Source organism: Rosa rugosa, chromosome 2 (genome assembly GCF_958449725.1).
Source record: "Rosa rugosa chromosome 2, drRosRugo1.1, whole genome shotgun sequence".
NCBI lineage: Eukaryota > Viridiplantae > Streptophyta > Magnoliopsida > Rosales > Rosaceae > Rosa > Rosa rugosa.
Genome location: NC_084821.1, coordinates 9616353 through 9760531, shown reverse-complemented (window position 1 = coordinate 9760531; position 144179 = coordinate 9616353). Strand labels below are relative to the sequence as shown.

The following is a 144179-nucleotide window of genomic DNA, read 5'->3' as shown; positions in this document are numbered from 1 at the left end:
TGGATAAACATGTTGTCGGTACCAGCTCTAGTTACATGACCATGTATTGCATCATGCAGATAGTTAGGAATGCACCAACCAATTGCTAATTCAAAACTCTTTTCATTCATATGGATAAATATACGATAATTCATTGATCATTCCCAAAGTCATAGTACTAAGAAGGTTTTCTTGAAATCGAATGCAATTTCATTTGGATGAATCGCATGAATAGTTCCAATCTGGGGTTTTTGCCATGGTTCAGTTGTAAATTTATGTTCTTTGATGCGAAATAGTCGGATTTGATTGTGCATTTCAGTTGAAGTTTGTATCAAGCCGTCGAGAATATAAATGCTAAGATCATGGAGAGAAGGTGCTCACAGTCCGAGTTAAAGGCCAGAAGCCCAAAAGGCAAGACAAAAAACACCAAGTCCATAACCCTAAACTCAAAGTAAAAAAGGATAAGAAAAAAAGTAACAAAGAGAAACCTAGCTTAACAAAGAGCCCACAATGGCCCAAGGGGAAGACAGAGGCCAAAACCAAAAGGATCCGTCCAGCCCGATCCCAACCAAAACTGGTGAATACTATATGCTACAGCTCTTCCCGTTGAGTCGTGTGTGACAAGCATCATGATACAATGCAGAGCCCGGTCAATCATTCGATGCCTTTAAATTGTAGAAGTCTACATATAACAGCAGCAAGTAGCTGCGGGGAATATATTCACCGCTAGTCAAATAACAAAAACTTCCAACCAACTGCTTGTATAGAGTAAGATTCAAAATTCTCCAGAGCCAAGTTTCTCCAACTTTGTTCTTTCTTGAAGAGGAGTGAGAGTTGGGTTGCAAAACTCCATCTTGAACCTCTGAGAACATCTCTTGCATATTTCAACTGTGACATAAAGATTCCTTTCTCGGTTTGCAATACCTCAATAACAAGGAAGTAATACCTCAATAACAAGTAAGACATCAAGCCCATGTTAGTCATCTCAAATTAAGAAATCAAGGGCTCCCTGAATTTAGCTACCTCGTTTGAGTTGCTGCCGGTAAATTATAAGATCATTCACGTACAAACACACAATGACAACAACATGTGCTCCCTGCTATCTAGCTATCACTGTGAATTCCACATTAACATATCTACCTGCCTATTTATAAGCATTAAACACCTCCTTAATTGCTGCCATTAAACTCGCGTATTGACCGGCAATATTTCTGAGATAATGACATTAACCACCTCCTTAATTGCTGCCATTAAACTCGACCTCTCAACCAACCGGTCATGCACGAGACCACATGCATTTGGCCCTATAAAAATAGACCCATTTGGGAAGCAGAAGAAAATCATAACCAACAGCAACAGCAACAATAGCTTTCTTATCTTTGTTGATCTTTCTCCTTCTTCTAAAATCTCCCCCATATGAAATAGCCTTTAGCCTCTAAACACTAGGTTTTATAGCGAAATCTCATGCCTGAGATAGACTTCATAGCTTAATCTCAAGCAGACTCTACTTTCTAGCGTAACAAATGCTGGAATAAATGTTCCAATGAATCTTTCGCTACTATAAAGCATGAGTCGCACGGTGTAGGTAGTTTTGCTTCACAAGAGAAAGAGATCAAGTTCAAGTACCAGAAGTTGCAACATATATGTTGTTGCTTCGATTAGTACTGGACAGTTCTTAAAACGACGATCTGGTATTCCAAGGAGTATACATCCAATACGACCTGTTGTTGAAAGACTTGGTATATGGCCGGTGCTTGAATTCCTTACGGATGCTTTTTGAATTGTTAGAAAGTTTTAACTTCCATTTCTTCCTCATATTTTTTCGATGGGCTACTCTGTGCGTGAGGTACTCTTGGGGCTCTTTCAACCCCTCGGTCTCTACCATCTGCCTCCAACGTCTCGGCCGCCAAGCAACCAAGATTGAATCCTGAGTCCACATGAAGACCTTAGATCAAGAGATTGCATTTATTCATTATGTAAAGCCATTATTGGCATGTAAATCATTTGCTGATATGTATTGGTACTTTTGGCCGCAAAGCCACATATTGAATACAAATATAACTTTTTGGAATTTTTTTGAATTTGAGCAAGAAGGCACAGTATAAGTATAAATGTAAATCAGATAACAAAAGAAGATCAATGTAATTCGACGCATGGCTTTAGCACAGGCCAGTTCTGATTCCTTCACTTCTCGATGTGACTGCAAGAATGGGGACTCAATTGTATATGCGAAGTTTGTGGGTATGCTCTTTTACGTATGATTTTACTGCATACTCTCCTTCTCTTCGGATGAATCATTTCACGAAAATCACCATTTATCTTTCAGAGCTTGAAAGAGGGAGATGATAGGAGTGTGGAAGAAAGAGAGGATAGTGAGACTGCAGAGATATGAAGAGGAGAGTGAAAAGAGTGTTTATCGGTGAGATTGCAAGCAGTGCTACCTATTTAGAGAATATGACAGCACCATGTTCCCGAAATCTGCAGAGTGAAAAAGAAAAACAGTAACAAATTCATCTAAAAAAGTTGTCTCACTCCCAACCTCATTCTCACCACATTCCAATTCATACCTAACATAAAACCAACTCAATTGATTTCTGATGCCTTTAAATTGTAGAATTCCAAGTATAACAGCAGCAAGTAGCTGCGAGGAATATGTTCACTGCTAGTCAAATAACAAAAACTTCCAACCAACTGCTTGTATAGAGTAGGATTCACAAATTCTCCAGAGCCAAGTTTCTCCAACTCACAAATTTTACCTACACAGCATCAGACCTTTAAACCCAACTCAATCGATTTATTCTACTAACAAATGCATCATCCACATTCTCGAAAACCCCTCGAAATCTCTCAAAACCCATTCAAATTTCCCAAACACTCATCACCCACTCCCATATTCAAGAAACCAGACACAAAATTCAGAAGAATCTAGAACCACCTGCGAAATACGATTGAAAACGCACCAGATGTCGTGCTTGCTCCATCTCCTAAAGGTAATATTACCTACACAGCCTCAGACCTTTAAACCCAACTCAATTGATTTGCTCTACTAACAAATGCATCATCCACATTCTCAAAAACCCCTCGAAATCTCTCACAAAACCCATTCAAATTTCCCGAACACTCATCACCCACTCCCATATTCAAGAAACCAGACACAAAATTCAAAAGAACCCAAAAACACCTGCGAAATACGATTGAAAACGCCTCCATCTCCTAAATATGATTGTTAGTGATTAATGGTAATATTAACTACATAGCAGGTAGCCAGTCTATTGCTTTGGTCTTTTTACAATCGTTGAATTTTCCCGTGTAAAACGGATGGCTCAGATGCAATTACGAATTTTAAGGTACTGATCGATACCTTAAGCCATGGCAGAACTTTTCCTTGAATAATTGAGCAACAATTTACAAGTGGATTGTACCCTTTTTCCCTTACATGCTTGACCACTAATTTAGGGTACAAGCATATGGAGATTATTTGTAATTGCTGTTCTAGATTTGGGATTTAAAAAAATCTCTATTTCGCTGTTAAAAAAAATTAAAACAAAAAAATTAAAACAAAACACAAAATAGACACAAGGATAGTAGAGCAATAGTAAGAGAATATTTCACACAAAAGTCATTTTTCCTTGAATGTTACATAAGACAGTACACTTTTACGCAATCTAATTAACCATGACTAAACTCATAAACATATAACCCTTGCCTAATACTGTATTTTAAGGAAAATGATTGTTGGCCTCAAATGAGAACTAAGATTTGTGGCCTCAATTCTAAGTGTAATGTCATGTTATGTCACCTACATACATCACCTATTTGCTACATTATGCCATGTAATTCTTGAGAAATAGACCATCTTATCCTTTAAAAATCTAATTGCTTTTGAATCCTAGTTCTCAAAAATTACTCAATATGCAAACAAAAAGAAAAGTGCAACAGCAAAGCAATACATGTGTAAGTTATAGACGGAATTAGTGCATGAAAAGTTAGAAATGATGGAGATAGGGCCTCTGAAACTTGCTGAGTGACCCAGTAAGGCAAAATTCTGATTTCGTGATGGCGGCGATAAGTCTCGTGCTCTCCAGACCATGCAGAGGCGAGATGGCGGGGGCCTGGGTGTGGAGAGACCGTGGTCTCTTATGCAACAGCGCTGGGATCTCGATCAAGGTTCTCAAAGGCGCTGGTTGAGGGAATTCTCGGCTGAGGGTGGTGTTTTTCGACGTGGTCTAGCAGATTGTGTCAGAGTGGCAATGTTGGTGTCGGCGCTTGTAACTTTCGCGACGCTGGGGCTCTACGTGTGGGGCTGCGTTGATTGACCGCGTTTGGGGACATGTCTGGGCGAATGGAGGCGCCGGTGGTGGAGTCGGGCTAGAACACACTCGAGTCTGGCTGTGGTGTTACGGGTTTCCAGCGATCTATGACGGCAGTAGGAGGGCAGAGACAGATCGTTGTAGCGTCGGCGATGGTTGAGCCGGGGCTAGGATTGGCTGAGACTTATCTGGCAGCGGTGGTGATGAGTGCGGCGACAAGTTGTGGGGAAGCTCCGAAAAAACAAGCGGGAAACCCTAGTTTTGAACTAGGGTTGACTCTGACCGAGCTACTTTGGGCTTCTGGGTCGAATAGGCCTGGGGCTGCTTTCAATGGGCTGTTACTGATGACTGGGCCAGTTTGTGGGGTCGAGGAGCAACCTGTTTTCGAGGTTGTTGGCTACTGAGGAGGTTGAAGATAGAGCCGGTTCCAACCCTAAGGAGGAGGGATTAGTGCTCTCTTAAGTTCTCTCAGCTTTTAGACATTCTGGACTCAAGCCTTTTGAAGTAAGGGTAATTTCTATAAGCTTTTCTAAGACGTTTCTAGTTGATATTTGTACCACAATTGCGTGATTGACAGATTAGACTACCTTAGAGAGCGAGGTTATTTTTGCTTAGTTTAGGTTTGTTGTTTCAGCGAGCGTCCTTTTAGACTTTAATGAGTTTAGTTGTGGCTTAGATAGGTTATCCAGTCTGTACCGGATTTTCTTATGTAAGTTCTGTTAGACTCTGGCCTGTTATTCATGGTTTGATTATTAATAAAATCAACCCTATTCCAAAAACAAAAAACAATACACGTGTAATTCGATCAATAGAATCCGATCAATATTATTTTCACATACATTTGGAGGTATAAATCAAATCTATTGCATAAACACATGTATATGAATTTGAAATTTATTGGGTTCCCGCAACTTATGAAAATATAATGTGAAAAATACACACACACACACACATATAGTGTTTGGTGTAAAAAGTTATTTGCACATAAATTTAATAAAATTAATGGAAGCTAACTAAAGTTAATTAGAAAAGTCAAAAACTAAATTGGATCCACAAAAATGGACATGAAAATCTGGTAATTAAAGTAAAATTAAACTCTCTTAATAAATGATGGAAAAACATGGTAAGAAAGAGTTAAATAGATTTATTAGATCCTTAAATTAATACATAATCAATGACTGCTATTAACACGTAATATTTTTTTCCGCCACCTAATTAAGTTCATTAATGTCATTGATGCACCGCCTATAATCTAAAATAAGATATAAAAGGGTAAAGTTGATGTTGTAAGATTATGATGTGACAAGACATATTATGTGCAATTGAAAATAAAAATTGAATTACTTACATGATATGACACCTAAAATTGAGGTCACAAATCTTAGGTAAGACCTTTTATCATTGTCCGTAGATTAATTAAATCATTAAGTTAAGTTTGAATGAATATTCTCCGCGTGAATCTCATTTGATATTATTAAAAATCAAAGTGTCTAATTAAGATATTGATATGATGAATTACAAGACTGATCACCCATTTGATTTGATTTGATTTGATGAAATGATGACTTTCTCATCATGGTAAGAAGTAGTCAAGAAACGCCATCAAGCTAAGGGGGTTTCGTTTTGATCAGTTCTAATTCGAACGGTACAATCAACGATCGAATTACTGAAATATGCTATTATATTATGTGTGGGGAATGAAAATAATAATATGAGAGAGTGAATGGAGTTGACTTTAAGAGAGTTTCTTGACTCTTGAGCTGCATGGGGGAGCTTAATTAGCATAATTCCAATTGCAACCAAGGACCCCAACCATCAAAACTGAGGAGTGGGGGGCCCCGGCCCGGCGCCTGATCCGGATCCAGCGGTAGGGTTACTTTGTGTATTTCACAGTGGGAGAGCAAATATATACCGAGAGATTGTCGGGGTTGGGCCCCCCCTCCTTCTCCACTTACCTATTTTCAAAACCAAGATACATTCTGTCTAGTTCTATTTCACCGTATGTGGCCTAGTGCACTTCACCTTGTTCCTACTTCCTAGTAGGACCTGATACGATGCCGGATCTTGTTTTAAGGGGCATGTAAATAGGCATGCCAATCCGGTCGAGCCGAATTTATAATGGAGCCGTTTTGGATTTTAGTGTTCTCGTTTTAATTAACTTCGGTAATTTTCTATAGTTTCGTTTTTTTTTTTAAGATATTCAATAATTTTGGAGTATACATTTTTCTATTAACGTGAAATAGATGGCGGAAATAATTGAGGAGTAGTTCAATTGTCGTAAAAAATTGAACTAGTCATGAAGTTCTTAAAATCTCCGACCTCTATTTAATCTAATGGCTCAGAAATATCCACGTCAACTAATAAATTTAAAAACTTTTTGTTCCATATTGACCTTAGTACTATGAATCTTTTTTTTCTTTGTTTAGTCTTCATCTTTATTCTCTGCTTCTAAGAACCTGGGCTTCCATGGATTTCTCAGAAAAGCAAAGTTGCAGAGATTCATGTGGTACATGAGTGCTTCAATCGGCCTTCATACTCCACATAGATAAGATTATTGCAGTTAATGAACAATTGGGTTTGGGGAGTGCTACATACACACTCACTTGAGTGTGTGTGAGCCACACTCAGACAAGTGTCAACTTCTCATGGCTTTCTACTGTTTAATTACATAATAACAATTAAAGCTACTTTAAATTTATTTTTTTCCATCTCTACCTTTAACCATCTTTCTCCCTCCATTTTCTACTTTCCCTTCACTATTCATATCTAGATAGAACGACTGAATTTTCATATAATCAAAACCCATGCGATTGTGAATATGCTTATAACAAAAAATGGGTACCACTTAATAGCCTATTACGAGCATTATAAAACCCATATAATCAAACAAACTAGCCTCTCCATTCTTAACTTAACAGAAACACCAAATCCTATAGATTTGGCATACTTCAAATAATATGATCTTGCATCTTCAAGTGAAACAAATACCATACCAATGCAAGGTTCTGCCATTTCATTCTCTTCGCCATCTATGGAATCTTTATCCAAAATTACATCAGAGTCTTCAGCATTTAAGTTTAAATCAATGTTTAGGCTCATGGTTCCCTAAATTGCACATACAATTAGAATTATCGAAGACATAGCTCAATGTAATACAATTTACCTGCAATGAGTGCGTCAAAAGAATACTGTGTTTAATAGAGTAGAGTGCACAGATCTTATATATAATGCAGACCATTTAATCAAGCTATTGTTGATTATTGATTTATATATGAATAAGGAAACAAACAACATGTTTAATAGACTAGAGTGCACATATACTATATATAATGCAGACCTTTTTTTTTTCCGGCAAAGAATATAATGCAGACCCTTTGATCAAGCTATTTTTGATTACTTGATTTATATATGAATAAGAAAACAATCAAACTACTGATTCCCTACAAAACATATCATATATATAGATGATTCCCTACAATCCAGTTACTGATTTCCTACAACCACATCAAATAAAAAAGGAAATCAGGCATATAAGAGTAAGAATTACCTCACAATAGAGACCATCATGAATATATATCAGTACCAACTACCAACACAAAAATCGCATAAATTAATTAAGAATCTTACCTCAATGTAAAAGGTAACCCACGAAAGTAACTAAGATAGCTGGAATCGAAATTGCATCTAAGAAGCTTGTTCTCTTTTCTTTCTAAATCAGAGATCTCAAAAGTTTACTTTGAGGTAATTAAGCCTTTTGGCGCGAGAAAATTGAAGCCTTAATTGGCTTGTGGCGGGAATGGAAAGTAGAAGGAGGAGGGTCTCTCTGTTTTCCAATGGAAAAAAATAAATTCAAAGTAACTTTAATTGTTATTGTGTAATTAAATAGTAGAAAGTCATGAGAAGTTGACACTTGTCTGAGTGTGTATGTTGCGCTCCTCATTGGGTTTACTCTAACGAATTTATAAACCAAAACCTAGAAAAAATTCGGGGATCAACGCATACACATGGCCAATTGGAAACCCATCATCTCCAGTAATCAGTATATGATGCAAAGTACAAAGCCGGCCTATGAATGAATGGCTGAACTACGAAACCTCTTTGGAATTATTATAGTATTTGATAGTGAAGAAACAAATTAAAGGTTTTGCTATTCAAAGCTTGAAATCAACCTAAGAAATTAGCATCAAGTTTAAATTAAGAATTTTGATATGAAAATTTGCTTGATCCTAGTTTCACGAAGATAGGCAACACTTTCTTTTTTTCTTGTTGATAGACAAAAAAATGACTCTATATAGATAAATAAATAATCCAAACACTTGGTATTTTTAATGTGGATATGTTTGAGCCATTAGATTAAATGGAGGTCAAAGATTTTATGAAGACTTGCTCACTTTAGAGGAGCCGGATCCCTTATTTAATTAGAGCCTTAAAAAAAATTATGTTTTAATATTTTAGTTAATTTTTGGAAATTTTGAAAAGGGGAAAAAACTAATTGTCCCTTCCCTCTCTCTCACTCTCTTTCTCTCTAGTGTCTGAGGGTTAGGGTTTCTTTTGATTCATTTTCCGATCAAAGGTGACAGTTGGATCATAAAACGCTAATAGAAGGCTAGCTTGTACAGTTTTTAAGTGGTATTTAAATACCTTTTATATATGCTAAACTTTTGTTTCGTATTATATCAATAAACTTTGAGAATTCTCACAATTCTCTGGTGGATCCCAGAAACTTTATATAGTCGATTCTAGACAGCTTGATGTGGATTCTAGCTTAGATTCATTTTGCTGCGTCACTTATTTTGACACCGCCAGTTGAAAATTATGATTTTTTTTTATAAGAAAGATAAATTATAAATTAAGTAAAACATCTACAACAACTGGAATCAAAGAAGTCAAAATTAAGAGCTTGTATAGCTGAATGAGGTAGACCATTCTCCCAAATATGATGATGAAGAAGAAATGAGTGTCCAGTATTAGCCAAAGCATCCACAATAAAATCGACTTCGCCAGGAACATGAGAAAACTTGATATCATCAAATTGACCAGCTAACCAATTGATGTCATTAATAAGAGCTTTGAGGCGCCAAGAAACAGAGCAATTTTTGTTGACATAAATCACATAATCTATAATCAGCTTTCAGTGTCCTTTCACTTGTAACTGGTTTTGCAAAGCTAGAGAAAGTCCTTCTCTGAAATTGTCGGTCAGACTATTCTAGTGCATTTAGTTGGGCGGTGATGGAGTTAAGGTGGCGGTAGGTGGCACTAGTGGTGGAGGTTGTCGCACGGTCAGTAATCAGAATTAGCTATGGCTCAGTAATCATATTTGGAAAAAATTAATATAGCTTAGTAATCAGGGTTAGCTATAGCTTTAATTTGATGGTGACACTGACACTGACACAGGCACACAAACTCAGGATCTGCCGACTTAAGGTCAAAAACCTTTTTAATTGCATTTCATTGGTGATTAGAGTTGGTGTGATTTGCCTCTAGATAGATTAATTATATTAATCTAATCTAATAACGTTCTAGAATTTAACAGGTGCTGCTGCCGTGTACGTGGTAGCTCCGTAAACGGTAGCTCCGTGTCTGCAGCGTTCTAAAAGTCCACCCTCTAATCTCTCAACGCTGGGATCCTAAAATCTTCCAACTTTTTATGCCTCCATTTGTAATGAGCATAAATAATCTAATTTAATTTAGAAAATTTTGACTGCCATTTGTCAAAAAGTGAAGTTTGAAGTCTACTTCAAGGAAGACACTAAGATTCAATATATAATAGCATTATATTTGTTTATATTATAAATTTCAGTCTCATGACTTTCATTGGGAAATGAGCTGGGATTGTGTTGCTCCAGACTAGCAAATTAGAGATATGAGTAGGTGGAAATTATTCTATGCACCGACGGTGTAAATGACTAAATAGTTATAAGATAATTTAAATTTTTGATATTTATAATGAATTTTTTTATTAATAACCTAAGAGTGTATTTAATATAATCTAACCATCTATTTATGTCGGTGCAATTGTACGTCGGTGCACTGAATCCTCTCTTCTGTAGATTATCAATTTTTGTAAATTGCGCAAGAGTATCGTTAATACTATCGATCGATAAAGACATACCATTATCGATTTTGTACTATTACAATCTACGTACCTATACTACTGTCGATAGACACATGGTTACTACCAGTCTACTACTAATCCTAACAATTTATTAGAGTCTTTTATTCACTATAATTTTATGATATTTTACGGTCTATGATAGCATGTAAATCTCAACACTTTACAGTCCCCCACCTAATGAATGGAAAGTTAGTTGGATAAATAAACCAACAGATAAAAGGATCAATTAAAGTAGTATCATGCATAGATTTGGTTTTATAATTAAGAGAAGGTCAGTAAGTCTGTAAGTGGTCAGAAAAAAGCAGCGAGGAGGAAGAAGAAGATCGAACCAAAACCAAGACCAGGACCAGTACACAAAGGTATAGCTAGGTAGGTCGATCCTGACCTCTGAAAAGGAATAAATTTAAAAACAATAATGGTGAGAGACACAGTCACACAGATCATTGTTTCAGGTATAATTGAATGCCAATTGAATTCAGTAAATGTAGTTAGGTCAGGGCTCCAGTAATTAATCCACAGAAAGTTTTGAAAAGTAACTAAATATTTGGAAAACAAAACCTACATGCTATTCATGTATGTATGCAGTATGCCCAGCTAGCTAGCTGCCTGGGTTTTCTGAGGCAAGGGAGTATGGGGGGCCTGATCGATCAGTCTTCTGCAAACCACTGTACTGCTGCATTATATACTGATAAAGAAAAAGTAAAAGCTAATCAGAGAAGGTGGGAATGGAGGTCTAACCTAGTCTCTACAATCTAGCTAGTCTCTAAAAGAGAGCCGAAGAGAGGGCATGGCCGGGTGGTGCCAGTGCCCCGATGCAGTTATGTGAAGGTAGGGGTCGTCAATGGGCAGGGCAGGGCCGGCCCTGCCCAAAATTAATGGGCTCGGGCCGGGCCGGGCAGGGCCAAAACATATTTTTTTTATTTTTCGGGCCGGGCAGGGCCGGGCTTCTCTTAAAAATCAAGGCCCAGGGCCTTACGGGCTTTTTAGGGCCTGGCCGGGCCGGGCCGAGCCCATTATATTTATATGTCATAATATTTTGTTAAAAAAAATACAAAAAGCTATGAAAAAATTATGATATGTTAATGATTGACCAAAATAAAATACAAAATTAAAAAAACATATGACCTAATGCAATAATTAGTTCAATATAACTACATAAAAAGATATTAATACAAGAATTGAATGGGCTTTCGGGTGGGCTTGTAAGGCCGGGCCGGGCGGGCTTTAATGGGCATATAACGGGCCGGGCCGCGGGCCGGGCCTGGGCTTTGAACCCTCCGCCCTAGCCCTGCCTCGTGCCCAATGGGCAGGGCCGAGATGGGCTTTGCTGCGGGCCGGGCCGGGCTTTTGCCCACTGGGCCGGGCGGGCATGGGCTTTTAGGCCCGCGGGCCAAATGATGACCCCTATGTGAAGGTACATCTTATTCAGAATATAAATTTGTACTCGATAGGAAAAAAAAAAAAAAAGTTATCCCACATTGGAAAAATATGATCTTCCAATACGTGAAGATTCAATCAATGTTAGGAAACAAAGGTTCTTCCTTTAATAATAGTACACATAGATGTTGAACACGTTGGGATGCTCGAACTCATTTTGTGATGCCCTTTTTGCGCACGCGTACAAGTACTCGATCTCCAAATACCAAAGCACCCCACGAAGGGAAATAGATTGTGGTGTCTTCTCATTTCTGAGTTCCTCTGCACCAATCTGCACCCCTGCTCTCTGAAGATTAATACAATTTCACAGTGCTGAGAATGAGTACCATTTGATAGATATTGACTACAAAGCACATACATAAGAGTTGATGTTATTTCGGTCTTTTCAGTGGAGCATGCTCGACCAGATATAGTCATATAGTCATTAATTTCCATTCCGGCCAGTAGCTAGTTATTGTGTGTGTGTGTGTGTGTTATATATATTGCTTGTCTGTCATAAAATGGTAAGCATAGGAAAAGAGAAATAAAACAGATATAATCATTACTTTCCATTACGTTTTCTATCACATAATAACTGAGCAACACAATAATTACTCGTCCATCAGTCAAACTCAGGAAAGTGAGGTGATTACAAGCTTAATGAGTTTTTAATATTTCAGGCATAAATGTACTTCTGTATGTCACAGAACAAGGAAGTCAATCCATCAGTCTGTTGTGTTATTTCACTAGCCTAATCAAACAGATTTGATTAAAATGGAATGAAAGTTATTAGTGGTTTGAGTTGCCGACTCTGTTGAGATAGTTAAGTCATGATGATCGCGTTTGACGGATATACAGCGGGCCGGTTGGAAAATCTTCTCACAAGTGATGTTGGGATAGTGAAGAGCATTCGTTTGACCCTTTGATACAATGGTTGACCCACTCACACATTAAACCAATACCTTTTTCGATCAATAACTAAATTAATACTTTTTTTTTTGGTTCCGAACTAAGTTAATACTTAAGCTATCATTCTTACAAATCAATTTAACATCAATGAGCATTCTTTTGATCGTTTGATTCTGATAACGCTCCAGAATGGATTATGGATGTGTTACGATATGATTGTAGTCATCTCTATTGAGTTTATTCTATAAAGTTATTTCTTTGATTCAAAAAAAAAAAAAAATTAACATCGTGAAGATACATTGATTTTCAGGTTATTAACTCCATCCCAATTTTATTGTGAATTTTATATTTTATATTTTTATTTATATTGTTATTCCGACAAAACACTTTAGCGAGAAAACACTAATAAGAAAAACACAATTTTCATCACACTTTCACAAATACAAATTTCTTATGCTAATTTCTATCTCATCCATATCACTTTACCTTTTGAAATTTTTCGGACTTCAAAATAATTAGAATGAAAAAATTTCCGCCCAATTGAGCACTGTAATACCTATAAAGATCTTACTCTTACTAGCTAACTCTTCTTCTAGCTCCGCAAAAATAGGGGAGAACGAGGGTTTTGGAGAAAAACAAAAGTAGCGGTCTGGCCTGTCCAGCAGTGCCCTCTCACTGACGGTGGCTTTCAGCCTCATCGGCGCTTGAGGGGTGCGGCCGGACGGGTTGGTGATTGGTTTGCGATAGGTGGTTGTTGGATTCTGAGGCTGTTGTGGAACACTTTTCCTCTCTCTCAGATGGTTGCGATGGTTAATCGGGGCTTTGCTGCAGGTGCCAAGGGGCTCAACGCTGGCAGAGGACAACGTAGTAGATCTGGGTACCATATGTTGTCCGGCATGTGGTGGTGGGTTGGAACGATAATGATGGAGCTGCGAGGTTTGGCCTGCTTTTAGGGAAGGATTTCGGTAGAGGAGGTCGCCGGAATCAACCTTGCAAGCTTCAGACCTTTTGTGGCGGTGCCCGGAAAGCCGGAGTCAACTCTGACGGATATGAAAAAGGTTTGTAGTAGTCCTTTAAGTTTATTTATTAGGTTTTTAGTTTTTGGGTTTTGGTTAGGTCTAATAAGTCCCTCCTCAATTGAGCGAGGGTTTGGTTGTCTTGGATTCGTAGTTGTGCCATTGATATGGTGTCTTTCCCGAGGACGATTTGGTTCAATTCTAGTTTACTTTTGTTGTCAATTTGCCGACGAGCGATCCTTTACACGTGGTCTGGTACTTTTTGGACGCGGTGTTAAAGAGGACGACGTCTTCTTTGCTATTGACTACTGGGTATTATTGGGACTTTCGGGATATGTAGCATTGGAAATGGGTGTTTTGTGGTTAGAGTTTGGGCTCATTGGCCTGATGGTTTCTGTAACCGCAGTTTCTTGGGATCCCGTGTATGCTTTCTGGTTGATTGAATGAAGTATTTATCTTTTTCTCAAAAAAAAAAAAAAAAACCTATAAAGATCTCTATGTTTCTCCTTCTTATAAAACGAAAGATATAAAACGAGAGAAATCAATAATTTTTGAGTGACCATTAGTAGATCTCGATAAGCATTTTTGCTATCCCAACAAAAAATATAGTGATTCATTTGAGGTGATGGTACTAGCTAAGACTTGCCAAATTGCTACCTCCGTCAAAAAAAGAAAAAAAAAGGTTGAAGGCATAGATTGGGCAAAGTTGCAATAGTGGAGAAATCAAAGGCCATTTTGGATTTACAATATTATACCAAAAAATCTCAGTCCAATGTACGTCCATATATCCCACTTTCATCGATCGACTGCCGCCGTATAAATTCCCCGAGTAATTCGTAGTCGGCCGCGTATAAAGTGAGCAGCACATAAAGCAGTTTATGTTCAAAGCAAACAAATTAATGACAAAAGAAAAATCACATATTTACAATATACTAAAGAATAATTAAACCGTCCCTCCACACAAACTCCATGGTTTTACCAAGTCCAAGCCGTTCCCTGCAGCTAGAGAACCAGTGAAATAATTAATATATGTCCCTCTTCCCTCCTCCTATAAATACACCCTCTTTCCTTACTTTTCTAGCTCACCCACCATTTCAAATTCATACACTACTATACAGCTACCGATCTGTCAGCTGCTTGCTTAGGTTTAATTTTGATCTTGAAGGAGCTAGCCTTTGATTTTGTTTATATCAGAGTAGGGTAGAATCTGTAAAGCTCAGGAGGGATAGCGCCATGAAGAACAAAGGGTCTTAATTGTAATTTGTTATTCATTGGCGCTATCCATCCTGGGTTTCATCGCTTCTTCTTACTATCTCATTCTCATCGCAGCTGGTGCAGTATTCTCTCAACTCCTGGAAACCCGATCTAGCTTCGCTGTCTGCAGTTCAAGTAAATACTATACTACTTGTTTGCTTATTTAGTTGATTTGCAGTCTGATCTTTTACTTCAACACGTGTTCATGTTCTTCGGTCATCTTCATGACTAGCTAGCTATAAATTAAGCTGTGCGTTATTGAGTAAATTTATTCTCTCATTTCTCTGTAACTTTTAATGAAGGAAAGTGTAGTAGCTTTTGATTCTGAGATTCTTTGGATCATCTTTTTTCCGGGAAAAATGTTTGGGATTCTGGGATTAAGCTATTCTTTTTCGTGCTGGATGATTCTCAGTTCCATGGAATGATTGATTTTTAGCTGATATATAGCAGATTTAACTGTTAGTTAGTTTTCCTTCGAAATATTTGGAATATCATCTTATTGATTTATGTTTTTCGTTAGAAACCCTAGTGATCGATCTGTGGAGTAAACCTTGTAATTCAAAAATTGAAATTTAATAGTAGTGTGCTGAATATTTTCACTGAGGTTTAATTAATTCAACAACTTTAATTCTCTTTCGTCCCTATGTAACTTTACTGTTCTGCTTTAGCTATTGCTGGTTTATTTGTTCTTTCTTTAGGGGTTTGTCCCTTGTTACCCTTTTGGGTTGGTTGTTCTCTTTAGAACTTTGCTCTTGTTGTTTCCCAGTTTGTTTTTTGCTTTCTGGGCGTTCTCCTAACTAATTTTATCATTAACAAAAAGAAAAAAAGAAACTCTAATTTCTCTTTTGGAGTACTTTTCCAATGTTGGACCGATTATGCTTTTGGGGACTACGAACTAGCTTACTCTGATTCCTAAAACCCGAGTTAGCTAGTCATCTTCTACATAAGATCAAGCTAACCTTGTGAATCATGACGAGCTAGCTAGTGTTCGAGAATAGCTAGCAGGCTAGGGTTTCATGCTTTGATCGATGACTGAAACTTTTTGATGTTGTTGCAGGCTTCGCCGCTTTTTCAATAATGAAGTTTGGAGAGGTCAGTCACTGTGGACGTTGACTAGTTTCCAACCCCCTTCAGCTCACGGTCTCGTCAGTCATCGCTTTCTTTTCTAAAATTCTATTAACTTCCTCATTATCATCTTCATCATTCTCTCTCCCTTAACAGCCACTTATTATTATTTAAAAACGTCTATTTAATTTTTGGTCATTATTATGAGGTAGAATTAACCATCTCAGTCTCGAAGATGATGATGCCAATCGAAGTTTAGAGATGGGAAATTTAACAGATTAATGTAATGCGTCTCTCTGTTCTATACGCAATATGAGTCATCTGGTTGGCCATTACAGATTTACAAGCAACGGGTACAGCTGGGATGGATTGTTTTTGGGTCACGGAGAGAAACTTGATCTAACTTTAGGGTACAAAGTGTGTCTTGTTATTTGGGGACAAAGGAACCAACTTACCCGATAACTTATTTGAGATCCCCAACTATGGCATAGACAATGATGTTGAGATCTTCATCTTGGAAGAAGAAGATATGTATAATGTGCTTCAACAGCAACCCCCACCTATGTTTGCCTCTTTATAGTTCCCTTGCCTCGGCCTCTAAACTATGCATATGTTTATTTAACTTCCATGTGTATAGGGTGGCCCTAAAAATGTGCATTTGTTTTCATTTTCAAAGCGATATCCAATTTAATTGTAATCCGATATACCATTAGACAGTCATATATATATGCATACATCTAATGAAGTATACAAATTGCCTAAATTGAAAACATTCGTACGCATTTGAAAACATATCCTTAATTGCCTAAATTGAAGTGTAGACCAAAAATGCCATAGTAGAGATGAAAAATGTAATCAAAACTATATTGGATTGGATCAGTATTCAAACTTTAACATCTAACTCTAGGGTTGTAATAGCCACATTTTGTTAGGATCTCGCATACATAGACTTGACTTTCATCGTCACCATAAAATGTAATCCAATTGGCAATGGATGAAGTGGTCCAAATCCTTATAAACCCATAGGCAAGGTCCTATTTTTCCCATGTGGGATGTATATATTCTCAACACGCCCCCGCATGTGTGTCGAATTTTCAAGCCATACACGTGGACAACTTTGGGTGACGTGTGGCCGTTAGGCATGCACACGTGGGTAACCCGCTTTGATACCATGATAAAGTAATCTGAGGTTCACATCCAAAACCAATTGACAATGGATGGGGTGACCCAAACTCTTATAAACTCATACACAAGGTTCCATTTTTTCCATGTGGGATGTATATATTCTCAACACTCTAAATGGTAAAAGAGTAGAAACGAGAGTGGTGGTCCAATATAAAGAGCATATTGGAAGATGTACATAAAATAGAACATTAAACATGTCAGGTACTGAATTTCCTTCTTTAATTTTGTACCCTGACAATTCACAAATACAGCCATAACCTAATTTAATTCCTTGGATTCGTCTTCGCACGCGGGTTTGCCAGTATGTGAGACAGAGGCTTTATGACTATGATACTACGAGCCCTTCAATATGACAAAATGTTCGCTGGGAATTAATGGATGAACTTGTTATATATGCGCTTTATTCCATTCAAATGGACTGATTTCAAATGTAGAGATTTTAGTTAACTTAATTAGCCTGTGTAAACTACTCTTTCGACTATGTCAAGAATTGTGTTAGAAGAATAGAAAAAGAGGGAAAGATCATGTAGTGTATTCTCGTTGCAACAGTTTATCGATTAGGTTTTGAAAATTCTGTACTTATTCGGGAAAATATTAAAAAAAGGGGAGAAAAATTAAAAAAATAGAGAAAAAAATTAAAATAATAATAAAAATAGGAAATGAGGGGCATAATAGTCATTTCGGATCATTTTGGACTTGTTATATGAGAATTTGAGAGAATAAAGATTATTCAGTTTAATTTAAAAGGCGAGGGACCAAACTGTTTTTCAGAGAAAAGTACGAGGAGTAACAAGTATTTAATCCTTAATTTTTCGTAGAGATCACATGTACAGAATATAATAAAAAATAATAATTTTGGATCATGTGAACACGTATTTTGTTATGAAAAACAAAACAAAAGGAAGATTGCTGTTATCCCTCGATCAATCCCTTTACAACAATTTCAAATATATGGTGTGTATTTAGTGATATTACATACATTGCGTCTAATGTTTATCCAGTACATATAACCAATTAGACTTGTTACCCAATACAAATTATCAACCCTACATATCCAAAATCCAAAAATGATCTTAACTCTATTCTTTTTGCTCAAAGCAAAAAGACTTTATACGTAAGTTCTTCGCTGTATTGAAATTAATATTGTATTCATTTAAAGAAAAAAATATTGTGTTGGTTCTTACCGTCATCTTACATCAAGTTTTAGGGACAACGGTTATCGACAATTGTATCAGCAACCTCACAAAAAATTGAAAGAAACTATGAAAAGCGGTGAACCAAACAACAGATAGTGAACTCCATATGGACCAAATCCCCTTTTAACGCAAATCCACAACCCCCTTATAGCCTCCCTACTCTCTCTTTCTATCTTTCTCATTGCATGGTTAGGGTTGCAGGTCCTACTATTTTGCATGGTTAGGGAATTCCCACTGTACCGTCCCCCGGAGCCCCGCTCTTGGGACCAAAACTACTCTAGTGTATTTCAAGCCACGGTGAAAGCTCAGGCCGTCCCCGGCGGCAGCAAGCTTGGTTTCAACAATGTCTACCCCGCAGCTTTAATCAAATGCAGACCAGCTGCAGGGTCACATCCCTTGGCCTTATATATTGGTGAGAGCCCCTTGAAAAGTCCCTTCACACTCGTGTTGCTAGAGATTTTATTGGTCATCTTCGCCACTCGCATTGTTCGTTTTCTTCTCAAGCCTCTCAGACAACCTAGAATTGTCTCGGAAATCATTGTAAGTCGTCTCTTGAATATGTTATAAGTTTCTATGACTATCTTGATGAACTTAGTTTGTATCATTTCACTAGGGTGGTATATTCATCGGACCGTCGATATTAGGCCGGAGCAAGAAGTTTACCGCCGTTGTGTTCCCGGAAAATTCCCAATTTATACTTCGAAATATCGGATTAATGGGGTTCATGTATTTCATTTTTCTCTCCGGAGTGAAAATGGATTTCTCCGTGGTAGCAAAAACAAAGAAGAAACAGATTGCCATATCCATTCTTGGAGTGCTGGTCCCTATAATAATGGTAACAATTGTTGGATTGATTTTTCGCAAGTCAATGGACAAAGAGCTAGCAAAACTCTCAACAATCGGTGGGATTGCTGCGACTTTGGCCCTGCCATTGTTCCCTGTCCTCTACCCCATCCTAAAAGAGCTCAATCTCCTTAGCTCGGATATCGGACGGCTTGCACTGTCCATATCGGTGATTAGCGACGTGGTCGGTATCACCTTTATGGTTGTCTTCGAGGCAGCTAAGCAAGGGGAGGGGAAGCCCATAGCCATGTTGTGGTACGCGATTTCTTTGGTATTTATTCTGGCATTCACTGTGCTTGTGGTGAGAAAAGCAATGCAGAAAATTATTGATCACACCCCGGATGGTCAATCCGTTGACCAAGCTTATGTGGTGGGGATTTTGTTGCTGGTTTTGGTGATGGGCTTTTTCACGGACATGTTCGGTGTGGCCATTGCTAATGGGCCGTTTTGGTTGGGCCTAGCGATTCCAGATGGGCCCCCGCTCGGTTCGACACTGGTGGAGAGGAGTGAGACGTTAGTAATGGAGATTTTGATGCCATTTTCATTTGCTCTTATAGGTCTTTTCATTGATGTTCAAGGTATGATTATGATTGGTTGGGAGGGGATGGCACCATTGTTTGCTATGGTTGTAACTGGTTATGTGTCTAAATTCATAGCTACTTTTGCTACTTCTATGTTTTTTGAAGTGCCATTCCGAGATAGTGCTGTGCTTAGCCTTGTTATGAGCCTGAAAGGTCAAGTGGAGCTTATGCTTTTCACCCATTGGATGGACAAAAAGGTAAGAACCTTTACGCGACCGTAAATACGTTGGGGTGTTATAATTTACCCACTCTTTATATTTTCTTGATGGTTGGGAGTGGTAGACCGGCCAACTCTACACAATTGTAGATTAGCTTTCTGCATGTATGAGATTATCTACCGTTGTATAGAGTTGGTCAATTAATATATTAGTATACTCAACCATTGCCAAAAATCAGAGTTTTAATACACTAACTTACCTAATGAATACCCTTTAACTAGTTCCAACACTTACTGATCATATTGATGATAACATCTCTTTCCAAGTTTGTTCGTCAGCCAGAGATACTCTCAATGATATAGAATATACATGTAGTATATAACTATGAAGTGATCTGCGTAATGGTACTTATAAAGTTATAAGTTACCGTTTGTCTCGTAAATATTAGGATTTTATTATTATTATTATTATTATTATTATTATTTTTTCACCTAACTCCACCCTTTGATGTGGCTCAAACACATGTCCTTCCAAATAGGAAGGTATTGTCGCACCCCACCAAACACACTCACCCTGAATATGGATTTGAAAGTAAGAATGGGTTATCCTTTCTGTTTGCTTCAGAAAATGTGACCCCTAGTTCTATAACTTTTCCTCATCGAAACTAATCAGATGCCATCTCTTTTGCTTATGCATACAGATGGTACAGATACCAGGATTCACGATGGTTGTGCTACTAATAACAATAGTGACTGCATTAGCCACACCCTTGATCAGCATCCTCTATGATCCAACAAGGCCATATATGGTTCACAAAAGAAGAACAATCCAGAACACCCCAACCACAGACGCAGAACTTCGAATAGTTCTCGTCATATACGATGAAGATAGCACAGCTCCTCTCATCAATCTTCTTGAAGTCTCCAATCCAACAACAAGCACCCCGTTCTCGATCTTTGCTATTCGCCTCATCGAGCTTGTTGGCCGTGCTTCTCCTGTGTTTATAGACCATCAAAAGCAAGAAGACGAGGCTGAGTTGAAGTATGCAGTGTCTCAAAACATCCACAATGCCTTGAAATTGTATCAAGAAAGCAAAGGTGACTATGTCAAGCTCTTTAACTTCACAGCCATAGCACCAAACAAAACAATGTACCAAGACATTTGCGAGCTAGCACTTTTGAAAAGAGCCACACTTATGATCTTACCTTTTCACAAGGAATGTCTGGACACTCTTGGAGGTGCATTGACAGAAATGGTGACAAGTGGGATTAGAAGTGTCAACGCAAATGTTATAGCACATTCGCCTTGCTCGGTTGCTGTTCTAGTTGATAAGGGTCACCTCAGACATCCACTAATGGCATTCCGAAACTCCGAGCTACACTTTGTGGTGTTGTTTTTGGGTGGCGCTGACGCGAGGGAGGCTTTGTGTTTTGCTGATAGGATGGTTGGGAATCCTAACGTGTCGTTAACCGTGATTCGGTTTCTTTCATACAATTTCGAAGGGGATAATGAGATGGAGAAGAAAATGGATGATGGGGTTGTCACATGGTTTTGGGTTAAGAATGAGAGGAATGATAGGGTTTCTTATAGAGAGGTGGTAGTGAAGAATGGGGCAGAAACAGTAGGAGCAATTCGAGCTTTGAATTATGGGGAGGATAATACTTGTGATGTTTGGATTACGGGGAGGAAACAAGGGATCAATCCTGTTCTTCTGGAAGGGTTATCAAATTGGAGTGAGAATGAAGAATTGGGTATAATTGGGGACTTTGTTTCCTCTGATGATTTTGGTGGCACTGCTTCTGTTTTAGTTGTACAGCAGCAAATGTTGAGAGGTCAAGGGACAGGTAAAGCTGGAATGGAAAAGCTTACAGCTGGCCTAAATCTATGTTAGAGATGGTGAATGATATAATGGTAGTTATTCAAGTCCATGGTGTGTGTACAGTTTGCTATCTCAAGATTCAGATGATGAATAGAGTTTAGGGTTTAACTTCAGTGTGTATAGTGATTTTGTTCATATCTAATACTTCCATATGTAAATTATGTACTCATTTGTACGATTTTAACTTCAACCGAAAACATAAGCGACCATACATCCTCTTAATGCCTTAGAATGATACACACTCTCTAAACACCATCATGTATGTATAATTATATATGATTAATCACATATGACAAATCTCTCAATCGATTCACTCTCACTTCTTATGTAGGAGGTAATTGCCTACAATTCGGTGTGGTCTAGAATTACCTATACTAAAACTCTACTTCTTATCAACAATAACGTCTATATTGATTTACTATTTTACCCATATTTGTTGTTTTATTACGATTATGTCATTCAACCTTTAATAGTGAACAGTACTATTTGTGTTATTTTACTATTTTGCCAATCCTCTAAGATCCACCACCCGCTACAATATATGCACATAATTTCGGCCTTAATCTATAACTCACACACCATGCATTTAAATGGTGTGTTGACAATTTCTAGTTTGTACTAAAAACCATTTCCTTGATGTCGATAAAGGTTAGTGCACAAAGATATTTGACCATGGATCCTGAAGCCTAAAAACACTTTCAAATATACTTAGAGATCGATGAGGTTATTTTCCGAGGCTTTACACACTTTAATATATCTAGAGTATCTGTTAACCCAAAATCTTGAATTTCATTTTCAATCTAATGAATAGTATTATTTTTGTTCGATGTGAGTACTTTGATAGTAAAATAACAAATTACCCTTGCCCAAATTCTTAAGTATCTAGCCATCGTCAACTTGAAAATGATTTTGCACGTGTGGCCATGCCACGGGGTCACTTTCTGAATTGCATGTGTCATTTGAAATTCACATGTGCCATAAGCTTCGTAAAAATACATGAACCTGTGGAACACTGAAATATTGAATCAATAGTTTTATGAATTTTCTTACTTTTTGACTTTGGAAAAATCCTAAAAATAGAGATTTAAGTATTCAGTCAATTAAAACACATTACAAATATCATGCTTAGCCAATGTTGAGATTAAGAAACAAAGACAATTTCATGAAAAATGATGTTTTTTTTTTTTTTTAGCTGAAGCAAATAAGAGGCATGCCCCTTACTTGAATTTAATAAAAGAGTAAGAAGAAAAAAAGGAACATAGGAGGGGGACCAAACCAAACCTCCCTACAAAAGCAACGAAAAGAAATAAGCTATCGTAACCGAAATTGGGGAAAACCCAATTGGTCACTCTGACAATGCGATAAAAGAAAAGATGGTGGAGCATCCCACCACACCATATTAGGAGCAGTCGTACCATAATTCGCCAAAGCATCAGCTACCTTATTACCTTCACGAAAAATATGAGATACACGAAAAGTCATTTGAGAAATCTTGAACAAGCAATTGAGCCAGCTAATACGAAGTTGCCAGGGGACCAACAAAGGAGATTGAATAAAATCCAGAATAAGAGAAGAGTCCACTTCTAGCCATACGTGCTTCCAATCACGAACCCATGCCAGCTCAATTGCCTTAATCACAGCCATCACCTCTGCCGCAATGGAACTAGGAATCTCAAGATTAGAAGCAAAAGCTCCAAGAAAACGTCCCATATGATCCCTAAACACAGCCCCATAACCTCCAACCCCCTCATCATGTTTCCAAGCTCCATCAGAATTAATCTTAACCCAACCAATCAATGGGGGATGCCAATTCACCTCTATCACTCTAGGGGCACGACGCAATCTGCAATGGGCCCCAAAGGCTTTCAAAATGCGTAGATCTTGGATGGAATTATGCATGGTACCTGTTGCCAAACGACTAGCTGCTTGAATATGACAAGAGATAAGCCTACAAATAGTACCAACTGAAAACACCTTCCCCTTATGTCTCATTTTGTTTCTAGCATTCCATACAAACCACAATATTGAAGTGAAACAAATCAACCATAAGTCTTTAAGCTGTCCACTTCTTCCTACAACCATACCCACTTGTAAACCCTCCAAAATTGAGGGAGGAACTCCACCCAACTCAAAGAGAGAAGTAAAATGACTCCATATTGCAGCCGTAAAAGAGCAATTAAGAAAAATGTGATCAAGAGATTCAGAATCGATACCACAAAGATCACAACGGGAGACCAAAGCTACTCCCCTTCGCTGTAAAAAATCATCAGAAATCACTCTACCTCTTAAAACCTTCCAAGCTAACAGAGACATTCGACTATTCGAGGCAAGATAAATTTAGACCATAATGATTTGCCCCATGCTACTGAAGGAGAAGGCTTTTAATGGTTTGAAACATTAATAGGTGTTACGAGGGCACCTGCGAAATGCAATGGCATAATGCTAATACATGTTAAACTTGTGAACAATATTTCTTCTTGAAACCTCAAACAATTTTTTTATTTTTTATTTTATGAGTTTTTTTTTTTTTTTAACTTTAGAAAAGTCGTCAAAAAAATGTACATACATTTTCAGTTCCGTTAGAGAAGTGTTCAAAAACCATCATTTAAATGTGAAAAAAATTTGATGAAAAAATAACAACATCCGATTTTAGCCATAAATGGTGTGCTATAGTCCACAGTTCTGGGTCAAAAATCATGGTCATAGATACCAATAGCTAAGATCATGTTACATAACATCGAGTATCATTACAATTTACATCAGGTGCACTGTAGAATTTTCGATCATTTTTTTTCTTTTCTTTTCCTAATGTAGTTTATAGCTATCTAAGGACAATATTCGAAAGGGTAGGGCTATCTCCATTCCACCAAATACTTTGTTCACCCTATAATTAAATTTTTATCTTAAAACTTCCAATTTCACCCTAAAATAATTTAGATAAAAAAAGAAGATATCACCATTGAAAATGTGAAACTGGAAAAGAAAAAAGAAAAAAAAAAAACATACCATCGTGCTGTGTGTTGCAATCCCATGCCTTATAGTTTCTTTTTACTCTTTCGGTCTTTTTCCTCTTCTCTATCTTCTCCCTTCATCAACTACTGTGACATAGAATCACATGAAGTAGAACAAAATAATACTAACCAACAATTCTTTTTACTTGTTTCTATAGCATGAAAATTTCATCTAGCTAATTGTTTGGTAGGCTAGCGATGAAGAAGCTGAGATGATATTTTTTTTTTTGGTACAGAAAGCTGAGATGATAAAATGAATGTTTGTCGGGTAAAGTTTTATTTATCGATAAAATTGATTTCTTATTATTTTTATTTTTGTTAATAATTGTAGTTAAGAAACGAGTGTTAACAATAGTTCTTATTTTCTGAGAGGGCAAAATTCGAAGCAGCTCTAGAAACCCTAGAGTCTGAGTAGAGAGAGAGAGAGGCGGCGACAGATTTTGTCAAATCTAGCTGAGATGAGGATTCTTGTTGTTGAGGGTGTTCAAGGCAGGGCTCCAGAAGACCCGGTGCACGCCGGGGATTGCAGTATGCATCGGGGAGTTTCGTGCGGTTGCTTTCGTCGTTGGACTCAATTCGAAGGTCCAGGCGGTCGAGTGTTGTCTGGGCAGAGAGACGTGGTTGAGGAGCCGGTGAGGCCGAACGCAGGCATGCTCTTGGTGGCCCTGATTGACGTCGCTGTGATGTGGTGGTGGATTGGCCGGCCGCTGGAGGGCCTGACGGCGGCAGAGACGGTTGAGTAGCAAAGGTTCAGGGTTTCTGCTTTGTAGGTTTGGGTTTGGGCTTGGGCCTCGTGGTTTGGACTCAAACTCTGACTGCTGGGCACAAGGGTCTACAAGGAGGGTGTCTTGCCACCTTCATTGCTTACTTAGTGATGGGTGTGGGCTTGGCTTGAGAGGTGGACCTTCTTGGGCATTTGGGTCAATATATGGTCCATGACTAATCATTTCCGGATCAAGATTGCTATGAGAGTTGTTAATTATCGGGAATAAAATTGTTGTTCATTTTCAAGCGGCTTATAGATAAGGACTTGCTCCTATTTATTTGCTGCTCTGTGTTGGTACCTAGCTAATGATGATGCTAGTCTAGTCTGTCTGACCGAAAAAAACTAAAAACTAAAACAGAAGCCCAAACAAACCTGTCGCCACGGCCCTGTTCAGCCTGCTGTGTTCTTAGAACTCGGCTGGGAATTTGAGGTGAGCCACTCACAGTCAGAGCTCTGAACTGAGCCGACCCAGAAAAGTTGCTACTTTCATTATCCCAGTGTTAACGTTCTTCTTCATCATTCCCTTTTCTATTCAAATTCGCTAAAAGGAGACACCTTTACCTCTATCTACACCCGCCATGGACGATGACGTGTCCGCCCCCTTCCGCCGATCCTCGAGTCGGAATCGTAAGGTCGCTTCGAAAATGGCTGCTGCCCTTATGAGCACTGATAACCGCACCCAGGTAAACTTTTTTGTTTCATAAAAAAGCAAATTTTTTTTTTCTCCTTTAGTTTATTGGATTATGTGGATGGTTTAGGCTGCCCTTGCTAGGCTTGAAGCTTTGGAAAACGACAATGCTGGGTTGGAAACTGTGGAGGTTAATGACGACGATGAAGCTTCTCTTGATGATGAGGATCAAGGTTTGTGTACAACAATGTGTTTCATTTTTTGGAATATATTTTTAGGCCCTGTTGCTTCTTTTGGGATGTATATGATTTTGCAGTCCATGATTTCAAGATGTGTTTTTGAAGCTTCTTGGTTGTTGGGTTATGCTAATGTGCTTATTAGCTGTGCTGGGAAATGGTATGTGAGAAAATGAGAGGTTTGTGATTGACCCCCTTGTTGTGTTTTGAGATTCGTTCACTAAGTGGCTGCCTAAGGCAAATGTAGATTAGTCGGGGCGGGATTTACTGATGTGTTCTGTTCGAATTTGGTTGAGGCGGATAGCCAAGCAGTTATGGCAGTACTGCTGCAATTGTTGGTGATGTTGGAAGGAAAAGGAATAATAATATGAACTCCTCGTGCAGGATATATACAAAAGAAGCAGCCTAAGGGCACCAAGCGTAAAACCCGGCAGGCAAAAGCTCTTGAGGCCAGGAAGGCACCCAGAACATTCCTTGAGCTTTTACATGAGGTAATGAGGAAAAGCGACCTGTATATTGCTTTGGATATTTAAATTGCCTCTATAGCTTTTCTTACATAAGTTTTCCCATAAAACAGGCAAATCTTGAATCTTTGCCACCTCATGTCCCCTCCTATCTGAAAGCAGCAGTGGGACCTCCAAGCTCTACCTCCCGCCGCCATTTCTGCACTGTTTGTGGTTCTGCTGGCAACTATACATGTGTGAGGTGTGGTATGCGCTTCTGTTCGTGTCGTTGCCAGAATATACACAATGATACTCGTTGTCAGAAATTTGTTGCCTGATCGGTTAGTGTCTTGAACCATCAAATTTTTCTAATTTTAGTGAAACTGGATGCTGGCTGGCTAGATAAATCTTGTTTCTGTAAATTTTCTTAACTTTTGTATTTAGTTTGCCCGAGAAGTAGGTGTATCCATCATTTATCCAAATTATATTTTAATGCGAATGGTACTGAAGAAAGATGAAAGAAACGTGTTTGTCCAATTGTGATTATGAGTTTAACTGCAATCGAAGAAATTGCATCTCGTTACCCAGCACCATATGCTGCTGCATCATCTTGACACCTTCTCATATCATATGCTTGATTCATACTCCATATTTTGGCTACTCCAACAACTTTTAGCAAGTTTTATTTATTTATTTTTATTTTTTGTTTTTTTTATCTTTGCTTCTACTTGACTATGGAAGCCAAGTCAACATTGTTTTCATCCCACATTGGGAGCTGAAATTGCCATAGTCTGACCATGTGTTAGCTAGATTGAGCTGATATTTGTTTCTTTCGTGTTTTGAGGTATCAACTCTGTGATATGCAAATTACGTCAAATCTGATATTCTTTTCTTTGAACTTGAAAACAATTCATACACATGATAACTTAGCTCCTTGCTAGAGACTTTCCAATTCTAGGAAAGGAATCATAGAGAAATCCATGACATCAACTTCACTCAAATCAATACTTAGTAAAACTAAGATTGCAAGACGATAGTGAATCTTGCAATTCCAACTACTAAACACAAACAACTACTGATGTTTTGTTGATAACTTAACATCGGGGTAGATCTGCTGGGGGTGGTATGACAGACTGCAGTGGTCCATTTCCATTCTCTACTAGAAAAGCCATTGCGAAACCCAAGATGAGATGTGCATCCAAGTGACAGTGCATCAGCCAGACACCTATTTTGATCATCAAGTCAAAAATATCAAAATAGTGAATCTGATATTGAAGAAGAAAGCTTATTATTTGAAATTTGGAATAATTACCTGGATTATCAGCCACAAATCGAATAGCTACCCATCCACCTGGATTTGTTCCAATGGTGTTCCTCTGTGGTGGGTCAATGAGGTTAAATTTGGCTGGATCTGTTCTGGGGTTGAAGTTGCCAAATCCTGATCCAACCACATAGAAATGGTACCCATGAAGATGCATAGGATGGTCCTCAGTTGTGACAATACTTGTGTCCTGCAACACAATCTGTACACTAGAACCGTACTTCAACTTGTAGAGCTTAGTTCCACGACTAGGTGTCCATAGGCCCCGGCTCACATTACCAGTATAATCAAATTGCACTGGAGGAACTGGTGGAAAGTCTGTGGTGAAGACACCAGGTATACCATTATAGTAGGCTTGCATTAAGGAGGTGGTTCTTGGGAATACAAAAGAAACATTGTTCATGCTAGCTGTAAAGCGGGTATTGTTTGGTCCTTGACACCGAGGGCTGTTAGGAACTGTGCAGTTAATTAGTCCCAAACCTACAATGAAAAATAGGTTATTGTCGATCTGCGTAGGGATTTGGACCCGGGAAGGGCTCTTTATCTGAACATTATATGCAGTTGCGGTTGCTGTGTCATTGAAGGCCGGTAATGATGGCAGTACTGGTGCTGAAAATTTCCCTTTCTTTGAATCACAAGCAGCAGCAGACTTGTATTCAAGGATGGCAGTGGTGGTGGTGTTGTCGAAGGGTGCATTTTGAGCAGTCTGATAGACACGTGCAGCAGCATAATAGTGAGCAGGGGGCTGATCAGCCGTGAGGAGGACATCTGTAGTTTGGCCAGGTCCTATCATAATGAGTCTGGTTGTGAAAGGTTTGGTGTAGGCTGCATCAGCACTCACAACAGTCAATCTATGGTTGGCAATGGCGAAGAACAGTTCTTGATTGAGTGCAGAGTTGATGATTCTCAGGAGAATTGTCTCGCCGGATTCCACTGGAATTCTCACAGTTTCTGCATTGTATAATTTTTGTTATATCATCCACTTGATGTTACAATCTAGTAAAGCAAAGTACAGAGTAATGGCAAACCTTGTTTGGAGCATCTATAGAGATCACCAGGCTGACCATTTATGGTATATGCATCAGAGGCATTGGGTGCTCCTCCTGTGAATTGTGCCAGCCTCTGGACATCTAGTGGGTTCCTATCCCACCATTCACCTGTATTATAAGGAAGAGTTTTAGTTACCATGAAACACCATAGTATTAGTTGGGAACCAAAATCGTAGGAAATCATTCTGTGCATGTAGTTTTACTCAAAAACAAAGAGGGAAGCTTGAAAGGGTTTTTGGGATATTACCGAGAAGAAGGGGAAATTCTTTCTTGGGCATTGAGAAGGGGTATGGAGAACCTAATCTAGGATAGATAATGAGGGCTCCATAGACAGTGGCTCTAAGCCATTGGCTGTGTGCATGCCACCACAAAGTGCCTTCTTGGTCTTGAATTGTGAAGCGGTATGTGTAAGTGGCTCCTGGCTGGATGGGACACTGTGTGATATATTCAGGTCCATCTGCCCATGGATTTCTTAGCTGCCTTACTCCATGCCTGAAAGGAAAGTTGTTAGCACAATGAAGATATCTGTATATCTGCATTCTATTTGTGAAGCTTTATTGTATTATGATAAGTACCAGTGGATAGTGATATTGTATTTTGCTCTGTTTGTAACTTTGATAGCAAGAGAATCTCCATTTCTGACTTCCAAATTTGGTCCTGGGAATTGGCCATTGACTGTGATTATGGTGTGGGTTCTGCACAGCCTCTTCACTGGCTTTGCTTCAACCTATTTCAATGCACACAAAAAGGAAAACCAAATGTTTATAACCATGTCCATGTTATTCTGGGATAGTAAAACGAAGGCATGTTGAACTGAGAATAGAAGAAGACATACAACAAATTCATGGTAGTGAGTTTCAGCTGCTGCAAAAGAAGCTAGGAGAGTCTGGAAGGCGAGAAGGCAAAGGAAGATGCAAGGACTCCATGGCTTGAGAGTAAAGCTGGAAGCCTCCATTGCTTTCTGAGCTCTTTGTTGAATGAAGTTTAGGGTAGTTGTGTTAGTAGACTATAGAGAGCAGCTATTTATACATTCTGGATTGAGCGGGAAATGGAACATTATAGTTAATTTCTTACTTCATTTGAGGTACTGCCTATGTAAATTAGGTTTAGAGTCAACAGGGATGCTATTCTATTTTCTTTTCTCGTAGTACATATTAGTCCAACCATAAAGGGAATTTGGTGCACCCACTTGTTTGAGCAAATGGAGGTGTTGTGCTTTATATTGTTAGAGGGAACTGGTATTCCCACTTCTTTTACATCCAAGTTTGTGACCCATAAAGGGTCATTAGTGTTTGTAGTGCCTTGGCTTATTAAGATTGTTCTATATCTTCAAGTCTTGACCAAATTTACCAAGGATAGAGATTTGCTTAACTCAGTGAGCAATTGAAAAACTCAAAAGGTAAATAAAATAGGATGAATGTGACATGTACTGCATTCGAAATCACAATGTCATCCATAATAATGTGTTCAATACTTCTGTCACTCCTGATTTCCATGGTTTTAGATGATAATCACAAGTGTATTTCAAGATCTCCCATGAGTAATTTACAAGACTTACCAGCATTTGTCATGCGGTTAAGACGAGGCCATTTTCAGAGTTCAAGGTCACTTTCAAAATTTGTTATTTCCACATTCCGTTGTAGAACAGGTAAAAGTGGGGATAAAATTTTGGTTTGGTTTGGTAGCGGAAAGAGTAGGAAGTAGAGTTGACAATTTTTCCGTTATTATGATGCAACAAATACCACCTAAGCTTCGATATCTACCAAATCCTTTCTCTTTTTCTTGGGTGAACTATTGAAGAATTTTCATTTTATTAGTTCGTACAACACAAAGCTTTGAACATCTTCGGCCAGGTGGCTGTGCCTCATGGGGCTTTGGTTTGTGATCGATGGATAGGGTTTGCACTCGGCAAGTTTCGCCACCGATACTTTTCCTTGAACAACATAAGCATCGTCAGAATCTCCCTTACATGCTGCTCTGTATAAATAAGAATAGTTGGTTAACCAAAGACAGATGTGTTTATTAGTAGATTGATTCAGTTAGCTAAGTTTGAACAGCTTCACCAATATGAAAACTACGTGCTGTGTTGTCAAAATGTAAGTATTGTTTAAAACATGAATCAAGGCACTGATTAGCATAAGAGTACTTCAGTAGAATATAATATTTGAAACGAAGCAGGTCTGACAGACCGTCCAAACTTTCATTTTAACAAGATGATCCATCAATGGTACTTGCAGCCAATTGTTAAGGTGCTTCTAATGAATTAGGTGGCCTGCCAACCGACTCCAGAGAAATGAAATCGATCATAATTTTTTGGTTCCTATTTTGAAGCTCAAAAATACGATCCCTAATCCACTTCATCTCATTCGAATTCTAATGTATTATGAAGAATATACTAGACAGATGCAAGCAAAAACTGGAATTCAATTAGCAAGAAAATGGGATGATACACTGTAAATACAAAAGTTACAAGCCTGTGTAACGATGAAACACACCGAGGAGAAAGTAGAGAGTAGTGATGGCTATGGTACACAACAAAATTTAAGGCAAAAACTGCAAACAAAGCAGCAGCCAAGCATAACAAACCCCCCGCCTGCATAAAATGGCAAGGAAAAGTCCCCAGACAATGGGGGCAAAAAAACAAAACAAATAAAAAATCAGTAACTGAGAAGAACAAATCAATCTTCTCTTGGGATGCTGGAACACAGAGATATTGGGCGAGACGCAAAGTTGGAAGTACAGAACCAGCACAAGCAGCCCCAACTTCAGAATCACTCTTTAGGCTTGAGCTATCTGCTGTTTCAGTGCTTGAAACAACTTTGATTTCGAATCACAAATTCGGAGAAACTCGGACAGTACTGTACACTTCCCAGCAACTATCTTCCTTGCAACATCAACATGACTCCAAGACTTCAATGATTGGGAAATTCTCTCACCAAGCTCTGTGTCATTTATTGATGAGGTAAAAGTTTCTATAATCTGGAAAACCTGTCCAGGTCCCCCGATCTGTTCTTTCTTCCTCAAAGAGGAAAGTAGAGTCTCCATATTTTCATCCTCTGGCCTGTTGATCTGTTCTTTTAACCATTTCCTAACCTTTTCTAGAGTATTGCATAAAGACAACACAGAATCACGGATACGAGACAGACAGGACTGATCTGCAAATCCAGTTTTCTTCTTCTTCTTTCCCGATGGGAAACATGAACGAACACAAGATTGAATTACAAGACCATGCCAGGCCAACGATTCTGTAACTAACTGTACCAGAATTGGAAGATCAACCCAAGGAGAGGTAATTAGTGTCTCCATGGAGCTAACTTTATCTGAAACATACTTCTCCAATATAGAATCCGCACAACGGCCATTTGCCAGCCCAATCTCATGGGAACTCAAGTTCCATGCATTCAGAAACACAGAAAAGTTTATCCAGTCAATCAAGTCCGAACCAAAGACCTGCAAAAAATGCTAACGTTATTATTCCCCATACCCTTGCCTATAGTGGTTTTTACCGAATTTCGGACATGCATGTGGTCCAATTCTTCCAAGATTCATTTATAGTAAACCTTCACAAAGTACAAAGAAATATAAGCAAATGAGTGTAGAGTCAGATGGGTGGTGCAGTAATACCTCAAAAGACTTTTGGCCACCAGAAACTCCCAAGACCACTTCTATTGCATCAGTGAATGAATATCCCAACATCTTTGCATATCGCTCCAGCAAAATCTTCAGCTCTGAGGGGATTTTAGGGTCAGACACTGACCCATTGACTTCCAGATTTTCCTTGAGTGAAGTTGAAGCGCTCTGTATGGACAGATAAATCATCCGAGGAAGAAGAGATTTCCTCTCAATTATGCTCCGTACATTTGCCTCCCTTTCTGTCATCTATATTTGGTACCAGAAGAGAAGAAAACGTATAGTTAGAGGCAATGAAAAAGTTTGAGTGTTCTTAGAACAGAGTAACTTCATGGAATCATCCAACATATGGAATTATTGTTATTGAGAAGGTACAAGAAGAAATTTTGTACCGAGTTCTCTCTGGGATAGTATGATACTCCTTCATAAGGACCTGACATAATTCATAACTTACAAATTAGCTCAAGAAACTATTAGCGCAAACATGGTAGGATGCACACAAAATAACATAATCTGAAGTAAAAAACTTCAAAATGATAGAATCTAATGCAGAGGTTGAACAAAAATCTGAAATAAAATTTAAGATTTGGAGAGATAATAATTGCCCTTCAAGAATTCGGACTATGATCAGTCTTTAACACCACAGATAAACAAACTTTTTGAACATTGCCTTAACATGCCATGCAATATTGTGGGTCATATTTTTTTCTAGCAAGGTGAAAATAACTTGCAGCTGAAGTAACAGCTATGGTTTACAGTTTGGGTTTGGAAAAAAAAAAAACACATTTGCGTGTTTACTGACCTAAAAGATAGTTTCTCTCTGAAGTTGGTGCCCACCAGGGACGTGACTGCAAATCTTCATTGAAGGTCAGAGACTTGGATCCAATCTCATTAGAGAGTTCAACAAAGTGAATACCACATTTCAAGCTTTCAAGAACCGCCTACAAGAAATCAAGATATACTATTAAACCAGAAATAAAATAATTCAACAGTTATCTGTCCAATCAAAGCAAAGGCATCAACTGCAAAATATAGAATCACAGATTACCTCTTCCTCTTCAATGTTAACTGCATTCTGCTTTAACTGAAGAATGGGTCCTTCAACCCTCGCCACTAGATACTGATTAGAATGTTGTAGTCGCTCTTTAAACTGAACAAATTCAATTACCTGCAATTATAAAGAAAAGTCATAATTATATTAGTCATTGCAAGCAAGACGAGCACTCCCTCCGTATGAGTGTGTGAGACAATTAAAACTTCTGAAACCTTGTTGACTGCATAATATATGACCTGAGTTTTAACAACTGTATCAAGTGCAAGAATGGACTCAACACATACATATATGTGTTTATATGTTATACGTGTCTCCAGGATGGAAGGATCAACAAAAGAAAGTATGCAGGTTTTATGTGCAACATATAAAGGAACGATAACAGATATTTATCAAATAAAAGAAAGCACATTTCAAGTGCACCTGGAATTTATGTGTTGCGTGTAATTAACAATCACAGTGACTATAAAATGAAGATATGCACATTAACATAAATTATAACGTACTTTTGAGTAATTTCTATGGCGATAGGCAAGAAACGTAAGATCCGCTGATTCTCTCAAATGGTCATCCATAAACTTGAGATAATCCTTTAGCAGATTATTTATATCTACCCAGAGGGGAGACACCAACATCTGGGGTAAAATGTGGTGTGACACAGTTTCCATCAAGATATTTTTAACATCGAGTGATTTGAACCTAAACAGGAAACAGAAGAAAAGGTAAGGCACCGATATAAATTTAGGAAATGCAACAAAAAAGATAAAAGGCCAGTTGTAGCTACTAATCAGCAATTGATTCTCTTGACATCCTTGAATCAATAAGACAATTTACTATTGCTCAATGAAATCAAGTGTCAGAATTATTTACCATTCATATGCTAGAGAAAGGGCACCCAAGTGGGAATACAAATGCAGCAACAAGATCTTGTACTGCCATACATGTCTGCCAAGCAAAGTGTATTAACCAAATGTTATAAAGAGAATAGAATAAAATCACTAATCCGATCTATATGTTGCTTAGACTGAGCTTATAGTTCTTAAGTATCTAAAACAACAAGGAATCATTACTAATGACTTCCTAATGCTTGCAAAAACTTTTATCTATTAAAACAAAACCATGCATAGGCAAAGAATAACATTACAAAAAAGAAAAAGGCAAAGCCCTCACCTTCGTATAGTCAAGCCAAACTCCAACAACATGATTGCCTCAACAAAGTAGCCAACATTCCTGGTGCGCCAGTATAACTATACCAAAAAGCAATATTAGTCTTGGACTGGCATAAATAAAATTATGTTTATCAATTGAAAAGTAAAAACTTGCAGACTGAAAATGGGCTTACATACAAACACAGCCAAGAAAGAATGCCATGTACATGCAACAGAGTAAACTCGATACACATACCTGAATCAATACATTGCAAGCTAGTGATAGCAGCTCTTCCCCATGCATACTTTCTTGAGAATCCAAGTCCTTTGAAAGTGGTAGGTTTTTACAGTACATCTCCACCATCTGCACAACAGAGCCCTCAAGTTCTGAGGAATAAGAGCTGAAGTTAATACAGTATATCTCAAATAGACGGCTCATTAGCATAGTTTACTGTCATCCCAAGGAAGAGGCAATAGCTCCATGACCACAAAAAAGGGAAGAAACGATAATAAAGGACAAAGTTAAGACCGTCCCCAGAGGAAATGAAAATTTACTGAAGAGCATAGAGCATTAAATGAAAATGATGATGATTATGAAAATAGAACCTCAACACCAGCTACCTGTTTCACAATTGTTATATCTAGGTCATATACGATGTCAATTAATTAAATTTTATTAGGCATATCCACAATGTCAATATATTAGGGGAGTCTTTTTCCTACATATGTATAAAACAATAAATTAATCAAGCAAGGATAGCACTTGAAGCAACATTAGCATCATAAGATGGAGTTGAATCTAACAAACACAAGAGTCGAGACTCACCAACAACAGTAAGCTTGGATATGTTTCCGATCAGTTCTTGAATTTTAAAGAGTGTTATTGACTGCCCAAGTACTTTTGCTGGCACAGCTGAAATGGAGGCAGAACTTTCCCTTAACTTCCCCAAGAGTTCTGCCTTCTTATCAGGAGTTAAGACTTCAAGAAACATCTCAACATCAGAAGTGAAGCAGGCCAAGTGACCAAACCTGTGTTTGTGAAAATAAATCAAATACTAAAAATGGAACTGTAGCCTGTAATTGCATTTGTGATTTCTAAAAAGTGCATGATTTTGGCACTCCACTTCTAAGTAGTTAAAAGTGGAGTGCAAGTGCTAAAATATGTGGAAATGTGGACTGCCAAAATCACTCCCTTTTGACAAAAAGCAAAGGTATTGATCATCATAAATTAGGCTATAGTAAAAATCCGAAAAACTAAAGCTATATAAATCCAATAGCTTAGTTAAATTTGATCATTATAAAAAGCCATAATGGACAACGGAAGAGATAGTAATAAATGAGTAGTTTATTCACATGATAAAAGGAAAAACTTTACTCAACAAAAACTTTATTGCATCAGAATAGAAAGAACAAAGAGAATGTGGGAGCGGTAATGTACCCAGAAAAGTACTGGATTAGAGCCTCCATTAACTTGCCATCATCTCCCTTGCCATGTAAGCACTTTCTCCTTTCAATTTCAATATTTGCCAAGTATGGACACCTTGCAAAATTATTGCCAGTATTTCCTTGTAACTTTTCTACAAATTCCGATGCATTTGACATACGAGAATCAAACTACATTTCAATTGAAAAAAAAAAAAACAAATCAAATCAAATTCTTAACAAAAGCAAATTTCTGAAATGCACATGATAACAAGGAAACACAGAAAGCCAGTGCAACTAAAGTGTGAACATGCACAGCTTCAATTTTCAGTGGTAGAGAAAAACAATAAAAAATCTGAAGGCAACTGTAATTTCTACCACTTCATCTGTCAAGTTTGAAATCTTGCACTCGACAAATTTCGGAGGATGAATTGGATCTGTTATGGCCCTATTGCACCAATTGCTGTCATCCTCCAGCAAACAGCCTAGATAATGTAGGAAACATTCCCAATCATCAGGACTGCCACATGAAAGAAACAATATCAAAGTTTGAGATCAGTAAATGCTAATAAAGTGATTAAAAATAGACATCAAGGCTCCGGATGGAAGCAATCAATAATTGAATCACTTAGGAAACCAGCAGATAACTAAATATATAAGTCAATATCCTGATGCAGTACAAAATGCCAGTAAATACTGAAGGGACCTACTGATGCAGTAACAGACGTCAGTTAATGAGGTAAAGCATCTTATCTATGACCACTAACAAAGAAAGTATAAAATACTGGAGAATAAGGAACGGGAGGTAACATCTAGTATGCCTTCCATGCATAGCATCACTAACCGGAAAGGAAGGCATAGAAATCCAAATCGAGCAGTTTTAATAAAGCAAAAAAAAAAAACTCAAAATATACAATCCAGTCTGCACAATATCGACACCCTCCAGGCCTCCATATAGGCCAATTCAAGGCAGTCAAGACTCGAGAATTAGAGTCCCATATCGGATATCCCACACTTGGGGAAGCAAAAGTTGCTGCTCTATGGAATACTAAGGAGAAGATTATGTTTACTACAGAGAAAGGTTTCCAAGCATACCATAGTTCGAGAATTTTTTGAAATATTATGGCGGCAGCAGCGTAGTCACCCACCCGAGCAAGCAGCCTCCCCTGTCAACTTAAAGTGAAAGTGGACAAGTTGATGAGAAGAAAACATGTGAAGGCAGCAACTATAAGATTTAAAAATTATGACAAATTGAACAAGCTCAAACATAGTAATTAATTACAAGCAATGTTATTCATACTTCATAGTATCCAATAAAATATATTTTTATATATATCATATTTCACAGGTAGAAACTGTGCAAGACAAAATCCTCACGAAACAAAGCACGATATGAACTTCTATAAATTATAGTGGGAATTTAGGGTTCATGTGTATGTAAATGTAAAGAAGCTATTTCTTTATAGAACACTTAATAAGTATACTAGATTATTCGTTTTGTAAAGAATCAAGTTTGATATTTCAAGTTTTATACGTATCTAAAATTATGTTCGTTCCAAGTATTCAAAGTTTCAAACATACTTTCCTAATGAAAAAATGAAAAATGCATCAATCTAGTAATTACAGAATTGCTGCCTTACAAGCTTGTTTCCTAAGGATCTCTTGCTTGGAAGTTGAAGGAGAAGGCAAAATAGGAAAAGGGATACAAAAATATGTACTTTTTTAGTTACAAGATTAGCATCCAATAAACATTTGAATAATTTGTTTATATTGATACTGCATAGATATCAAAAGCTTTGCATGAGTCTTATAGAGTACGATGGTCAATACAACAAATCACACCATGCTTCTGAAAGTAATCTTCCAGAGCAAAATAAAATCAAATTTACTTATATGTGTGTGTGTGTGTGTGTGTGTGTGTGTGTGTGTGTGTGTGTTCTAAGTATGCTTATTAGTCTTTTCTCCGGCCTTAGTGAAGGACATCCATATCTGTCCTACCTTTCTTCTTTCACTTTGAATGCTCTTTTGAAAAAACATTAAACTGATAACAACAACAATAAATGACTATGGTGTGTTCTTTTAAAAAAAAAAGACTATGGTGTGTGAACATATTTGTTTTTACAGTACATAAGTATTTAGATTCAAGTACAAGCTATTGATTATCATTTAAATTAACGTTGAAGCTTCAGAAAGTACCTGTATGCGTAGCTTATCAACTTCAACCAGTAAAAGCGATCCTAATTTACCAGAGAGAATCTCCAAAGCATCCCCATACTTTGCTTGTTGTTCCAATATGGAAATATAGACCATGAGAGCTGAGGCATATTACAAGCTCTTAGAACATCAATAAATTTTTTAACTGAGCTTTTATAAATTATTTAATCATATACAACAGAACAAAAGTACTGTTCGAGATAGGCAATGATTTATAGTGAAAGAAAAAATGTACACCTTCAGGCTCATGCAAGCTATGAGAGACAACATGCTTCTTCACTAAGCCTTCAGCTAAGAGTAACAGCTTTTCTCCTCCGTTTCCACAAAACACCTATACGAATTTCAAGCCCCATAAAAATAAGCTAGTGCATAACAATTTTTTTCCTCTTTCCCTTTGCTTAACAAGAATTCCACTAGAAACTGATTTTTTTTTTTTTAACAAAACAAAAAAAATTATGTTCCTCGCTAGAAAAGGTTTGTTTTATTGATAATTCTTCTCCTAGATGAGTCTATTTTAATTTAAAATTATACCAGATATTAACACTGATATAATACCTCGGTGAAAGGCCACCAGCAATTGCGGGCACAACAAATTATAACTTATAGCATGCCAACTCCAACTAGATAAGGTGAAATGAGTGAACAGTTAATGACTGACGAATAGAAACCCTACAATTAGACACCTTTATCAATTTTAATACCATAGTTAATCACCAAAACAGACCTCATACTCATTCACTAGAGACCATGTTTTATATCCTGTTACAACCAGGGACGCAGCTTTCCAAACCTGAAAACAGACTAGTTAACCTCTTCAACCATCAAGAAGTTTTATCTCAGCTTTGGAAGCAACTGAACTGCACAGAGTATCCCGGTAAAAAGAAAGGTTTTTATTTGAAAAGTCTATACATAATATAGAACTGTTCTCCCTTTCTGTCTTCCAAATGTCATAACTTATATGAAATCCAGTCATTGTATTTGAAAACAAAAGTTTAACCATAGTTATGTTATCAGAATCTCACTATGTCGTCCAAACACCTTAAAAACTTAATTAGTCATGCCCGTTTTGGGTTGAAATGTCAGTACATATGGCACTGGTTGATTCGGTGCCAACTAAAATCTTAACAGTTTCTGTCAAAGTAGAATCAAAGTGCCCCTCGTTGATCACCCGTGAGCAAATAACTTGCAACTTCTACCACATTTTAGATGACATGACAGTATGTTACAAGTCACAAGAACTAAACCAACAAAACATGTACAGATGGAACAGATTGAGGCCTATAATTTATTAGTTGGTTCTATAACTTATCGGTTGGTTCCATGAAGCCCTGACTGTTATTTACTCATTCAAAGTTTGTTTTCACCACGGGCAAAACCATAATTAATCAGGCACAAGGGGGTCCAGACCCCTCCCATAATTACTTGATCAACTGATATGGCTTACAAATTTATTGAACATTGCCTTAATTCAATCGTTTCCCCCTACTTCCATAACCAATAGGCAAATCATCTTGTCAGCACTAATGATGAACACTTGTGCTCAAAATACAAGTTGGTTTTGGTCAATTTGTTATGGAATCTGATTGGTCTCCCAACAAAATTTAATACTAATCAATGTGCATTACCGATTTATAATATGGAATTATTGCCTAGAAATAGAAGGTTTCATAGAAAAACTACAATTGTTAGGGAAAAAGTATCATATTTTAAGAATAAATCTATTATTTCTCTTATCATTAACATTACTGGGTTTGTGATTCAAATTCATTAATTTGAAAATGAAAATGTCTCTTATAATTTTTATTTTTGATCAAATGTCTTCTATATAAGATTTTTAAAAGAAAAAAAATATATTGCCGGAAATTTAATTAGAATACTATAACATTGTGACTTGGACCCCCCAAGTATCAAATTCTAGTTCCGCCCCTAGCTTTCACATTTTTAGTAAACCTGAAATCACTATAAAAAAAAGTAATATTTTTAGCCCATTTAGGCGACAGAGTGATTTCCACTTTACACAAGTTTGGCTTTGAAGGCAGCATGACGAACCATGAATTACATACTCTTATTACCAACATCCATTCTACAAAAAGAAGATTGACAAAGTATGACCAAAAGTCCACACATGAAAAGAAGAGCGCAAAGAAAGCTGGTGTTACCTGTAACTGGATGCTACACACAGCCCAGAGCAAAAACCTCTCCTCGCCAACAAGTTTGTACATTCTTATAGCTGTCTGTCATAGATAGATAAACAAACACAGTAAAATTACATAACTAAACTCCAGTAAAACAAAGATACAGGTAGAAAGTTAATAAACAAAGAGGCAAAGCAACCTGTTGCTGCTTGACAAAAGAGTATTCGCGAACATAGCAGTTAAAGAGCCCCATCATCAGCTCCAAATTGCTCGGAAATTTACCGCAAGCATATTCGTAACAACTGGTTGCCATTTCCACTGATTACAAAGAAAACACTCAGAAATTTGACAATGCGAGCCTTCCGAAAGAGACTAATACACACACTTACGGTGATCGAGGCGTTGGAAGACGATTTGCAAGGTGCTGAGAGTGAGATCGTCCATCAAAACGGAGTCGTTTTTGTGCAACTGCTCCTTGGCGTTGAGGCAAAGCGACAATGCTTCTTCCGATTTCCCCATCCTTTCCAGGATGAGAGCTTTAAGCGCCTGCAGAATCAAAGAGTGAAAGTCAATCTCAGCTCAAAATGCAAAACGACGTCGGATTAGAGAGAGAGAGAGAGAGAATTGATGAATTACCAGACAGTAAGGGGAATTGGGAAACTTGGAGAGGAGAGCGGTGACGAGCTTGAGAGCGTTTTTGAATTGGCGAGAATCGATGGCGTCCCAAATGGGCCGGACCCGCCGCTCCGGTATCCCGCCGGCCAACCCGAACTTCGACGCCATGAGAGGTTTCGGTTTAGGGTTGAGTGAAGGCTGGAAGAGAGAGAGAGTGTGCGAGCTTTGTTTCAGCTTGGGACACTGAGAAGCTTTGAGGAAGAAGAAGAAGAAGGTAAACGAAAACCTAATAGGAGGCTCCGTTTCGATTGTAGACCAAAACCGAAGACTCAGAATGAAGGCCCAAAACAACAGAAACTAAGCCCAATCCAAGCTAAACTGAGTCTCACATCTTCACCAGCCTTTTTCACCATCTCACTCATGCTCTTGGGAATTTATTTACTAAGAAGTCCGAACTTCATTATGGATCCATACTCCAAAAGTTTGGTTTTGTTGTTTACTACTTTCTGTGTCCTCATCGTTCTATTTGGATCAGCTGGGAATGGTGTCCCTCGTGGTTTTGTTTTTTTGTTGTAATGTTTTTCTTTTTAATAATAATAAAAAAAAACTTCATTATGGATCGTTAAAAATAAATAAATAAATAAATAAAAGGAACTTCATTAGTTCATTATGAATCAACTCTGCATGAATGAACTGTTGGTTATTCGGAACGAAACTACGAATTCCAAAATGCAATCCGGCAACTCTTCCATTCTATTTCTAGAGAGGTGGAGATTGATTACCCATGTAAAGAACTTAATTTGACGTGAGACTTGAGTTCATGGTTTTTGCTTTGCAAAAGTAATCAGAGATAAGGTAATATATAATAGAGTGACTAAACAGGAATAGGAAATACAGTCAAGCTTAGAACAGTGGGAAAATCCCTAGTCCCTAGCTAGGACTTGTTTCATTGAAAAGGGAGTTCTGTAAGGAAGTTTCTTTCTTTTTGTATTCTGATATGATCCAGCTCCATGCACATAGAGCCTGATAATTAAGCCGCCCGACAAAATTCACAAGAAATAAAATGTTTGAAATCAATAATGATAAATAATAATATGGACGTGAGAATGAGCCTCTCAATTTAACTGGATTTCAAACCCTTTAAAAAAAAAAAAAATCGAAATCAATATAAATAGTGATTAAAACAAGGAAACTACCATACTTCGTCATATATTGATCCTAAACAATCTTCACATTAAGCTAGAATGCTTAACCCCATGTCTTGAGAGAAGATTCTCTACACACTGTCAAGAGTGATTCTACGCTAATTGCTTAGAAAGGCTGTGCTTGAATTCTTTGGCCTTGCTCGATGAGCAGGATTTTGTGAAACCAATTGCCAGTAGAATTCAATGCCGGTTGAAGACACACATCAAAATAATGATCACCGCCTGGTAGAGAGGTCTGAATCTTCACCTGAGGCACATGTGGAACAGGTACTCACTTTTCCGGTTCAAATTTAATCCAAGTTCTAAACCCTAAATTAGCGTAAGTTCTTTTTCTATCTTCTCCTTTCTTTCTGTTCTTTCAGAATTATTTTTCTGGTAAGGACCACCGGTTGAGAATTCTAATTCGAGCATCAGTTTTTACTTCCTTTAGTTTTTCTCGGACAACAGCTCTGTGTCTTCCTTTTTGCCAGGTTGAATGATTAAGCTCAATATAATCACCATCACCAAGGTAGCGTTTCCAATTGGGATCAATAACCATTATCTCAAGGTTTGTAGTATTCTTTAGAATCCAAATAGCAAACTCTATCTCATACCAATTACCTTGGATCCCATGCATCTTAACTTTCTTCAATTGGTTGTGTGTGAATCCACAATCAAGGTTCCTTATCTCTTGATGATCAGTCTCATCAAACTCCCTTTGTCCCTCTATCGTTATTGTGAGCTCTTCCAAAAGGGGTGCAACCTTGAGGAGGTCCACAACACATCTCAGATGAATAGGGATGCTATTGTAATAACCTCTTTTGATTTGCAAGTTCAATTGCTTGAGATTTCCAAATGTTGGTAAGCTGCCGATTTGGGGTCTTTCGGCACACATCTGTAGATCAAGCGTCTCAAGTGCAGGGCACGATGGAATTAATTGTCTTAGTGTTTGAGGCAATAATGTAGGATCTGTTGTGCTTAGGTCTGTGAGATACAATAATTTTGCTAACTTTGGAGTGTTGACGAAAACAATACTTGATGGAGGATACACGGATTTAGCAATGTATTCTAAGGAGGCAAGATTTGGTGCAGAAATCTCGATCTTTTCTAGCTCAGTACAAGAGATCAGTTTGAAATCATTCAGACGACCAGAAACAATATTCAGATGTGAATAGAAGTACTCCCATGTGCAATTCTTTAAGGTCAAGCGTTCAAGGAAAGAACCAAGAGAGAAGAGATGTGACATAAAAATTCCATCAACCTTAACCGAATGTAGACAAAGAGTAGTGAGCTGATTGAATCCGTCAAATTCAGGAGGAACTCTTAGACGAAATCCTTTCAAGGACAAAGATTTTAGCTTTAGAGGAGCAACAGCCTTCACTTGTTGTTCTGACAGTAACTGGTGAGGGAAATCATCATTATACAAAGGACCAAAATTCGTCGGCATAGGGAGACGAAGCTCTTGAACACCCATTCTAATTGCAAAACCAATCCATTTACTGACAACTTCATGCAGCCATGGTTCCTTATTAAAGTTATAGTCTAATGTGAAAGAGTCTACTTTGTCACCTTGGTAACGGGTAACGCTCCAAAAATTGATCCACACGTCTTATAAAGTCTTCATCATCTTTTCTTGGTTGTCTCCAACTACCGTAAATGTTTGGAACATCAAATACAAGATTGCGCCTTGTTTGTATTGAATTCAACCAAATGTGCTTCAACCCTCGGAAAATCATGCTACTCTCCATTGCATCTCTTAGCGGGAGAAATGAAACTATGGATTCCAGAATGCAATCCGGCAACTCCTCAAACTTACTTCTCTCCTGGTTACAAGATACACTAGCTAATTTTAGGCTTTGATCCATTGCGCCCTGTAAAAAGTTGAATCTTGATTACGCTATGGAAGGAACTTTGACTTGAGACTTGAGACTTGAGTTGATGTTTTGCTTTGCAAGAACTTCTTATGAATATGGATGAACTCTTTGGCAGAGGCCAGGGTATAGAGAATTCCTATAGCCAAAACAAAGGAAGAATTTCTAACAACATAATAAAAATCGGATCATCTTATTCTTGATCGAATGCATATAAGGAGAGTGTACAGTGAACCAATTCAAACTAGGATTGAGAAACTATATATATATATATATATATATATATATATATATATATATATATATATATATATATATTATGAGAATATTCAATCGATTGAGAAACTATATATAATCCAACTAGGAATAGAAAACCTATTTGATGAGGAAACTCATATAATCATGAAACTCAACTGAATATAGCTTTGCAATACAGGATGTAATTTGGAACTTAATTCCATAGAATAAGGCATTTATGGAGAACATAATGAGCCAAACTTGCTAATCAAATAGATTCATATGAAATATAGTCAAACTAGGATTTCTCATCCTTGTTTCCTCGAAAAGACAGGAAATGTGCACATAAATCAAGTTTCTAGCAAAGCTGCAAAAAGAAAGTCTTAACATAAAGAGAAAAACTTCAATATTTAGGTGCTGTTCTTGAGTGCCTCATGGGGAAACTAATTCTATGGTTGACACTTCAGTCTATATCAGTCATTCTTTACAATGGTCTCTACAACATTTAGATCATAGATCCACCTTGTTTGAATAAACCTGATTGCAGCAGTTATTGTATATACTGATCGATATTCTTCAAGGACGACCCCAGGATCGTTAAGCTAGGCCAAAAGCCAAGTACAACATCAGAACCTGCATACTGAAAATCCCATTTCAAATTAGACATAATATTTGAAATCAGTATAAGCAGTTATCAAAACAAGTACTGGAGGAACTAACTGTAGAGCCAAACTTCCTCATAGTCAACATATATCGCACTAATACGTAGCTGAAGTTCTTTCCTACAAACAATGTTATTCACAGTAAGGTAGAATGCCTGAACTTTCAATTGCAAGTATAGTCCAACTCTAAAAGAATAATAGAAGCTAGCTAGTTTAAGTTATAACATATATGAGTCCCTAGTGTAAGTCAATACATTCATATTGATAACAAAACAGTAGACAAAAACAACCTACATTGCATTCGTTGGGAAGCGGCCAACGATTAAAGATACCTGTGATCTCCTCAACAGCCAGTGACCGTCACGAGGTCAAAATCACCTTTACTGACTTGCCTTAGCACAGCCATATCCGTAGACTTCCGAACCTCGTCTTGAATCTTTCCAGAGATCTATGAAATATTGTGAACAGATCGACTCGTAGTTGCACTGAACACTGACATTATTGCAGAGATTTCTGGCACATGCAGCAGGGGACCCTAATACAACCTCTTCAACAATAACACCTTTCGAGACATGCATGACGAAACTTTTGAATAATTTTGTCCAACATGTCTAGACTTCCGGCGAAAAGATTAATCATATTCATTCCAAGCGAAGGAATGATTGAAATCATTGAATAACGTACAGTTGGTTTGATCCCACAGAGTTTGCCATACTTCTTGAAGTGATCCAAGCATCTAGATGTTATGTACGTTGATAGGTAGAAAGGAGTGTATAGTGTTGAACTTAATAATACTGAAAGTAATAATACAAAGCCACAAAACTCATAAACACATGACTCAAGCAACAGAACATGGTATTATCATAACCAATGTATAAGCTCAAATCTTGGTTAGTCGTACTAACCTTGAGAAGCCATCCTTCAAGCCTTCAAAAGAGATGGATGGTATATGAACTGATATCTTGGAAGAGGACTTCTACAGAATGCTTTTGTGAACTCTTAATGGGAAGAGTACTTAACTCACTCTCAATAGCTTCTGCAGGGACCTCCTTTTATACTGATCAAAGTATCTCAACGGCTACCCCATCAACAGCACGTTGAGTCTTACTTCAACTATATCTCTTAACCACACTACTTGTAACAGCCCTATTGTTAAGGCATTTCAAATTCCTTATCTTGTACACGTTCCAGTTGAATACAAGACTTAGTCAAGGGGTTAAATCACATCATAATCTCTTAGTAACTTGCTCTGCATAGCCACAGTAATTATCAATACTTAAGGTAACTAATAGTTTGTCCAAAATGCTTCTTACATTCTCCCACTTGGACAACGATTAGTTACTTGACAACAAACCATGATAGTTCAGACATAGCTACTATCCTTAGTGCACATGAGATTGCAATGTAATCTTTTAACTTGATAAACAGTAACACATTAATTTAACAACTACAATGCAGAATGAAAAAACAGAACCACATTATGAAAATGCAGTTTGTTTAATCATCACTTACAAAGCAAACATCAAATAATGTATCACCACAGTAATGTGAATATGCAAGTACACACATAATATGAACTGGACTTACTTCTATTTGTGTACAAATGGTCCTCCTTATGGCCCTGTATGCTGAGCCTCAACACAACTTTCAACTTGAAAGCTTCTGTATGTGTTCCTTCAGTCTTGGACAGAACAATATCTTCTGAATTCAAAAACAATCAAATGCAATTTCAATCACATCGTTTCACAGAAGACAACTTATAATTATGAGCTCAAAACAAAACAATATGCTGCAGCAATGATGAATAAGACATCAAATTTATTAACTTTACAACTGAGAAAATAAAATATCCCAGCATTCAAGTTTACATTCAAATAAACAAATTGGGAACACAAAGTTCAAGTTCAGCAATGACACAACTCCCACTAAAACTTATATTGCTCCCACTGGAATCAATCATACAAACTAGACAAAATCCCCAACTCAGTAATGTGTTGAGTGAAAGCTGCCACTGTCAAAGCTTTGGTGAAAGGGTCAGCCAGTTGAGATAAAGTGTTAATCTTCAACACTTCAATCTCTCCATGCTTAACTCTCTCCCTGACACTGTAGTATTTGAGGTCAATATGCTTGGAGTTAGTTGACCTCTTATTATTTCTGGTAAAATAAACAGCTGCTGAATTGTCACAGTAAATTTTCAATGGCCTTGAAACAATGCTATCCACTGTGTTTGTTTGCACCAGAAATTTTTTCAACCATAAGCCTTCACATACACCCTCATATATTGCTATAAACTTAGCTTGCATAGTTGAAGTTGCTGTAAGTGTCTGTTTAACACTTCTCCACGCTATAGCTCCTCCAGCAAGCATAAACACATAACCTGAAGTAGACTTTCCTGAATGTGGATAGTTACTTGCAAAATCAGAGTCTGTATATCCAATCACCTCAAATTCCTTGACTCTTCTATAGACCAGCATATGACGTTTGGTCTTTTGAAGGTACCTAAGCACTTTCTTCCCCCCAATCCAGTGCTCACAACCTGGATTTGACTGAAACCTCGACAAAATGCCAACTGCATATGCCAAGTCAAGTCTTGTGCACACTTGGGCATACATCAAACTACCAACCAACTTAGCATAAGGCTTGTTCTTCATGCTTTCTTTCTCAGTTTCAGTTTTAGGACATTGATCCTTGTTTAGCTTGTCACCCTTAGACATAGGTACTGAGCCTCCAGAACAGCTTGACATGTCAAAACGTTTCAAAACTTTGTTGATGTAATTTTGTTGACACAGCCCCAAGACCTTTCTATTTCTATGTCTTTTGATCTCAATTCCTAACACAAATGAAGCTTCACCTAAGTCTTTCATGTCAAACTTTTTAGACAAGAAATACTTTGTTTTCTTCAACAAGTTCATGTCTGTGCTAGCTAACAATATATCATCTACATATAAAACCAGAAAAATAAAATGTTTACCTTCTGATTTCATATAGACACATTCATCAACTTGGTTTTCAACAAAACCAAAATCACTAATCACAGAATCAAACTTCAAATACCATTGCCTTGAAGCTTGTTTTAAGCCATAGATGGATCTGTTTAGCTTGCAAACCATATGCTCATTTCCAGCATCAACGAAACCCTCTGGTTGCTTCATATAAATTTCTTCTTGCAACTCACCATTTAAAAAAGCAGTCTTGACGTCCATTTGATGTAGCTCCATGTCAAAATGAGCTACAAGTGCCATGATCACCCTAAAAGAGTCATTCGTTGACACTGGTAAGAATGTTTCATTAAATTCCACCCCTTCTCGTTGTGTAAAGCCTTTGGCCACTAACCTGGCCTTATACCTTTCAATGCTTCCATCTGCACAAAGTTTAGTTTTGAACACCCATTTGCAGCCAATGGGTTTGTGTGCTTTTAAGGGCTCAACTAGTGTCAAACTTGGTTAGCTTCCATTGACTCTAGCTCAGCAACCATTGCTTTTTTCCATTGTTCACTCTGTTCACTGTCTATAGCTTGTCTAAAAGAGGTTGGGTCTGTGACTTCTCCAATGTCATAATCAGCCTCTTGAAGATAAACCTGAAAATCAGTTGCAAGTGTTGCAAGTAGGGCTGGGCGTCTGAGCCCGAAAGACCGAGGACCCGATCCGAACCGAGGAAAAAAGCCCGATTCGGTTCGGTTTTAATATTGAAATTTTCGGTTCGGTCTAGAGCCCGACCCGAATTAACATAATCGGTTCGGTCTCGGGCTTCAATATTTCAGGGACCGAAAGCCCGAACTGACCCGAATATTATATCTGTTGCCACATATCAGCCTCCCTCTCTCTCGATACCATCTCAAATTCTCAGCCTCAGCTGTCTAGAAATCTCCCTCTCACTCTCTCAGTTCCTCCCTCACGGTCTCACCCTTCTCTCTCTGTCTCTCCGTTCAGTACCAACTGCTGCTCCACTGTCCGTCTCTGAAATCCCCTCCGCTAGCGACATGCACTGTGATTGGATTAGAAGCTCCCGATGTGCGCCTCCGCCATTTAGCCGTTTCGATTCTCCCGTTGCTGGCGCCGTGACGCCGTCGCCGCTCCGCACAACTCAGTTCGGTACTTCAGTGAGTAATCTAGATTGAAATCAATGAATGAAATTGATCTATGGGATAAAATTAGTCTGTGTTATTCAGAATTCCAAGTAAGTTGCTACGATTCTCACCTCTGCTGTTCTAATACTATCAAGTTTCACTTGCAAATTGTTCTAGTAAACACCTTGGATATCCAAGCCGCTGCCTTGTGGGGTGTCGCCGCCGGCACCACCGCTCTTTGGGTTGTCCAGGTCAGTAAAGCTCTCATCTTTTTGCCTATTTTAGATCTGGGTTTTCGTTTTTGAATTAGATGGAACATTTCTTGTGCTTAGATGTGATTACAGTATGTATCTTTTTACCCATGTTGGATTGATTTTGATGAAAAGGCTATAATTGAGTTGCAGATTAGAAGTCACAGAAGTGCAGTTTGGAAAACAGGGAAAATAGTTGAAGTTTGTTGAACTGGCCCGAAAAGCCCGAAAGACCGAACCGGCCCGAACGGGTTCGGTCTCTGTCGGTTTTCACTTCGAAAAAAGCCCGAACCGATAGTCTCGGTCTTAGTGATTTTCGGGCCCGACCCGACCCGCGCCCAGCCCTAGTTGCAAGAGCTGATTTTCTCTCTCTTTGTGATCTTCTTAAAGGTTGTGGTTCAACAACAACTTGTGCCTCATTCTGAACTTGAGTTTCTGGTTCAGCTTGTAATTCTTGCCGCTATATGTTCACTGTTTTGTTCATGCTCAAAATGGTCATTTTGAACAATGGGAGCTGTCGTTGCTGTAGCTGTTTGTATTTCAGGTATCTGAAGTGGTTCTAAGTTGGCTGAAATTTCAGTTTCAGTGAATGTGGCTTCTGGTTCCTCTTCTAGAACAAGTTCTAATTCCTCAAAACTATGTGAATACTCAATCTCATCAAGAAAAACAGCTTTGTTGGTCTCAATGATTCGAGTGGAGTGTGAAGGACAGTAAAATTTGTAGCCTCTTGAGTGTTTTGGATACCCTATAAAGAACCCTGAAACTGTTTTGGAATCGAGCTTGCTCTCTTTAGGATTATAGGGCCTTGCTTCAGCCTTGCAGCCCCATACATGTGTGTGACCAACACTAGGTTTTCTGTTTTTCCAAGCTTCAAAGGGAATCATATCTACTGCCTTGCTTGGGATTCTATTGGTCAAGTAGTTTGCGGTCTTAAGTGCCTCACCCCATAGAAAAATAGGCAGGCCAGAAGTGCACATCATGCTTTTGACCATGTTTAAAAGTGTCTTGTTCCTCCTCTCAGCAACACCATTTTGCTCAGGTGTTCCAGGAGTTGTGTATTGTGCCTTAATCCCATTTTCTTCTAAAAACAATGCAAAAGGTCCCTTGTGTTGTCCACTTTCGGTATATCTCCCAAATTACTCTCCTCCTCTGTCTGACCTCACCACTTTAATCTCCACATTCAACTCTTTTTCAGCTTCTGCTTTAAAGATCTTAAATTTTTCTAAGGCTTCTGACTTGTCTGATATGAGATAGACATAGCAAAACCTAGAAAAATCGTCAATAAATGTGATGAAATATCTATTCTTACACACTGTTTCTATATTGAAGGGACCACAAATATCAGTGTGTATCAACTCTAGCAGGCCAATGCTTCTTACTGCTGTTTTCTTCTTGTGGTTAACAAATTTCCCTTTAATGCATTCAATACACTCTGTGAGATCTGTGAAATCTAACTCAGGCAACACATTCTGCTTAACTAGTTGTTTCAGTCTATCTTTTGATGCATGGCCTAGCCTCATGTGCCACAAAAAAGCTGATTTCTCATTAAACTTTCTCTTTTTACCACTTATGTTTTCTGTGCTTTCAATCATCATTACTTCTTTAGGATAAGAGCAGTTCAAAAGCCAATAATCATTCACAAAAGAACCAGATCCAATAACACGGGAACCATGGGATATCTTTATTCCATTGAAATCAACAAAAAAGTTGAAATGTTTTCTAGCCAACAAAGCAACAGAAACTAAACTCCTCTTCATCGAGGGAACATAATAGACATTCTCTAGAATGAAATAATGACCAGAACCTAAATCTAATCTGACATCACCAACAGCCTTCACAGCCACCTTCATCCCATTTCCCACACAAATGGTCACTTCATTTTTCCTTGGCTGCCTGCTCCTTATGAACCCCTGCATAGAGTTAGAAATATGCACAGGTGAGGCAGTGTCTAAAGTCCAAGTATGAGGCTGAACATTAACTAAATTAACCTCAATAAAAAAGGTTGAGTCCATACCTTTCTTAGCTGCCCACTTCTTATAAGCATCACAATTTTTCTTCATATGGCCCTCCTTTTTACAGAAAAAGCATTTGAAGCTTTTCTTCACGTTCACAGCCTTTTTGGGGTTCTTAGAGGTGCTCGCAGTGGATGTAGAGGCTTTTCCCTTTCCCTTTCCAGATTTCCACTGCGGTTTGGTTACTAGGTTCACAGTTGCAGTGTTGCTCTTTCTAATTCTCTCATCCTCTTGAACCAAAACAGCAATCAGTTCATTCAAGGACCATTTGTCCTTTTGAGTGATGTAGGTGGTGTGTAGATTATCAAACTGTTCTGGCAAAGATTTCAGTGCAAGATTAACAACCACTTGATCATCTAGTCCCATGTCTAGAGCAGCTAGTTGGCTAGAGATGTTTATCATCTGCATTATGTGTTCTCTGATGTTGGTGGACATGTTGTATTTCATGGTCATCAATTTGTCCAGTAGCATGCTAGCTTCAGCCTTATCACTAACTATGAACCTTTCTGCAACAGCTTGCAAAAGTTCACTGGCCAGCTCTTTCTGAGGGATTCCTCCCTTAATGGCATCAGTCATGGTTTTCAAGGTTGTTAGCCTACAAATCCTATTTGCCCTACTCCATTCTCTGTAATAATCCTTCTGCTGATCTGTACTCTCATAAGTGAGAACAGGTTCAGGCACAGTTAAACACCAGTCTGCATTTTGCCGAATGAAGTAGAGATCTAGATCTTCTTTCCATTTCTTATAATTGCTACCAGTAAGGGGAATGATCGACTCAATGCTAATGGGAGTTGTCAAGTTCATCGCTGAAAAGATGAAACAAAACACACTAAGTTTTATGCTTTAATTTTTATGTATGAAATGTATTCAGTTTAAATATGAATTTCATAAAACATTCAAAGAACCATGTCTTCCATTCAATAAAAGAAAGAAAACGTAGAATACATTTCAATCAATCTGCATACATTTCCAATAACAAGTCTACCTGTTTGGCAAAGCACATGTTATTCCATTTTTCCTTTTCACATAACCATTGCAGTATAGATCAAGTTTAAAATCAATTTACTCAACACATGTATAGCAAGAAGAAGTAAATCAATTATGCTTTAGATGACCTATGCTGCAGTGTTAAGTGCCTTTTGCTAAGTTAAATCTGTGATTGTTTAAAAGCTTCTGTTGAAGATACAAACTCAGTTTTAAGTAGCAAAAGCAAGTTCCAGTTTTTCACACTTGATAATCAGTTAATATCTCAAAATATGTTGTTGTGTGCAATATATATATTTCAAAATATTAGTGTGATTTTAAAAAAACTTTTAGATTGATGTTCCTGACATTCTCATTCCACAGTGATTATCTGCTAGAAAATTTCATCAATCTAGTTTGTGACTAAAGTCCTGACATGCAGTAATTATTAACTTGGGAGAATAGTTATAACAATTTCATGCCAGAAATTTCACAAAATCAATAGCACAATCTTTATAAGAACATGGTACAATTACACACCTCATATTGCAAGAGAACAAAAAATTCACCAAAAGGATAACAATTCAATTGTACACATCAATCAGTGAATAATTATCAAACAATATAAATGTAAGTTCCATCTGGGCACCAACCTAGTATCTTAAATGCCCCCCAGGAGAGCTCTAGGGTTCTTACAATAGATTATGCAGAAGAATATGTAATCTTAGTTTTGAAAGACAAACATACCAGATTGCTTTCCCGCGCTGCAAAACAAAGGTTAGCATGATGCAATTCATGTCTATGGTGCTTTTCCAATTCGATTTGAAGCTTAGACAAAGAAATTTAGCCAAAATCCCCAAAATTTCTTAATTGAAACTATTTTTCTGAAGAACCCAAAACCCAGGTCTGAAGGAGACTAGAAAAATGTCGTTGTAAACACGTCATGTTCTGTGGTTTTAGAAAACGAATTTGGTTTTTGGGCCCTTGTTGTTTCGGGTCATAGAAAGTTGGGCTGGAACTGTCCTTTAGCCCGTTTGCTTCATTTTGTAGGAAAGCAATTTTCCAAAAAAGCTTTTGAAACAAAATTGATGGTTTAAGGTTTTGTGGTTCCGCTCTGATACCACATGTTGAACTTAATAATACTGAAAGTAATAATACAAAGCCACAAAACTCATAAACACATGACTCAAGCAACAGAACATGGTATTATCATAACCAATGTATAAGCTCAAATCTTGGTTAGTCGTACTAACCTTGAGAAGCCATCCTTCAAGCCTTCAAAAGAGATGGATGGTATATGAACTGATATCTTGGAAGAGGACTTCTACAGAATGCTTTTGTGAACTCTGAATGGGAAGAGTACTTAACTTACTCTCAATAGCTTCTGCAGGGACCTCCTTTTATACTAATCAAAGTATCTCAATAGCTACCCCATCAACAGCACGTTGAGTCCTACTTCAACTATATCTCTTAACCACACTACTTGTAACAGCCCTATTGTTAAGGCATTTCAAATTCCTTATCTTGTACACGTTCCAGTTGAATACAAGACTTAGTCAAGGGGTTAAATCACATCATAATCTCTTAATAACTTGCTCTGCATAGCCACAGTAATTATCAATACTTAAGGTAACTAATAGTTTGTCCAAAATGCTTCTTACATATAGTGCATGATTACAATTGATCAAGTCCCCCAATACCACATTTCGAAGGTTTACAATTCAGCCTCAATAGCTCTTTACTATCAAAATCACAGAAATCGAGAATTCGAAACTGAATGTACCAGGAGCAGCCATAGGGCTATAGGAGTCCTTAAAATATCGACCAACGGCTGCCACATTGTCTCCGGGACAAATCTGATCATGAAATGATTATGTGCTACTTGTACAGTTGTATCCATTTACACTAATGGAATCATCTAAAATGCTACTTATACCCAGGAGCAGAAGTCAAGATGCCATTGACCTATGTGCCATAATTATTACCAGATGATCGACAACAATCTAGAATAGGCTGGTCCATGGGCTAAAGCTTTTCATTTTTTTGTTTTGCAGTATGCGACAATGGCATCATCTGATCCAAAAATTGAATTGATGTGAAAGGCAGCGGATTGTTGAGAGTGAGACCGGGTGTCTTTTTGGAGGCTCTGGGAAAACCTAGCAAATTAACAATATGATGACAATCACGAAGCCCTTCCGTACGCCAACACCAGATGCAAGCCAGGCTAGCTAACCGTGTCTATGCTTGATTTTTTTTTAATCAGGGGGGAATAGTATATTCATCACAAGCCAGAATAAGCCGTTACATACCCTTCCGCTGTCATTGAAAGACATAGACAGACAAGAAGATAGTGGTATTACCCACAAACCACAAGTGGTACATAGAAATAGAAATGGACCTACTCATTATACATTCAAAGATGTAGAGGTAGCCGAGACCCTTCTTCGATACTACTCTAAAAGCGCTAGAGATACATAGAGTGCACATTGGTGCTTAGCTTCCTAAATACAAGGAATTTATTGTAATTAGACAAAACTAAAAACATAAATAGACTAGGGCAACAACCCAACCCAAATTACCAGCCTACTAGGCCCAAGGGGATAAAAGCCCAGAGCCAAAGTGATGGGTTTAAGCTCGATCCCAATTCACCACCTCCCAGCACAAGTGCAACCTCACCGCCGCCGCCCCATGCCACAAGACGGCGACCATACTGTCATGACTCCATTGCACAAAAGACATCACCGCAACCCCATGCAATAGTCCAAATCCAACCGGAGTTGGAAGAAAACCAGCGCATACGGAGTTGGAAGAACATCTTCCTCGATACCACCCTGTTGCTGTCACCGCCAACTAGAGCAAAATTGGATCGGTCTCTGATCCAACCCTAACGCCAGTCACCACCCTTGCGTCGATGCCCAAACCCAAACTTGCAGTCGAGAAGCTTCGAACCAGATCAAGAGTGACCCACCACAATTATCTCCAATCCATCCATCCCAGAAGCCAAGGCAGATGAAATACCCTTCCGGCAGCTAACCCAACGGCAACGCTGCGACACCGGTGCTACCATTGGTCGCCGCCGGACAGAAACGCTTTGGTGAAGTGGTCGCTCTCTCACAGCGCTAGGGCTAAGAGAGAGAACACTTGTTCAGTATACAAAGTCCGTGTCTATGCTAGATTAAATACACAAAAAAATATTATATTATTTTCAAATTCCATGGGAACCAACTTCAAATTTTGTCAAAAATAAAAAATTTGTCCTAGACAATGACTTTCTATCTAAAGTTGTGGATTATAACACATGATTTTTTTTTTTTTCAAAATCGCATGTTCTTATATTGTCACCAAAATCTTTGCACCCCAAAATCATAATTTTTAAACAATTCTAAAATTGATAGACCGCAAACAGAAACTCTATTTTCTTTTATAATTTTTCAGAGTTAGAACCCAAGGAATCATAATAAAAATATAAAAATCATTAAAAAAAAAAAACAGGTCGAGATTTTGGTGATCTGTCACTTGGAGCAACTCCTAAAATCAATAATGAGATTATGACACACAAGAATTTCAATAAAAATGAGTGTTGACAAAGTCTAACATGTCAAAATATGTCATGGCATACCATGAGTGCTCCAGTGTCACCTCCAAAGTGACAAAGCATGTTAGGCTTATAATCTTATCATTGATGAAGTGTGATTTTTAGAATGAGTTCCAATTGACAGATCTCAAAAATCTCGACCTAATTTTTTTGGTTTTCAAAAATTTGAAAAATAGTAAAAGTACAGAATTACTAAAGTTTAGGGGTGAGAAAATTTTGATAAAGAAAATAAGAACATGCCTTCAGCCATAAAACCATGTGCTATATTCCACAAGTTTGGATAGAAAATTATTGTCTGGGACTTTTATTTGTATTTTTTTTGAAACAATTCTGGAGTTAGTTATCACAAATTCAGATAAAATATACAACATCTATTGATGATGTACCGAACTTCACTTGCATAGACACGATTAACCTGTTTGACGTATGATTCCAAAGAGTAATGAAATCCATTGTGGTACAAGAGGGGAATCACCACGCAGTTTTACGTGCCCAATACTTGTCTAACCACATTCAAACCCTCAACAAAGTCTCAAAAAGCTATACCAATCCCAATGATTCCAAGCCAAGTAAACCAAAACAAGGCTGCAAGCTAGGTTCCAAAGGCAAAGATATCCAATCCAACACCCCCAAAGATCCAACTAACTAAAACCCATCGCGTTTTTCTCGTCTTTACTAAGCACACCCCCCAAAAGGCCATGTGACTCCTTCGTCTTCTCCAGCTAGCTCTGCCCATACCAGTCAGTCTTCCCCTCCTTCTTCTTCTTCTTCTTCTTCTTCTTCTTCACACTTCAACACCACCACAGCTCTTACCGAATGCTTCAATCTTCGATTAATCCAATTGATTGCTGATTTCGCCGCTACTGATTTTGATTTTGGAGCTGGTGGTATAACCATGATGGGCTCTGAGAACCACCAGGACCATCAATACGGTGGTTCGAAAGAAGAGATGGAGAGTCTCGTCCTCGACGACCCGCCGCCGTTGAATAACGGCGGCGCCAGTAAGTCGTCGTATTCGAATTACCGCAGCGCCATGTCGTCGCTCTCCAACACGCCCCACCCGCTCTCGTCTATAATCGTCTCCACGACCCCGGCCCCGGCCGATTCCGATCCGCTTCTGACTGCGCCACCGCCGTTCCGCGATCTCCGAAACCCTAACGGCGCCGACAGCTCCGCGTACGTCGACCCGCCCTCTTACGGCGACGTGGTTTTCAGTCCGTTGGATGGCGAGACGATCGGCGAAATCAACGGCGTCGAGAGTCCGAGCAAGAGCTCCGACCATTCCAGCTCTTATTCGCTTTCGCGATCTTCGTCTTCCAGCTCCGACTACATCAAAATCACGGTTTCGAATCCTCAGAAGGAGCAGGAGTCCACGAATTCGGTTATTCCCGGAGGGAATACTTACGTCACGTATCTGATCACGACGAGGACGAACATTCCGGAGTTCGGCGGATCGGAATTCGGAGTCCGGCGGCGGTTTCGGGACATTGTGACGTTATCGGACCGGCTGGCGGAGGCCTACAGAGGGTTCTTCATTCCGCCGCGGCCAGATAAGAACGTGGTGGAGAGCCAAGTGATGCAGAAACAAGAGTTTGTGGAGCAGAGAAGAGTGGCATTGGAGAAGTACTTGAGGCGGTTAGCGGCTCACCCTGTGATCAAGAAGAGTGATGAGTTGAAGGTGTTTCTGCAAGTTCAGGGGAGGTTTCCGTTGCCGATGACCACCGACGTGGCGTCGAGAATGCTGGATGGGGCTGCTAAGCTGCCGAAACAGTTGTTCGGCGAGAGTTCCCCGGTGGCTCCACACGAGGTGGTTCAGCCAGCGAAAGGCGGGAGGGACTTGCTGAGGTTGTTCAAGGAGCTGAAGCAGTCTGTGGCCAATGACTGGGGAGGTTCGAAGCCGCTTGTGGGAGAGGAGGATAAGGAGTTTATGGAAAAGAAGGACCACATGCAGGAGCTCGAGCAACAGCTCAGCAATGCATCTCAGCATGTAATGTATACTGAATCGAAAACTATCTAATTGTTTGTTGTATATGTCTAGAGTGATTAGTTGATTGGATTTTCATGTTCTGGTTTATAGGCGGAATCACTTGTAAAAGCTCAACAAGACATGGGAGAGACTATGGGAGAGTTAGGACTAGCATTTATAAAACTGACTAAGTTTGAAAATGAGGAGGCCTTGTTCAACTCTCAAAGAATACGTGCTGCTGACATGAAGAATGTGGCGACTGCTGCTGTAAAAGCCAGCAGATACTATCGAGAATTGAATTCTCAGACTGTCAAACATTTGGTAAGTTTTACCTTCGTCTTTCATTACATTTCCAACTGTAGAGGTTAATTTGTTATAATTTAAGTAGCAAATTCTCTATGAATGGATTGCTTGACAATGGTATAGGAAGTTGAGTTTTAGCCTCATTCAGCCCAATCCTAAGTGTTGATTTGGATCGAAATCAGTAACCTTAGTAATGATTGTTTATACAATATTTCCAGGACACATTCCATGAGTATCTTGGGCTAATGTTATCCGTCAAAGGTGCATTCTCGGATCGATCAAGTGCTTTATTGACTGTTCAGACTCTTCTATCAGAATTGGGTTCATTGCAGTCGAGGGCTGAAAAACTTGAAGTTGCATCAAACAAAATTTTTGGTGGTGACAAATCAAGGACTCGCAAACTAGAGGAGTTAAATGAAACCATAAGAGCTACTGAGGATGCTAAGAATATAGCAATCAGAGAATATGAGAGAATCAAGGTACTTTTGAATTCCTGAAATTATTCTAATGTTCTGCTAGTGAAATTAATTTGTCTAGTATGTGCACATGGATTTCTTGCCTAGGTTAGAAAACCTCATAATATTTATCTAAGCTTCTATCCAAAAGTTTTGAATCCCAATTAGTTGAGTGTTCTGTGTCACCCCTGTATTAGTTCTGTGTCATTTCTTTGTTTGTTTTCCAGTTTTTCTTCCAGATTATATGTAGCTGTCCAGTTCTTGCAGTGCCTTCATACGAGTCTGTCTTTAAGTTACTTTCCGAATCAGAGGATCTGCTGTTATGTGTCTCTTTCACAATAATATTCATATGCCTGCATTCTCAACCGTATAGTGTGATTGACCTCTCTCATCCAAAGGAATTACCCCAGTCTGATTAGATATATGATTAACTTATGGCATTGAAGTACACAACAAAAGTGTTCTCGTGATATTTAAATCATCTTTACATGTCTTGTTGCAAAGAAATCTGAATAGAGTGACATAAGTTTTTTTGGATATGTGATGTATAAATTTCAGTTTCTAGTCACCAATGATTGCATCTTTTTGGTCTCCTGTGTGATAATTATGTAATTGGCATTTACTTTACATATTGAAAATTATGTTACTGTTGACTTTGTTGGCACTCTTCCCTGTTGCTGTTACTGGGTTTGAATTGTCTCAGAATATATCTTCATCAGAACTTAGAGTTGATTAATTTTATGATAAAATGCAGGAAAACAACAGAAGTGAACTTGAGAGGCTTGACAGCGAGAGGCATGCTGACTTCTTGAACATGTTGAAGGGGTTTGTTCATAATCAGGTACTTAGTGATTGTGCTCCTGTTAACGTAGAACGGGTATAACTACTAAAAAAAATTATGTTCCATTCCCTTATAGTCTGCATATGAACTGATTTTCAGTGCTTCCATGAGTTCGTCTGGGATGGTGGTTTATAAGATAAGATGAACCTGACCCTGCTAGATAGAAATTTTAGCCAGAATTTTGAAATTTTGCTTGTGCATGTCTATTTTACTTCTCATAGTGACTATTGAGAATTAATGGCGTTTGCCATTTGTAGAGGCCTGAACTGATGCTTTGACTAATGACATGAGTGGAAGAGTGGCTAGTGAACAGTAATATAACTTGTAGGTGACTTGGCCAGGAGTTGATTTGCTGTTGGGACTGATTGTTACATGTGAACTCTTTTGGTACTATTGTATTCTGATCAGTACTGACAGCCTCAGCCCTTCCCTTTGAGTGCATTTTTGGTTTTTCACCTCCCCCTAAAAAAAAAAAGGAATCAAACTGTAGGTGATTCACAGAATTTGAACGTGAATAGGTGGAATACTGACCTTCCCACCCCTTCGTATAAAGTTTAAGATCTTTGTTGAAGTTGCTTGCTCTTGTTTTTTCGCTCGAGTCATGTGAACAGTGAATTTTATAAAGCAAATAATTTTTAATTCCAAATTTGTTTAATGTTGATGTTTGTAACAATTTGGTAGTGAGACCAAACTGACAGTAAGTTTGATCTTTCCCTGTGCACTGTTTGCTGCTTTAATTTTCCACTTTATCATATTTGGGAGAGACAAGGGGCTGTTAACAACTTAACATCCCTTATTGCGAGCCAAGAAAAAGCCAAATGTTTTTGTGCTTCTACATGTTTCAGTGTAGTGCTTAATTTACTATATATGATCCTTCTCATTATCTTGTTCCTTTTCCTTCCATCCTAACGCGTAGAGCATTGTTCTTTTGTCTGATCAATAGGTGGGATATGCCGAGAAAATAGCAAATGTGTGGTCCATGGTTGCCGAGGAGACCAGTTCGTATGCACGAGAGAGCTCTTGAACCCCTGTGGCTGTAAATCAAGTTTTCGCCTTTTCTTTCTTTCCTTTAGATATAATTGATACCACTTGAAAGGAAAATTACATTACATTCATAAGAAATAACCAAAGAAAAAGGGAACCGTTGATAGTTCATAAGTTTATGTTTCCCGAGGTTGTATCTGTTACATAGTTAATTACACGTTTTTAGAGTTCATACCGTAAATTGCTGCTCCTTATTTGATATTTGGTGGTTCTAATCTGCTGAGTTGCGGAAAATGAGCTATGGGGAGGAGATCGTGGTGTGGGATTGGATCGCTTAAATCCTTAGAATGAGTGTGCTTTAATTGTTTGGTAATTCTTTCCTCATGCTTTTAGATGGCCAGATGGGCTTTGCACTCTTTTGTTCACTGCAAGGCTCATCTGCATGTAATTACTTTGTTTAAAAGTGGAACATTCCAACTGATTGTTCTATTTCACTTGCATGATTAAGGACAAAATCCTGATCATATCATTTCCTTTGATAGTAAATTCATTGACTTCATTGTTCATTGTACATGTTTGTTTTAACCTTCTGCAAGTGAAGGAAAACTCTTGTTTTTCATAAATGATCATTGAGCCTAATCAATATAAGAGCCTGTAAACACTTATTTTTGTGGTTCAAAGCATTCACCTTTATACTGAAGATAATTTTAGATATACTACCTTGTAATTATTATTTTTTTTTTTTCATTTTCGGGTACAAATGAGGTCGCAAAAGTACAAGAGTAAATGTCCCAATGTCCGCATTCTAAGGATTTAAGAGATCCCAATGTTCTCCCTCGCAACAATCCTATTTGAATTAGGAGCCCCAACAAACTTCCACAATAACAGTAGCAACTAGATTCAGCATTAGTGTCATGAACAACTATGGATGGTTTGTAATTTTCTCATCTTCGTGGAATTACAAGAATAAAAGATAAATCATATAGAAATTCCAAGAATCTGATAAAACCAAATGTACCAATCAATGAATTTCCAATAACAATCTCAGTATTATAGATTTCTTCAAATAACAACTCAACAAAATATGAATAGAAAAAATGAATATCTTGGGTCAGTTCTAGATCCTCTTCTTTTCCTTGTGGTCAACTAGTGGTCCTCACCCACCGGAGTATGATATACTCTGTACACCTTCCGAGTTCCGAAGAAAATCAAAAACCTAGACACGTGACATCATGCTGGCGCCAGCAGAGGAAGCGGCCCCACTGAACATCGAAGCGAATCCAGAACCCAACGGCTGCGATTCATCCAAGAACAGATCCTCGGGATCCCTAAACGCGCCGTGAGCACAGACGATCCCGACCCCCACCATCAGCGCCGTTATGAGCAGCGACAACACGCTCGTCATCAAGATCGCGATCAGCGTCACCAGGCCCAGCCCAAACAGCACCTGCGTGTCGGAGTAAGTCCGGCCCAATATCACGAGCGGCTGATCCGACTGTCGGTGCGAGTAGAGGAAGATCCACGCGGCGGCGAGGCCGACGAGGGTGAGGAGAGTGAAGGGGTGGGAGAGGAGCGAGTAGGCGAGGACGACGGCGAGCACGATCAGGTAGTTGACGCGGAAGTAGGCGGCGTTTTTCCTCACGCGCGAGGCCGCGTCGGAGAAGGAGGACGGTCGGGTGAAGGCGGTGCGATCGACGAGCTCGGTCCAGGGGCGTTGGTTGACGAGCGCGTTGCGGGAGAAGCGGGAGAGGCGCGTGAGGATGGATCGGAACGGCGGCAGCGGAAACGAGGGTGGCTGTGTGGACTGTTGCGAGGAGGAGGAGGAGGACATTGGGATCGAGGAAGGCGAGGACATTGGTGGAATTATGGGAGAAGATTGGGGCTGCGATTGGGAAAAAAGATTTGGGGCTGAAAATCGGGAGACTTCACGGAGAAAAGGACTTGGAAATTTCGGGTTGAGTCGATGACTCTGAGTGAGGAGATTTTATATGGAAAGGGGGTTGAGGATCGGGGACCGTTGATCATGGAATGGACGGTGATTATTTATGTGGGGGGGGTTTTGGGCATGTGATTTGCTTTGCTTGCATAGTGAGATTGGATGGATGAGAGGCCGAAGGAAACGGCGGCGTATTGGTAGTCATAAAGCAGTCTAAATTGGAGGATTGATTATTTTATTAGGGGGTATGATTCGATCGATCGTGTGGACGCGCATTAGATCGAGCACAGATAGTGCCTGACCCCACCTTCTTGGTTTCTTCGAGTTGGATTTAATTACGATGCAATGCCATCGTTTCGGAATAGGGTTGCGATTGTTGGAGGTGGTTATGGCGGGTTGAGAGTTCAATTTTGGCGGGTCATTTGAGCATTTACATAAATTAAGGGTAGTAAATTGACCCATAAGAGAGAAAAAGTTAACGCCCTGCTATAGAGGGGTCGGTCGGTCGGTTCATATATAAAATATCGAAATTGTCTTTTCTGATTTTACTAGTTTTGATATTAAAACATTATATTTTAGATCATTTGTGTTATGATCCATTTGAGTTGTTTTTTCATAGAGATTTCACATGATGAATGGTTGTAATTTTGGTAAGTATCTAATTCAACTTAATGTTTGAGAGTTTAATTTATAGTAGATGCTCCATTTTCATTTTAATTATTTATTTATTTATTATAGAATCTTGTTCATTTTCAATGAAATTTCAAAGTCTTTTTGTCTTAACAAAATTTTTACCATGCCTTCACACTGATATATGACACATGTCGTGTATTTCTGCCATTATCTTTGTTTTTATTACTTTAACAATTAATGCAACGTTTTTTTTTTTTTTTTGGACAACTTGAAACACCCCATTAATAAAACCAAGGGGAAGAAGAACCCTTGAAAGAACCAAACAAAGAGCCAGGACCAAACCAACTAAATGAAAGGTGGACCTGGAAACCCATCATACAACAAAATTTCAAGTAAAGAGGAGGGAGGGGTGACGAACCCAGTTGGAAGGACACTTCCCACTGTTAACTAATGAAGCAACAAGATGAGCTGCTTTAGTAGCCTTTCTACTAATCCAAGACCAGTTAAACTATCGGGTTGAAGAGAGGTACGGGACTTGAGAAATAATGGTTGCAGCTTTCCAATCAGAGGCAGGGAGATTATGGGAGATGGAGTTGATCAGAGTTTGAGAATCTAAAGAGATAATGATATCCATATGAGGGAAGGAGTTTGCCAGATGAATTGCTTCCCGAACTGCTAATGCCTCTGCTGCCAAAAGGGAAGGAGCGTGCAGATTTTCCGCTTTACCGGTAATCAAAGAACCTTTCCAGTTTCTAGCCAAAGCTGCCACTTCACACATAAGGGTGTCCTTCTGCCAAGAAGCATCAGTATTGATGAGGATGGCATTGACAGGAGGGGGAGACCACTTAACAGGAATAGAATTGGGAAGGGTGTGACACCCTAAATCTGACTCTAAACTCGCTAATGAGTGAGCTGCAAGGAATTCACTCGCCGCTTTGAAAGCAGACAAAGCAATCTTGATTGGATATGGAGATAGCTTATTAAAAAAACAATCACATCTATGCTTCCAAATTCTCCACAGAAAGAACACAACATGAGTGACAAAATCAGTATGGGTATCCATTTGGCTTATGTTGAAGAGCCAATTTTCAAAAGAAGTGATAGCTTGTAGAGGAACTTTGTAAGCTAGGGGATGAGCAAACCAAGCACTTACAATCCAAGGACAAGTGAGAAGAGCATGTTCAGTAGTTTCATTTGGGTGCTGGCATAATTGACACTTAGCTGAAGATGCAATATACCTTCTAAATAAATTGCTCTTTGTTGGAAGGATACCATGACAAGCACGCCATAAGAAATTTTTGACTCGAGGAATTGTGTGAAGCTTCCAAATCCAGGACCAAAGACTGCTAGGAATAACAGATGAATTATGAGGATGTTGCATTACTCCAACTTGAGAATGAGAGTGAGGAGATGATGACCTGACTTAACAGTAAAACCACCGCTTCTGGTGTGAGGCCATATCAACGTATCAGAAATGTTTTGATCAGTAATAGGAATAGCAGAAATCAAGAAGGATTGTGCAGGTGTAATGAGGTCTTTGACTTGCTCCAGATTCCACGTTTTTGTGTCCCAATTGATGAGAGAACTAACCTGAAAGTTCCCATGGTCCAGCGGTAGATGGATCAATGAAGGAGGGTTGGAAGGGATCCACGTATCACTGCCGATATGAACAGAAGTTCCTTTACAAATGTTCCAAAGAGATTCAGAATGAATAATTTCTCTACCAATTAACAGACTTGACCAAATCCAAGAAGCTGAAGCACCTTTTCTTGCGAAACGAAAAGAAGTCGATGGAAAATACAGTTGCTGCAGAACACGAGCCAGTAAGTCTCCAAGCTTGTTTAGCCAGCAATGAATCATTGAATTCTTCCAAATTTCTGAATCCCATTCCACCGTCTTGTTTAGGCAAACTTAGGAATTTCCAAGACTTCCAATGCAGTCCATTAGAATCTTGATTTCCCTACCAGAAATTTGCCAAAATAGCATTCAATTAATTGAGTGCAAAGAGAGACCAGAAATTTAAAACATGCCATAGGATAAGTTGCGATAGCTGTGGCAATAGCCTTGATAAGAGTTTCTTTCCCAGCTTGACTAAGAGTAGCCTGTTTCCATCCCTGAACTTTCTTGGATATTGAGTCCTTGATAAAACCAAGAGCAGCCAACGTTTGGCGAAGAAAACAAAAACCTAACTATACAACAGTAATTGCAATTCATTAGATGTCTTCCTCTCTGACCTCCAAGCATAAAATCATAGTCAGTTCTACTTCACGAGCTATTTTTTAAAAGGGAAGGCACCAATAGGTTCGGCTTGGCATACCCAATTCAAAAAAATGAAATCATCATAGTATACTCAACGATTGGTCGTCCTGCAAGCATATTATTGTGCTCTCAGAGTTGTTGGGGTTGATTTTTCCTATATTGTTTTCATTGTGGAAACAACATAATCAACGTAACAAACTGATGTTGCTTTGATGGTTTGCCTTTTCTATTGCTGTCAGTGTTGCTCTTAGTGGAGGTTTGTTGTTGCTCTACTGGGTTGAAGTGAAATTCTGATGTCAATAGGCCACCACCTACTTGTGCTGATTAAAGTTTCCAAAATTTATGTTGAGTTTTGTTTCATCTTTTTCACCATACTATTGTTGGTAGTATAGTGGTATCTGGAGTGGTCAAAGAGGGTGAACTTGAATGGTGTTTGGTCTTTGATTTAGATACTTATGGATTTTCTTCTAATATGAAGTTGTCAACTTTCGCAAAGTTGTACTGAAGTTTTCTCCTGCTGTTACCATTATACTATTGCTATTGCTAGTTCTTCACTATCAAGTTTATATCTATGTTGAATTGCAATTGCTGTAGTAGATCCGCTTCTTCGCTATAGTTATTTGTACATATGCCCTAGGAAATGTATTTAGGCAGCGCATGTTTAGTTGGGTAGTGCTTTTGTTTCCTTAATTCCAAATTAGGGTAATGGATAGACTTTATTGGCTATTCGATGTATCTATCTAAATTGCTTAATAATATACAATCTTTTTCTCAAAAAAAAAAAAAAAAAACTAATACAATAGTAAAAGTTATATTTTATTCATAGGATTTTCAATTCTTATAATTGTTAAATATAAATTTTTAGAATTTACAATCAAGATGTGCATGTGCTCTGATGAGAACACAACAGGTAAGACGAGATGGTCAATGACAACCCCCATCGCATAATTACATCGAGATTAACTGCAATATATGCATTAATTTCGAATGACTGGGAGAAGGTTGTCGTGGGTGTGGTGAATGAGTGTGGTGAGTGCCTTGCAACTGATGAGGTAATTTTTAAGCATACCCGAAAGCTGATGAATTTGTTGCATATATGGCGTCTTGACTATATTCCAAGAGAAGCTAACTAACCAACTCGCTCTGTAATCCAAACCCAGTTAGTGGAAAAACACACTACCTCTGAAAATTCTAGATAGAGAGGCTTCTTCCTCTCTCTAGAGTTTTCTGCCCTTCCCATCCCATTGAGAGTCAATTGTCAGTATCCCTCCATCCTCACTCACCTCTATCTGCTTCACTCCTCATCTGCCTGCATCCACAACCATAATCCTTTACACCCTTTGTGGTGAATTTGCTGGCTTTGTCCAGTTATTACACCCTCTTGTGGTGATTGTGCTAGCTATGTCCAGATCTATAGTACTTTGTTCTTCTTATAATTTCTTGTGAATTATCTTTGAAATTCTTTAGATCTAAGATCAACACCCACAACTCCTCGCACCCAATATCCCATATCAACTCCACTCTCTTTACCACTGACTTCCATGTAGGTTCTCATGATGCCTCTATAAAGTGAAAATCACTTATCTAAAAGAGTATGAGTGCTCACGCGTGGGTGTTTCACCCTTATTCACCCTTGTAATTTTTCTTTGCGGCTGCCCCCTTTTGGTTGTTGCGGCTCCTTCCTAGATCGTTGGGCTCTAGTGGAGATGAGAAAGTCAATATGAGATGTTGGTTCTCCCCCCGCATCAACGTGTATTTTAGGTATGATTGGATATGCTTTGTGGGGTTCTATTGGCATCTGCTTCACGGACTATATCTGTAACGTTCCGAACCCAAATTTACCAGTTTACTAGTCTTTCGGACGGTAAACGAGAGTTATTTTTATTTTCGGTCCCATTTCGACTTTTTAGGGGGCCTTAAAAGTTGACTTTTTGTTCGGGTCAAAATTTGAGGAAATATTCTTCATGAAAGTCGTAGAGGACGTTAAACCGAACGTGTGCATATGTTGTACACGTTAATATCTATGTTGTACGTAAAAATCGGAGTTCGTATGTGAAAGTTATAAGCGAAAAGGTAAAGTTACTGTTCATGGTAAATTAATATATATATTCAAAAATTTACTGTAGTAGATCAGATTCTACCATTCTCTCTCTCTCCTCTCCGTTTTTCTCTCCCCGACCCCGTCGACCTTGGCCGGCTGTTTCTCCCTCGTCCGGCAATGGATTTGGACAAGGCCGGCGGCTATGGAACCCTCTCTTCCTCCTCCTTACGTCTGTGGTATTTTGATGGAGCGATTTGGGCCGTAGGAGGTGCAGCAAGGTGGTGTTCGCGGTGGCCATTTCAGGTCTTCGGCGATTTCGCGTTTTCTGGCAATTTCCGGCCGTTCCACCACCCATAACATGGAGTCCTTGTCTTCGTGGTTCGACCCATGCCAGTGGGTAACCTCAATTTTGCCGGATTACGGCGGATCGACGACGAGAAACCCGTAAGGATTTGAGGTAATTTCGACCCTTTAGACTTGAAATTGAGCTTGGCCATAGTTATGAAAGATGCTTAGAATGTTGAGTTGATGATGCTGGTAAAATTTGGTAGCCAGATATGGTGGTTGATTGGCGGCGCGTGGGGCCCAGGCGCAGTTGCCTGTGGCGGCGCGTCCGACCGTTCCTGGTGAGTTATTTTGATATGTTGGATAGTACTTGTTGTTACGACTCTATAGATATGAGTTTGGTGGGAATCGGAAGAGATTTGGTATCGATCGGAATTTCCGAAGTTCAATAGTTTGGTTATTGATTTACGAGAATTCCACCGTCAGATTTCTCTCAATTCTGCCCTAGAAAATATGAATTAAAGAATTGGTGTTAATGATGAAGTTTTGGTTACATCAGAGAAGAAATAGAAATGTTGATTTATGAGGATTTGATGTGGGAATCGTATTTAATTTCCGGATTGTTATTCACGAATTATAATTGTGTACAGGGCGACGTGCCGAGCTACTGCTTGACGTAGGAAACCGGTAGCGTGGTCGCCTAAATAGTACTGTGAATGGACATTTATTTTAAATTAATTGTGCATGCAATATATTATTATTTTTCAATTGAGGTTTAATTTATTATTTGAATTATTGAGTTTTATGATTTTATGAGCTTGATTTCTTGAGATTTATTATGCTCTATGAGTTACGGGATTATTAGTGGATTTCCTTCCCGAGGGCTTTTAGTAGATTTTCGAGATAGTTATTTATGAGTTATTGAGTTGGGAAATGATTTTCGGGAAGTGATTAATTAAGAAAATACTATGAGAATTATTGATTTCGATTATCGATTTATATGATGATATACGAATACGAATGATTTATCAAATATTAGAGCAAGATGGAATTATCGAGATTTCTTGAGTTTTGAGCTCCGCACTTATCAGCTTTGAAGTTATATTGAGATTCTTTCTGAAAGAATTTATTGATTTACCGAGGATTTATGCTTTCGAGGATTTATTGAGATATTGAGCTTTGGCTTTGAGATTATCGAGATATTCTTAAGTTATGCTTTCGGTGAATTATTGATGATTTATTGAAGTAATATCGAGTTTCTTTCCGGAAGCAATGATTTGAAAGAGGTTGATTCAAGTTTATTAAGGAGGTAAATAAGTTAGCGCATGCATGCATTACCTGGTTGGCAGTCCCCTCCAGGTAAGTCTGGTCGGCAGTCCCCTTCAGACAATATTCTGGTCGGCAGTCCCCTCCAGAATATTCCGGTCGGCAGTCCCCTCTGATGGGTCATCTGGTCTGCAGTCCCCTCCAGATGGCATGAGGTAGTTAGTCGGCAGTCCCCTCTAACTACCTATGGTTAGTCGGCAGTCCCCTCTAACCATTACCTCCTCGTTCGGTCGGCAGTTCCCTCCGATGCGTCACTGGTCGGCAGTCCCCTCCAGGTGGCATGAGATGACTAATCGGCAGTCCCCTTTAGTTATCGTCTATTTTGAGATATGATTTGAGATATGACTAATTTAACGAGATGTTTGGAATATCATTATGTATTTGAGGGATTTGAGATTTTAAAGAGATTTCGAGATGATCGACATTACATAATTGAGATTTCAATAAAGATGATGATTAAGAGTGTTTTCTGAGATTTTTTTTTACTGCATGCGAGGTTTTAAAGAATAACTTGGGAAAACATTAAGTTTCACTTGTTCATTCAAAATTACTTATTTTTCGTCCACTCACTCTAACGGTTTTCAAATGTTTTTCCCTTGGGCCCTTTGGTTTCAAATGCTCAGTTTGCAGGCCAGTTAAGCTTGAGATCGAGCGTACTTGTGGTTGAGGCATAGCTGTCATAGCTTCCGCATTATAGAAGTACCGGTTCTTATCTTGTATTCTATCTTCTTGTACGCATGTGCATTAGATTGCTCTGATAACCTATGTGATTAATATTCTTAAGTTCAGAATTGTTTTGTGAAATGGAAGGTGTTGTGATTTAGGGAGCATGATGGCTCCAGAAGATTAGGGGTGGATTATTTTAGAAGTGTAAATGTCTTTCTACTGGTTTTTGGGTAGTCCACTTTTAGAGGGAGTTCCGCCAAATTTTTGGTAGAATTTCTTCTAAGGTGGGTCCCGCAGGGCCACTTTGGATTTCAAGGTGAAATCCGGGGAGGGTCCTGTCAATATCCCTTGAATTTGGCTGTTCTGGCGACATCTTGGTCGATGGTTGTGCGACAGTTCGTGGTTATGCAATATTGTTGGGGTGGCAGCATCATTTTCTTATTAATTTTAGGGTTACTCTCTTTTGTCCTGATTCATGTGGAATTAGGTTAGAGATATTATTTGGGTTCTTGACCAAAAACACTAAAATAAGCAAAAATTATCTCACTTACCCCAACAACAGATTTTTGTTCCCACATACACAATTTAACGTCAAATGACCATTTCACCCTCAACCCAATTAAAGAATTACAAATCACTGCCACTCTCTATCTCTTTCCTCCTTCCGATCCAGTTTCTCTCTCTCCTCGATCCGCAAAACCAGCTCTCTCTCTCTCTCTCTCATCACAGTTAAGTCTCTGGCGAGGTTTCCCATGTTTTCCGGCGAGGTCCCTTTATATTTTGTCCTCCTCTTTCTCCCCCCTCCTCTTCTCCGGCTCTGTTACCAAGCAGCTCCAACAGGCCATCGGAGCAAAGATCATAATCGAGGAGTCGCCTCAACTCGACTCGCCGGACTAGGACATCGCCGTCATCGCTCCTAATCGCAATCCGATCAAAACGGTGACGGTGGGTTTGGTTGGGCAACAAAGGCAAGATAACGGTGAGTTTGCTCCGATTTGGAATTTTGCCGGTGAATTTGTTTCTGGCGAGTATCAGTCTCCGCAGAAGGAGTTGTTGGAGAGGTTGAGGTTCTGGAGGCGCGTGAGGTTACAGATTGATGGCAGGAGTTGACCGGCGAAGGGAGATGATGTAGGTGTCCAGAGTATTTTCTGGGTGCCCAAATCAATTATTATTATTATTATTATTTTAAGTAATGGGGCAGAAGGAAAGAAAAAAAAATTGAATGTCTATTGAGAGGCAATAGACGTTTTGAATTGATATAACCTCTTCGTTTTTTCTTTAATCAAAGTTTTATTTGTCTAATTAGTTCTCATTCTGACGACCAAAAGTTCTATTGGGTATTGGGGGGCAATAGACGTTTATTGCCCCTCTATTGGGGGGGGGGGCAATAGACATCTATTAGGGTGCAATAGACTTCTATTGGGGCAATAAACCTTTCTGGCGATCTCCGGCAAGGTTTTCAGAAAAGTTCAGTGGGCGGCGATCAGTGACTGGATTCAGGCGAAGTTGGCTGGAATCCGGCAACAGATGACGGGACTCCGGCGAAGTCTCCTATGGTTTCTCTCTTTTCCATTTTCTCTCTCTCTAAGTAACAAAGGAGTGAGGGTAAAATAGTCTAAAAAAAAAAAAAAAACTTAATGAGGTATTAGGGAAGACTTCCTTAGAGTGTTTTGGGTAAGGAGGAATTAAAAAAACTTAATGTGATAAGTGGGAAAAAAATCCCTAGAAATGGGATAAATGGACAAAAACCCATATAATTTTCTTGTTTTAGTTTATCTTGTATTTGGGCTTTCGGTTCCCTCTTTGGATTTATCCCTTTGGGCTTATTAATGAAGGATTATTACTTTGACAAAAAAAAAAAAAAAAACCCACTCTGGAGGGAAGCAGGAAGGAAGGGCGGTTCCAGTGATCCGTGGTTGGACCTCATCGGCTCAGTACGATCATCTCAAACAATCTGCCTATCGTGATCCATCCCTCAACCCTTGCCGTCCTAAACCAAACTGCAAGTGGTGTGATTTGGTTTGTAATTTCTTTTCCTTAAAGAAACCGCCCACCTAAGTAGGCCGAACCAAAACCATCAACCTCACTCAACAGCAGCGCCAGTGAGCAACCAGGGTGGACGCCATTTCAATTCGTTTCTTCCTTTAACGCGTGACCTCTACACTGTATCTCCCGCTGACACAAACTCCAACCACGTGATACTTCCAAATTTTCAATTACACAATCCGTGGTTTTTAGTCCGATCCACAATGAAGTGGGACTCCACGTCTATCGAGGCTTTACTTCCTTTGTCCCAATCCAAATAAAGTCCAACCCTCGCCCTTTACTCCTTCTTATCCGGTCCACTTAACCAAATTAATTAAGAATCAACAATACCACAAATAAAATAAAAAAGAGAAAAGTCAAAAGTCCAAAGCCGGGACCAAAGTAGTAGCAGTACTATCCTTTTCCCTCTTTAATATCCCACCACAAACCGCGTTTCCAATTACCTTCCGCGAACCCCTGCTTTAATATTTAAATATTCAATTTCTCAACCTTTTTATCGAAAATTAATAAATCAAACGAAAATCGGAAATCGCAGCTTTCCTCTTTTTCGCTCTCAATTTCACAACCCTAATTATCTCTGTTTTTTTGACGCACAGTTAGTTTTAGGAACCACAAAAAATGGCGGAAAACGGCGAGGAGAAGCTGTTGGCGGTTGCGCGCCACATCGCCAAGACGCTGGGACACAACGACAACATGGCCGACGATATTTTGCAGATTTTTTCCAACTTCGACGGGCGATTTTCTCGTGAGAAAATGGCCGACGACGATCGGAGAAACTCCGCCGCTCTTGAGCTGACCCTCAAGTCGCTGGAGCGGCAGATCTCGCAGTACGTCGCCGCCGACCAGCCAATCTGGTCCGACTCCGCCGATTCCGCGGCCTTTCTCGACGCCATCGACGACTTAATAGCTACTATCAGGGACTGGACTCCGATGGCGGGGGATAAGTCTGTTGGCGCGTGTCTTGTACGCGCCGAGGACCTGATGCAGCAGACCATGTTCCGGCTGGAGGACGAGTTCAGGACCTTGGTGGAGCGCGGCGGCGAGTCGCTCGAGCTCAGCCGCGCGTTTCGGAGCGAGTCAAATGGGAACCTGTCGTTTGACTCGGGAGCGGAAGACGACGAAGACGAGGAGGGGGTGATCGGCGACGGCGAGGAGCACCAGATCCCTACGGCGCAGCCGATCACGGACTACGACATCGTCATCGACTCGCTGCCGTCCGGGACCATCAACGATCTCCACGAGATCGCGAAGCGGATGGTGGCGGCAGGGTTCGGAAAAGAGTGCTCGCACGTGTACAGCAGCTGCCGGCGAGAGTTTCTGGAGGAGAGCTTGTCGAGGCTAGGGTTACAGAAGCTGAGCATCGACGAGGTGCAGAAGATGCCGTGGCAGGATCTCGAGGACGAAATCGAACGGTGGATCAAAGCCGCCAACGTCTCGCTTCGGATTCTGTTCCCGAGCGAGCGTAGACTCGTTGACCGAGTCTTCTACGGCCTCTCCTCCGCCGCCGACCTCTCGTTCATGGAGGTCTGCCGAGGATCGACGATTCAGATACTCAACTTCACAGACGCCGTCGCTATCGGAAGCCGATCGCCGGAGCGATTGTTCAAGGTGTTGGATGTGTTCGAGACTATGCGCGACTTGATGCCGGAATTCGATTCCGTGTTCTCGAATCAGTACTGCCTGTTTCTCAGGAACGAAGCAATTACGATCTGGAAGAGATTAGGTGAAGCGATTAGAGGAATTTTCATGGAATTAGAGAATCTGATCAGTCGCGACCCGGCGAAGGCTCCGGTTCCGGGCGGCGGGCTCCACCCGATTACCCGGTACGTGATGAACTATCTCCGAGCGGCATGTCGTTCGCGCCAGACGCTGGAGCAAGTGTTTGAGGACAATGCTGGAGTCCCTCATCAGTCCAAGGTTGATGATCGAGCTTCGTCTTCATCCATGTCGGTTCAGATGGCTTGGATTATGGAGCTGCTGGAGAGCAATTTAGAGGCTAAGTCGAAGATTTACAGGGACTCGGCTTTGTGCTATGTGTTTATGATGAACAATGGGAGGTATATTGTTCAGAAAGTTAAAGACAGTGAGTTGGGATCGCTATTGGGAGACGATTGGATCCGAAAACACTCGGCCAAAGTTAGACAGTACCATGTGAACTACCAGAGAAGCTCGTGGAACAAGGTCTTGGGAGTGTTGAAGCTCGAGAGTGGCTCACTGGCGCCCAATGCTGCAGTCAAGTCCATGAAAGAGAAGCTCAAGTTGTTCAACATCTACTTTGATGAAATCTGTAAAAACCAATCCAATTGGGTCATTTTCGACGAGCTGCTCAGAGACGAATTGAGGATTTCCCTCACCAAAATCTTGTTGCCAGAATACCAAAGCTTTGTGGGAAGGTTTCAGAATGTTCCCGAAATTGGGAGGCATGACAAGTATATCAAGTATGACTCCGAGGACATTGAGGCTCGGATTAATGACTTGTTTCAGGGGAGTCGAGGATCCGGTGGTGGCCGGAAGTGAAGAAGGTAAGCTGCCTGCTAGTGAAGAACGTTTGTATGTACTGAAAGGTGTAATGGTTACAAAAAGTTTTGTATGAATTCAATGGTCCAAAATGACTAGTGGCCTTGTAATATTAGATGTTTGTTTCTGTTTAGTACAGTTTTCGTTTGCCCTTTTATAATCTGTGAATGAACATAGACTGTGTGATTGAAAAATTTAAAATTATGTTGATAGTTTGATACTACAACATAGTTGATAGTAGGAACAGTGTGTTGCCTGACCAAATTTACCTGCTGTGTTGTTTTGAATAGGACAATTTACCCAACACTGAAGGCCCCAAAGCACCTCTCCTTTTACTTCCAATAGCCTCCTCCTCCCCCATAGTCCGGCTAAGTACCCGTAGTTTCTTAAGAACTGATTGCATCAGGGCGTTACCAGCTTACTGTAAGCAATATAAAACAAAACTAAGCTCGAGTATAAGCAAACCTGGTTGGAGAATCTCCGTTGAGAACACAATCCCACTGAGATTGATTCAGAAGCTCAAATTCCTTGAGCACGGTGACTTGGTATATGTTAAATAATCATGGAAGAAAACCCAGTTTCGAAAACTACTAGTGAAAACCCAGTTTCCACTTTCCAGCAATAGGTTTCCTTATTTGACCCAAAAAAACTGTTGTGCATATGGGTCGTGGATTGTGTTCAACAACGTCAAAGATCTATTTAGATGTTATTGCCAGTTTCTACATCTGAAGAACCAATTCTCATTAGAAAACCACAAGCATCATCTATTATGACTGCCCAGCTTTGCAAATTCATCGGCTATATCATTGTAAATTTGTTATGTCTGTTGGAATTGTATCAATGATTTGAAAATATGCTTCTACAATATATAAGTAATTACAACAATAATTTATACAATAATATATAGATTACAATACACAACATGTATCTGAGATAAAGGAATTGTAATTGCAAGAGAAACTGACTTGTGATTCGATAGAGGCTTGCAGATTGGCAATGTCCTTTAGACAGAATTTCACCCCTACTCAGTGCTTGTAGTTCGTTAGGCTTCTGTCCACCAGGATACAACTATCGATAATTCAAGAGGCTAGCACCAGACCTTGGATTCTAGCGAACGTACTAAGTGTTTTTCTCTCTGAAGGAAAGGAAGGAAAAATAAATCTGTATTTTTTGGAGAGGAAGACCTGTTGGGTTTATATAAAGTTTGAGACACCACTTCAGTTTAAATTGAAGAGGTAAGTTGCCTTTCAATAACCTCTTTAGTTCAAATTCAAAAGGTAAGTTGATCAGACTTGTGCTTTTGAATTCAACCGTCAAAAACTGAATTCTATTCCACCACCGTTTGGAAATCTCATTGAGGAAGATCCAAGTGAGGTGAAAATCCCCTTGAGATGGATCCGAGTGAGGAAGAAAATCCCTTTGAGACAGATCTAATCCTCCTCAATAGAAACCGATTTCTATTCAAACTCTAACAATCCCCCACATTTGAATAGAAAGATGAATATAATGAACTATGGCAGACTTGTACTAATGATGAAACATTTCGAGAGAAATTTGGAATTGATACGCATCAGGAGAGGTATCTTTTGGACTTGAACCTACCTTAGTGAATACTTATCGGACGTACTTGGTGACGCAGTGGATATAAAATCTTGAACTGTTCACCGTTGTAGTAGGCCAAGACAACAAGCATCACACGTATCACTTCCAACACTTTTCAGTTCATACGTTTGTGTTCATTTTGGTCCTGAACAAATCCCGGATTCATGAGAGCTTTAGAGAATTTAGCCATGTAATTCTCATAAATGCGACCCCACATTTACTCTCGTATAGGTGACACCTAATTTATGAATATCCTGCTATATTCCTCTTGAAATGTAAGAGATTAGTGTCATTAAGAATATTGAATTCAACCTTTCACTTCGTCACAGGTAACACATGCACTTCTCCATCTTAGTAATGAGTTTGTTGTGTGTTCAAAGTTTTTGAATCTCACTCAACTAGTTTGCCTATTGAACCTAGACCATGGGATCTCTAATCAACTAGGTTAGGTTTCCGCCAAGTTTGATTCATTGAATTGGCTTTAAACCCATTCCCCTCGATGTATACTTTACTTGCTCTCTAGGTATACCCTTTGTAAGAGGATCTGCAATATTCTCTTTTGATTTAACATAGTCAATGGAAATAGTTCCATTTTTGAGCATTTCCTTGATTGTATTATGCCTACGTCTTATGTGCCTTGATTTCCCATTATGTATATGGCTTTTTGCTCTAGCTATTGCTGACATGCAGTCACAATGTATGCAAATAGGTGTAAGAGGCTTAGGCCACAATGGAATGTCATCTAAGAAATTGCGAAGCCATTCTGCTTCTTCTCCAACTTTATCTAAGGCTATAAATTCAGATTCCATTGTTGATCGTGCTATACACGTTTGCTTTGATGATTTCCAAGATACTGCTGCTCCTCCAAGAGTGAAGACATATCCACTTGTGGATTTAGATTCATTGCAATCTGAAATCCAATTAGCATCAGTATAGCCTTCCAATACAGGAGGATATCTTGTGTAGTGCAATCCATAATCAATGGTATACTTTAAGTACCTTAGTACTCTTATTAAAGCCTCCCAATGATCTTTTCCACGATTGTTGGTGTATCTACTAAGCCTACTTATGGAATAAGCTATATCTGGCCTAGTACTATTCATAATGTACGTTAAACATCCAATTACTTGGGAATACTCCAATTGTGATACACCTTCACCAACATTTTTCTTTAACTTGCAGCTGGCATCAAAAGGAGTTACAGCAGGATTGCTATCAAAGTGACCAAATTTCTTGAGTACTTTTTCCACATAGTGGGATTGAGTTAAAACATATCCATTTGCACTCCTTTGAATGCGAATGCCAAGAATCACATAAGCTCTTCCCATATCTTTCATATCAAACTTAGAGTTCAACATTTTCTTTGTGGAGTTTATGACATCTAAGTTGGATCCCAAGATGAGCATGTCATCTACATATAAACATATAATGACACAAGATTTTTTTAAAATTCTTTATGTAAACACATTTGTCACATGCATTGATCTTAAAACCATGTGTAGTCATTGTGTGATCAAACTTTTCATGCCATTGTTTGGGAGCTTGTTTAAGTCTGTACAAGGATTTGACAAGTCTACAAACCTTCTTTTCTTGACCTTTTACCACAAACCCTTCCGGTTGCTCCATATATATTTCTTAATCTAATTCACCATTTAAAAATGCAGTCTTCACATCCATTTGGTGAATTTCCAGATTGTACACCGATGCAGTTGCAATTAGCATCCTTATAGATGTAATTCTTGTGACTGGTGAATAAGTGTCAAAGAAATCCAACCCTTCTTTTTGACGATATCCTTTTGCAACTAGACGAGCTTTATACTTGTCTATGGTACCATCTGGTTTCAATTTCTTTTTGAAAATCAATTTATATCCAATTGGTTTATTACCAGGAGGTAAGTCAACCAATTCCCAAGTGTTGTTTTGCAAAATGGATTCAACTTCACTATTAATTGCTTCCTTCCAAAAAGGAGCATCTGGAGATGTCATTGCATCTTTGTATGTTTGTGGTTCCGACTCAATTATATAAGTAAGAAATTCAGGTCCAAAGTCCTTGGCAATTTTGATTCTCTTACTCCTTCTTGGTTCCAAGTCTGATTCTTGATCGTCATTATTGATAGCATTTGGTTCCAGGTCATTTCCTTGTACACCAGATGATGTAGCATCATCAATATGACTTGAATCATGTTTCCTTTTATTTGAAGATACTCTAGTTTTGTATGGAAATATATCTTCAAAAAATTCTACATCCACAGATTCTATAATAGTATTTACATGTATATCAATCACTTCTGATTTAAATACTAAGAATCTATATGCTGCACTATTATTGGCAAATCCAAAAAACACACAGTCAATTGTTTTTGGTCCTAACTTGCTCCTCTTTGGTAAAGGAATTTGAACCTTAGCAAGGCACCCCCACACTTTTAATGTTTTATACGTAGGCATTCTTCCTTTCCATATTTCATATGGAGACTTATTAGTTCCCTTGTGTGGGATTTTATTCAAGATTGCATTAGCAGTAAGTAGTGCTTCACAGTGTTCTAAAACGCGGCCGCCCAGCACGCCTAGGCGGCGCCTAGGCGCTGGGCGGCACCTCTCCGCCTCGAGTAATGCATAATCGGAGCTTCTGGGCGCTGGGATTTTAGGCGGGCGGCTGGGCGGTTGGGCATCTCCCAGTATCGACTCTTCCTCCACCATCTCAACCGGTAGTTGCTTCAGCTTCTTCGCCCCTCCGCGTTTTTGGCTTGCTTCAGCGTTTTTGGCTTGGTTTTGGAGGTTGGAGAGAGTTGATTGGAGGTGGGTTTGGAGAGAAGAAGGGTTGGGGTTGAAGAGAGGGAGATGAGAGAGGTGGTGGAGGAAACCAGAGCAGTGGGTTTGGAGGGAGGTGAAGGCTTGTTGGAGGTTGAGTTGAGGTGGTGGTGGTGGTGAGGGAGCATTTGGGTTATTGGGGTTGCCCAAGTTCATTTTTCTGCAGATGATTTCTGGGCAGAACTCAGAAGTGAAGAAAATCAAGGAGCAGATGATGATGATGAGTGAGAGAGGGAAATGACGAGGGTTTTATTTTTTGCTTTTGTGTTTGCTTTGTTGTCTGGAAAAGACCGAGGGTTGATTCCAACTGGTGTTTGGGTTTCACCTTTTTCATAAATTAAGTACATTGGGTGAGGTGAGTAAAAGAGGCGGTGGTTCAGATAAGAAGGAATTGAAAAAAGAGAAACTGTTGGGTGATGTGTTGGGACAGTTGGGTTTGCGTTGAATATGGATGATGTCTTGATTAAAGTCATGTGTTTGACTGGAATGAGTGGAATCTATTGATATAAAATATATATTTTTTAGAATATCTTTATTTATAGCTTTTTTTAATTGAAATATTTATTTATAGCTTATAATAAATACTTATATATCTTTTTACATGCTATATAAATAAATAAATAATTAAAAAAACAAAAACCGCCTAGGCGCCTGGGCGCTCCTCCCCAGCCCACCGCCCGACTAGCGCCTAGCGATTTTTCGAACCTTGGTGCTTCACCCCACAAATTGTGAGGAAGTCCAGAGCTATTTAACATGGAGTTTATCATATCTTTAAAAGTTCTGTTCTTTCTTTCAGCAACTCCATTTTGTTGCGGGGAATATGGTGCAGTAGTTTGATGAATGATGCCATGTAAAGAGCAAAATTCTGCAAATGCATTAGATTCATATTCACCTCCTCTATCTGACTTTAGGATTTTAATTTTCTTATCAAGTTGATTCTCAACTTCAGCTTTATATGTCTTAAACATATTCAAAGTTTCATCTTTGCTATGTATTAGATAAACATAGCATTACTTACTGCAATCATCTATGAAAGTAACGTAATAGTTCTTTCCCCCACGAGTTGGTGTGGATTTAAAGTCACATAAGTCACTATGAATCAATCCCAACACCTCATTTGATCTACCAAAAATTGATTTAAAAGTTTGCCTTGCAAATTTTGATTCTGTGCAAGTTTCACATTTATGTGCAGCATCTATAGTGCATTTTGGTAACAAACCAAGATTAATCATTCTATGTAAAGAACGAAAGTTGACATGTCCTAATCTAGCATGCCATAAATTAGAAGACTCAAGCAAATAAGTAGAAGCATTATCTATATTATTATTAGCAACATCATATACATACAGACTGAGTTTGAAGAGCCCCTCTGCCAGGTAGCCCTTTCCTACAAAAGTTCCTCCCTTAGTGAGAACGAACTTGTCAGATTCAAAAACAAGCTTAAATCCTTTGTTGCTCAACAAAGGACTAGACACAAGATTTTTCCTAATTTCAGGAACATGTAGCACCTCAGTTAGAGTGAGTTTTTTTTCCCAGAAGTGAATGTCAAAACCACATTACCCTTTCCAGCAACAGTTGATGCAGATGCATTTCCCATGAACAATTGCTCCTCACCATTAAGTGGTTGATAGGTGGTAAACAGATTTCTACCTCCACAAATGTGCCTTGTCGCACCTGTATCAATCCACCAGTCCTTATTGTCATTCACCAAGTTAACTTCAGAAACAACAGCCACAAAATCCTCCATAGCCACAACCACATTTGCTTGGTTGTTGTTGTTATTCCTAATGGCGGTAGGTGCATCTTTCTTGTGACGACATTCTTGTGCCTTGTGTCCAGGCTTTCCACACACCCAGCAACTACCTTTAATTTTCTTGAAATTCTTGGTCTTTGTTGCATATTTGACAGCATGTTTATTGCCTTTGAATTTCTGACCTTTGAATTTTGGTTTGGAAGTTTCTCCCTCAACCATATTTGCTTTGGCTTCGATGACAGATCCATCGGGTTGCTTCTCACTTTTCAGGTGGTCTTCTTGAACTCGTAGTTTCAAAACCAGATCCTCCATGGTCATTTCACTCTTCTTGTGCTTCAAATGCACTTTGAAATCCTTCCAAGAAGGTGGTAATTTTTCTATAACAGAACCAACTTGAAAGCTTTCATTAATCAACATACCTTCAGCATGAAGTTCATGAATAATCACCTGGAGTTCATCAACTTGACTAACAACAGTCTTGCTGTCCACCATCTTATAGTTAAGAAATTTTCCAATAATGAACTTCTTTGAACCTGCGTGATCAACTTTGTATTTTTTTCTCCAAAGAATTCCAGAGTTCCTCTGCAGTGGTGTATGACCTATATACATCATACAAAGTATCATCCAGACCATTGAGAATATAGTTCCTGCAGAGAAACTCACAATGTTTCCAGGCATCAATTGCATTCAATTGTTCTGCAGTCACGTCATCTCCTTCTGCCTTTGGAACTTCTTCCTTCACGACATGAGCAAGGTTCAATGTTGTCAGATAAAACAACATTTTTTGTTGCCAGCGTTTAAAGTCCACGCCCTTGAATTTTTCTGGTTTCTCAACATGAGTTTTCACACCATTCACTGATACTTGATCCATGAAATTTCTGTCTAAAGATTGTTGGAATTGTATCAATGATTTGAAAATATGCTTCTACAATATATAAGTAATTACAACAATAATTTATACAATAATATATAGATTACAATACACAACATGTATCTGAGATAAAGGAATTGTAATTGCAAGAGAAACTGACTTGTGATTCGATAGAGGCTTGTAGATTGGCAATGTCCTTTAGACAGAATTTCACCCCTGCTCAGTGCTTGTAGTTCGTTAGGCTTCTGTCCACCAGGATACAACTATCGATAATTCAAGAGGCTAGCACCAGACCTTGGATTCTAGCGAACGTACTAAGTGTTTTTCTCTCTGAAGGAAAGGAAGGAAAAATAAATCTGTATTTTTTGGAGAGGAAGACCTGTTGGGTTTATATAAAGTTTGAGACACCACTTCAGTTTAAATTGAAGAGGTAAGTTGCCTTTCAATAACCTCTTTAGTTCAAATTCAAAAGGTAAGTTGATCAGACTTGTGCTTTTGAATTCAACCGTCAAAAACTGAATTCTATTCCACCACCGTTTGGAAATCTCATTGAGGAAGATCCAAATGAGGTGAAAATCCCCTTGAGATGGATCCGAGTGAGGAAGAAAATCCCTTTGAGACAGATCTAATCCTCCTCAATAGAAACCGATTTCTATTCAAACTCTAACAATGTCAACAGTAGGCTGTACAAGAAATAATAATGACACATTCAGTAGTGCTCATATGAGTCAGGGAGGTTGCATTTTGGCCTAGAAATGAGAAACCAGTTTTACAACTACTCGATGACAGGTTCTGTTCATGTCATTACAAATTGCATCAAATCTACTTTATCACGTCTTCGCTTCTAAATTAAGAAATCCATAATATAATGTAAACTTAATCAGCACTGCATCGTCGAGTTCCTTTTCCTTGCTATGCAAGGTGTGCAACTTGTTCTTCACTGTCATCCTTTCTGATCAAATAGAGTAACTAACGGCTATGATTGATTATCGTAATCAAGAAGCTCGGAAATGATTTTCTTCTCCAGGTATTTTGAAATGTAGAGATATGCTGCTTGACTTGGATGTATGCTATCCCAAAACAAGTACTCCAAGACATTATCACATACTGCTGTTAATGAATTACAGGAGGGTCCTACTTCCACTAACCCAGTACCACAGCAGCCTCTTTTTGTTTCCAGAAAACCTACATATGGCACAAATGTATAAATGCATCCTATGATTTAGTTATGAAGATGAAAGAAACTTGTAGTAGGTAACTTTAAGTGGGAAATTTGCAAAAATATCCCAGTTTCTTTAGAGACACTTGCCCAAATGCATAGAAATATAACCACTCAAAAAAGTGTCAGATCATAACTTGATGGGGAACCCAAAGTGGTTATATTTCTAAAAAACTGAAAAAAATAAATTTCTCTAAATGATCCAAATTTGTTAGTCGGGAAACTTCTTGCTTACCAAAGTTTAGTGGATTATTGATCATGTCAATGAAAGGCATATACACGTCTGCATACACAATTTTGCTGCTTGGCAGCAGTGATTGTATTTTGGGCAAGAGCCTTGCAAGCTTCTTATTGTATACAAGTGCATCCAAATTTTCTTCCTCTATACATCTTCTATCATGTGGACTTTCAAATTTTACAGTTATTTGTATGGGTAGGCAACCTATTGGAGGAAGCCCAGCTATAGCCATTCTTCTGCATCCAAGCTCATAAAGTTCCTAGAAACATAGGTACACACATAGAATAGTAATACAAAGATCCTGTCATATACTGATAATAAGGTATCTATGGACAATAGCCCATTGCATATCGATCATAATCTCAGATTGTCATTTTTACCGACATGCTAAATGAAGTCTTATTAGGTTCGTAGATTCAATTAACAATATGTCTGACAACATAATATGTCAGATATCTGATAAGATATTATTACTTATCTATAAAGAAAAAGTTGCAGCTTAATACAAAACAGATCATACTTTGAATATATTACATGTTAAAGATCTGACAAAAGAATCCTCCAATTGGTTGAAAGTTGATGATGATGATGATGATAATAATAATAATAAACAGAACCACAAAGTTGCATGTAACGGGGATAAGAGTGTAATTACCTCTATGAATATATGCAGTTTATTCTGCAGAAAATCTTGGTAGCCACTAATATTGAACTCTAACCTTCTTGTGGGGATGTCATAGAAATTAAAACCAAAGTCATTAGTCCCAGCACTGATCACAACCACTGCACTACTAATTAACTTCTTTGCCTCCTTTTCCCCTACAATACCTTGGACTCTCACTATGTATCTCTTGAAGTACTCAACCTGCTTTGAAAATGGAATGATCCCACCTACGCTACCTGTAATATCGTCGAATCCGGATCCACCCGAAGCAAAGCTGACACCGGTGACAAGGTTGTTATCCGAGAGGCTCGGATCAAGAAAAGGAGGAACAGTTTCCTTGATGTTTAACATGGAGGCAAGGAAGTCGGGAACCAATTTTCCATTAGAAAACCTGCCTGTAGTAACATGACCTGGAAAATCTTGGCCATATGGATTATGGTTACCCTTAAACAATGTTTTGAGGTAATTGTTGTTGCCTGTGTCCACTGTTGAATCCCCAAAGACTAGAATGGCTGGGAATTTTGGTGTAGGCCTTGTGGCTTTGCATGTGTTGGAAATGAATAATAAGGTGCAAAACCAAATGTGGACTAGTATAAGAAAGAGGGTTGTGCCTGTGGGTGCCATTGTTAATTTGTTCTAGTAAGATCTTTCGGATTTAAAGTGTTATCAAAGTGTTCCAGAAAACCATGAATTGATGGAATTAGATGGAAATGGTAACATGACATGGACGACAAGTTAATACTTGCTTAGAGCATTAATGGAAACATTTTAAGCAAATCAAACAATTAATTACTAGAAATTGAATGACAGTCCGGTCGGTCATGAAGAAAAATTTATAATATCATGAGATTACGGTAGGTAGGTGTTATTTTCGTTTGAGAATGAAATTCCTACTCACTTTTTGACAATGTTGTTGGGTATTTCCATCATCGATCTATAAGTGGAAAGCTTGTAATGAACGAAGTATCCAAATGGATTGTATTAAAAAATGGTAAAAAAAAAATGAGTTTGGAAAAATCATGTGTAAGTAATTAGGAGGAGGTCCAAACATTTTTATTTTTTGAATTCGTCCCAGGAGCGATAATATCATTAATCTCAAGCCAAAATAGGCCGTTACATACCATTCCGCTGCCATCTATAGACAAACAAGAAAATAGTGGAAGTACCCAAAGTAGTACATAGATAATAGAGCTACTTATTACACATTTAAATACGTAGATAGCGGGAATCCTCCTTTGATACTACTTCAGAGGCGCTAGGGGTACATAGAGTGCACCCCAAAAGTGCAATAGCTTCCTAAAAGGAATTATTGTAAAAGACAAAGCTAAAACATAGAAAAGACCTAGGGCAACAGCCCCAGCCCAAAATGCCAAGCCCAAGAGCCACAAAGGGAAGGGTTCCAACTCAGAGCCCATCAAGCTGGCTTAGTCCAGACCTAGCATCTCCAAGACGCCATGTCGTACACAGCAAAACCAGCGCCTCCGTCCGCTCGACCAGTTCTGCCACGACCTATGCCCCCACAATCCTTGTTGCCACGACCTCAAGCCACTTCGACTCCAACCGCCGGGCCTCATGCTGCCACAACTCACGCCGTTAAGACCCGATCTAGAATCACGCCGGTCTAGCGCGCAAAACATCTACACCAATCCACACCGTCGGTCTTGATTAGCACGAGCCCGCAGCGGGTTTGATCAGGGATGTCGCCAGAAAACTCAATCTAAAGTCGTCTGGTACCCTCAAGCACAAAACATCCACCCAAGGAGCATCCTCGACTAATTACAGATCGAACACTCGTCCGGCTGCAGACCTGAAGCTGCCGGTGAGGCCGGAGCCAGCCTAAACGTCAGACACTGCTGAACGAGCACGATTTCTCAATCGGAAAAAAAAAAAAAAAACCGGTCTTAGGGCTTTAGGGTTTCTTGAGAGAGAGAAGATAGTTTTCGATCCAAATAGATAATCAAATTCAACAAATTTTTTTCTTCTAATTATTCAATAAAAAAATTTATTTTCTTCATAAAGAAAGGAGGTAGAACTAATAAAAAAAATTTCACAAAAACATGTCTGTAAGAGACAAAATAGAATTGCTCATAGATTGGCTAGAGAAGCCTTGCATATGGTGCAAGCTATGTATTGTTAAGAAGTAGGACCTCCATGGCTCCACGAGATTATTGTGGATGGAGAGTAACTTTGATTATGGGATATTTCCCAATGGTTGTATTACTTTCGAGTTAATAAAAGTCAGATTTTAGATAAAAAAAATATAAAAAATAAAAATTCTTTTTTTCGATTCATCCTTGCAGTTGAATACCTCACTCAAGAATTGTCATTGATCCGATCACAAATCCTCTATGATATACCGGATCCGGCTTGGTTACTAAGGGATCAATCTTCCATTTCTTGAAATATAATCTCTCTTTTGATGCAAATCAATATTATTAGTTTTTGTGTAAGCGTGCAACACAAAATTAAAAGTCACATTGCTAAAGGAAAAAAAAATGTCATATTAGGTATCTAAAAACAACAGTCATATGTAGCTCATCTAAGGGAAAGTTTTAAGAGATTATGAGAGACAAGTAGATTCTAAACCACATGTATTCAATTTAAATGCTGCAATATAACAGTTTAAAACTATGCATTTATCCTCAACCTTCATATGCAACTTATCTCTTACGTACTCCCTCCAAAATTTTTCCTTCAGTGAGTAGCTAGCTCTCCTATAAATAAAGAAGAAACTTTCACGCATTCACAACCTAGCTTATTTGAAAAAGTTTGTGAAACATGTTTTTGCTTATCAATCGAACTTGAACTCATATTTAGTGAGAGAGGGAGAGAGATTAAACTTGAACCGTAACCAATTCCAAATGTGTGATGAGGTGGTATATACAGCGCCCAAGTGCTAGATATGATTGTACGTACAATTTCAAAGTTTCCTAATCTAATAAGTGCTCACAAACTTGCAATAAATTATTCAGTGTTGGAGACTTGGAGGTTTAAGCCCTAATACTTTTAAGGGCTTTCTTGCTAGTTTAGTCAAGTAATCTCCTTATAACCTCATAGTGGAATGAGACTGGGTTAAAGCCCAAAAAGGACGCAACTGATGAATGGAGTTCCAAAACAGAAGGTACGCCTACCAGTAAGTTCCAAGTATTTTATGAATCTTTGAAGATCTTCTATACTAATTAGAAAAACAACAAAAAGAAGAAGATTTTTATGGGAATTGATGATAACAACCATATTGGTCTACCTGACAAATTTGCATTTCTGGTACTTAATTTTATAGCTGGAAAATCTACTGTAAAATCCTATCTGCTGTTCAGAAACATGAAGCAAAGTTGTAGAAGATTAGTTGCAATTACATGCTTCACTTTTTAAAACTAAATTTTCTGTGTGCCACACGAAGATTATAAAATTATTTACATGTATGCATACTTGAGATTAGTATATTTCACCTACTACTACTGATCGAATGTGGATTTCCTTCAATCAAAATATTTATTTGGGCTAAATACTGTTTACTCATTTAGTTTTAAAAAGTGAAGCATGTAATTGCAACTAATCTTCTACAACTTTCAGGGAAAAAACACTTCAGTCCCTCTGCTTTTAATTTCACACGTTTACTCCCTCATCTCTCAATTTTTGACCAATAGGTTCATTCCGTCCAATCTCCGTTAACTGCTGCTGTTAAGTGGCTGACGTGGCAGGAAATTAGACGCCAACTCAGCTCTTGGCATGCCAAGTCACTGGAAAAATGTCCAGAATAACCCTTCCTTCATTTTTCCCCTTCTCCATCAATCAAATCCCTCTAAAATTGATTCTATTTTCCCACTAAACCTCAAAATACCACAAATTGAACTTTGAAAAAAAATCTAACAATTGCAATTATGAACTCAACACTTTCAACAGTAAATATGAATCACACAAAAACTGAACAATTTCAAGCATCATTTCCAAAATTCCAACTCTTGAATACCATCCAATTCCATTCATAATAATCCATAGCAACGTAATCCCTACATAGTTTTTGCAGCATTAGCAAGCCATTAACCAAGCTCTAACTTACCAAAAACAAAAAATTAGAGCATTACATCCTCATTAATTGTTCAAGTATGCATCTAATATAGCTCTAATCATCTAATCAAAAGATTAGAGCTAGCAACCAAACGACACATCAAAAGGTTGCACAAAAAAGGATGTCTAAATTGATTTGATGGGCAGGCTAACACTTTGTCCAATTGCACAACTATTTTCCATGTTCTTTACCTGAGTTTTGTCTAAGCCTCTGAGATGACCTTGTTGGTGCTGCAGCGTTGTTGCTTGATCTCCCAAAAGCTTGTGGAGCCCTTGAATTAGTGGTGGCAAATGTAGCTTGTGCAGGCCGTGAGCTTGTTGGAGCACTTGTAGCTTGCTTAGGCCTACCCCTTGTTGAAGTAGGCATGTTTGCTGCCAACCTTGATGCCTTCAATGCAACCGTCTTTTTCTGGACACACATAAACAAGATAAGCAAGTCAATTAAGTAGGGTAGACAAATACAAAACCAATAAACAATTGTTGAGAGTGTAATATTACCCTTTGATATTCAGCTCTTTCTCTAGCTTTCTGCCTCAACTCATTTGCAGTCAAGGGACCTGTTTTGGCTTTCTTGGACTGCAGCAACAATAACCATATCAATAACATTTAAATTTGTAGTTCACTTAACAAAAATAAATTGCCAATGTAATGGTGCAACATACCTGATTTTCAGAACCTTGTCCTGCTTCTCCATTCACCTTCCTCTCATAGAAAGAGCAGCAGCCTTCTTTTCCTTTGGTGGCAAGTGCCGCTGACATGTTTTCAGATTGTGTCCTACTTGGCCACAGTTGCTACAACTCAAGGATCTTTGCACTTTTTGAAGTTTAGTACCACCATTTATCTCTTTTTCTGAAGCATCCTTAATCCTCTTCGTTTTTGGCCTCCCAGGTTACCTTGAATATTGCAGAGGTAAGATAGCTTGACCTTCACTTGTTGACCATATATCCATACTATTCACAGGCTGTATTAGGTGATTGTAGATACTCAAATAAGTCTTCTTCAGGTAGCAAGATGCCACATAGTCATCTGGGTTTTCCCTCTTCCCATATATTGCAGCAACGACATGCTTACACGGGATTCCAGTCAAATCCCACCTCCTACAACTGCATGTCCTCTCAAGGAGGTCCACAACATTCTTGGATCCCTCAATATTCTCCACTTCTGCTCTGTCACCACCATTGAATGTTGCAATGCAGTCTGTTGTAGCCTTGATCTTGTTCTTCTCTAAAATATTCCTTGGCTTGGGGCATATATTTCCATTGTAGGCCTCCATTTTATCCCTTCTAATCTGATTCCTCTTCATTAACTTCCACCTTATCTCTTCAAACATAGTCAAAGGTGGCTTGCCTCTTGACTCCAAAATGAAGCTGTTAAAGCTTTCACACATGTTGTTTATGAGGATATCACAATCGTTACCAGTTGTGAAGTATGCTCTAGACCAATGTTGAGGAGGCCTCTTGGGTTCTGCCAGAATACAACATCAAAACCATGTTAAAACATACACATATAATTGTAATTTAAATATAGGTTAAGACAAAACAACCTCAATACCTGTCAACCAGTTATAGGCGTCCTGATCTAGGGACTTCATCTCTTCCATTTCTTTATGAAAGTAAGGCACCGTCGTTGCCTTTGCACACTTCCACATCTGATCTTTCATTACTTTACCAGGAAACAGCTTGGTAAAGTTGGTCCACAAATGCCTTGCACAAAATCTAATTCGGGCAACTGGGACAACCAACTCAAAAGTAGGTTTTAAACCTTTTTGTTTATCTGAAATAAATGTCCAGCCTGCTCCTTCATGGTCAATATCCAAATCCTTCACCAACAGCTTAACCAGATCCAAGAATCCTTACTTTCCATCTCTACCATTGCATATCCCACAACCCATGAAGTGTTATTAGCATCCAAAGCTACAGCAGTCAGAAGTTGACCTCCAAAACAACTCTTGTGTGTGTGCTCCATCCAACCCAATCACTAATCTACATCCAGCCTTGAAACCATTCTTGAATGCCCCTAAGCAAATGTACATCCTCCTAAAAACAGGTTTCTTTTCTGGATTGTTGCAGTCACATTTGATATCAATAGTTTTCCCTGGATCAACCCTTTGAAGCTCTCTCCCATAATCCCTTAACCTTGCATATTGCTCTCTCATTGATCCTTCCACTTCCAACATAGCAGCCCTTTTAGCTCGGTAAGCCATTGACCTTGAAACCTTTGCTCTAATGGTGGCTGACATGGTCTTTGCTAGAGAATCTGCAACATCAACCAGAAACAGCAATTACAAAATAAACCAGAAAAGTAAACTAATGACAACAGTAAGAGACTGATCAGAAATACCTGGACTTATCTCTTGATTAAGTGCTATTTGGTCCTTGAACTTTGCAGTCAAGTATCTCATCCTAACCATGTTGTTATTGAACTTTCTTGTGCATTTGTGTTCAGCCACATATTCCTTGATCATCAATGTACTTTCGTGTTGCATCTTCGAAGCAAATAAGAAAAAGGGGCAGTTTTCCTCCTTGCATACCACCCTCAACCTTGTTTTTTCATTTTTTATGAACACATACTCCCATCCACCTTGAATGGCCATTTCCCTTAAGGCATCTCTTAACACTTTTATAGTTGCAAACTGCATTTTTAACTTGAAGACAGGATGTTTCATATCTGTGGCCGGATTGAATTCAATTCCCACATCTTCCAATTCCCCATCAGAATTAATGCCATGCTGCAACCTCTCATCATCTGAATATTCTTCCCTAAACATGTCCTCATTATGAGAAAAGTTCAGGAATTCCTCTTGCACACTTGGTCCTACCCCACTACTGTTTCCTGCCTTCAAACCCTTTTTTCTTCTACCCTCTTCCATCTCTTTTACCATCTCACCTTCCGCCAACCAGTCATCCTCATCAGTTCCATAATGGTCATATTCATCATCATCGAATTCAGGATCATAGTCCCCATCCTCACTTGTTGCTTCATCATCACTGCCTCTTTCACTTTCAGCTGCTTCTTCATCTCCTAAATCCAAACCACCACTATAGGACTGCAAATAATCCATCACATCCACATCATGCATCAACCCATCCAGTCCACTTGTTTGCTCTATACCACTCGACCCTCGGCCTACACTGCTCGGCCCTTGGCCCATACTGGACTGCCCCCATCCACTTGACCTTTGCTCACATCTTCCCTGCTCATTTCCACTTGGATGATACTCTAAAAGCTTCTGTTTCCCCTTTTCTTTTGGATCCAGACCACCAACACAGCTTGCTTGAGTTGGTACATTGTCCTCAAGCTCTCTAATCACTATTCCTTTGCTTCTAGTTGGCCTCGGCTCATCATATAGCTCCTTTATCACAACACCTGGCTTCTTCCTAGGCTCATCAGGTAGTTCTTCTATAACAATACCACTGGTCCTACCTTCACTAAAGAGGAAATCTTCATATATATATGAAGATGTCATCATCTTCATCCCCAAATACCCCATGCAGCTCCATGTGGTCTAAATACAATATCACTAACCTAAAGGTTGGTACAGCTGTACACACTATCACTACATCCAAATCTGTTTCCAGCTTCATCATTGTGTCTTCTTCATCACCAACTTTGTACCAATAATCTATTCTTTGGTCTGCATAAGCCGGATTCAGTTGCTTGACCATGTTATCTATCTCCACCAGTGAGATCCTATCTCTATCTACGTTATCATAAAAATCTACTTTCCCTCCAACATAACTTTCATTCCTTACGCATCCTCCATGGTACACCTTGACTGTGAAATGGTCTGGGTGAGCTGCAATAAGATTATGAAAACCATTAGTCATAAACCCTAAACCAGAAAAATAATCCATACACCATACAAAAAGATGCCTCAATAAACAGGTACAAGACAAACAAAAAGTAAAAAGTAAAGTGTGCTTAAGGTCTTAAAGTCATTCTTCACACATGGGAGGGAGACACAGACAAAACAAGTCATTGTTTACACATGAGAGACCAGAAAGTCATTCTTCAAAGCACATGGGAGACACAGACAAAAGTATTCATAGTTTACCGCATCTTTTGGACCACTTTCTGTAACATATTAAAACCAAAACCAGTTAACTCACCCACAACTTGGCAATATTAAAGGCCATGCCTAACTTTCTCAACAACCACTCACATTTCAGTCTTCACTTAAATATCATACACACACTAGAACTTCGCAAGCAACAGCAAACAATATCAAATTTCCCAATTCCCTTTCCACCTTATAACTCCTAACCCATGAAACCAACCCTTTGTAAACCAGTTCACAAACAACCCACAACCAATTCCGGAAAAAAAAAACCCCCAATTTTTTTCATTCAAACCCTAGAAATCGAAACAGCCATTGCAAAAACATAACCCTTTCTAAACCAGTTCACAAACAACCCACAACCAATTCCGGAAAAAACCCCCCAAATTTTTTCATTCAAACCCTAGAAATCGAAACAACCATTGTAAAAACACAACCCTTTCTAAATTAGTTCACAAACAACCCATAAACTAATGCATAAACAAACCCCCAATTTTTCCCCGAAACACTAGAACTGGAAACCAAAAGAAATACCCATTTTCTAGTTACAATCGAAGAAGAGCAGTCACCCGAAATACATGAAATACTCACTATAATGAGGAATATCCACGTTGTCTCCTTCTGCAGTTCTAGGTTCCCACAGATCTGGGTCGTGCCCAACCATGTCGCCACCTCGATACTTCCCCCCTCCGACGGCTTCGAAATGTCTGGGGAACGACTGGGGTTACGGTTTCGTCCCTGATTATACAAGATTGAGCAGATGATTATGTCGGGTTCAGTATTGGGTGAGGGTTGAGTCGCATTCAGAGAGGAGGCAAGATTCTTTCATTTCTGGGTTCAGCGCGATTAGATTAGGGGTTTTTTTTTTGGGGGGGGGGGGGGGGAATTGGTCTAGGTCTGTATTGGTTTCGGGTACTGAATTAGGGCAATCTAATCCAGGGTCATATTGGGCATTTCACACTCCACCTGGACAACATTGCGCTGAGTTGGCGTCTCATTTCCTGCCACGTGGGCCACTTAACAGACAAATTGAACGGAATGGACCTATTGGTCAAAAATTGAGAGATAAGGGAGTAAACGTGTGAAATTAAAAACAGAGGGACTGAAGTGTTTTTTCCCTGAAAGTTTAGGGAGTAAACAGTATTTAGCCATATTTATTTTATGAACTTTGTGCAGCGAAAATCTTTGAAATCTTGATGTAGTGAACTACTTTCTCTATAGAGATTTGGACCAAAAGATATGGTTTGGTTCAAATCTGAAGGTGCATGCATGCTTAAAACTTAGGCACTTCCTTCTAATTAATCAAGAAAGATAATAAGGATAAACTGTTTATATCTGAGATATTGTTCTTTACAAGTTTGGTTACCCATTGACACATTTATCTTTTATTTTCTTTTAATCAGTTTTTCTCTTTATAAATCAATGCGTGTCAAATTGTGATTAACTTGTAAAGAAAAATGATTATTTACATTTATGAAGTCAAGTAAGTATTGTACCGTTTATTGTTAGCATTAAAGCCACCCTCAAGTGCAAGAGGTACAAGTTATAGAATAGGAGATTAAGTAAGAATATCGAACATACGAGGATTCACAAATCTTTTCCTAACTAGGGTAAGCCTAAGGAAAACTAGAAAAAATGAACACAATTTACAAGTTCACAAAACCAATGCTCATTACAAGTTGGGGCAAGTGAATAATGTTATGCACAAATGGATAGTGAATGTTTGTTTGCTTGTTTGAGTGATTGGTTGATTGACTAATGCAAGGAAAGTAAACTAAAACTAGTTAAGCTAAAGTTGTAGAAAAATGGATGGGAGTTAGGGTTTGGATTGTCTACCACTAACCTCCCTTGATGCAACAATGAAATTGAATATGAATGATGTTGAACCTACTGTCCAATTACCCTCTTAGCATCCAGATAAGACTACTAAGACCTAAACTCATTTGATTTTATTAACTCTAACCAGATAAGTCTAGAGTTAACTACATAGGAACAAATTTAATTACCGGATAGGTCTCAATACGTTGCCTCTAAATGCATAAAGCTTAGAGTTTAGGTAACCAAGCAAGCAAACCAATCCTATATCTAGGTGATTTTAGCTCACTACCCTCAATGCACATGGTGTGCTTTCATGCTTCCTTTTGCCTAAATAATCAATCTCTTAGCAAAAACTTCATGTCATGGCAAACACATTAACTCAAATTAATTAGGTCCAAGTGAATGCATTCAACTTTTGATTTAGCATGTGAAGGTGACAACATAAATTTCATCAAATGATAAACAAAACATCAATTACAAATAAGGTTGGCTAGACAAAACATCAATTACAAGTAAGGTTGGCTAGGGTTGAAAACCCTAGCCTTAACAAGGTCACTACTTACTCATAACTAAATAAGCAAGCTTCAATATACTACAATACATCAAGTAATTAAAGAGAGATAGAGAGTGAGAAGTGACTATTGATGGTGGTGGAAGTGGTGGTGGAGATGGGTCTCCCATGTCATGGTATGATGTTGTGGTGGTTGTCTCCTCCTCCTTGCTCCTCAAGCTCCTTAATGGTGTAGAGATGATGAATTCTTGAGTAGTTAGTGATGGTTTGTAGTGTTGAGGTGGTTGTGGAATTGATGGGTGGTGGAAGTAGTGGAGATGGAGTTTGATATTTGAATTTTGAGAGGTAGACTTGTAAAGAAAATATGGAGCTAAAGTGAAGTGAGAATGGATGAATAGTTGAAGAGATAATGAAAAGATAAGGTATCTTGGGTCTTCAAAATCAAGTATGTTAGGAGACAAAAGATGGAAGAGATGCTCTTACACCATGGTCCCAAACTGGTCTCAAAATGCATGCAAAACTCCAAAAGGACAATGTGCAGGGAGAGATTTGAATTTCAAATGGTAGAAAGTTGTCACCATCATGGTCCTCCTTGGCTGGACTAGGGGTCCTCCATGAATGGTGGCTCAACGGAAAAGTCCAATTTATATTTTTTTTCCCAAATTCCATGTCTTATTCTCCTAACTTTGATTCTTCTCATTTTACGCCTCAAATGGATCATTTTCTTCTCCTTGCATTGTTTCCTTCAAACAAAAGGAAATCGATTATAAATGACAAAATAGTATGGAAGACAAGTCAATTCCCATAATTTTGGGATACAATTACATAAGTGTTTAAGGAAAACTGAATTGGGAGAGAATTGAGTTGTACTTTCATTGATAATAGGGCCTCTTTATATACAGGATTACAGACATGGAGATAGAGTTGTACATGGAAACATAATCGTACATTGATTGGATGTCTCCTAAGATTCTCAGAGAATATCTATAATATAAACCCTATTTCAACTAGAGCAAGTAACCTCTAGTTTGGGCCAGACACATATTCTGGATTTACTTGAACACTCCCCCTTGTGTCGCCTAAACATGGTGCTTCTCTCGTTGCCTCGCTAAAAACCTTCCCGAGTAACAAAAACCTAGTGGGACAAAAATAACCTCGGTCGAAGGGGAAAAAGAGCACAACACACCCTTCACGTTTCGAGACCATACATGTAGACACCTCCCCCTGATGTCTGCATCTCCCCCTGATGACAACGGTCATGGGAGTTCGGATAACTTCCTCAAACGATGCTACCAACATGTTTCCCGAAAGTGGAATGTAGGCAATGACTTAGTGAGCAAGCCTGCCGTACTGTCCTCAAATTGAACCTAGTTCACTTTGATCTTAAGGAGAGTTTGTTGTTGCTGATTATCCTTGGTGATGTCGCTTTTGATGTAGCCTTGCTTCATATATGCTCGTAGGCTCATCTGTGGTAGACTTCAAACCACAATTGTTCGAACATGCGTAATTATGGATCCAATCCATATACATTCACGAACCACTTCGTGAAGAGCAATAATCTCTGCATTGTTCGAAGATATAGCGACTAGGGTCTGTTCTGTAGACCTCCAAGATATCACGGTCTTTATCCATGGTGAACACTTAACTAGTTTGGGAACGACTTTTGTGTGGGTCAGAGAGATACCCAATATCAGCAAAACCTTCCAAAACACATGTCGTTTTGGGATGGGGATAGAGGACACAGGCTAGTGTTGGCGGCGTTCCTGGTGTGTGATGGGTCCGAATCCATCATCTTTTTGTAGGGATAGAACAAGCCCATATCAATCGTACATCTCAAGTATTGAAAGATATCTTTTACACCAATCCTAATGGCGTCGCGTTGGCGCAGAGCTATATCTTAGCTAACAAGCTCATGGCAAATGAGATGTCCGATCTTGTGCATTAAGCTAAGTACAATAATGCGCCTATTGTACTAAGTAAGGCACTTCTGCCTCTAGCACATCTTCGTCATCATCCTTTGGACGAAGAGGATCCTTTTCAGGATCAAGACTACGGACGATCATGGGGGTGCTTGAAGGCTTGATCTTGTCAAAATGCCTAAGCATCTATCGACACGATGCTCAAGTTCCAAACCGAGACGTAATCGTGTTCTCCCAAAATCCTTCATCTCAAACTCGGATTTCAAGTGTTCAGCGGTTTTCCTTAACTCTTTAAGGGCTTCCAATGAAGATCATGTCCAACATGAACCGCGATAGAATTCAAAACTTGTTATAGAAATGCGTGGACATATCCCTTCCCAATCAAGTAGTCACTTTAGTGAGCATTTCAATCTTATTGTAAACGCGCTTCGTGGTCTAGGGCCACTTGACTTGGGTAGATGAAGTTCACCATGACCCTTCATGTATATTCCGTATCTAGATCCCCATATAGATACGTAGTGACCACATTTGTAAGCTGCATGTTCAGTTATTCGGAAACTACCAAACTGACAAGGCAGTGGAGTGCAATGACATCCATTACGAGAGAATATGTCTCATCGTAGTCGATTCCAAGGCGTTTTATGAGAAACCTTGCACCATAAGGCGAGATTACCATCTCTTTTTCTCACTACGCTTTCTAACGAAGACCCATTAGTCAACAAGTTTTATGTTAGGAGGTGTTGGCATCATTGGCTCAAAAACCTTCCTCTTTGTTAGAGAATCCAACTTAACCTGGATCGCATCTTTCCATTTAGGCCAAATCTCTCTACGTTGGCATTCATTCATCAACGGAGCGTGGTTCGATATCATCTGACTCAACAAACTCATGCGCAACGGCATCTTCAATTATGATGGAGTTTCTATCCCACGTCTCATGTACACTAGTGTAAGTTTCATAGAGCTCTATATTCTCAAGAATAGGTTCTGACGTTGAGGCGTCCCCAACGATAACCATAACCCGGAAGATACTCATGAGACGGATTATAAGTGTCGATGATCAAAGGATTGGAGTGTGCCAAAGTATCCTTCGAACCCACGGGCCTCCCATGCATCCTAGCTTGGGCCATAGCTTGTAACGCCAGAGTGCCACTCTCTTTGGCGTTGGCGCCATGCCTACCTCCGTGTAGGGTGGCGTTACGTCCTCTCGTAGGGACGTCCTTCCTTGCAGGCATGTTTGCAGCATATTTGTGTGATCTCGTCACTTTAGTAGGGATCAAGATGAGACATAGTGGGGACAGACCACGACAATTCCTGTCATTCCTGCTGAACATTTGTGTTCTTATCTCCCCCTAACGATGGGAAGACTGTCTCATCAAAGTGACATCCGCAAATCTAGCGGTAAGGAGATCGCCTAGCAAGGGCATGAAGTGGCGAACGATTGTTGGAGTCTCAAATCCAACGTAGTTGCCCATTCGTCTGTGACGACCCATCATAGAGCGCTGTGGCGGTGTAATTGGGACATAAATGGCATACTCAAATATGCGTAAGTACAATACTTGTACCCAGTCACTAGCTGTAACGCAGAGGTAGATTGAGTGACGGTGGGTCGTAGACGAATTAGCATAGCTGCATGCGATATTGCATCACCCCAAGCGAATATTAGGAGATTGGTGCGCATTACCAATGTCCGGACTACTATCATAGTTGTTTCCGCGAGACCATTTGGATGTGCTCATGGGAATATGATGTCCAACATCAGTCCCAATGCAATAACCATCGAAGGTCTTAGATGTAAACTCACTAGCATAGTCAAATCCAATTGACTGAATAGGATGATTCGGAGAGTGAGTCCGTTGTCATATGATATGCGCTAGGAGTGTAGCATAAGCAGCATTACAAGTGGACAATGGCACAACACGTGACCAACGTGTTTGCGTGTCAACAAATATCATGAGATATTTAAACGTCTGCAAGTTGGTTGAATTAGTCCATAGAGTCCCCATGGGTTCTATGTAAGCATAGGACAGTCTCAGTCCTAGTTTCCCTAAGGAACAGACTTTATAAAATGAGCGAGAGGCTTTAGAAGTAACCAATGAGGATTTTAATTGGGCTTGAGCGTCTGAAACGCTATTTGAAGCAAAGTTAGTGATTGCTACATCACCATGATGTACGCTATCCATGGCGTCATGGATAAGGACTATGCCAACCCTAGGCTGGTGGTGGACGGCAGCGACGGTGGTCACACTTAGTCCAGGAATCAACTTGTTGATTCATGCTTCATTTCGCTCGAGAAAATAGATGTCCATGTGAAGTCTTTAGTAGACGGATCATCACATCATGACTAGGATGACCTATCCTGTCGTGACAAAGCCAATATGTGTCTAAATCCAAGAGATCTTCTCTCATAACTTTTATTGGATTTAATAGCTCAGATAGTGACATAGAGTCCACTAGAGAGACACATAAACTTCTCTAAGATGCGCCTTTGTTCGCAATCATTAGAGGTATTGCAAAGGAACTCATTTCAATTCTCTACATGCGTTTTCGCATGGAATCCGTTTACTATTCATAGGGGCGATTTGCCCTAGGAGCGTAGAGAATTTCTGTGACAGTAATCAAGGTGCCATTTGGCAAAGGGGAACTTGTGCCATTCCATATCCTTGAATTAATATTGATGAGCCAGCCATCGTAGTCACAAAAGTAATATGCTCAGGATCAAAATGGAGTCAAAAGAACTCAAAATTTTATTCATAAGCTAACGGAGTACATCATTGTCTCTTAACCATTAGGAGAATCTAACCCAAATGCTACCGAATGCAAAACAAAGGTAGTCGTTTGATTTCTTTCGGTAACTCCAAAATAAATATGATCAGGTGAGTAGAGAGATGTCAGTGGAGCAAAGCTCGCTTAAGTACCACTTATCTCAAAACCTTCTTAGACATCACACTCATTTTGGATGAGCCTATTGCCTATTACATCTCTTGGAAAATAAAGACTTAAACAGAATTGGCGATCTATTGATCCCTGCCAAATTTGTAGTCTTCAACCCTTCACTCTAGATCATCTTCTTGATCTTCTTGTTCCACATCGTGAGCTTCTCTTGCTTCACAATATGCTTTTTAGGCGGTGACAATTTCGTCACGAGCTCTACAAATATGTGCCCAATGACCAGATACTCCACATCGAGAACATACATCTCTTTGCTCAGACTCCATTGATTGAGGCGCTTTGAAAGTGTCATTTAGATGTCTCTTAGTGTTGGTGGCGCCACCAACATGGCTAGAGGCGTTGCCCCCCCTCTCTCTTTCCACATTTACCTATTCGGTTCCGTGTTCGCCTATTTTGGCGGTTACCTTCCTAAGTAGAGCGATTATATGGACCAGAACGTCCAGAAATATCCCTAAAATTAGGGTTTCGCTCTTGGCGCCCTCTCTTAGGGGCATGTACTTACATAGGCATTTGACAGCATAATTAGCTATAATGAGCCACGCTCATGCTACCGCCAGCGATACCAACTCCCGCCAAAGGAGTGACCTACGGGTACACAGCCAAGCAGGCTACCGCCTGAGCCCCGGCTTACCCCCAGATCACCGCTGATGTGCCGCGCCAAAACAACATCAGAAGCTCCAGAAGCTGGGGACTAAAGCATATCAGTCCCACATCGAAAACATGAAGAAGATCAACTCCTTCTTCACCTATAAAAGATTCTCTCTTCTCTCCTCATTAATTACGCATTCAATACTTACCTACTGTTACTTTGTCAACATAAATACATTGACTAACTTAGGCATCGGAGAAGAGAAGACCGCCCAATGCTGTCTCCCTCTGACGCCCTCTGTATTTTACTTGACAGGTAGCGGAAGCTTTGAGAACACCACAAGTATCGGTCCGCCCATCGGACCAGCGTTAGCAAAGGTTTAGCTACCGCTGAACTTTAAACATTAACATTGGCGCTGTCTGTGGGAATCCTTGAACAAAAGGCCATCCCACCACAACAGCCACCATGACTAACGGTAGTGGGGGAAACGCTGAGGAGCAAGCAGATCAGTCCGCCAACCCCCATCCCACAAACCCCGCAGATAACATTAACCCAGCGGTTAACGTTAACCGTGTACTATTCAGCACACCGGTCAACCCCGGCGTGGAACCCAAGGTTACTCCCCAGATCCCGCCAACCCAAATTACAGCGGAGGCTCAACCGAGCGGCAGCCGCCCACCGGTACAGGACCTCGCCGCTATGTATGAGCTGGCACTGGCGGACTTTCACAAAGCAAATAGAGAACGCGAGCAGGAGCACAGAGAAAAGGCCGAGGCCCAAAAGCAGGTGGCCACGCTGATGTCAAGATTTGACGAGTTGAAGAAGGCGCTGAAGGCAAACACCAACCCAGCGCAAAGCGAGCAATCGCGGAGCACCAGACGAAGTCAACCCAACACCGGCGGATTGGTACCTGGACCAATCATATAGATGCAGGTACTGCTGAACCCACCAGAGCTACGGGGAATGAGACCACCTCCTCTGCCCCGACTAATGCTGGAGCAGGAGGCGGAGTCAGAACCGTACACCAACCGCTCGGCACTCAGGGCTAGAACCGAGGGTAATGTACTTGCCCCCAGGCGAGAGCTGGTTCAGCAGAACATCCAGGCGGGAGCCGATGGAGACGCAACCGCCCTAATACTGGAGTGGATGTAACAACTAGAGCAAAGACTAATCCGGGTGGAGGCAGGCGCCCCAGCGCCAATACCAAATCCACGATTTGCATCCAGGCCAGGACCATTCACCGCTAGGATTTTACATGCCATCCTCCAGGCTCACGCAAAGACACCAAAGATGTCACATTACAGCGGCAAGACTGACCCCTTTGTCCATATGGACACCTTCAAAAAAGTCACTAATAACAAGGGATTCGATGACGCCACCCTCTGCCACTTGTTTAGCAAAACGCTGGATAGTGAGGCGATGATTTGGTTTTTTGAGTGCCCGCTAGGATCCATTGACTCATTCCATGCCCTATCAAATGTTTTCCTCTCTCGGTTCATCTTATTGGCCGTCGGACACCACAGTACAACTCAGCTGTTCAGCCTCAAGCAGGGAGAGGATGAAACATTGAAGGCGTTTGTTACCAGGTGGCCATCCCAATGCCGCGATCTTGATAAGACAATGGTTCTGGCAGCTTTCAAGCAGGGACTCCTCAAGGGGCCATTTCTCTATCACCTCAATTACAACCTTCCAAATGCCGCTTACGACCATGTCATGAGCGAGGCTGTCATCTATGCACAAGCAAAATTCATCACATATGGAGAAACCCCCCCACCACCACCAACACCTGTAAAGTCCACCCAACCCTCCGCCAGCCATCAGGAAACCGCTAGCAAAACCTCTGCTGCGCCGCCAGCTGATAAGAAGAGAAAGTGGCAACAGGGCAACACCAGAGTAAGCGGCAGAAGGACCAACATTACAATAAGAGCAACCGCTCATCTCATAGGGATAACAGTAATAAACAGACGAAGTCCTCTCAGCGGTACGCAGTGTTTACAGTCCTTATGGCCTCATACGAGGAAATATACAACCAGTGCAAGGACCAGATCCCGCCACCACCCCCAAGAAAATACCCACGGACGGGAAAGCCTAGAAACACCGGCAAGTGGTGCAAATACCACGAGGACAGCGGGCACATCTGACCCACGACAATCCATTCTTGATTGACGCCATACTCGATAAATGGTCAGTGGGAAGGATCCTTGTCGACAGCTGGTCCGCCGTAAATGTCATCTTCAACGGTTGCTACGACAAACTTCAGCGGAATAGAAAACTACTACAGGATCATGAGCCATTGCTTAGCTTCTCCGGTGACGTCACATAGCCATTGGGTTCTGATTACATGCGACTAGTTATCGACACCAGTCCATGTAAGGCAGAAATCCATGCAGAGTTCATCATTGTGGACTGCTTCAGTTCATATAATGCCATCATTGGTCGACCGACACTTAACAAGCTCAAGTGCATCATCGCCGGATACATGCTCCTCATGAAGTTCCCTACTCCCAACAGGACAGGCTGTGTGAGGGGAAGTCAACAACTGGCACGAGAATGCTATTCCACAACCGTGGCACGATCAGCTCGACGCCATGAAATCCTAACAGTGGGAAACCATGCACCGCCACCAAATATCTTTGAGGACCCCAGGGATGATGAGAAGCAATATGTCAAAAAAGAGCCTGTCAACCCAGAAACATCCTTAAAGGTCATCAATATCTCCAACGAGCATCCTGAGCGGACAGTTCGCATCGGCGCTCAGCTAGACCCTGAGGTAGCGGCTGAACTTACCCAATTTCTACGTGATAACGCCGCAATCTTTGCATGGTCCTACGCCGACATGCCAGGCATCTCCCCTGAGATCATCACACACAAATTGAGTATCAAACCATCCGCCTACCCTGTCAAGCAGCGGCGAAGGGCCTTTGACGAGGAGAGGTATCGTGCAATAGGGGAAGAGGTGACCAAGCTCCAGAGCATTGGATTCATCCGCCAAGTTAATTACCCTCAGTGGATTTCCAACTTGGTCATGGTCAAAAAACCCAGCGGAAAGTGGCGAATGTGTGTCGACTTCAAGGGCCTCAACAAGGCATGCCCCAAGGACAGCTTCCCGCTACCTCGCATAGACCAACTGGTTGATGCAACTGCTGGGCACGATCTACTCAGCTTGATGGATGCCTTTTTGGGCTATAATCAGATCAAGATGCACCCTAGTGACCAGGAGTGCACTTCCTTCACCACCGACAAGGGCCTATACTGCTACAATGTCATGCCGTTCGATTTGAAGAACGCCGGTGCAACTTACCAGCGGCTTATGAATGCTATGTTCGCTGAACATCTGGGCAAAATCATCGAGGTCTACATGGATGATATGTTGGTAAAAAGCATAAAGGCCAACGTTGACAGGACCCGCCCGGATTTCACCCCGAAATCCGGAGTGGCCATGCGGGGCCCACTTTAGAAGAAATTCTACCAAAAATTTGGCGGAACTTCCCCTAAAAGTAGGCTACCCAAAACCTGTAGGAAAACATTTACACTTCTAAATCATTCATCCTTATTCTCCTGGAGCCGTCTGCTCCCCTGATCACAACTCCAATATCACAAATATCAGTCTCAACCCAAAAACAATATTAATCTCATAGGTTATCAGAGCAATACTAATCGTCTAATCCACTAGGCAACAAAGAAAACAGAAATAGAATGAGTACGCGGAAGCAATGCTGTTGGCTATGCCTCGACTCCATGTATGCCTGACCTCAACTAATTTCGCCTGCAAACTGGGCATTTGAAACCGAAGGGCCCAGGGGAAAGTACATAAAAACGTTAGCGTGAGTGGACAAAAATAAACCATTTAAAAAGAAAAAGGTTTCATACTCTCCCACATTTATCTCTTTAAAACCCGATGCATGCAGTCAATTTAGAGAAACACAACAATTTTAGTTCAGCTCAAGAAAACCGACTAGCCCCGCTAGCCACAACAAAGCAAAGAGGAAAGAACTCTGATACTCATGAAAATAAGACCAGCCCCGCTGGTTAAGGGAATCTGACTAGACCCCGCTAGCCCAGCAATAATATAATGAGTAGGGGAAGATGATAGCCATACGAATAAGCCACTCAGGCTCGGGTGGTAGCCTCCCAGGCTAAAGTACTCCCATTACTCCCGTAATATACCCTTACGCCACTAAGTGTAGCGATAAGATACTGGGCTTCAGAATTACTGTCACAGAGACAGTAACCAGCGCCACAAAGGCGGAGGGCTTCGGTGATCCCATCACCTCACCACAAAAGCGGAAGATCAATGCTAGCAATGATAATAGTCACCCAAAGTATGGCAAAAGAAAATCCGAAAACCACATAAATCCATAAAGCTTCCCCCAAATTCTCACAGTAAGGCGAAATATCATCGACGTGTCCCACACGCCAGAAGTGTCTCAAATCAATGGCAGAAAGGTGAGATCAAACAAAATCACAATTCTCAAACCGAAATCATTACTAAGGCATTCCCAATGCCAAAACCAAAGATCGAATAAATAAACAAGAAATAATTCCATCGAAATCTCATTTCGAAAATCTTTCAGAAATCTCAAATCGATGAATAAAATTTAATATGAAACTCTGGAAATCAACATAAATCACAAACTCGAATCCGAGCATAACGAATTAATATTCGAAATTCATGACCGAGGTAAATCATAATCCTTCTCAGAAAATCATTATTGAAAGCAAATCCATGAGATAAACCAAAATCAAATTCCGGAAACAAATAATATGCTTAAAAAGTAATATGATTATCAAATAAAGAATTAATTCAAGAAATAAACGCATGCATCTTTATTTAAAACAAAAGTCCACTCACAGTACTATTCCGACGATCAGGCATACGAGTTCCTTCATCGAGCAATAGCTCAGTACGTCGCCCTGTACACAATTATATTCTGTGAATAGTTATTCAACAAAATAATATGATTCCTAAAATCAATTCCTCATAATTACATCTCCACTTCTCTTCGTATTCAACCCAAATTATACCACTAATACCAATTCGTTAATTTAAAGGTTCCAAGGCAGAACCGAGAGATATCCGACGGTCGGATTCTCATAATTCGATAATCGAAACCCTAAACTTCAAAAATTCATAATTAATTCCAAGTTTCTCCAAAAATCACCAAACTTCACATACAAGCTCTACAACAATCATACAATTTAAAGGGCTAAAAACTGAAATTAAAACACTGCCCAACACGCCTCCACGTGCCACCAACAGTGGCAGCGCGTGGGCCCCACGCGCCGGCGGCCACCACCTCCGATGGCCACCAAACTCCAGCACTAGCATCTACACAACAAGCCCAACCAACTTCCCAACTACAACATCATCCAATTTTACCTCGAAGTGGTCGAATCAAGCCGGAGAAGGAAAGCCCCGAAGCTTCAAGAACCCTAGAAATGAAAAATCATCAATTCAACCTCTACAATGCAAATTGGAACGAACTACCTTAGGGGAAATGATGTCCATCAAAAACCGAACCTTCGATGCTAACCTGGTGGCCGGAGGTGGCCGGAATGGCCGGAAATCGGCAAAATCCCAAAACTGCGACTGGAGCACTTCTTGCTTCGATCTGGACTTTCACGGCCAAGACTCCCCAATCCTAGGTCACAGGCATCAAGAGCGGGTTGAGGCGCCCCTGTGGTGACCGGTAGCACGCCGGATGGTGGCCGGAAAGTGAGGAATCGGAGGGAGGAAGAAAACCCGAAGGAGAAAGGGGAAAGAGTCGGGGGAGAGGAGAGAAAAGCCGGTAAGTTTCCAAAAATGGAAACTTACCACAGTAAATTGGCTATTTATAGAAACTTACCATGAACAGTAACCGTAAACAGTAACTTTACTATTTCGCTTATAACTTTCGTATACGAACTCCGATTTTTACGAACCACATATGCACGTGCTCGGTTTAACGTCCTCTACGACTTTCGTGAAGAAACTTTTCTCCAATTCTGACCCGAACAAAAAGTCGACTTTTAGGGCCACTAAAAGTACTAAACCGAAAGTAAAAGTGAAAGTAAAGGTCGTTTACCGTCTAAATGACTAGTAAACGGGTGAATTAAGATATGGGACATTACAAACGTACACGTGGCAAACCTCAGAATCATATTCGCCATTCTCTTGGCTTACTGTATGCGCCTCAACCCAGAAAAATGATTCTTTGGCGTCACTGCCAGCAAATTTCTAGGTTACATAGTCAGTGAACGGGGCATAGAGGCCAACCCTGACAAGGTACAGGCCATCCTCAACATGAAGGCTCCAGAGTGGAAGAAGCACGTTCAGAGCCTCCAAGGCAAACTAACCGCCCTTTCTAGGTTTATCTCCAGACTCACTGAAAGATGTCTCCCATTTTTCATAGTCCTGAAGACAACCCACAAGAAGGTCATAGACTGGAACCCAGAATGTGAGGCAGCCTTCCAGAGCCTGAAAGAGTACTTGACAGTAGTCCCACTCCTCTCCATTCCTATGCAGGGGGAGACACTATATATTTACCTAGCGGTATCACAGTCAGCGGTGAGCTGTGCCATTGTCCTGCGGGACAGCCAGGATAAGCTCCCCGTATTCTACGCCGGCAGAGGCATGAATGGGGCTGAAACAAGATATCCCCCCTGGAGCAGCTCGCTCTCGCACTCATCGTCGCCGCTAGACGCCTCCGCCAGTACTTTCAGGCCCACACAATTCATGTCTTAACAAACCAACCGCTGAGGCACGTAATGCAGAACCCTGAACACTCTGGGTGCCTCAGCAAGTGGGCCATTGAGCTCAGCGAGTTCGACATCGACTACAAACCAAGAACCGCCATGAAGGGCCAGGCGGTGGCGGACTTCATTGCCGAGCTCATCAAGTGTCAGGTTGAACCCAACATAGGGGCAGAGCCCAGCACGGAAATGATAACCGCTGAAGAACCAGCCCCCCCAGCAATCGGACTGGAACCTACACGTGGACGGCTCCGCTTATGCCAAGGCTAGCAGCGCCGGAGTCATCTTGACAAGGCCAGGGGGACTGAACATGGAATACGCGTTAAAGTTCAATTTCAAAGCCTCAAACAATATGGCGGAGTATGAAGCGCTCATTGCCTGCTTACTCCTCGCCATCGACTCAGGAGTTGACAGTGTCAACATATTCAGCGACTCCCAACTTGTCGTTAACCAGGTCAATGACAGTTTCTAGGCTAAGGACCAGCAGTTAGCGGCATACTTGGGGTACGTCAAGACGCTCCTAAAAAAATTCAAATTTCACACCATCACTCAGATCCCCAGGGAAAAGAACGCCAAGGCTGATTCAATGGCAAGACTAGTAACTCCCAGCCACACCAAAGTCCAGCGGACACAAGGGTGGAATGTCTTGACAAGCCAAGCATCACAAAAACCTTAGCGGAGATCTTCAACATTGAGGTCAACCCTAGTTGGATGGACGAAATCATCGAATACAAGCGCAATGGGACATTACCAGAGGACAAAGTCGAAGCACGACAGCTCAAGCGGAGAGCAACCCGCTACAACATCTAGAATGGCAAGCTTTACCGCTAGGGGTTCACCCACCCCAACCTCCGGTGTCTAACCCCAGAGGAGGGGAAGGTCGTTCTGGCAATGATACACGGCGGGGAATGTGGAAACCACTCGGGCGCCAGATCCTTGGCCAATCGCACAATGCAACAAGGCTGCTTTTGGCCTACGCTCGGTGACGACGCTAGGAGGGTATTAAGATCTTGCCACAAATGTCAACAATATGGTGATCTCCCACATGCTCCGGTAGAACCACTGTCGATCATCATTGGTCCATGGATTCACTCCATGTGGGGCCTGGACTTGAAGGGAAAATTCCAAACCGCCAAAGGCCAATTCAAGTACATCATTGTTGCCATCGACTACAACAACTAGTGGATAGAGGCAGAGCTACTAACGGCAATAACTACCGCTAAGGTAACTCACTTCCTCTAGAAGAACATCTATTGCCGCTATGGCGTTCCCCACACAATAATCACAGACAACGGCACACAGTTCAACAATAAGGAACTCATATCTTTCACCGCTAACCTGGGCACCAAGATGAGTTTCGCATCTGTCGCTCACCCCCAAACCAACGGCCAGGTCGAAGCAGCAAACAAGATAATCAAGAAGCGCTGCTAAAAAAGAAGCTCGATGATGACAAGGGTTTATGGGCGGAGAGACTTCCAGAAGTTCTGTGGGCCATCAGGACTACCCCAACTTCCGCCACTGGTGAAACACCATTTTGTATGATGTTCGGAACTGAAGCCGTCCTACCCATTGAGGTAACTCAACCTACCGCTAAGGTCGAAGGCTACTGCCCCGAGACCAACGGCGAGGGGGTCAACCTCGATAGGGACCTCCTAGAGAAGAAACGACACAAGGCCCATTTAAACAATTTGCAGAACAAGCAATGGGTATCGCGTTTCTACAACGCCAGGGTCAAGGCCCGGAACCTCCAACTGGGGGACTGGGTAATGAAGGAGGTCATTCCACCGCCAACGGCACTCCGCTCAACTTGGGAAGGTCCATACAAAATTGTGGAAGTCGTTAGCCCCGGCACCTTCTACCTAATAGACAAGGATGGCGTCACAACGACCCACCCTTGGAATACCGAGCACCTTCGGTATTACTACAAATAGTCATACCGCTACCCTAGAACATCTTGACTTAGCTAAATTTTTAAGTTAATATTTAGCTAAGGGAAGCTACCCAACGGGTACAACCCCGCTTTTTGTAAACGCTGACATATCAGCTATCAATGAAACGATGAATTATTCAAACCATTGTCGCCAAGTCCAAGCACAAGAATCAACTGGCAACGCCAATAATATTCGGCGGACTACGTCCTCTACATCGTGCACTTGGGACAATTTTAATCCCTTTAATGTTTCATTGAGTCACAAAACAGCAGTCAAAACTCTAGCGGTTCATAAATATTCAAACAATGCAATCAGCAAAAGCATCCACACTTGGAAAAATTTCACAAACAAAATACCAATTGTATATATTGGGGGTCGGGACTCCCCGCCCAAGGATCGTCACAGTACAAAAAGCCCTAACGGCACTAACAAAAAAAAAAAGGCCTCAGCGGCACTACATATGGCTATCGAGATCTTCAAGGATTCTGGGGAGCAGCGGCGACATCCTCGTCCTCCAGTGGCTGTTGTTGCTCGGCCAAATGGCCCTTCTGATCGGACCCACGAGCGGTAAGGCTTGGCGTTATAATAGTACCATCCGCTCGAGTGTGGGCGGCAAGGAAGCCAGCACGAGAGACCTCGGATTGAGTAGGACGTAGGGTCCGCTGAGAGTCGTCTGCCGAACGCACACCGCTCTCTCCGCTACCTGAGCGGGCACCCTCAGCCAGAACGGGAACCACACCCTTCGCGGGCGGTGCGTTTTGACCTGACGGCCCAGCGAGCTGGGACGCCTTGACCCAGTCGATGGCGCCCTTCTGGTTCAGCAGTTCCACGTTGGCGGCGGCACCAGCCTTCGCCGCCTCAGTCATCGCTTTCTTGTATTCCACCGACTGCTTAAACGCCTCCACAGGGGCGGCTGCCGCACGATCCCCCTCAGCTCCCAGGCGAGCAACCTCGCCCTCCAGCCTCTTCACCTCAGTGGATCTAGCGGCAGATTCCCACTGGAGGATCTTAACTTTTTTATCCTTAGCCGCCACTCGATCCTGCAGTAGGGCTATATCTTGCTCTAACTTGGAGACGTGGTCATTCCGCTCCAGGTCCTACTCAATGGTGACTGCCAGCTTGCTGCGGGCATCTGCAGCATCACAGTCTGCCTTGGTTAGGGGCCGCTCCACATCCGCCAACCTGTCCTTGGCCTCCCCCAGCTCCCTCTAGAGACCCTTGATCTCTTCCCAGAGCTTCCGCTCAACCCGGGACTATTTCGACCCCGCCAGGAACATCTCATGCAGCCCAACCGAGAGATGTCCAAAGGTCGAGCTGAAGGGCGATTGATCAACGGCGGTTGAGTGCACAATTCCCTCTAGGCCACCAAACTCGAGCCGCTCGCAGAGGTGGTAAAGAAATTCCCCCTCATGATCGGTCAGGAACTCTGTATATGCGACAAATGAGTCCAGGTCATTCGCTTGCACCTCCCCGTTGGCAACCACGAGCACCTTGGGCAAAGCCTGTTTTACCCTCTTCTGCTGACGGGCCCCGATGGTCTCCGCCTCGTCCCTTTCCTCCTCTCCATCGGAGTCATTTTGGCGAAGCTTCCTCTGAAGCACCACCCGTGTGGATCTAGCGGTGGCAGGCCTCGCTCCCCTCTGCGACTCCAACCCCGCAATGGTGACTGTTTCAGCCGGCGGCACCACTACTTTCTCCTTCTGCGGCCCACGCCGGTTAGCGGGCATTCTCTCACTTTGCTGCACAGTGGCAGCAGAGGCTTTACTCCTGCCGGCAGCCCCACGGTCCACGCCAGTCCCCGCCTGAACGACGGGCGAACCATCGGCACCAAGGTGAGAATGGTGCGGCATCGGTAGCACCACGGGCGTCTCGGACTGACTCAGCGCCAGTGTATCGGGATCAACAACGGTCTGCTGTGCCGCCAGCCCAGAGGCGTACATGCTCTCCAGGAAGTTGTTGATCTCTGCGCGGTCCATGGCTTTCTCAAACGCCTCACGGCTCGCTCTGTTTCCCGGCAGAGAATCTATACAAAAAACAACGAGTTAGCCTGACAAAACAACGAACTAAAACACACATCAGCGGAAGGTACTTACCGAGGGCTCGTGTCAACTGTTGATCGACCAACAGCTCCCACCCGGTCAGTAGGTGAAGATCCAATAGGTTGCGGTTCTGCCAACAGCCTCGAATTCTTGCCACGCGGCACTCTTCTTCACGCGTTAGGTTATAGCGCAGACCCGCTACAAAAAAAAAAAAAAACAAAAGTCATTACAACAGAAGGAATTATTGTACAACCTAAACCAACCATGAGTAGCGGGGGCCAGCGACAACCTCGTATAGGTTGGAACTCCGACTTAATCCTAAATGTCGGCTTCCCCTCATTCGACCCCGCTTGATACTCCCATCCGGCGGTGGCAACATAGAAGGTACCCCGCCAGGGTGACATGGAGTCCTTCAAGTTCTCGATTAGCTTGGGCGCCCCCTGGCGGCGACTCAGATTTACTTGCCTGCTGCATCCTTGGCGCTTCACGTACACCAACTCGTAGAAGTGCAGCACCTCCGCCACGGTTGGACCCTTGCAACCGGACAGGCGCCATAGCGAGTTGAGCGCCATCAGCAACCGCCACATATTAGGGCAAATTTGCCCAAAGGCGAGGCCAAATTCACAAACCAAAATCTGGAGATTTCGCAGCAGCGGAAATGTCACTCCCTGGCGGAAGATCGCCTTATGCACGGCGGCATGCCCCGTTGGCAGGAACGACGCTCTCTCATCCTTCAGTTGCGGTCGCAGCTTAACTACACCTGATAGGCGGAACACCCGCTTCACACGGTTGACGGTAGCCACCGCCATCGGTCCTCCTGCCTCGTCAACCGCTGTGCCGTCACCGAGAACCCAGGCTGACTCAAACTCTTCCCCGCCAGCCTCTCTCACCCCATCAGCGGAGCCGCTAGCGGCATTATTACTCGCCAGCCTCTCCTCCCGCCTTTTGCGAGTAGTGGTATCTTCTCTTGCCCTAGAACTTTTAGGACGACCAGCACGACCCATGGCAACTTCCCAAGGTATGGTCTGTAGCGGCAGGATGTCTAACAGTTCGGACAGTGAGGTTCCTGCAGGGGCAGACAGACGTAAGGAGTCAATAAACACCCTATCCGCCACGTTGAGCGACACGTCAGACCCGGAATCCTCACTGCTCGAGATCTCTACGACGCTAGCCATCCCAAACCCTAAAACCCAAACCAGTCAATTTACACAAGATCTAAACTATCCCTATGTCAGTTGCATCCAAGAACATCAAGAACAGCTGCCCAGAAAATACCAAAACAAGAACAAAACGCCCCCATACACTTGACCCAGATTTGACCATCTAGCAAATCCCTAAATCCCAACTCTCTGTCAAAACACCAAAATCCATCCCCCAAACTCACTTTACACCCTCAGAGCACACTGGGGAAGAACAGAGCACCCCAAAATGAAAAACCCAGAAACTGACAAAAAGCAAACACAGAAATCCAATAAAACAGGGATGGGATTCTGGATACCAACCTCAAAGATGAAAGCTTTGGTGTGATCAAAGGCGCGTGTCTTCACTACAGAAGATCTTCGTGCTTCAGAGGTCGATAACTTCACGGAATCGTAGCAATCTTCTTCTCGGAACGCAAAAACGAAGCTTGAAGACGACGACACTAGTTCAAAGTACAAAGTGCCAGAACACTAGGTTTCCCTCTCTTTTATGTCAACATCAAACTAATCTAGGCCGTCCTCTAAAAAAACGACATCGCCCCATAACCGGACACATGTCCCACAAACGTACTTACTCTCCAGATTAACCGAGGCGACACCCCGGTTACAAAATCAATAATTACTCGCATTAATGGCGAGGTGACGGGCGTGCTGAAGAGACGTTATCACGCACGCTAACCCAATCGGTGACGACCACTTGTCGGGCAGTCACAAAAAGCGTCTACCCGAAGTAACCATGGAAGAGGAAGACTACTAATCGACGGAATCTCCGCTAAGCGCAACTCCGCTAGCGGAACTTCTCCCCTTTCACCTTGCAAGCGAGATAGTCTCCGTTAAGCGCAACTCCGCTAGCAGAACTTCTTCCCTTTCATCTTGCAAGCGAGATAGTCTCCGCTAAGCGCAACTCCACTAGATGAACTTCTCCCCTTTCACCTTGCAAGCGAGATAGTCTCCGCTAAGCGCAACTCTATTAGCTGAACTTCTCCCCTTTCATCTTGCAAGCGAGATAGTCTCCGCTAAGCGCAACTCCACTAGCTGAACTTCTCCCCTTTCACCTTGCAAGCGAGATAGTCTCCGCTAAGCGCAACTCTGCTAGCGGAACTTTTCCCCTTTCATCTTTCAAGCGAGATAGTCTCCGCTAAGCGCAACTCCTCTAGCGGAACTTCTCCCCTTTCACCTTGCAAGCGAGATAGTCTCCGCTAAGCGCAACTCCGCTAGAGGAACTTCTCCCCTTTCATCTTGCAAGCGAGATAGTCTCCGCTAAGCGCAACTCCACTAGCAAGACTTCTCCCTCGGCACCTTGGAAGTAAGACCGTCACTGCTGGCCGCAACGCCAGTCACCAGGCTACCACCAACGGCGGGTCCTCGCAACATTGCAGGTCACTTATCATCAGCGGAGGGACTTCCGCCAACGGCGATTCTCGAGGCAACGCCTCACTTTGACTACGACTGCAACGCGACGTTGCAGTCAAAACATGGTCCTCCGGGACAGGTAGGGGGACGCGTCAACACAGTCTTCGACGGCCCTGATCAGGCATGTTGACCCCCACCACTTGGGTATCAAAGATTGGGTTCGTATGCAAAATCTGTCAGAATCTGCCTTCCCTAACTAGGTTCGCTTAAATCATCATAACTTCCTCCAGAAGGATGCGAATCCACTTCTGTAAAATTCCTCAGAAAGCTAACATCCGTATCTTTCCAGTGGTATAAGACTCGCCTGCTAGTTCCTTGTGAGAAGGTACAGTTTAATACTTGAAGTTGACGCAAAACAGAGACAATTCTGGAAAATCAGGATGGCCAGCATCCTTTCAATCCTACGTGACTCTAAGCTCCAAATCTTTCTTTTCTCCAATTTAACCTACAGAACACAAACACAAAATTAAAGACTCAAAAATGGCACGAACTAAGCCTAGAATCCGATATTTAAGGGTATAAAAATGTATGAAATTATGAGTCTATCAAATACCCCCAAACTTAGATTTTGCTAGTCCTCGAGCAAACAAGAAAAAGAAAATTAAATATGACTCCAAGCACGGATCTAATGTCTTCCAAACAACTCAGAGAACTTATATTGCCCACAAGTATGGTCAGTCAAGATTCAAGCAGTCACAATATCAAATTCACAACTTCACTTAAAAGCTAATATATTTTGATGACCATCATGCTCAAAATTTAGTGCAAGGACAATTAGACGACCAATGCAACAAAAGAAACCCAACCTCCTCATGTTTTTGAACAAGTGTCAACTCAATTTCTCACTAGGATGCACTCAATTTCTTTTCACTCATGACTTTCTGACTATGGCATAAGCTTACATTTTCACTCAAGTTATATGTGAGAAGAATGATGTATAAAGGCAACAAATAGCTCACATATGACAACAAGAAAGAAAAGTTTTTTCTGAAAATATATATTTTTTATTATGATCTCATGAAAGGAATGCCAAAACTCGGATGAAAGGCCAGTGACACCATATGCTCACCCCTCTGCACAAGTCTCCACAAATCGAATGCACAACTTCAAAGATCAAAGAGGTCTTTATTTAGGGTTGTAATGGGGCCATGGGTGTACGTTTCAAGAAAGAACGGATAGGGAAATCACAAAGATTCGAAGGAAATTTAGTAGAGCACTAAGATAATAATGTAGAGAGATAAGAACTTCAATGAATTTCCTCAAGGCAATAAAATTCGAAACATATGAAGCAACAAACCTTTACTTCTTTCTTGAGGCAGGATATCGTCTTTTTGGGCCTTTGTTTCATTCTAAACTCCCATAATACAATAACACAACTTATCGAATCCAAGGAAAATTTTCTACTTTTTTCACTTTTGATTTTTTTTCTCAGCTATTTTCCTTTTTTTTTTTTCTTTAGCCATCAATATATATTTTTTCTTCCTTGGATCGACATTTACAATAACATTCCCCCATACTTGGTTACAAAAATACCTTGAACAATAATGAATCTCTGAAAATTTTGCTCCACTAACTCCTTAGAATAGGGTCAAGATATAGCTATACTAGGTTAAAGGGTAAGGAATTTGTGGTTGACGAAAGAAAAGGCTTAATATAGGCTCAAGAGGGTTTATCTAGGGGGTTGCACAACTTGTGTGCATAAAGGGACACAAGCTTTATTTGGCTATGGTGGTGAATCCTAGTGCCTTTATCTTTTCCCATCCATCATGCAATTCAACCATACACTTCAAGAGGCTTTGGGGCAAGTTCTAGCATTTGTCCTTGTATAAAATATGCAAGTCGAATCCGAGTCTCAACCAAGATGAATAAAAGATGAGATCATGCAAAATCCACGCCAAGAAAATAGGATGATCTATTCTAATTCACTCATAAAAGAAAAGAACATATATAAGCTCAAATTCTCACAAGGGTTAAAATCAAGTTTAACTCATCCTAGCATGCATCAATCAAATTTCAATCATAACACCAATCTAACCATCAATGCAAGACAAGCTGAGCACAATGGTCATAAAAATCTATTAACAATTACTTAAAATCATGAACCAATACATGCTTGCTATCATCTTAAGACCATAATATTATCCGTTAGAAGTTCATGCTCATCATAGTATTTGGAAGAACCCTAGACTTAGACTAACCAACAAAACTAAAAACCCAATGAAAAACACAAATTTTTTTTTTTATTATTGTCTTTTTGTATTTTTTGTTTTGTTTTGTTTTTTTTTTTGTATAAGGTAAAACAGAACACAGAACACAAACCTAAGAAAAATAAAAAAATACGAAATCCCACCCCCAAACTTAAATTGAGCATTGTCCTTAATGTGAAGAACAATCAGTACCAGGATTGAAGTGCAGACTGTAATCCCCGAATATAAAACAACAGTACAACAATAACAGTAAGGGGACAGAACACGACTAAAACAACTAATGGATGAAAAAGAACTACTAAAAGAGAAGAAAAGAGTGAGGAAACGTCCCTGGTATGAAGGTAGCAGATGTGAACACGATTAGAAGCCTCATTCTTGCTGAACACACGCATCTTCTTCCAAGAATCATTGGGTTGCCTCCCAACAAGCACTAAATTTTATGTCTTCAGCCAGACCAAGTTTAAGCTCATTAATTTGGAGGATCAGTGAAGGAAACATGCTGCTCATTGGTGTCAAAAGATGTCTCCAAGTAAGGTTTGAGACGTTGACCATTCACTTTGAATATAGAGTTGTTCCTCAAGTTCTTAATTTCAATTGCTCCATGGGGAAACACCTTTGTGACCAGAAAAGGACCCATCCACCGAGATTTCAACTTTCCTGGAAAGAGTCTCAGCCGAGAGTTATATAGCAGCACATTTTGGTTTGGTTCAAATGTCTTTTGACGAATGACTTTATCATGAAACCTCTTGGTGCCTTGTAAATTTTTGCATTCTCATAAGACTCATTACGAATTTCCTCCATCTCATTCAGCTGCAATGCTCTCTGTTCACCGGCTACATTCATGTCAAAATTGTAGTGTTTGATTGCCCAATATGCTCGGTGCTCCAACTCCACCGGAAGATGACAAGCCTTCCCAAAAACTAAGCGATATGGCGACATGTCGATTGGAGTTTTATAGGCTGTCCTATACGCCCATAAAGCATCATTCAAACGTTGAGACCAATCTTTCCTATCCGGGCGAACTGTTTTCTCCAAAATATTTTTAATTTCCCGGTTGGAAATCTCAACTTGACCACTAGTTTGAGGGTGGTAAGGTGTAGCGACTTTGTGAGTGATGGAATACTTCTTCATAAGTGATGCGAATGGTTTGTTGCAAAAGTGTAATCCTCCATCGCTTATAATAGCTCTAGGAGTGCCAAAACGAGCAAAAATATTGTCTTTGAGAAAAGAAAGTACCACCTTGTGATCATTAGTCTTGCAAGCAAGTGCTTCAACCCACTTTGATACATAATCCACTGCCACCAATATGTAGAGCTTGCCAAAGGATTGAGGGAAGGGTCCCATGAAGTCTATTCCCCAAACATCAAATAATTCAACCACCAAAATATTACTCAAAGGCATCATGTCACGTTTAGAAATATTACCCATTCGTTGGCAGCGATCACATGAAGAACAAAATTCAAAAGCATCCTTGAATAATGTTGGCCAATAAAAGCCACTTTGAAGGACTTTAGCCGCTGTTTTCTTGGCTCCAAAATGCCCACCACAAGCATAACTATGGTAGAAATGAAGAATGCTTTGAAACTCGCTTTCTGGTACACATCTTCTAACCAATTGATATGGGCAATATTTGAATAAATATGGTTCATCCCAAATATAATGCTTCACTTTAGAAAGAAATTTCTCCCTCTCTTGCTTGCTCCAATGATCTAGAATTTTTTTAGTAACAATAAAGTTCGCAATATGAGCAAACCAAGGAGGAGAATCACGTACCATAAACAATTGTTCATTAGGGAAATTTTCATTCAAAGGAAGGCAGTCCACTTCATCATCTTCATGCACCAATCTACTCAAGTGGTCTGCAACCACATTCTCACTTCCTTTTATATCTTTTATCTCCAAATCAAATTCTTGAAGTAAGAGAACCCAACGGATCAGTCGAGGCTTCGCATCTTTCTTAGCAAGTAAATATTTAAGGGCAACATGATCAGTGTAGACAATTACTTTGGAACCAATCAAATAGACCGGAACTTGTCTAGAGCAAACACAACCGCAAGCAACTCTTTTTTGGTGGTAGAATAGTTAAGCTGAGCATCATTTAGAGTCTTTGAAGCATAATAAATAGCATGAGGAAGCCTCTCTATACGCTGCCCCAAAACTGTACCCACCGCATAATCCGACGCATCACACATTAATTCAAACGGCAAGTTCCAATCCGGAGGCTTTATGATAGGAGCTGAAGTTAGGAGGGCCTTGAGCTTGTTAAATGCCTTTAGACATGCTTCATCAAACACAAATTCTGCATCCTTTGCTAATAAATTGCTCAAGGGTCCTGCAATCTTGCTAAAATCCTTCATAAAACGCCGATAAAATCCGGCTTGGCCAAGGAAAGAACGCACTCCCTTTACTGTTGTTGGTGGAGGAAGATTGGTAATTAAGTCCACTTTTGCTTTGTCAACTTCAATGCCTTTGCTTGAAACAATATGCCCCAACACAATACCTTGCTTGACCATAAAATGACACTTCTCCCAGTTTAGCACAAGATTGGTTTCTTGACATCTTTTGAGCACTAGAGCTAAATGAAGCAAACAATCATCAAAAGAAGAACCAAAAACAGAGAAGTCGTCCATAAATACCTCAATAAATCGCTCCACCATTTCGGAGAAAATACTCATCATACATCGTTGGAAGGTAGCAGGTGCATTACACAATCCAAAAGGCATTCTCCGGTAAGCGAAAGTACCAAAAGGGCAAGTAAATGTAGTCTTTTCTTGGTCCTCGGGTGCAATAGGAATTTGATTATACCCTGAATAGACATCAAGGAAACAATAATAACTATGACCCGCCAATCGCTCGAGCATTTGATCAATGAAAGGTAATGGAAAGTGGTCTCTGCGTGTGGCACTGTTGAGCTTTCGGTACTCAATACACACTCTCCAACCCGTAGTCATTCTTGTAGGCACTAATTCATTTTTTTCATTCTTCACAACGGTTATTCCCGACTTCTTAGGCACCACTTGAACTGGGCTAACCCATTGGCTATCTGAAATTGGATATATAACTCCAACATCGAGGAGCTTCAAAATTTCAGCAGGCACAACTTCTTTCATTGGTGGATTCAAACGCCTTTGTGCATCACGTGTTGGCTTCATATTGTCTTCAAGATGGATTCGGTGCATACACATTGTAGGACTTATACCTTTAATAACTGCAATTGTCCATCCAATCGTTGTTTTGTGAGCTTGAAGAACTTGCAACAACTTCTTTTCATCTTCTTCACAAAGGTCCGAAGCAATAATCACTGGAAGTGTCTCACTTTCACCCAAAAATACATATTTCAAGTGTGATGGCAGTGGCTTGAGCTCTAACTTTGGTGCTTGCTGAATGGAAGGCACAACTTTATTTGTGGACAGAGGTAAAGACTCAAATTGGTTCCACTTTCTTGATTCAAATACCGGTGCAGCACTAAGAAGCTTCTCTAACTCATCAACCTTTTTCTTCGCGTCAAAATCCATTCCAGATTGTGTCAAACATACTTCAAGGGGATCTTGAGATGAATTCAAAACAAAAGATTCATGAGTAATAGGAGAAATTGAATCAACCATAAAACATTTACCATCTTCAGAGGGATGTCGCCCAGCTTCAAAAATCTTGTACTCCACTAACATGTCACCAACTGCCATAGATAGAAGTCCATCTTTTACTTTACTTATGGTATCAGTAGTAGCCATGAACGAACGACCCAAAATGATTGGTACATCCTCACTTGAATAAGCGTCTAGTTTAGTTTCAAGAATGACAAAATCTGCAGGCAATATGAACTTATCAACCTTCACTAACACATCTTCAACAATTCCCTTTGGCCTCTTGACTGATTGGTCTGCAAATTGCAAGGTGATTGATGTTAGTTGCAGGTCACCAAGCTTTAATTTCAAAAACAGAGAGTACCGCATCAGATTCACACTTGCACCCAAGTCCATCAAAGCACGCTCAAAATAATGATCACCAATTGTTCAAGGGATTGTAAAGCTGCCCGGATCCTTCAACTTTGGAGGGAGTCTTCTTTGAATTACTGCACTGACCTCTTCTGACAACAACACCTTCTCATGATCTTCAAATTTTCTCTTGTTAGTGCATAACTCCTTCAAAAACTTCGCATAAGCTGGGATTTGTTTAATGGCATCAAGCAAAGGAATATTAATCTGCACCTTGCGAAATAGTTCCATAATCTCAGTCAAGTGCCTATCTTTCTTTGGCTTTTGAAGTAATTCTGGATATGGAGGTTTAGGAACAAATTGAGAATCTGGAGTAGACCTTAAAGTCGTTTCAGGGGTGCTAGAAGTCGCTGGGTTCGAATCAGTTCATTGTCGGGATTGCTGTTGCAGCTTCAATCCTCCTGCAGAATCCTTCTCTGCTGATTCATTAATTTCTGGGTTCCTCTGTTCGACTTCTTCTTTTTGCTCTTCTTTTTGAATATCTCCTAGGCTACGAACTTTAATATCAACTTCTTTTCCACTCCTCAACGTGATCACAGTTTTCATAGGCTCATGTTTCTCAAATTGACCCCTTGGATTAGCAAGAGTTTGGCTAGGTAAACGCCCTTGTTCTCTCTCATTCAAGGCAGTGGCAATCTGACCAACTTGAACTTCTAGCTTAGAAATAGCTTGAGATTGAACTTGCTGCTCTTTCTTGGTATCCTGAATAGCTTGAAGCATCTGAGCATTGGCCTTTTGAAATTCCATCTGATTTTGTGCAAGTTGCTGCATGGTTTCTTCAAGAGATGGTTTCTTTTGTTCAATTGGCCCTTGATAATTTTGCATGGGAGGATTCCTTGGCATCTGCACTTGATTATTGTTGCTATAAGAGAAATTTGGATGTTGTCTCCAACCTGGATTATAGGTATTTGAAAAAGGATCATTCACAGGCCTTCTATAATTATTCACCATGTTGACTTGCTCATCTTGGAAGAAATTTTCGGAACACGTCTTTGTGGTATGTGAAATACTTGAACACAAAGCACATGTCTCACTTGCAGCCTTATTTAACAAAGGAGTAAGGCTCTTCATTTTTCTTGCCAAGGTTGCAACTTGCTCTTCCAACTTAGTACTTGCACTAACCTCATATAGTCCTCCTCTTTTGGGCACTGTTGTATAAGGATCATATTGCTGCGAATTTTCACATATAGTCTCAAAAGCTTGAATTGCCTCATCTGCCGTCTTTCCCATCAAGCTTCCACCAACTGTAGCATCCACCATACTTCTCCTTTGGGAGTTCAAACCTCTGTAGAAAAATTGAGCCTTTTGGAGTTTAGAAAATCCATGATGAGGACACTTCAAGAACAAATCCTTATAACGCTCCCAACTCTCATAAAAAGGTTCTCCTTCGGGTTGAGAGAAACCAAAAGTTTCTGCTTGGAGAGCATTGGTTTTCTTAGCTGGGAAGAATTTCAACAAGAACTTTTTAACCAAATCATCCCAAGTATTGATGGAACCAGGGGGAAGAGAGCTTAGCCACTTTCTTGCCTTGTCTTTCAATGAAAAAGGAAAAAGCCTTAAACGGATCTGCTCATCTGATATCTCATACCGAAAAGTTCCACATATGTCTTTGAATTCCTCCACATGGAGATAAGGATCTTCATTCGTCTTCCTATAAAAGTTAGGCAAGCTCTGGATTGTTGCTGGTCTAATCTCAAAACGCACTCCTGCAGGAATAGGAGCTACAACAATACAAGATAATGTTGTGAGTGCAGTAGGAGCAGTGAACTCCTTCAATGCTTTTGTTTCATCTCCTGCCATTGGAACCGCAACTTGTGCTTGAGTTCTTGCTTACCTTAAAAGTCTTCTACGAGTTCTTTCAATCTCCGGATCGTATACAATGAGAGCTAAATTCTAGGATCGACGACCTTGCATAAACACAATTCAAACCTACAAGAAAAACAAACAAAAAATAAGTAAAAGAAAAGAAAAACTAAAAACTATACAAAAATTAAGTATGGCACAACTGACAAATCAAATTGAATTAAGTCAGTCCCTGGCAACGGCGCCAAAAACTTGTTGTCAATTTTAATTAGTACTCGCAAGTGCACGAATCAATTGTAGAATAAATGTGCAAGCACGAGGTCATTCCCTCAAGGACTGATTGAAACAATTTTGTTATGACAAACGTGTTATACTTAAGTGAAACAAACTGATTTTTTTAATAAGGTGGTTGAGTTTTAAACAGAAAATTTAAGAAAGAAAAACTAAAAGTAAAGACAAGAATGAGCAATGAGATTCTTTAGAGTTTAAGAACAGATTATGAAGATGTTAAAGCATTGAATCCACCATCTAATACTTCTAACCTATTTCCCAGTTGATAACAATTGAATTCCCTTGATTTCATGCTAAAGATTTCCGTACATAAGCCTTATTGATCCCAGACATATGCCAAGTTCTTCTAACCTATGAATTCCAACTTATTGATCTAGTATAGAACTCCAGTAGCCAAACTATAATTTACTCCACTTAATGATCAGGTTCAAGCAAACATGTTCAACTCCATTAAGCACAAAAGAACTAGGAAATCATGCAAACAAGAATATCGACTATGATCAAGCACTTGTATTCTCAATTCACAACTCTCTAATCACAAGATTGAATTATCTTTTGGCACCCTAGAAAACATCTACTTATTGATCAAGCATCATGTTCTCCAACCAAATAACTCATAAACAAAACCTAAGTCTTATTGATCCCGAGCAAAGATTTTGAATAAAACTTCTATTGAAACGGTGATTAAGAGTTTAACATAGAAATCAGAAATTCAATCACCAATCAACTAAACAAATAGAATAGTCATACTAGGGGCTTCATCTCAGCCCTAGCTTAGAAGTTTAGCAATCCATAACTATGAAAAGCATGACTAGAATCAAAGAAATCATGAAACAGACAATGGAAGAATTGAGGAACTTGGGTCAGCGATGGTGAGAGCTTCTCTTCTCCTTGTTCTCTGCAGAATATGCTGTGTCTTGCGTCTCTAGGCATGCTAGGTTTTCTGCCCTGTATGTCTCTTTCCAAATCCTACTTGACTTTGGGCTTCTTAGGTCTTCTAGTCCAACTTGGAATAGATTCCTTCTCTCCAAAGAAAACGCAAGGCTACTATAGCCAACGCAAGGAATTACTCCAAACATGCCAGACACGTTCAGTCTTATCCCGTCAAAGTGCTAAGAGCAATGGACTTGGGCTTCACAAATCAGATTTCGAAAAGATATGCAAAATTCGTCAGAATCTGCCTTCCCTAACTAGGTTCGCTTAAATCATCATAACTTCCTCCAGAAGGATGCGAATCCACTTCTGTAAAATTCCTCAGAAAGCTAACATCCGTATCTTTCCAGTGGTATAAGACTCGCCTGCTAGTTCCTTGTGAGAAGGTACAGTTTAATACTTGAAGTTGACGCAAAACAGAGACAATTCTGGAAAATCAGGATGGCCAGCATCCTTTCAATCCTACGTGACTCTAAGCACCAAATCTTTCTTTTCTCCAATTTAACCTGTAAAACACAAACACAAATTAAAAGACTCAAAAATGACAAGAACTAAGCCTAGAATCCGATATTTAAGGGTATAAAAATGTATGAAATTATGAGTCTATCACCTGGCAGGGCCCACCCGAAAGGGTACAAAGCGTTTGTTAAGTAAGTCCATGGTTGACAACGCACTGACGCTAATTATGCTTTGGCAAGACTGGCGGAAGCAACGCTTCGAACCGCTAGGCAACTCCCCAACCAAGATTGCCCTCCTTAACTAGGGACTTGGGGGACTTGTACTTACATAGGCATTTGCAAGCATAATTAGCTATAAAGAGCCACGCTCATGCTACCGCCTGAGCCCCGACTTACCCTTAGATCACCGCTGACGCGCCGCGCCAAAACAGCATCAGAAGCTCCAGAAGCTGGGGACTGAAGCATATCAGTCCCACATTGAAAACATGAAGAAGATCAGCTCCTTCTTCACCTATAAAAGGTTCTCTCTTCTCTCCTCATTAATTACGCATTCAATACTTACCTACTGTTACTTTGTCAACACAAATACATTGACTAACTTAGGCATCGTAGAAGAGAAGACCGCCCAACATGGTCTCCCTCTGACGCCCTCTGTATTTTACTTGACAGGTAGCGGAAGCTTTGAGAACACCTGATTACACGTATTTTTATACGTGTAATTATATCTAAAATACTAGAATTAAGCTAATCCTTAAGTCAATTAATATATAATTAATCCACTTTTATTTAATTTGTAGGAAATAAGCGGAGTCACGGAAATCAAAAGAAAATGACGCAAAAATGGAGCAATTGGAGTTTCTGACAAAAGGACGAAATAGTCGATGCCGGTCAATTGTGGTTGACGCTAACAAGAGAGCGGAACTTCACTAGTCATGATGTTGTGTGCGGAAGTATTTTAATTTCGAGGAAGAAGAGAAGAAAATTGAAGAAAAATAAGTTGGATTAATTAATCATTGGTTTGATTAATTAATATTAATCAAACCATTTGCTTAATTAACCACTACTTCCATCACGTGGGGCAGCAATTAAGCAATGGTGGTTCAATTAGCTTGAGCTAATTACAAGCTGACACGTAGCAGAAAAGAGAATATTTTTTCTTCTTTCTATCCCAGCCTCACGGGACACGGACCATATATTTTTTCTTCTTCTTCAATCATGGCTGTCCATTCGCTCTACTCTCTCCTTACAATCACAACCAGCCACACCCTTGTATATATATAGGCATAATCATACTCTGGAGAGAACCCTACAGAGAGCACAGAGCCGCACGAACAAAACAGAGGCAGCCCCTTTGGGCTGCTCTCTTCCCCATCATTCTCCACCATTTTTCCATCTTTTCTTTAGTTTTATTTTAGGGATTTGAAGGATTTACTCACCCAAAGCTTCAAAGATTCATCAAAGGCATCTCCTCTACAAGATTCAAGACTTGGGTAATTGTAGGAGTTGTAATTCAAGACTAGTCATGCTAGCTTTTTAGCTAGTTGTGATTATTCTTGTTTTCTCCTACACTTCTCGTCTCTTTTGTATTTGAATTTTGTAATTTTGATGTCTATAATTATGGGTTGTGAGTAATTTCCTTGTTGAGGGTTAGGGTTGTGTCCCTAACCCAAATTTTGTGTAGAAGATGTTTAATTTAATGTAATGATGCAATTTTCATATGATGGATGCTTATATCTATTTTTGTTGGGTTAAAATGCATGTCTAGGAGCCTAGTCAACTCTAGGGTGTGTATTTTGAGCATGTCTAGGATGGAGTTAGAGGCTTGACCCCCTTTAATTCTTAAGCTAGAAACCTTCAATTTAGTATTCGAGGGGTTATAAGCATGGTGATTTACACCCGTTGCGTGATTGCGCGGGCGGGTCTCTTAGTAGTCTAATTCCTCGATCTCTACGCCTCTTGATGTGAATTAGTGACCCTTGAACCGGCTCTAATTCATGCCAAGTGAGTTCTTACGGCCCTTGAACCGGAGTAGGAATACCATGAAAGGGAATTTCGGTCCTTGAGCCTTGAACCACCTTGGATATGACTACCGCCAAAGTAGAAAATTTGCATCTATATTAGATTAGCTTCCGAAACATGAAATTGGGTGAAGGAACCTCCCTAACACCCGACATTCCCATTTATTTGGTTACACTTTTATTAATTTATTTTCATTTTTATTAATTGCTTTACATTTCATTACATTTTGTTAATCTAAAATCAACTCTCAAAATATTGAACTCCAACTCATTGTAAATATTCATCACTAGGCTCTTAGTTTTGATTAGGCTTTAGTGAAAATCAAAGCCGAGCATTGCTAAGGCTTGGTGCCTTAGATTAGCATTTTTATTTATTTTCTTTTTCTTTTCTTTGTTTGCTAAGTGTCTTTATTTCCGATTACCCAAGGATTGTGGGTTAGCCACTAATCCCCGTGGTACGATAAACTTTGGGCATAATATTTCCCTATCTTGACAATGATACGTACGCTTGCGTAAATGTGTATTCAAGTCAACACCACAAGTATCGGTCCGCCCATCGGACCAGCGTTAGCAAAGGTTTAGCTACCGCTGAACTTTAAACATTAACAGGGAGCGACTATAATTGGATTCCGGAATATACTCTGTTTCCACGGATCTCGAATTATAGTTCTTCACAAGGATGTTGTCATGCTTTTCAGTGATATTCATAGCTCTAATGAGCTCATGAAACCTTGTGATCCGTCCTGCAGTAACATCGATTCAATAGTTCTTAGCAACCATCAATGCAGAGACAGGGAAGGTAGAGAGAGTCTTCTCAATCAACATCGCATCTGTGATCTCTTTACCACAGAATTCCATTAAAGATTTAATGCGAAGTGCTTCCGAGTTATAGTCAAGAACTGACTTGAAATCACAGAAGCGGAGGCTATGTCATCTCACTTCTAGGTCAGGAAGCAAGGAGTCACGAACGTTGCCAAATCTTTCTTCAAGTGAGACCCACAACCTTCTCGGGTCTTCTTCATTCATACACTCGTACTGGAGTGAATAATCCATCTGATGAGTCACTAGGATGATGGCTTTCGCCTTATTTGCCTCTAAGGCTGCTCTATTTGCTTCCAAAGCTTGAGCTTGCTCAACAGTTAGCACGTCCTGGCTAGGCTCGATAATCGTATCTAGGATTCCATCGGTCTTGAGATGCTGGCGGATATCACGAACCCACCTGTAATATTCAGAGCCAGTTGTTCCCAATGGAGCAAAGTCCAATTTATTCAGGTTACTCATCCTGAAAAAGAACAAGAAAAAGGGTTAGTTTCGGAGCGGGAAAAGCTACCACGAAAACATATAAAATTTCTGAGCGTAGTCGCTTCCAAGAAATTAGGAATTTCTGAGCGTAATTGCTTCCAAGAAATTCAATTCCAAGATGTATTGGATTAGATCGAAACAATGACGTAAGTGGTCGATCATAAATTCTCTACAAACTCTAAGTTTGGAGATCTCAACAAGCTCTAAGCTTGGAGTGAGCACGAACCCCCACAGGTCGGCTTAATTAAGTCTCCCGTATGATGAAGAAAGGGGGGTAGAAGAAGGGAGTTTGCAAGTCCCCGAGAAAAAGAAGAGAAATTGAATAAAAACGGGAACTTTTAGTAAAAATTACCTTGAAATAGGTCGCCGGAAAATTTGGCTTGAAAAAGTCGCAGGAAAAGTGCACGGAAAGTCGCCGGAATAGTTGCCGGAAGTCGTTGACCGGAGGGTTGACCAGCGTTGACCTTGGTTGACTGACTTGCTGACGTGGCTGCTAACGTGTCGCCTGGTGAGCTTGCCGGCAGTGGGTCTGCGTCAGTGGGCGGCTTGGGCTGCCTCCTCCTCCTCCCTTTTTTTTTTTTTTTTTGCTTCTTCTTTCTGCCGGACGATTCAGTCAGCCGGTTCAGTGAGTTTTAGGCTGGTTTTCAGGGTTTTTCTTCCGGTTCTGGATTTCTGGGTTTGAGATGCTACTTGTGGAAAAAGTTGGTAGCAATTGGAAGTCCGGAAGGTGGTGAACCGGTGGCATATTTGCTGCAGGTGGTTTGGAGCTTCCGGTGGCCGGTTCGGTAGGTTTCCGGCCTGTTCTTGGGGTGGCTCCGCCGGTTATGGACTCCTGGGAAGGAGGGCTTCAATATGTGTGGCGGGGGCCGAAAGGGTTTCAAGGTTTTGTATTCGGATTTAGAGTTTGGCTATTTGTTTCAGGGTTAGGACGTCGTGCTGATAACGTGTTTAAGGAAAACTGAATTGGGAGAGAATTGAGTTGTACTTTCATTGATAATAGGGGCCTCTTTATATAGAGGATTACAAACATAGAGATAGAGTTGTACATGGAAACATAATCGTACATTGATCGGATATCTCCTAAGATTCTCCGAGAATATCTCTAATATAAACCCTATTTCAACTAGAGCAAGTAATCTCTAGTTTGGGTCAAACACATATTCTGGATTTACTTGAACAATAAGTAAATTGTGACTCACCATTTAAATCCTTGGTTAATTATCTACTTATTTTATACTTAATATATAATACAAAGTTAAGTTTTTAAAATTAAAATTTGCAACGACAAATATACCTAAATGAAATAACTTTTAACAAAACAACACATGCATAAAGAAGAATTCTCCAATAATTTTCCCAAAATGATTGTAGTTACTTTAGTTAGGGGCCTAGGGCGGCCCAAGAGAAGAGAAATGCAAAGAAAGAAGACACTAATGTAGTAATCAAGGCAGACCTTTCCAGAATTTCAGGCTTGGCTTGGCTCTACTTTATTATTCATCTCGTCTTTTATGCTTATAGACTTTATATCTTGTTTTAACTTTCATGTTAATTTTGTAGCCATATCTAACATTGCAAAATATAATCGTGATTCTACTAGTAGCCATGCATGTGTACCACTTATATATGTTGGCCCCCCTCTTGATCTTTCTCCAATAAAATCATGTTAATTCGCTTTTGGAACTGTCTTATAATATGTCATTTTGTGTAAGATTGGACAAACTGGTTTAAAGCTGAAGTTGATGGGACTTTGGATTGTGAGTTTGTGAGATCGAGAGTTGCAAGACAGCTTTGCAATTATTTAGTTGGTAGAGAGTTAATTTTCGATCTCCCTCCTCTTCTTCATAGAGACTGAGAGGTAGGCAAACTTTTCTAAACCTTCATTCCATTATTTCTTTTGGACTCGCCACATTTGAGAACTCAAGTAATGTAGTACGTACCATCATAATAGAATCAGTTTGCCATATAAGACATATGTGCGGAAGAATGTCGTTAAAAAAATACAATAATTTGCTAATAAAAAATTGACACCTTATTGACGAAAATTATTAGGACCGACCATATCCAACTCTGAATGATAACACATTTTATCAAATATACCTTAATCATTATTACAAGCAAACTTATCAAGATGCTATAAGGAACTCAGTTACAATTTTATTAATTTTCAGCATTGTTTCGGGAGACCAATATATGGTTATCGACAAATTAGCTTGTTTTGGCAATAAGTTAACTCAAAACAGTATTTGCTTTAATAATTTTTCCTTATACATCTCAGAAGGGAGACAAGTTGTTGTTAAAGATCCCTTGTAGATCTTTGTTGTATTTATTTTGTTCAAATAATAATAATTCCTCATTAAATGAGATGGTAATTCATAAACCGGATTCATCCAACTCCAAAATTTGACACTGTTCTGTAAATCATAAAGGTTTTTGAACGTCCTATACATCTTGACATTCAATTTGTCTTCAACCTATATATAGATAAGGGAGAATTTCACAAATGATCACTCAATATGACTCATTCAACACTTTGGTCACTCAATTTTTAAATATATCACGTACTTTGGTCACTCAACTATGACTCTGTCAATAAGCACAAAAAATTAAGAGGAACAAATCAATGAAAACAAAAATTAGGGAGATCAAGTTTATCTCGTAGACGAGAGAGCGCCGTCTCTGCAGTCAACAAAGAAAACCGATTCTCGTCCAGCGGCACGCCCTCCTGGCGTCGTCGTCGGACGGGTTATAGTGGATCTAGTGTCCGGTTGTGGATGCCCCTTGAATAATCCCAATCGGAGGGAAGGCTGCATGGAGTTTGTGATGCTGTCCAGATCACAGGGCGGCTCCTTCAGTTTGGAGTGCAGATGGTGGGACGGCGGCTGGTGGTTGTTGATCTCCCCAAGATTGGAGTGCAGACGGTCGAAGGGGAGGTTGGCTGGTGGTGACGAGTCGATGGCGGCGAGGAGAGGATCTGAAGTGCTGAGATCGGATCGGCTTGTTCCCATCTAGTTTGGGCGTACTTGGATCTGGTTTGGAGCCGTTGTGTGGAAAGGGGTGGAGAGGGTTGGGAGGGGAGGTGATTCTTGCCAGCGTGATGGGGATGAAGATGGACGGTCGGCGCTTGCACGGTGCGACGGGTATGTCGCCGTTGGTGGGATGACGGGGGCTAGGCTAACGAGGTGGCGGCATGGTGACATGGGCAGCCTGTGCTCTAGGCTTTGGGCTGGGAGTTTTTCTCTTTGGGCCTAGGATTGGGCCCAGGTCTCAAACTTTGTTTTTACATTTCTTTTTGTTTTTTTGTTTTTCAATTTAGTTGGGTTTGGCTGTACCAAAAAAAAAAAAGAAAAAAAAAAGGTTTAGTTGATGTTTGGGCCTGGGTTACGTCTAGGGCCTTTTTGTGTTAGGTTTTAGCTGTTGGTTCGGACGCACTGCAAGTTGTGGCAGAGACAATCTTCTCTTTGACCGTCTAGTGGGTAGTTCCTGTTCTGGAGTTGGGTCAGCAGCGATGGCGGAAATGTCTGGCTGTGGCATAGACAATTATCTTTGGCCTTCTAGTGGGTCGTTCCTGTCTGGTTTCGAGTCAGAGGCGATGGCGATTTGGAGCAGTAGTGGATTGACGATGTTGATATTAGGGTGGTGACGGTGTTGGGTTTACTTTAGTCCCAGGTCTGACGGTCCAGCTATTCAATTTGGTTGGGTTCGAAGCCACAACGAGTGTAAGGCTTGGTCGATCAAAGGTAGGCCGGGTGGACTCTGGTTGGAGAGTTAGTGTTGACAAAGTTGAGTGTCAAAGATTCACTGCTTCTGTGCATGATGTCCTTGTCATTTAGTTGTTGTGCAAGTTTTCTTTTTAGTAGGAGCCTCTCCTTCAGTCAGTCATTTTAGATTTCCAGTGTGTAGTCTAGTAGTCATTTCTGTGTAAGAAATGTTGCCCAAAATCATTGTAACCAGTTCATTATTAATAAAGTTTCTTCTTGATCAAAAAAAAAAAACTATGACTCTGTTAATCACTTTAGTCACCGAATGGACATTTTGTCTCACTTTAATCACTTCTCCTATCCATCCCAATTCAAATTTCTCAGTTTTTCACAATTGGTTGGTCGAAAATATCCTTGATATTGTGAAAAATAATTTTTTTTTAATGAAAAAAATTAACGAAGTGACTAAAGTGAATAACAGAGTTAAAGTTGAGTGACCAAAGTGATATATTTAAAAAGTAAGTGACCAAAGTGTCGAACATGTAAAAATTGAGTGACCATTTGTGATATTCTCTCTATAGATAATAGATCTACAGATCAATATGTTATCTATCGTTCTGATTCATATAGGAAATTTCCTACCAGCCAAGTATAAACATTACAAATATCTGGCTAACTTGCTAAGAACCGCCTACAACAAATTTGAAGACAGTCATGGGCCCATTCCAAGTATGAGCCATATACGACCGTGGCCTAGCTGTTTGGACACTTCCCAATTCTTCATGATTTAGACACTTCCAAAAATCGAGCTAGCTGTTTGGTATTTTACCAAAGTATCCTTGTCGATATTATTACATGGATCCAGATCATGGGACACTTTTTTTTTTACACAAATTTTGACACATCTTATGAGCGATTAGATTTTAAAATGTTTAATGATTCAGATTTATTGTTTGAATGATGTCAACATACAACAAGGTGAAGTGACAAATGACATGGCATTACATAGCTTGGTCACTCTTTTTACCTAGTGTAATATACTTGTAATTTTTATTATAAATCAATAACACCATCACATTCTTTGATAAACAAATTTTATAGCATTAATAGCTAGTAATACTATATACACCCTCGTGCTTGCATGTATTTGTAGTTATATGCGAGCCTCGTACCAAATTTTAAGTTGATGAATATTATTTACCATCATTCATCGATTAAAACATCTTTAACAAACTCTCTATCTTATCTCTTTAGCTATTTGGAAAACATGTTTAACTTTTTATTAATTTTATCAGTTGCACCAGACTTCTAAGTGGTTCTCTATTTTAACTTTTAGTCATCTCGCTCCAAAATATAGAGAGCGAGATAAAGCTCTCTATTTAAAAAAAAAAAAATTAAAACATTCTTTTTAAGTGATTCTATGTAATTTATAAATACATTTACACTATTTTTTCTTCATTCAATAAATAATATAAATTCAAATCTAGATAAAATAAAGAGAACTGTTGCAGACATATTTCTAATTAAAGTGGCTAGCCAAAATGAGTTTTAGCTATTTTGGTTCAAATTTGACTAGAAATGGGTAGCATTGCTAAAAATACTCTTAAGGTGTGAGTTTAAATCTTGATTTTAGTTAACCGAAAATATGAAATGTGAACAATAATTCCACATGTTTTATTTTTTATTTTTTAATTTAGTCAAGATTGTCAATAATGTGGCATACGATATGTCATACATGTCATTTATTAGATGCCACACAGTTGATAAAGACTTGGTTATACTAAGTATCATTAGATAAAAGAATCATATTTTTGGTTCACTTTCGGTACCAAAAACAAAAATATGAAGATCATGAATAGATCTTGTACATTGCAATATATATGTTGGTTTCCCTCTTAAAAATTTTAAATACATTAGTCCCTTAACCCATTAATAGCAACAAGGAAAGCTTCATATTGTAGACACTTTTTATTGGACGAAACTAGCTTGGATACAATGAACTGAATGTGAAGTCCATTAATCCCTAAGATTTGATTTGTATATCTAATCAAATGTAGTAGCTTTGTGCAACAATCCCACAACCTGCCAGCTATCAAAGGTGTACCTAGAGATAATAACCACGTACTTAATTATAAGTATACATGAAGCATAATTAATTATATACATAAGTTTTTGGCTACATGTCTTGGGAGGTGGTGGAGCAAGTACAAGGAGGATTACTGATTAGCTAGGGTTTGAGTTAGTAAAGTACTACGGTAGCTGTTAGGTTTTTTTTTTTACTTTCTGCGGAGGCTTCAATCATACTCTAATACTAATGATGGTCATTCATCAACTATGCATTAAGAAAATGATTAGAACCAAAAATTAAAATGAAGCTATGATTAATAAATTGGAGTTCCACCTTGGCTTTAGTGTAAAGACAGAGTTGCCTCACGTTGTTCAATTATGGATAGCTTCTGGACCTGTATATATGTACATGTTAGAGTTCACGAATCAGATTCTTTAATCCCACATCGGGAATCTTATGCAAAAGCCTCGTGCATAGTCCCTTAATTAGCAACCTATAATTGTAATTTCATTGTTAATACATATGTTATACAAGGTCGGTGTCTGAAACCTCAGTGCCATGAAGCTTCGTCCTCTAATGATCCACACGAGAGCAGACAAATACTCTAATCAGTTACCTTGTCATATATACTGGCTGTGTAAGGTACTCAAATGGGTTGAAGTACCTTATGATTGACTAGAATATATATATATGGTGTTTGTACTTGCATCTGATCTACAGCTGCCAACAAAGATATTTAGGGTTTAGGAATTAGCACCGATCGATATTATATATACTCGGGGTGAATCCACTGCGATGATAAAAGATGCTTCAAGAGGTTCGAGGTTAAATGCTTCTGTTCATGTATTATATATAGGTTTTCTGTACTAATTAGGTTCACTAAGTGGAGAAGTGTACTTACCTCGAGTTTAATGATTATCATTGCTTATATTTTAGGTTCTTCTTCAGGAATTAATCGTGGAAGCCGTTATTTTGTCTTAAGAGACTTGGTTCAAAAGTATATGCTCATTTTTACTGACTAGCTACTTTCTTAAAAAGCACTACAAATCAAGTCGATGGAGAAACATAATGAAATAGATCGTTAGATTAAAGAAGAAAGTATTAATTATATGCCAAGACGAAAGTGTACATCTTTAACAATCCAAATTTTGGATTACCATAATCTATTGTCTTTTCAATTTTATTTCACAAATTGTATCTATCAACATACTTTATTCTTGATACACACACACACACGCCTCTTGGCATGCACTCCGTGCTTGCCAATTTGCTTTTATAAAAAAAAAAATTTAAGGAAATTAAACGAGAAGAAAAGAAAAATTAAAGGCAGCAAAATACTACTGACGGTTACAAACGTGGGTTTTTTTTCCTTATCTTTTGTTTGTAATTTCTTGAAAAAAAAAAAACTGATTTTGTTTTTTTTGTTTTACTATTTTAGCTTTGCAATATCATTTTTATTTTTTAAACAATTCAATCAATAAATGGCATAATAGGAGTTTGAAAAATTTAACCATTATTGCCAATAATTTGCTTTATATAATAGATACTAGACCCAAAACACACACATTGTGTGTGGGTTTTTAAATTAAAAACAAAAAAAAATTAAAAAAATATAATAATCATTAGAGAAAATGTGGGGAGTGTTCAAGTAAATTCAGAATATGTTTTTGACCCAAACTCGAGGTTACTTGTTCTAGTTGAAATAGGGTTTATATTAGAGATATTCTCGGAATATTTAGAGATATCAATTCATTGTATGATTATCTTTCCTTATACGATTCAGATTCTATGCATTATAATCCTCTATATAAAGAGGCCCCTATTATCAATGAGAACACACAGCAATTCTCTCTCAAATATAGTTTCTCTAAAACATGTTATCAACACGAAGCCCTAACCCTGAAACTCTAAATTCGTAGCCTTCAAACCCTAGCCACCACCGCCACATATATTGAAACCCTCAATCCCAGGATTCCAAAATTGGCGGCGGAACCACCGGAACCGGCCGAAAAACCACCGGAACCGGTCACCAGCCATCCAAGAAGAAGAAAAAAAGGATCCCTGCACCGGTTCACCACCTTCTGAACCTCCGATTGCTACCAAATTTTGCCTACAGTAGCACCTCGACCTCAGCATTCAGGAACCGGAAGTAGAACTCAAAAAACCGGTCTAAAAGTTGTTGAACCGGCCTCCAGAAAACCCGGCAGAAGAGAAAGAAAAAAAAAAAAAAGGAGAAGCCCAGAAGAAGGAAAAGCCCAAAAGAAGTCAAGCCCAGAAAAAGTCAAAGCCCGACCCATGCCACGTCAGCACTGGACCCCACTGCCATGTCAGCTCAGTCAGCTCACTGGTCAACGCCGGTCAATGACCACCGGCCACTTTTCAGCCATTTTCCGACAACTTTTTCGGCCAAATTTTCTGACCACTTTTTCCGGCAACCTATTTCGAGGTATTTTTTTTTCTAAAAGTTCCCTCTTTTTTTTTTACAGTTTTTTAATTCAATCTCTCTTCTTTTATCGGGGACTTGCAACATCCCTTCTGCTACCCCCCTTTCTTCATCATAGGGGAGACCTAATTTAGCCGAACTATGGGGGTTCGTGCTCACTCCAACCTTGGAGCTTGTTGAGATCTCCAAACTTAGAGTTTGTAGAGAATTTATGATCGACCACTTACGTCATTGTTTCGATCTAATCCAATACTTCTTGGAATTGAATTTCTTGGAAGTGATTACGCTCAGAAATTCCTAATTTCTTGGAAGCGATTACGCTCAGAAATTCATAATTTCTTGGGAGCAACTATGCTCAGAAATTTTATATGTTTTCGTGGTAGCCTTTTTACGCTCCGAAACTAACCCTAATTTCTTGTTCTCTTTCAGGATGAGTAACCTGAACAAACTGGACTTTGCTCCATTGGGAACAACTGGCTCTGGATATCACAGGTGGGTTCATGATTTCCGCCAGCATCTCAAGGCCGATGGAATCCTGGATACGATTCTCGTGCCTAGCCAGGACGTGCTAACTGTTGAGCAAGCTCAAGCTTTGGAAGCAAATAGAGTAGCCTTAGAGGCAAATAAGGCGAAAGCCATCATCCTAACGACTCGTCATATGGATGATTCGCTCCAGTACAAGTGTATGAATGAAGAAGACCCCAGAAGGCTATGGGTCTCACTCGAAGAGAGATTTGGCAACGCCGTGACTCCCTGCTTCCTGACCTAGAAGTGAGATGGCATAGCCTCCGCTTCTGTGATTTCAAGTCAGTTCTTGACTACAACTCGGAAGCACTTCGCATTAAATCTTTAATGGAATTCTGTGGTAAAGAGATCACAGATGCGATGTTGATTGAGAAGACTCTCTCTACCTTCCCCGTCTCTGCATTGATGGTTGCTAAGAACTATCGAATCGATGTTACTGCAGGACGGATCACAAGGTTTCATGAGCTCATTAGAGCTATGAATGTCGCTCAAAAGCATGACAACATCCTTGTGAAGAACTATAATTCGAGATCCGTGGAAACAGAGCATATTCCGGAATTCAATTATAGTCGCGCCCCTAAGAGAGGGCGCCAAGAGCAAAACCCTAATCTTAGGGATACTTCTGGACGTTCTGGTCCATATAATCGATCTACTTGGGAAGGTAACCGCCAAAATAGGCGAACACGGAACCGAAGAGGTCAACGTGAAAAGAGAGAGGGAGGCAACGCCCTTGGCCATGTTGGTGGCGCCACCAACACTAAGAGCCATCTAAATGACGCTTTCAAAGCTCCTCAATCAATGGAGTCTGAGCAAAGAGATGTATGTTCTCGATGCGGAGTATCCGGTCATTGGGCACACAATTGTAGAGCTCGTGAAGAAATTGTCACTACCTACAAAGCATATTGTGAAGCAAGAGAAGCTCAAGATGTGGAACAAGAAGATCAAGAAGATGATCTAGAGTGAAGGGTTGAAGACTACAAATTTGGCTGGGATCAATAGATCACCAATTCTGTTTAAGTCTTTATTTTCCAAGAGATGTAATAGGCAATTTCCATATACTTTGTAGTAAATGCCATTGGTTTAGTTTTTCTTCACATAGGCTCATCCAAAAATAAGTATGATGTCTAGGAAGGTTTTGAGATAAGTGGTACTTAAGCGAGCTTTGCTCTACCGACATCTCTCTACTCACCTGGTCATATTTATTTTGGAATTATCAAAAGAAGTCAAACGACTACCTTTGTTTTGCATTAGCTAGCATTTGGATTAGATTCTCCTAATGGTTAAGAGACAATAATGTACTCCGTTGGTTATGAATAAAATTTCGAGTTCTTTTATGACTCCATTTTAATTCTGAGCATATTACTTTGTGACTACGATGGCTGGGCCATCAGTATTAATTCAAGGACATGGAATAGCCCAAGTTCCCCTTGCCAAATGGCACCTTGATTACTGTCACAGAAACTCTCTACGGTCCTAGGGCAAATCGCACCTATGAATAGCCAACGAATTCCATGCGAAAACACATGTAAAGAACTTAAATGAGTTCCTTTGCAATACCTCTAATGATTGCGAACAAAGGCGCATCTTAGAGAAGTTTATGTGTCTCTCTAGTGGACTCTATGTCACTATTTGAGCTATTAAATCCAATAAAGTTATGAGAGAAGATCTCTTGGATTTAGACACATATTAGCTTTGTCACGACAGGATAGGTCATCCTAGTCATGATATGATGATCCGTCTACTAAAGACTTCACATGGACATCCTTTCTTTCGAGCGAAATGAAGCATGAATCAACAGTTGATTCTTGGATTAAGTGTGACCGTTATCGTTGCCGTCCACCACCAGCTTAGGGCTGGGATAGTCCTTATCCATGACGCCATGGATAGCGTACATCATGGTGATGACGCCCCAGGTGATGTAGCAATCACCAACTTTGCTTCAAATAGCATTTCAGACGCTCAGGCCCAACCAAAATCCTCATTGGTTACTTCTAAAGCCTCTCACTCGTTTTATAAAGACTGTTCCTTAGGGAAACTAGGACTGAGACCGCCCTATGCAAAGGATATGAAAATACTCATTTTGTTCTTACATAGAACCCATGGGGATTCTATGGACTGATTCAACCAACTTGCGGACGTTTATATATCTCATGATATTAGTTGACATGCAAACACGCTAGTCACGTGTTGTGCCATTGTCCACTTGTAATGCTGCTTATGCTACACTCCTAGCACATATCATATGACAACGGGCTCACTCCCCGAATCATCCTATTTAGTCAATTGGATTTGACTGTGCTAGAGAGTTTACATCGAAGTATTTCGATGGTTATTGCACTGGGACTGATGTTGGACATGATATTCCCATGTATACACCTAAATGGTCTCGCGGAAACGACTACGATGGTAGTCTGGACATTGGTAATGCACACCAATCTCCTTATATCCGCTTGGGGTGATGCAATATCGTATGCAGCTATGCTAATTCGTCTACGACCCACCGCCACTAAATCTACCTCTGCGTTACAGCTAGTGACTGGGTACAAGTATCGTACTTATGCATATTTGAGTGTGCCATTTATGTGCCAATTGCGCCACCACAGTGCACTATGATTGATCCTTACAAACGAATGGGCAACTACGTTGGATTTGAGATTCCAACAATCGTCCGCCACTTCATGCCCTTGCTAGGTGATCTCCTTACCGCTAGATTTGCGGATGTCACTTTTATGAGACAGTATTCCGTCGTTAGGGGGAGATAAGAACACAGATGTTCAGCAGGAACGACAGGAATTGTCGTGGTCTGTCCCTACTATGTCTCATCTCAATCCTTACTAAAGTGACGAGATCACACATATCTGCTGCAAACATGCCTGCAACGATGGACGTCCTTACGAGAGGACGTAGCGCCACCCAACACGGAGGTAAGTATGGCGCCAACGCAAAAGAAAGTGGCACTTTGGGGTTACGGGCCATGGCCCCAGCTAGGATGCATGGAAGGCCCGTGGGTTCGAATGATACTTTGGCATAACCTAATCCTTGGATCATCGACACTCAAAATCTGTCTCATGAGTATCTTCTGGATTATGGTTGTCATTGGGGGATGTCTCAACATCAGAACCTATTCCTGAGAATATAGAGCTCTATGAAGCTTACACTAGTGTACATGAGACGTGGGATAGAAACTCCATCATAATTGATGATGTAGACGCGCATGAGTTTGTTGAGTCCGATGATATCGAATCACGCTCCAATAATGAATGAATGCCAACGTAGAGAGATTTGGCCTAAATGGAAAGATGTGATCCGATCCAGGTTAAATTGGATTCTCTGACGAAGAGGAAGGTTTTTGAGCCAGTGATGCCAACACCTCGTAACATAAAACCTATTGACTAATGGGTCTTCGTTAGAATCCGTGATGAGAAAAAGAGATGACAATCTCGCCTTATGGCGCAAGGCTTCTCACAAAACGCCCTGGAATCGACTACGATGAGTCATATTCTCTTGAAATGGATGTCATTGCACTCCACTACCCTATCAGTTTGGTAGTTTCCGAATAACTGAACATGCAGCTTACAAATGTGGTCACTACGTATCTCTATGGGGATCTAGATACGGAATATACACGAAGGTTCATGGTGAACTTCATTTACCCAAGTCAAGTGGCTCTAGACCATGGAGCGCGTTTACAAAGAGGTTGAAACGCTCACTAAAGTGACTACTTGATTGGGAAAAGATATGCTCGCGCGTTTTCATAACAAGTTTCGGATTCTATCGCGGTTCATGTTGGACACGATCTTCATTGGAAGCCCTTAAAGAGTTAAGGAAAACCGCTAAATACTTGAAATCCGAGTTTGAGATGAAGGATTTTGGGAGAACACGATTATGTCTCGGTTTGGAACTTGAGCATCGTGTTGATAGATGCTTAGGCATTTTGACAAGGGCAAGCCTTCAAGCACCCCCATGATCATCCGTAGTCTTGATCCTGAAAAGGATCATCTTCGTTCGAAGGATGATGACGAAGATGCGCTAGGGGCAGAAATGCCCTAGTTAAGTACAATAGGCGCATTATTGTACTTAGCTCAATGCACAAGACCGGACATCTCATTTTCCATGAACTTGTTAGCTAGATATAGCTCTGTGAACGCAACGCCATTGGATTAGTGTAAAAGATATCTTTCGATACTTGAGATGTACGATTGATATGAGCTTATTCTATCCCTTCAGAGAGACGATGGATTCAGACCCATCACACACTAGGAACGCCGCCAACACTGGCCTGCGTCCACTATCCCCATCCCAAAACAACATGTGTTTTGGAAGGTTTTGCTGATGTTGGGTATCTCTCTGACCCACACAAAAGTCTTCCCAAACTGGTTATATGTTCACCATGGGTAAGACCGTGATATCTTGGAGGTCTACATAATAGACCCTAGTCGCTATATCTTCGAACAATGCAGAGACTATTGCTCTTCACGAAGAGGTTCGTGAATGTATATGGATTGGATCCATAATTACGCATGTTCGAACAATTGTGGTTTGAAGACTACCACAGATGAGCCTACAGGATAATACTGCTTGTTTTGAACAAAGGAAGCAAGGCTACATCAAAAGCGACAACACCAAGGATAATCAGTAACAATAGACTCTCCTCAAGATCAAAGTGAATTAGGTTTAATCTTAGGACAGTGTGGCAGGCTTTCTTACTAAGTCATTACCTAAATTCCACTTTCGAGAAACATGTTGGTAGCATCTTTTGCGGAAGTTATCCGAACTCTCATGACCGTAGTCATCACGGGGAGATGCAGACATCAGGGGGAGATGTCTACATGTATGGTCTCGAAATGTGAAGGGTGTGTTGTTCTCTTTTTCCCCTTCGACCGAGGTTATTTTTGTCCCACAGGATTTTTGTTACTCGGCAAGGTTTTTTTAACGAGGCAACGAGAGAAGCACCACGTTTGGCCCAAACTCGAGGTTACTTGCTCTAGTTGAAATAGAGTTTATATTAGAGATATTCTCGGAATGTCTTAGAGATATCCATTAATTGTATGATTATCTTTCTTTGTACGATTCAGATTCTATGCATTGTAATCCTTTATATAAAGAGGCCCCTATTATCAATGAGAACACATAGTAATTCTCTCTCAAATATCGTTTTCCTAAAATAGGGAATTTGGAATTTTTTAAATTTTTAATTTTTTCCTCTTTTGCTGGGGATCGAAGTGGGAAGTTATAGTGAGAGATTTCTAGGGAAAAATAAATTGGAAATTATTCTATGCACCGACGGTGCAAGTGACCCAACCCTTATAAAATAATCTCAACCCTTGATATTTATTATCAACTTTATTTTTAATAAACAAAAAGTGTATTTAATGCAATCTAACCATTCATTTATGTTGGTGCAAGTGCACGGCGGTGCTCTGAATGATCTCTCAAAATAAATTAGAATTTTTTTTATTACAATTATGTTCTCTGTTTATTAAAAGATGTTTTTAGATAATCTATGATCTAAGGATTTAGTTGTCTTTTCACGCTCACTTTGACCGACAAAATGAATTCTGTTAAATATAGTGTGTGTGTGTGTGTGTGTGTGTGTGTGTATATATATATATTATGGCTGATTCTTGCACAAATAATCTCAATGTGAACTTAAAAGAAATCAAAGAATTTTAATTGAGTAACTGACTAACTGTAATGCGTCCATTGAAGCCTAAACATTAGAATGAAGAAACTGCTAATTTATTTTAAGGTTATTTTAATTACCGTAAAAAGAGAAGCTATAATAGTAAGATGGTTACAAATCAGAGTTACAAAAAGCATCGAAACTTATTTTATTATACGCATGTGAAATTGTAGCGTATGGTTAAAATCCATGCAGATAAATGTACCTTTTTATTAGTTTTTAGATCAAAAAACATGTAGTTTGTTTGCATTAGTAATTACTGAAAGATACTCGAAGTGCAGTTGGAAGCTAGTGAGAAGAAAAAACTAAGCACAGATCGATCTAGAGTGTTCAATTTCTCATAACCATGCACAGTTCTATAAACATAGATCACATTGTCCATACTCGAATAATGAAATGTGGTGTTTTGGTGTTTAATTTAGCTGAGAAAAGAAAATTTATTCATGTACTAATCAAATTGTAAAAGACACCTGTTCTTGAAGACAGCTAGATTAATTCTCGGGGTTTTTTTTTAGCAGAGGGTCAGAGTTGTAATATCTTCCTCTGTTCCTCACCAGTAGAGCAGCTAACAATGTCACAGATCAGTAGAATCTCATCCATTCCGATCTATTTCGAAGAACAAAACACTCTTGCTTCGGTCTTGGCCCGATTGGACCAATGGTATGCCACCTTGAGCTTGTGAAATTACTTAACCATGGTATTTTAATAACTTTTTCATTAAATAAAGCTTGTACTCTAAAATTTCAATTCCGTACCTAATCACTTATTTTCAATCAAAACCAAAAATGACACTATTTAAATATGTTCCTTCCCATCTTAATGCCTATATTCGCGATGGACTGGTCATGTTGTGGGAGCCACATCTTAAACTCTCTTGTGATTCAACATCCTAACCCCTAAACTAAAACTAATAAACGCATTGCATTCTAGATGTTAACACTAGGCCAAAAAAGCGAACAGACAACGGACCAAATTCGTTGTGTGATTTGGACGATCTCCGTTGTGTATCGGAGCGTTGTGTGATGAAAAATGGCACAACGGTGGAAACCCGTTGTGTGAATCACAAACAGTCAACACTTATTTGGTTAAAACTGTTGTGCCTTCTCTCGGCAGATGGCAGCCACAGCTGCCGCGCAGTCATGCTGCACATGTCATTGGCATCATTCACACAACGAAAGTTGTTTCCGAGCCGTTGTATGAAAGGCGAATCAGATAACGTATTCTAGTTATTACAGTTGTGTTATTGTAAATCAGACAACGTATGTTTATTAGAACCGTTGCATGTTATATAAGGATTCATTGTGTGAACATCCAAATTGTTACTTCAGACAACATTATTAACATTAGAAATTCTGTTGTGTGATCATCATCTTTTCTGGATTTTGTGCATTGATAATAATGCTCTATTTTACCTAATGAATAGTGACTAATTGTGTGAAGTTTACTATATTAGTGCTTGAAATCATTATCCAATGAACAATGACTAATATTTACGCCAAAAGCAATGTGATACATCAATAAAATTCCAATATATCCACCAAATATTGAATCCAAGTAACATGTCATTACTATAAAGTTTCATAGCTAGCTGAATTTACATGATGAAAGAAAATATATTTTGCTTCATTGCTTGGTATTCCATGCTTGATCACTTAGTGACTCTTTAGGCAACATTTCACTAGATGTTCCCAAACCTGCAAACAGAATAAGTAAAATTCAAGGTTATGAAGGATTTAATCAGGTAAAATAAATGTCTGGTCATGGGGAGAGGATCTGATAACCTAGTTTTTCACTCATTTATAAGTAATCAAATTGCAAAAGCATTAAGATATGTCAACCAAAAAAATTGAAAACCCAGAAAACAAAAAGTTAGGGAAGTGTCATAACTAGCTGCTATCTTATCAAAGTTGGGATCCTCTCTTGAGGGAATAATACCATATCTAGCTCGAGTAGGAAAATATCTGAAGTAAGGAAAATATATTACATGCAACTAAGCATTAACTAAAAACAGATACTTTACTTCACCAAAAGAACATAATTCAACCCAGAAAAAGTTCACACTTGACAGCAGCAAAAATGGTATCAGAAGCTCCTAACAAGGCATTATTATAATGCTTCTGGGTGTATTCAACCCAGATACAGTTAGTGTTCTATTGTTTGCTTTGGAAGTTCAACACATCAGTTCCAAGATGCTCTGTGCATCCATAGCCACAAGAATAGCATAACCCCCACCCCCAAAAAAAAAAAAAAAGACACTTCATTACCCACCCCCAAAATTGCTAGATCGATGCATACAATATTGTGAAGCTTCCTCTATCTTCCTGTTTAATTTAGCCTAAGAGAGATTTAGTCATCTCAAAGATCAAATTCATATGAAGAGCTTGACACTTCAGTAGCAATATACCTCTTTATCGTTCATGAATATTATAGCAGAATCGGGAATCTTCTTTGACATTTTCTCACGCCCTTCCATCAAACCAGGTAATATATCTGCAAATCATTAATAAAAAGAAAATGTAAGATTGAACATTTAGCATTAGAATTAAGTAATCTGTATAGCAGATTAGGATGTTGCATACGGTGTGCGAAAATAGGCATGTTCAATGGATCCTACAGTTTTTTATAATTACATAGTCAATTTGCCTGGTAAGGTTACTCCATTGCAACCATGTATGAAATGAGAAACAATCTCTCCTCAAGTGAGCTAGTATCTGACCCTCCCTAGATTCTGCAATGGCAGGAACCTCATGGAGTGGGCATTGTTTTTATATAGCCGAACTTATAAGTCTAATTATGATTATTTTCTTTATAATATAGAATCAATCTGCTAATTTTTGTAACCCATTGAAGTCTCAACATATAAGATCAACTCAATAGCAAGAGGTTCTCATATACTGACCAATTTTGGAGGAAGTGTTGATATGTTGTTGTCAGATAGGCCTAGCTCAGTGAGTGAAGTAAAATTTTTGAACTCCTACATGCCATTATTAAGAAGACAATAAAATGTGAATAGCAATTGAGTTAGCACAAGAATAAATGAGAAGTACATGATTTAAGAACGTTGAATATAACCTACAATGAGCAGCCCAATAAGCACGCACAACTAATCAAAAATACTACTACATATAATTGAGCCCAGTATTCATGTATACCTGTGTATCTAAATTTATATTTTTATATGAGAGGTAGAATTTTCAGTCAAAATAATGTCACTTCCTAGCTAAAGCACCATTAGAGACATGATTTGTAGATAATTCACACATATTCAAGTTCCCAATATTAAAGCACTAACCATCACAGGAAAAACACCTTACCTTCAACAACTCATCTGTACCACAACCAGACAATAATTGTACCTTTTTCCTTATCCTCTCCTGCAAAAGGGGCTTGACAACCTGCCAACAGTCCAAGAATTAAACCACTGCTATTTCCAAAAGGACCTTATAAATAACAGTCCAAGAATTATGGGTTTCTGCACAGACGAATAAGAGTCTGATAATGTCAGCATTCATTGACCACCACAGGGGCTAGATAGATTGTTAATTTGGAAGTCACTGGAAAAATAACATGATGTTATGCAAAGCATGAGAGTAGGAATAACTTACAGCCAATATATTGTCATCTCATTTTGTACCCTCCAGTTTAAACAATCCATCAACTGGAACAGCATACAGATATCATTTTGTATCTGAGGTGAGGTG

The 144179-nt window shown here is 39.9% G+C and overlaps 9 protein-coding genes, 1 long non-coding RNA gene, 1 other non-coding gene and 1 pseudogene across 13 annotated transcripts; 6 read left to right on the top strand and 6 right to left on the bottom strand.

The window, feature by feature from the left end:
• The first annotated feature begins 14733 nt into the window (after positions 1-14733).
• LOC133733316 (uncharacterized) lies at positions 14734-16100 on the top strand. The gene is made up of 2 exons (XR_009857619.1): positions 14734-15134; positions 16057-16100. It is a non-coding gene; the product is annotated as an uncharacterized LOC133733316 (long non-coding RNA).
• A 2542-nt stretch (positions 16101-18642) lies between these two features.
• LOC133728842 (cation/H(+) antiporter 24) lies at positions 18643-22128 on the top strand. 2 transcript variants are annotated; one of them, XM_062156268.1, is made up of 4 exons: positions 18643-18985; positions 19059-19866; positions 19975-20066; positions 20728-22128. In XM_062156268.1, exons 1-4 carry the CDS (start codon positions 18662-18664, stop codon positions 21916-21918), a joined length of 2415 nt encoding a protein of 804 aa, XP_062012252.1. In that variant the 5' UTR covers positions 18643-18661; the 3' UTR covers positions 21919-22128. The 2 variants fall into 2 exon arrangements, with proteins under 2 accessions (XP_062012252.1, XP_062012251.1); XM_062156267.1 differs by having other exon boundaries at positions 19059-20066.
• A 3869-nt stretch (positions 22129-25997) lies between these two features.
• Positions 25998-27583, top strand: LOC133733876 (SWR1 complex subunit 6). The gene is made up of 4 exons (XM_062161529.1): positions 25998-26366; positions 26442-26544; positions 26932-27038; positions 27125-27583. Exons 1-4 carry the CDS (start codon positions 26262-26264, stop codon positions 27326-27328), a joined length of 519 nt encoding a protein of 172 aa, XP_062017513.1. The 5' UTR covers positions 25998-26261; the 3' UTR covers positions 27329-27583.
• A 274-nt stretch (positions 27584-27857) lies between these two features.
• Positions 27858-30371, bottom strand: LOC133733875 (laccase-3). Its single transcript, XM_062161528.1, has 6 exons — positions 30196-30371; positions 29936-30087; positions 29608-29852; positions 29340-29468; positions 28303-29262; positions 27858-28215 (listed from the first exon to the last, which is right to left on the bottom strand). The coding sequence occupies exons 1-6, from the start codon at positions 30313-30315 to the stop codon at positions 28085-28087; spliced, it is 1737 nt and encodes a 578-aa protein (XP_062017512.1). The 5' UTR covers positions 30316-30371; the 3' UTR covers positions 27858-28084.
• Positions 30372-31764: 1393 nt separating this feature from the next.
• Positions 31765-41816, bottom strand: LOC133731693 (N-terminal acetyltransferase B complex auxiliary subunit NAA25). Of its 2 annotated transcripts, XM_062159090.1 has the most exons (19): positions 41597-41816; positions 41350-41506; positions 41160-41278; positions 40985-41059; positions 39063-39156; positions 38808-38926; positions 37707-37777; positions 36990-37131; positions 36628-36803; positions 36016-36218; positions 35446-35576; positions 35212-35288; positions 34912-34986; positions 34548-34740; positions 34039-34158; positions 33793-33931; positions 33383-33423; positions 32985-33239; positions 31765-32810 (listed from the first exon to the last, which is right to left on the bottom strand). In XM_062159090.1, the coding sequence occupies exons 1-19, from the start codon at positions 41741-41743 to the stop codon at positions 32139-32141; spliced, it is 3006 nt and encodes a 1001-aa protein (XP_062015074.1). In that variant the 5' UTR covers positions 41744-41816; the 3' UTR covers positions 31765-32138. The 2 variants fall into 2 exon arrangements, with proteins under 2 accessions (XP_062015074.1, XP_062015075.1); XM_062159091.1 differs by lacking the exons at positions 39063-39156; positions 41350-41506; positions 41597-41816 and having other exon boundaries at positions 41160-41179.
• A 1328-nt stretch (positions 41817-43144) lies between these two features.
• On the bottom strand, positions 43145-44624 carry LOC133730305 (uncharacterized). Its single transcript, XM_062157924.1, has 2 exons — positions 44329-44624; positions 43145-44234 (listed from the first exon to the last, which is right to left on the bottom strand). The coding sequence occupies exons 1-2, from the start codon at positions 44622-44624 to the stop codon at positions 43145-43147; spliced, it is 1386 nt and encodes a 461-aa protein (XP_062013908.1).
• A 12407-nt stretch (positions 44625-57031) lies between these two features.
• On the top strand, positions 57032-61531 carry LOC133731673 (sorting nexin 2B-like). The gene is made up of 5 exons (XM_062159072.1): positions 57032-58403; positions 58494-58703; positions 58904-59164; positions 59895-59981; positions 60925-61531. Exons 1-5 carry the CDS (start codon positions 57312-57314, stop codon positions 61003-61005), a joined length of 1731 nt encoding a protein of 576 aa, XP_062015056.1. The 5' UTR covers positions 57032-57311; the 3' UTR covers positions 61006-61531.
• A 463-nt stretch (positions 61532-61994) lies between these two features.
• On the bottom strand, positions 61995-63086 carry LOC133731622 (PRA1 family protein B1-like). Its single transcript, XM_062158998.1, has one exon. The coding sequence runs from the start codon at positions 62818-62820 to the stop codon at positions 62182-62184; it is 639 nt and encodes a 212-aa protein (XP_062014982.1). The 5' UTR covers positions 62821-63086; the 3' UTR covers positions 61995-62181.
• A 9538-nt stretch (positions 63087-72624) lies between these two features.
• Positions 72625-74807, top strand: LOC133730119 (exocyst complex component EXO70B1). The gene has a single exon (XM_062157783.1). It carries the CDS (start codon positions 72776-72778, stop codon positions 74672-74674), a length of 1899 nt encoding a protein of 632 aa, XP_062013767.1. The 5' UTR covers positions 72625-72775; the 3' UTR covers positions 74675-74807.
• A 7587-nt stretch (positions 74808-82394) lies between these two features.
• On the bottom strand, positions 82395-84527 carry LOC133734704 (GDSL esterase/lipase At2g30310-like). The gene is made up of 3 exons (XM_062162317.1): positions 83821-84527; positions 83163-83424; positions 82395-82893 (listed from the first exon to the last, which is right to left on the bottom strand). Exons 1-3 carry the CDS (start codon positions 84451-84453, stop codon positions 82685-82687), a joined length of 1104 nt encoding a protein of 367 aa, XP_062018301.1. The 5' UTR covers positions 84454-84527; the 3' UTR covers positions 82395-82684.
• Positions 84528-115730: 31203 nt separating this feature from the next.
• On the bottom strand, positions 115731-121056 carry LOC133730303 (uncharacterized; annotated as a pseudogene).
• Positions 120575-120681, top strand: LOC133735009 (small nucleolar RNA R71). Its single transcript, XR_009858747.1, has one exon. It is a non-coding gene; the product is annotated as a small nucleolar RNA R71 (small nucleolar RNA).
• Positions 121057-144179: the final 23123 nt, after the last annotated feature.

What these genes read in the sequence shown, in the direction of transcription:
- LOC133728842 (XM_062156267.1), top strand. Translation starts at nt 18,662, where the DNA reads ATGGTTAGGGAATTCCCACTGTACCGTCCCCCGGAGCCCCGCTCTTGG. An exon ending in GAATTGTCTCGGAAATCATT is followed by an intron (nt 18,986 to 19,058) that starts GTAAGTCGTCTC and finishes TCATTTCACTAG; the next exon opens with GGTGGTATATTCATCGGACC. An exon ending in CCCATTGGATGGACAAAAAG is followed by an intron (nt 20,067 to 20,727) that starts GTAAGAACCTTT and finishes TTATGCATACAG; the next exon opens with ATGGTACAGATACCAGGATT.
- LOC133733876 (XM_062161529.1), top strand. Translation starts at nt 26,262, where the DNA reads ATGGACGATGACGTGTCCGCCCCCTTCCGCCGATCCTCGAGTCGGAAT. An exon ending in TCTTGATGATGAGGATCAAG is followed by an intron (nt 26,545 to 26,931) that starts GTTTGTGTACAA and finishes CTCCTCGTGCAG; the next exon opens with GATATATACAAAAGAAGCAG. An exon ending in TCCTTGAGCTTTTACATGAG is followed by an intron (nt 27,039 to 27,124) that starts GTAATGAGGAAA and finishes CCCATAAAACAG; the next exon opens with GCAAATCTTGAATCTTTGCC.
- LOC133733875 (XM_062161528.1), bottom strand. Translation starts at nt 30,315, where the DNA reads ATGGAGGCTTCCAGCTTTACTCTCAAGCCATGGAGTCCTTGCATCTTC. An exon ending in AGAATTTCCCCTTCTTCTCG is followed by an intron (nt 29,469 to 29,607) that starts GTAATATCCCAA and finishes CTTATAATACAG; the next exon opens with GTGAATGGTGGGATAGGAAC. An exon ending in ATTTGTGGCTGATAATCCAG is followed by an intron (nt 28,216 to 28,302) that starts GTAATTATTCCA and finishes TGATCAAAATAG; the next exon opens with GTGTCTGGCTGATGCACTGT.
- LOC133731693 (XM_062159090.1), bottom strand. Translation starts at nt 41,743, where the DNA reads ATGGCGTCGAAGTTCGGGTTGGCCGGCGGGATACCGGAGCGGCGGGTC. An exon ending in CCAATTCCCCTTACTGTCTG is followed by an intron (nt 41,507 to 41,596) that starts GTAATTCATCAA and finishes TTGATTCTGCAG; the next exon opens with GCGCTTAAAGCTCTCATCCT. An exon ending in TGTGTAGCATCCAGTTACAG is followed by an intron (nt 39,157 to 40,984) that starts GTAACACCAGCT and finishes AAATTCGTATAG; the next exon opens with GTGTTTTGTGGAAACGGAGG.
- LOC133730305 (XM_062157924.1), bottom strand. Translation starts at nt 44,624, where the DNA reads ATGGATCAAAGCCTAAAATTAGCTAGTGTATCTTGTAACCAGGAGAGA. An exon ending in GAGCGTTACCCGTTACCAAG is followed by an intron (nt 44,235 to 44,328) that starts GTGACAAAGTAG and finishes TTTTGCAATTAG; the next exon opens with AATGGGTGTTCAAGAGCTTC.
- LOC133731673 (XM_062159072.1), top strand. Translation starts at nt 57,312, where the DNA reads ATGATGGGCTCTGAGAACCACCAGGACCATCAATACGGTGGTTCGAAA. An exon ending in CTCAGACTGTCAAACATTTG is followed by an intron (nt 58,704 to 58,903) that starts GTAAGTTTTACC and finishes CAATATTTCCAG; the next exon opens with GACACATTCCATGAGTATCT. An exon ending in GAGAATATGAGAGAATCAAG is followed by an intron (nt 59,165 to 59,894) that starts GTACTTTTGAAT and finishes GATAAAATGCAG; the next exon opens with GAAAACAACAGAAGTGAACT.
- LOC133731622 (XM_062158998.1), bottom strand. Translation starts at nt 62,820, where the DNA reads ATGTCCTCGCCTTCCTCGATCCCAATGTCCTCCTCCTCCTCCTCGCAA.
- LOC133730119 (XM_062157783.1), top strand. Translation starts at nt 72,776, where the DNA reads ATGGCGGAAAACGGCGAGGAGAAGCTGTTGGCGGTTGCGCGCCACATC.
- LOC133734704 (XM_062162317.1), bottom strand. Translation starts at nt 84,453, where the DNA reads ATGGCACCCACAGGCACAACCCTCTTTCTTATACTAGTCCACATTTGG. An exon ending in AACTGCATATATTCATAGAG is followed by an intron (nt 83,425 to 83,820) that starts GTAATTACACTC and finishes CTATGTTTCTAG; the next exon opens with GAACTTTATGAGCTTGGATG. An exon ending in CAATAATCCACTAAACTTTG is followed by an intron (nt 82,894 to 83,162) that starts GTAAGCAAGAAG and finishes TGCCATATGTAG; the next exon opens with GTTTTCTGGAAACAAAAAGA.